Source organism: Cyanistes caeruleus, chromosome 9 (genome assembly GCF_971803275.1).
Source record: "Cyanistes caeruleus chromosome 9, bCyaCae1.hap1.1, whole genome shotgun sequence".
NCBI lineage: Eukaryota > Metazoa > Chordata > Aves > Passeriformes > Paridae > Cyanistes > Cyanistes caeruleus.
In genome coordinates, this window is record NC_141709.1 from 2,947,206 (window position 1) to 3,088,106 (window position 140,901).

At 54.8% G+C, this 140,901-nt stretch overlaps 1 protein-coding gene across 7 annotated transcripts; it reads right to left on the reverse strand.

Annotated features, from left to right (window-relative positions):
* Positions 1 to 2,568: 2,568 nt before the first annotated feature.
* CACNA1E (calcium voltage-gated channel subunit alpha1 E) lies at positions 2,569 to 108,743 on the reverse strand. Of its 7 annotated transcripts, none has more exons than XM_086901742.1 (48): positions 108,317 to 108,743; positions 92,553 to 92,819; positions 84,284 to 84,389; positions 83,713 to 83,852; positions 73,383 to 73,486; positions 72,548 to 72,700; positions 72,265 to 72,446; positions 60,618 to 60,721; positions 49,684 to 49,799; positions 48,670 to 48,723; positions 48,210 to 48,335; positions 47,732 to 47,941; positions 46,360 to 46,472; positions 46,004 to 46,116; positions 45,739 to 45,870; positions 45,346 to 45,418; positions 44,848 to 44,965; positions 44,472 to 44,539; positions 42,754 to 42,851; positions 39,847 to 39,903; positions 38,434 to 39,033; positions 38,050 to 38,324; positions 37,315 to 37,474; positions 36,673 to 36,802; positions 35,800 to 35,859; positions 35,418 to 35,524; positions 31,169 to 31,265; positions 29,879 to 30,039; positions 29,345 to 29,482; positions 28,626 to 28,827; positions 28,273 to 28,437; positions 27,683 to 27,793; positions 26,250 to 26,333; positions 26,042 to 26,167; positions 25,789 to 25,854; positions 24,019 to 24,110; positions 23,714 to 23,879; positions 23,418 to 23,545; positions 21,027 to 21,123; positions 15,224 to 15,329; positions 13,158 to 13,265; positions 12,572 to 12,672; positions 12,185 to 12,291; positions 11,521 to 11,629; positions 10,006 to 10,134; positions 8,433 to 8,613; positions 8,162 to 8,352; positions 2,569 to 6,889 (listed from the first exon to the last, which is right to left on the reverse strand). In XM_086901742.1, exons 1-48 carry the CDS (start codon positions 108,715 to 108,717, stop codon positions 6,350 to 6,352), a joined length of 7,272 nt encoding a protein of 2,423 aa, XP_086757868.1. In that variant the 5' UTR covers positions 108,718 to 108,743; the 3' UTR covers positions 2,569 to 6,349. The 7 variants fall into 7 exon arrangements, 6 of the variants coding, with proteins under 6 accessions (XP_086757868.1, XP_086757867.1, XP_086757869.1 ...); XM_086901741.1 differs by lacking the exon at positions 21,027 to 21,123 and adding an exon at positions 17,009 to 17,105 and having other exon boundaries at positions 108,317 to 108,740; XM_086901743.1 differs by lacking the exon at positions 39,847 to 39,903.
* Positions 108,744 to 140,901: the final 32,158 nt, after the last annotated feature.

Below are 140,901 nucleotides of genomic sequence, written 5' to 3' on the forward strand. Positions count from 1 at the left end.
CTGTCCCAAGGATGTGTCGGTGCTGCCAGCCCACGAGCCAGCAGCTCCACGTGTCTCCCGGTGTGAGTAAGCACCAGCCCCACTTCAGAGCCCACGCACATCCTTGGTGAGCTCCTAAGTGCCACCACCAGAGGAAGGAAAGGGAAGGAGGCGGACGAGAGCCACCCCGGCATCTCCGATCCGAGCCATCGGCTGTGCCCCCAGCGGGAACAAACCCTGCCCCTTCATCCTTGAACGGATGGGTTTTAAACACCTTGCTAGGATGGGAAAAAGGATGAGGAAAGGTTTTGTTCTTTCAAGTTCCTGCCCCCTCCTCTTGTCCTTTGTGCCCCCCAAGGGGGGTGACTTTGGCTCCAGCAGTCTCATAGCCAAGTTTCCCTTGTTTTGCTGGAGGAGTGAGCAGGGGCACCACCAGATATTTGACCAAAGGACCAGAGCCAGGCTTCCCATGCAGGGATGCGCAATTGCTGACATCCTGCCTATCAAATAATCCAGGAAGCCTTTAGGAAAGAGCCCGTGCCTGCAGAGCTACAGACGCACCCGGGGCCGTGGGCCTTCATTTGGCTTTGCAGGAGGGAAAGCAGGGCAGAGACAGAGAAAAAAATCCGGTGTGATGAGGCCTCTTCCCAGGAAGGTCTTTTCCCAGGGGGAAGAGCCAGGTTGGGGGGTGAGGATCTGCAGCTACCCCAGGACAGGACATAAGCCAGGCTGGCTGCAATGCTGGCATCAGGGGCTGGGATGCTCTCACATCCCAGGAGCCTCTGCTGGGAGCGGGGCTTGGAAGGCTCCTGGAGCACACAGGGCAAGGTGAAAGGAGCACACACACACACACCAGGTTTTTGGACTCTGGTGGCCCTGCCCCCAGTGGCTCCTCCAAGGAGGAGCAGCCCCGACACTTCTGGCAGCCAGCAACATCTGTTTCTGGGGTACTTTTGTTCCCAATTTATCCCCTGTCTCCTGGAGCTATTATAAGCAGGTACAATCTGCATTGCCATTGTTATTCAGATGATGTACAGATAATTTTAACCTTTCTGTTCCATTTGTCAGGGGGCTTTTTTTAGCCTCTGTGCCTGCCAGGCAGAGCTCTGGCTCTCCGACAGCCAAGGCTCCCCGTTTTGCAGCACCAGTTTCCCCTGCGAGGGTGAAGCTCTGCCTCTGCATTTCTCTGGGTACCTTCTCCGTGGCCCCAGATATTTTAGGGGATTTGGGGAAGTGTGGTAGAGGTGGTCAAGCACTCGAGTAGCTGCATTCACCACTCATCCTCGTACGAGCATCCGAGCTGGGGTTCCATGGGACATCCATCAGAGACCTGCACACTCCCAAGGCTTGCAGAGCTTTTGGAGCAGCTCTTACTTAAAACATTCACTTCCAGGAATGTTAATGCAGCACTTCTGGCCCACACAGGAGGACATCCTCTCCTCAAACTGCTTCCAGCATCACTGCAAACTCCTCAGCGACGAAGGTGGCATCACCATCCTGCAGAGCCTTCCCCACAGTCAGGGCTGCAGATCACTTTTTTGGCTATAAAATGGGAACTTACTTCCCAGCCTGAAAAAATGCTGGGCTGTCATTGCATTCATCGCCTCGGGAAGTGCTCTCAAAGCTGGGCCCCATCTCCTGGAACTCTACACTTCCCACTGAAAACTTTTTATCACTTCATGAGCCAGAGAAGTGAAAACCAAATCTGTCAGCATTTGGGAGATAAAGGGAAATGCGCACAAAAGGAAGGGCAGGATAAAACCAGCTCCTGCTCCAGGTCATTTGGGCTTAGTCCTTGGTGGGAGCACGCTTGTGAAACACACAGGACAAAGCTCGGCTCAAGGGGGTCCAGAGAAGGCGGCTGCCTTCATCCTTCCCTGAGCTCTTCTTGGCACAGTACTGGGGAAGAAGGAGGGTGTTCTTGCAAAGCCATGAACCATCCCTGCCACCCGAGCTGGGCCTGGAGGCTGCCACAGGCTGCTGCCTCACCTCTGGCTGCCGGAGAACATTTCATGCTTCAAACGCTCCAGCAAGAAAAAGAAATATAAGACGTGACTTGGGCGTCTTTGCTTGACAACTCACCCAACAACAAGCTTTGAATGAGGCAGCAGCATCTGCATCCACTTGACATCTCTCGAGTGCAGGCATGGAGGGGTGGCCCAGCTGTTTGGATGTCCCAAGGGCACGGATCCCAGCAGGATTTCCAAGCTCCACGTGCAGGCTGGTGCTCCCTCGCGTTCCTCCAGTGATTTGATGTCACCACGATGCTCCTGGCTTCCCCTGGCCGGTTTGCTGCAGTGCCACCAGCTCCCCAGGCTCCTGGCCCTGCCTCTCCCAGCTCCCCCAGAGCCCGGTACCCCTCAGCCCCTGTGTCTGGAGGGAGCCAGGTCTGAGCCACAGCGAGCCCAGGCTATCTCACACATCCTCCCTGCCCTCTCCTCCACATCCCATGTGATGGCAGTGCCAGCACAGGCTGTGTGCCTCCCCCTCCCTGCCCTGGGGACCTTTTGCAGGGTCCATGGCCTTATCCAGAGTCCCCACCGCCCCTCCAGCACAGGGTGGGGGGCCAATGAGACCGAGTCTGCAGCATTTCTTTACAACAAGGTTTTATTTTTCTTTCCTTTTGACAAAAAACATTGAGGAGTTGTACATTGGTGGTGGCCAGCTCGGTTCCCCCTTTGGGTCCAAACGAGCAGGTTATGTTACAACATCTCGCCCCAGAGCCTGGGGGATGAAGGCAGAGCATCTCCCACCCGCCCTCCCACAGTCCCAGGAGACACCAGCCCCACACCCGCGGGGCTCTGCCATCCAGGGCCTCCTGGGGGGGGACAGGAGGATGGTGCTGGGACAGCCAGCTTGGAGGGGACAGCGGTGCTCTGCGTGCCAGAGCTCCTCGCACACCCACCACGGCCCCCCCAGGAGATTTGCAGGGCTTCGAGTCCAGTCCCAGCACCCAACTGGGAACCAGTTTCATGCTACTGGTGAACTCCTGCCTGGGCAGGGCATGTCCTATGCAGGCAGAGGCTGAAACACATCCTCCTCCTCCTCCCCATCCTGCCTCCTGTGGCCCAGCATGGCCAGCAGCCGCAGTTTTGGTGTCCGGGAGGCTGAGGAAATGTCCAAAAATCCACAGAGGAGAGATTGCACAGCAGCAAAGCCGAGTCCAGCGCCTTGAAAAGCAGGGCAGGGGCTGCAGTGGTGCCTTGGGGCTGGTTTGCCTCCCCCCCTGGGTTCTCCTGCTTCTCCTGGGGGTTGTTTTTTGGTTTCAGAGATGCGCTGTGGAGGTGCCACCTTGTCCCCGCAGCTCCCTGCCTGTCCCCACACCAGAAGCGGGGCTTTTTCCCGACCCTTTCCGGGTAAAAAGGGCACTCCGTTTAGTTCCACACAGTTTCTGTAGGTTATTTAAACACAGGGCCGACATGCCCAAAAAGCAGCTCCGCTCCGGGCACTGCCCCGGGGGCTGTGCCCGCATCACCGGGAAGCCGCTCATCACCGCTGGCCGGCCCCGAGGAAAGAAAAGAGCCCGAAAAGCTGGAAATCCGCATGGAACGTGCCCCCGCTCCCAGAGCATCGCTGCCTCCCTCCCACCCGCCAGGCACAGACACAAAAAGCCGCCTCCTCCCCTCCCCTCCCCGCGGGCTCTTACTCACAGCCCGGCGCATTGTCAGACACCTTTCCCGATTTAGAAGGAGACGATACCGACACCTAAATTTAGAGCAGGTACGGGCATCGCCGTCCCCGGCCCCCGGCACCAGCGCATCCCTGCTCCCCCCATCCCACGCCAGGCCAGGCTGGCCGCCGGAGCCGGAGCTCCCAAATTCCGCCCCGGGGAGCGCCGGGGATGATGCTGCCTGCACCCCGCGGCCTCGCGGTGAAGCCACAGACGGCTCACGGATGGCTGGAAGGGAATAGGTGATGCCCGTGTCCCCAGCCACCGCCAGGGACCTTCCCCAGGGCTGCGTGGGACACGGTTTGTCCCCGAGAGATGGGAGGGGGGGATGCAGGATCTGAGCCAAAGCCACGGAGAGGTGTGCCTGTGGGATTTCTGGGTCCCTGGGCAGGTGGAAGTGTCTGTTTGGACAGCAGAGGTGCCCCCCACCATCAGGGACCACTGGAGGCAGGAGGAGCTTTGGGCCCTGTGCACAGAGGGCACTTTGACCATTAGAAAGAGGGAGGGGTTTGGTCCATGCACAAGCCCTGGAGCAGGAAGCCCTCAGAGCCACTGGGATTTGCTTCTCACAGAGCAGAGTTCCTTCAGGGGAGCTCGCAAAGCGATCAGGGCAGGGGCTGATCCGCACATGCAGGAGCACTTTGGGCATCCTTCGGTCAGGAGAAGACACGAGCTATCCAGGACCAAAGCAAAGCCTGGCCAGAGCTGCTGCCCAGCAGCCCCGAGGAGCCAGACCACAACAACCTGCAGCAAAGCAAAGCCACGGGCAGGAGGAAGGGCAGGGCCAGGGCTGTGCTGCCTTCACCTGCCCATCCCCACCTCCCATCCCCACACACGGTCCAAACGCTCCGAGCATCTCCCAGCCCGCAGAGCGAGCCCTTCCCTGAGGCTCCAAAGGCACAGCAGCCTCCAGCCCCCACGCTCGGGCTGATGGCAGACACAACTCGCAGCAGAAACACACCACTGGGCACCAGGGCGAGCCACCCATCGCCACGGGCCACCAGCAGCACCTCCCTGGGCTGGCACCCACAGCACGGATCGCTGAGAGCTGACAGCACGTAATTACCAGATTAATTAATTAATTAATGGCGTTGGAAGGTGGCTACGTCCTGCATTTTCAGCGTTTTCAGGAGGGTTGAGCCACCCTGCTCACCCCCTAGACAATGTTCCTTCCCAAACTCCCCCCAGCTCCTGGACACCCCAGCTGCTCCCACACCTCTTTGCACACCCAGCCCCCCACGGCAGCCCTTCTCCAAAGGAGTGCCAGGCTCCAGGAGAGGGCAGAGGCCATGGCTGCGGGGGAAACTGAGGCAGGGCTGGTGCCAAAGCTCGATTCCTCTGCCCACAGGACAGATCTTAAGGTACATCATGCACTCACGACATCTCCACTCCCCTGCGGACGTGGATTTCTTCTTTTCTGGGGAAAACAAGCAAAGAGGCCTCTGAGAGCTTTGCCATCACCCCCTTGGCACTGCTGGCACCCCTGAGGACAGCCCTGTCCTCATCCCTTGGGCTTCCCACTCCTGCAGGCACCGAGCTGCCCATGGAGGCCTCGCCACAGCCATCTCTAACAGAGAAAACGCAATTCCCACTGCTGGGAACACCTGAAAAAGGGAGCAAGGTGACATTCCCAATGCTCTGTACAGCAGCCCCACCCTGGGGAGGCTCGGTCCTGCCCCCCCAGCAAAGCAGGGTGTGCAGGCAGCAGGAGCCCCAGGGGGGCATTGTCAGATGATTAAAACAAATCTATGTATGTGTATATCTTTATATATACAGCATATAAATTTATATACACACACACACCCCGTATATACACACACAGGCACACCTAGAGTTCTCCGTATATAAATAAATATATGTCGGGGAGGACACAGGATACATTCGGCAGCACTGAGCCCCCCCAGCCCCAGCAGAAACCAGTTTTTCCCCCCTCTGGCAGCCAGAGCTGCTCTGGTCTGTCTGGGTGCATCCCAACCCCTCGTCCCCTGCACCCTGCCATCGCATCTTGCCCCTTCTCCAGGCAGGATGAGACCCTCAGGGAGGGAAATTCAAAGCCACAGCAGCACAAGCCCAAGCGACAGAGCGAAGGGGGTCCCTTGCATCCCTTTGCCGGGACTCTCCGGCCACAGGGAGCAAAAAAACCATCGGGATGAGCTTTCCCGGGGATCCCTCTTGGGGCAGGGCCGGGGGGGGCTCTCCCTTGTCCCCCAGCACACGAGCCCGGCCGTGTGCCGGGCCGCTCTGCCGCCCATCCAATGCTTCTCTGTGCAGAAAAAAAAAGTGATAGTAATAAATGAAAGTCGACAGATTTTAATATTTTTTTTTTGCACAAAGACTTTGTTTTTTTTCTTTTTCCCATTTCTTTCCTTTTTTCTTTTTTTTTTTTTTTTGTTGGTGGGTCGTTTTGTTTTGTTTTTTGTTTTTTCCTTCCCCCTCCGTTCCGGTCAGTTTGGGTTTTGGGGATCTTTTTTGTTTGTTTGTTTGCTTTTTTTTGTTGTTATTTTTTTTGTTTTGTTTTCCCCTCTTTTTTTCCCCCTCCCCCCGCTGCATTTGGTTTTTTTGGTTTTTGTTTGTTTTTTCAGTTTCATTCCCAGGCGTGGCGAAGAGCATGCATTGGAGAAGGGCGGGTCGGGGATGGGGGGGGGAGGCAGCCGAGGTGGGGGGGGTCGGGTTTTGGGTGGAGGGGGGGTTTGGCAGCTTCTAGCACTTGTCATCTTCCTCGGTGTCGCTGAGCACGTCGATGCTGGCCCCGCACATGACGCCTTGCGCCGCTCCTCGCCGTCGCCTGCGGTAGTGCCCATTGGGCATCTGCCAGCTGTGCCGCAGCGGTGGCGCCGAGCCGATGGTGTTGGAGCGGCCCAAGCTGGTGGCCACGGCCGCCTCGAAGGTGAGCGTCTCCTCCTCACCGCAGTCTGAGGCGTGCGAGTCGTCGTGAAGCGCCAGGTAGGGCTCCGAGATGTAGCGCTGCGGCGTGGACTGTCGGCTCTGCTTCCCCGCCGGGGAGCTGGAAGACTCGGTGGGAGCGGCCGTGTTGGGATCCAGAGTGGAGGAGAGCAGCGGTGAGCCCCCCTCGCTCTCGTCGGCCGGAGGAGAGGTGTCCCCGGCGTGCCGCAGCATGGAGGCGTAGGACAGGAGGGGACGCGGCTTGGGGGGCACCGGGGGCAGCTGGCGGCGGCCTCGTCGGGGCGTGCTGGTGTCCGAGATGGAAGGGATGGAGCTTTCGCTCAGGGAGCCCATGCCCTGCAAGGCACCGGGAAACGCTGGGGGATGCGGGAGGCACCGCGCGCCCGCTCCCCACAATGCTCCGAAGAGCATCTTGAAAAGGTGATTCTGCCCTGTGGACATGATTTTCTGAACCTGAGAGAGTTTCAAGATCTCAGGGGCTGATCTGTTCCCAAGGGAAAAGTCTTTTGGGAACTTTTCTCTCTCAAGGAGTGCTGTGAAGAACAAGGTTTTACTTTCCCAAACCAAGACACAGATGTTCTGAAAGTTGTTGTGAAGAACAAGGTTTTACTTTCCCAAACCAAGACACAGATGTTCTGAGAGTGTTTTTCCCTTGTCCCACCAATGAAATAAGAGAAGTGTTGTTCCTTCTACCAATCAGGTTAACCTGCATCGGAACACCTTAAAAAAAGGGTTGAAAAACCCCAAAATAAAGGTTTTTGCACGATGAAATAAACCTCTGGCTGCTGTGTGTGATTCAAACCCTCTCTCTATACTTTGTCCTCTAGTGACACTGCCCCATCTCTGCCTTGGGGGTCTGCCCCACGATGCCTGCAGAGCTCACCATGGTCTGCATCTTCCTCACAAACCCATCACACCCCACTGATCTCTGCGGTGCCCAGGGACAGGGCCCAAGGGAACAGCATGGAGCTGCTGCAGGGAAGGTTTAGGTTGGACATTAAGGAAGAAGTGCTTCACCCCAGAGGGTGCTCAGGCATTGGAAAAGGCTCCCCAGGGTCACAGCACCAAGACTGACAGAGCTTAAGATGCATTCAGACAACGCTCTCGGGCACATGGTGGGACTCTTGGGGCTGTCCTGTTCAGGGACAAGAGTTGGACTCAATGATGTGCTCTGCTCCAACTCAAGATATTCTGATTTCATGCTCTTGGTGGCCAAAAGCAAAAAGCCTTCCCAAACCCGCTGTAGGAAGAGCTGGCAGCTCTCCATCTGCTGCTCTCCGTGGGTGGCATCTCCACGGGTGGCTTCAAGCTCACTCAAGCACCGGCACCTCCAGGCTCATGTGGCTGGGACACCTTGACCTCGGCAGGGAGCGGATGCCACAGCAGCAAGAGGATCAGCATGAGATCCACCCCTGTCCCCAAATGCTCTGCAGGGTGCCCGAGCAGCCCCAGCCTGCTCAGCTCAGGGGACACACAGAGATGCCACCACCAGGAGACGAGACGGTTCAGAGCTCCCAGAACTGGGGCTCATCTTAGCGGTTTTGGCAAGGAAGAAAACTTCTTTTCTGCTCTTCCCGTTATGCTGAGGAAGGGATCTCTGTCACCCACCTGCCTGCTGGGTGTCTGTGACCTGCCCTCGCTGGGTGACCGAGACTCGCGCCGCCGCTCCGGCGACTCCTCCTGCGCCTGGGGACTCCTCTCCTCGGAGTTGCAGCGGGAGATGTCAGGGGACAGCAGGTGCTTGCGCTCTTTGGATCGGCCCCGCTCCCTGCCCGAGCGGTGCCCCTCGGACCGGTGGCCTGCAGGACACCCACGTCAGTCCCCACCATCCCCTCTGCAGGGCACAGGGAGGGATTTTGGGGAGATTTTTTGGGCTCACCCGAGTCAGCGTTGAGGCGCCGGGCAGACAGCTGGAGCGAGGAGTGGTAGCTGCGCCGGCGGGACTTGTAGGTGTTGTCGCTGCTGCGCTCCATGGAGAACTCATCCAGCCAGGAGCTGTTGGGCCGCTTGTCCCGGATGGTGGAGAACGATCTCCTCATGGAGCTGGTGTCTGTCACCACCTGCAAGCAACCCCAGCCAGCCGGGGACAGCGTTAGAGCCAGGGGTCGAGAATGACCAGCTCACCCCCACCACGGGGATGGCCACCCTGTGGGATGGGGAAATTCGGGGTGGGGGGCAGCCAGCCTGGGAACAGGCCCCCCCAGATAATCTCTGCACAAATCAGGGGTGGGAGGAGAGCGGGGTTTAGCCTTGGAGCTTGTGGGCTCCCCTTCCCCAGCCGGCTGGAGCTGTGCTGCACAAGCAAAGCCAGCGGATCCAAGCCCAGGGGCTGGGGGGAGAGCAGCAGCACCTCCTGCTGTGTGTGGGGACACGGGGGGTACCAGACCTTTGTCCCCCAGGCTGCATCCCCAGCATGGAGTCACAGGGTCAAGAGGAGCAATCATTGAAAAGATTGTTGGCACAGAGGGGTCCCCCAGCACCAGCAAGGGCTCTGGGTTCATTTTTCCAGCTGCCACCACTTTTCCACACGCCTCCCCACTCTCCCTTTATTCCCACATCCCCATCCTTTTCCCCTGCACTCATTCCCTGCCTCCCCGCTCATGCTGTTGTTCTATCTCCCCTTTCCTTTTCTTTCTCCCTCCCATGCTTCTCCTTCCTACTTTCTCCCCTCGTTACACCCTGCGTTTTCACGTTATGGGGAAAACATCCTCTTCTTCCACATTTCCTTTGCTTAATTCCAGCAGCTCTTTGCCACTGCAGCCTGAGGCTGTTCTCCGTCTCCTCTCACCTTTCCTGCTCCCATCCCCTCCTCCTGGTCATTTCCTTGGCTGCAGAAGGGCCAAGAAAGCCCACGAGACAAAACCTCCCTTTGTCTTCACCCCCTCCATAAAGTGCCACACCAGCACCTGGTGCCTGCACTAAGGTGAGAAAACAGACCCAGAGACTTCACAGCAACACCAAACCCAAAAAACATCTGCATCTGGGGGGAGGCTGAGCACAGGACAGAACAACAGAGAAACCAGGCAGACAGATGAGGAGGTGAGATGTGGCCTGGGTTCCCCTGGACACACAGAGAGGTGCACGTGTTGGGACAACGGGAAAGGACGGAGAAGGCGTTTCATCACCTGTGGTCATCTGACAGCTGGGCTGGGGCTCCTCAAACCTCAGCCAGTGCCCAGGGCCGGAGGGAAGGAGGGGGTGTCCCACCGTGGGGAGAACCTGCCGCCTCCTGGCGTGGTCCTGGACCTCCCCCACGAGCCAGGAGATGGATCCCCCAGGCTGCTCTCTGCTGCCAGGGCAACAGCAGCTCTCCTACTTGTGCAGCACCCAGAGAAGGGGAGAAGCTCCGATATCAGGGTGCTGGGGATGCCACAGGGCTGGGCTCAGAGAGAAACCCCTGCGTTTTCTGGCAGGCTTTGATCAGACCTGTGGGGGGCTTTGCTTGGTTTTACCTGGGGATCCACAGTGAGACGAGGCATGGAGGAGGCCCTCCCAGAGACAGCGTGGTCCTGAGTGTCCACGGGAAGGTAGCTGCCACGGTTAGAGGGCTGCACTCTTTGAAACTCCCTAACCTCTGGCTCCTGGAAACAAACACACAGCCAAGCTCTTGGGATGGGCTTGGAACAGGGCAGCACGCTGCTTCGGCCCTCTCGGCAGGGGACAGCCCTGCTCAGCCAGGGGCAGAACTGAAGATGGCCAAAAACAGGTGGTAAAGCACCGCCACAGGTTGCCAGAGAGGTGATGGATTCTCCTTCTCTGGAAGTGTTCAAGGTCAGGTTGGATGGGGCTCTGAAAAACCTGATCCAGTTGAAGATGTTCCTGCCTGTGGCAGGAGGGTTGGAACTAGATGAGCTTTAAAAGGTCCCTCCTGACCCAAACTATTTGATGATTCTATGAAAAACAGAGTCTAAGCCATTAGAATTCATCACATTGCCACTGAAAAATACTCTGCAGCTCACAGCCCCCAGCTGAGCCCTGATGTGGTGCTTCAGGCTCGCCTGATGGCCAGCTGCCCTTGCACCTCTGCAGCGACAGTGGAAACCCTGCCTGGCTCTGGGAACAGACCCTCTACCCAGGGTTTAACTCCTTCTTTTGCCAGGAGGGGATGAATGGATGGGATTTTACCTCTGACCTTGCTTCAAAAGCTTCCTGGCCACATCCCTGTTAAAAGAGCTCTTCATACGCTTTGGTTAATTCCCAGTATTTAGGGGACTCTGTGGGTGTTCATCTTCACTCACGGTGTCCAGGAGACGGGCACAGAGTGACCCTGGAGGTCACTAGAAGGTGACTTTAGGGTGGCAGGGGGAGTCACATCTGCCACCTCTCCCCGTGGCCGGGGCAGGGGACGCCTGGCTGTGTCACACACAGGTGACACAGAGCTCCTGGGGACACGGGCTGGGCAGGGCTGGGGGTGCAGCACACCGCAGCAGGCGGCTCAGGAACGCACAGGCAGACATGGAGATGTGTGATATATATAGATATGTGATATATATAAATATGTGATATATATATATACACACACAGACAGACAGGCCGGCGCGTGCGCGAGGCCGGAGAGGGCTGCTCCTGCTGGAGACAGTTTGACAGCTTGGTGGGGGACTGGGGACACCACCACTGACAACAAAATGGACACGAATCCGAAAACATCAGATACCATCACTCAGCACGGGGTAACCCACTGACATGAGTGCTCAGTGCAAAAAACAGCCTGTGGAGAGAAGGATATTTTACTGCATGACATTGGTCATGGCTCTAGCCCCAAAAGCACCTGTGCTGCCTGGCCCCACGGATCAGGGCAGGTCCAGGGATGGCTGTGTCCCCAGTGCCAGAGGTGAGGACATCCAGGGGTATTTGTCCCCTGTTTTTTTGGATCTGTGCATGACCCAGCAGCTGCCATCCCTCCCCACACCTCCCCGTGCCCACCAGCATCCGTGCTGGGACTGCAGAGGAGCAGTGCATGGCTTTACCAGAGACTGGTGCTCCTGGAACTGCTCCTGGGCCGGATCCATGCACGCCAGCTGGAAGATCTCCTGTGGCGAGAGCGGGCTCAGCGAGGGGAACCCGCCTCGGCTGCTCCTGCAAACACAGCCTAGCTTCAGGGAGGCCAAGAGCTGCCTGCTGCCATCCCTGGGATGGCCTCTCCAGCAGCTCAGGGCTGGGGAGCCCCATGCCTGCCCCCCAGGCTGTTGGGACCCCATGTTTCAGATCATGTTCCCTGGAGAGCTAAAGCGGTGCCCCCAGTCCTGCAGCAGCAGTGGGACAGCCCAAGAGCAATCACAGAAACCCTTATCACCTCATTCCCACCAGCCAGGGCGCTGGAATCCCCCACTGAGCCTTCACCCCCCACCCCTCAACAGCTCCTGGGGTTCAGCTTCACCCCTGGGCTGATCCTGCACAGGATGATCACACCCAGGATGATCCTGCAGGAAGAGCATCCACAGATCCCCCTTTGCCACCTCGGCTGCTGCTGGTGATGCTGACACACACCAGCTACCTGGAATCCCTCAAAAGCTTTGTGCCAGGAGATTTCTCCCTGCTCCCAGCAGCAATTTAACCCCTTCTGCAGCCCAGTGCCAGATGCAAGAAGGAAACCAGGGCTGCAGGAACAGAGAAGTGAGGGGCAGTACTCACAGGCCCGAGAGGGTGTCCTGCTGCAGGTACGGCAGAGCCTTGGCGTTGGAGATGATCTCCTGCGGCAGAGAGGACGGCTCCATGCGCTGGAACATGGGGGCATTTTTCTGCATGGCAGAAAGGGAGAAACTGAGCCTGTAGGAAACGTGGATGAGCATCCAGTGCTTCCCCAGCCAAGCTCCCACCACTCAGAAAGAGGACACCACGCTCATGTTCCCTGTCAGGGATGATCACATCCCTGAGGATGATCACAGACACGCCTTGTAGTCCCCAAACCCTGACCTGTACCATTGTTTTCATCCCAGCTGGCTGCATGTTTGGGCTGGGAGGTGGTGGGAAGAGGAGAGGGTGATCTGAACGTCCCTGTCTGCCCTGGCTCAGCCTCACCTGCTCCTCCAGCTGCTGCCGCTGCTTCTTCGCCTTGCTCTGCTTGTAGTAATCCATGATCATCATGGCTGCATATATTTTCCCAACAGTCAGGTCAGAGGCTGGGAATGTCAGAGGGAACAAAATGGGGTCACTTTTGTTGTAAGAGAAGGCACCAAAGTGGTTTGTGGGGAGAGACCTGCTCTGGGACACCCTGGTGTCCCTCAAACTCTTCCCAGCATTCCAAAAGAGAGAGTGCCGAGCACCCAGACACTCCCCGAGGAGATAAAACAGGTGAAGATGGCTTGAAATCATCATCCTCAGCCACCAAGGCACACATCCTCATCATATCACCAGGTGTGCTCAGCTTCCCTCCCCGCTATGCTCCAGAGAGGATTTACAGGGGACCATGGCTTTGGCAGGAGTGGTTTTCCAGAGAGTTCCCAAGCAGAACAAGGTGGAACAAACCCTTTCCCCGCTTCTCTCCAAGCTGCGGATGGGTCTGGCCAGTCCCCACCTCCCTTTGGGAAGAAGTTGCTGTGGGGATGAGGGGAATTTGAAAGCAATGACAGCCCACCCCCCCCCCCCCCCCCCCCCAGAGACTCACTTTTTGGCATGGGTACCAACAGGTCAAGCATCTTCTGGGACAGGTGAGGCCAAATGGTCAGGATCTCCTTTTGAAGCTCGGAGTCCAACTGCTGCCAATCTGCACCACCTTCAACAGCAGGGAGCAAAAATGGCCCCCACACGTCAAACCTTGGCACCAGGCTCCAACCAACCCCCCTTTTCCCATCCTGAAGCGAGGTTCCATCTCAGCATCCATCTCTCTGGGCTGGGAGGGCCATCTTGCATCAGCGAGCCCTGCTCCCACAGGGAAACTTTCCTACCATCCCTTCCATATGTGCCTCCATCTCCCCATCCCCTGCCCTCCCACTCAAAGCTGCCACCTTCAAGCTTGCCTTGGGTCCATCTCTGCAGCTCCAATCCTACTCCAGCCCACACACACCTGCTGCTGCTGCCCCACTTTCTTTTTGCTGGGGAGCAGATCATGTGCTGGTGGAAGAGCAGCTCCGCTTGGTAAATCCCCAAGAGCTCGGTGAGGCTGTGCATGGAGAGCAGAGCTCCCTGGCCAGGGCTTAGGAAGCCCTGAGATCATCAGAAGCTCTCAGTATATCCCAAAAGAGTCCCCCAAGCACGGGGCAAGTTGGGTGAGCTGTAGGAGACCCAGGTTTAAATCTCTGCTTTGTCTAGAAGGGTTTGAACTGTCTGAGCACTGGGCTTTGGATGGTGTCTGGCCCTGGGCTGGGTTTTCTTCCAATAACTGAGCTGTTCCTAGGGGGTGTTTTATTGAAAATGCCATGTTTCTGCAGGAAGTTTTTGATCTGATGAATCACAGCCTTTCCAGCAACAATAACAAAGCAGGTTTTCCTGCTCTGAACACTTTATCTTCCCTGAGAGAGAGAGATTTCTTTTCCCCAGAGCCTAAGGAAGCCAAGCACATATTTTCTATCCTTGGTTTGGCTTTTTACATGGGGAGGAAGGGGAATTCTCTCTCCTCCATTACACAGTGGACATCAAGCTGTTTCTTTTCTCTAGAAACAGCTTCTGGTGAAGAATTCTCTACCTCTTCCCTAAAAAAATAGATATTTTTTTTTAACGGAAAATGGCAGAAATTTGCCTGTTCCAGGGACTTGCTCCCACCTGTGTGCATCCAGGCTCTGGGCAGCCAATCCCAAATTAGCTGTGAGGTCCTCAGCCCAGCCAAAGAGAAAGGGATTTTTTGCAAGGTGATAGGACGAGGAAGAATAATTTTAAGCTGAATCAGGGTAGATTGAGAATGGCTATCAGGAAGAAATTCAGAAGGTGGGGAGGCCCTGGCATGGGTTACCCAGCGAAGCTGTGGCTGCCCCATCCCTGGACATGTCCAAGGCCAGGCTGGCAGGGTGGCAGAAGGTGTGGCAGAAGTCAGGGGGATGGAACAGGATGATCTTTAAGGCTCTTTGCAACACAAACCTGTTGGGGTCAGAGATGCAAGATATACGCCTTTATCTGTGATGCCTAACTCTGACACCCAAGAAAGCACTGAATTTCACACAGCACCATGGAGACAAATGTTATAGTCAAGTAGAGAAACTGAAAATGTGTGTGGAGAGTTTTCTTGAGTCACTGGGTGAGAAAGTTAAAGGTTTAAACTGGTTTAAGAGCAGAAGACAAGATGGAGGATTCAGGGTGTTGTCTCTTGTCCTTCTTCCTTCTTCATCTTCTTCCTTCTTCATCTTCTTCTTCTAGAGGTTTTTGGGTAGTAGTGGGTGATTGGATAGAAGATGCTGCAGTGCAGCACACAGGTGTTGGGTCACTAAGAAAAATAATTTACTTGGCATTTGTTAATTGGGTAAACAGACATATAAAAGACCTTGAAGAAGATCTTTGTTAGCCATTTTGTGCCTTTTTATCTTAGTGCATGTAGATCCTTGTACGTTGTGTACATGTAATGCAGATAAGAGAATAAACAACCGAGTCTGAACAAGAGAAAACTGCCTCCCTCTCATCAATCTCAGTCCAAGAGGAGAAAGAACCCAACCACGAGTGTCCCATAGAGACAAAACCATCCTGGGGTTGTACAGCAGGACCGTGGTGACTCTGAAACCCTGCTGGCCCTGCCCCAGCCTTTACCTTTGGCAATTTTGATGTCCAAGGCCGTGCGGATCAGCGCCATGAGGGTGGAGGTGAAGTGGACTGTCATGTCCTCGGCCACGGGCATGTTCATCAGCACCAGTCTCTGCGCAAGAGAGAGAAGAAAACAGCGGACGGAAAACAATATCGAAAAACACATCGACCAGGCTGGAGGAAAAGAAATTAAACATTAAACAAAAGGGGGGAAATTAAAAAAAAAAAAAAAAAAAATTAAAAAAAAAAAAAATAATAAAAAATAAAAAAAAAAAATAAAAAGCAACAAAGAGTGTCAAAACAGCACAGCCAAAAAAGAAGGGCGAGGATCACCCCCACTGCCCCTCCCCCCCCGCCTCCCCGGCTCCTTCCACCCCAGGACACCGGCTCACTGCCTTCCAGGGCTCCTCCTGCGCCCCAGGAACGGCCCCTGAGCCCCCTTCCCCACGGCACCGCGGCTGCCACACAACCCCCTGGCACTTTTGGGAAGACACACCTGATCCGTCAGGGATGCGGGCATGTGGGATGTGCGGGAAGGGGAGATGGGCTCAGGTTTCCGTTCCCGGGTGGTTTGGCTTTCCAGCTCTCAACCCTTCCCACCTGGGGCAGGGGAGAGGAGGGTCCCTAACCTCCAGGGACTTCAGATCGGCTGGATTCCTCTAGCATGCTACATCCTGGCACTCCCTTTTTGCGTCTTTCAGAGATGAAGTTTGCCAGCACATGCAGGGGGTCCAAATTATCCACGGGTGAGGAAGGGAAAGGAAGGGAATGGGAGGGTGGAAAAAGTGCAGAGGGAAAGAGAAAAGGGCAACCAAGGCAGGTTAGACACGCCATGCTCCTTCCCCACCCTGGGCAGGCGGGGTGCAAACCGAAGTGACCAGATCCACTTTCCAGAGAGTATATTTTGCTTTGTGAATACCTTGGGTCAGCCCTTCCCTGCCCATTCCTTTTCACCCAGCTTCTCATGTCCCTTTCCTGCTTTCAAGGCTCCCTTTTTCCCCCCTGGAAAAGTGTGATGGTGGATGCGTGCTTGTGTGAGCAAACACGTGAGAGCCGGAGAGGATGGAAGCATTTTTTGGAAGTGTGCAGGAATCCCTTTGTGCTAGCCCTGCTAAAAGGCCAAGAAAAACCCTAATTTCCTCCTGGACAACAGATCCTCCTGCAGCTCTGGGTGGCCTCAGAAAGCCACGCAGCTCCCACAGCACATCCTCCATGGCTTCTGATCCATGCCTACGCAGCCAGGACCTGACTGACAGCCGCCACTCCGGGTGGGACAGCTCAGAGGTGCCTTTGGAAGGCCCCCAGTTTTGCCTTGCACAAGCCATCCCTGGGATAACCCCTGCGGATGGTCCTGGCTCCTCACGCACAGCTCCTGTGGGATTTGGGATTTGACCTGCTTCCCATCTCCATGGGCTTTGCACTGGCTGGGAGGAGGATGGTTCCGAGCCCCTGGGGGTGAACTCCTAACTGGGAGACTCTCCTAACTGGGCTACAGAGTTGCTCCTCACCTCACCTCACCTCCTCCAGCCCTCCCACTTCCATCCTACTGCTGATCCTGCCCCCTTCCTTTTCCCCCTGGGAGCCGCGAGCGACCACGGCAGCGTCCCGTGCGCGGGCGGCGCAGACCAGCCAGCGTGGCCAGGGCTCTTGTGGGCACACCAGGCTCCCCAGGAGTGAGCCAAACACGTGTTGGGCACCCCAAAAACTCCCCGGCTTCCCCCGGTCCCACCTCCCGCAGGTGCCCCGGCTCCTGCTCGGCTCTAACCCCCAGAGAAGGAAGGGTTGATCTACCTTATAGGCCACTTTGGAGGGACATCTCTTGCCGAGGCCTAGCGGTGGTGACATAAGAGTCAGCATTTCATACATCTCAGTGTAATGGATTCGGCCACTGCTCATGGAGGGGGGAAGGGGAGGGAGGGAGATGCAGAGAGAGGAGGCATTCCCAGAGAGCGGAAAAAAAAAAAATAACAAAAACAAACGTACAAACGGAAAGGAATAGTACAGGAAAAACAGGAGAGAAAAAGAAAACAAAAACAAAACAAAAAACGAACGGACAAACAGGAAAAGAACAGGAAACCCGTTAATCAAGGCAAATCATACATGAGAGACTGTCCTGATGTGGATTTATAGCACTGCTCACACAGACCCAGGAATGCTGGCAGAAAGCAACTCACCCCTCTCCTCTCTGCTGCTGGCCTCAAGCGCCTGTCTCGCTACCAGCCTGGGACGACTCCTCTGGTCTCAACCCCTCTCCTAAAGCCCTCCAGCAGCCCCCACCTCGTCCCACAGGTTCCAGGGCTGTGTGCGAGTGGTATAAATCAGATACACGGCACTCGAGCCATGGGTTATTTGAGATAAGGGTGCTTTGCACCACGGTGCTCTGTGGCCTCCGGAGCGTCTTCCCTCCCGGGGGGGTGCCTGGTATTGCTTGGCATGGCCACCTAACCCATAGCCAAAGGCTGTGTATCCCCAGCTCGTGGGGTCTATGCAATTGGGAGGCAGCATCTTGCATAGAAGGCAGTGGGCCAGGGTCACTTGTCAAAGGAAGATGCCCAGTTGCTTCCGTCTGGCTCTGCGGATGGACCACTTTCCCACCATGCACCAGTGCAAAAGGCATGCTGAATCGGCTGGAAAAAAAAAACCGGGAGGAAAAGTTGGGCATGCCATGCTCCCGCCCTGGCTCTCTCCCACATGCGGCTGCAAGTTCCACCAGGTTGGAGTTTAAAGAGTCTCAGCAGAGGCAGCTGTTTGGGCCTTCCAACATTGGGCTTCGTTTGGGTTTCCCACGGGACACCCCCACCCACCCACCCTTCCCCCTTGCACTCCTCTGCTCCGTAAGGACCTGCCTGGGATCGCTGAGAATGCCCCCAAAAACGGGCCGGGCCACCCAGGGCTGCCCTCTGCCAGGCTGGGGTAGCCAGGCTGTGTCTCCCTCTCTCTGCATGGCCACATCTCCCAGGGGTCCTGGGCTTGGTCAACTCTTCTTCCCCTCGTGCCAGGCTGCCAGCCTGTGCTGCAAGGTTCAGGATGGTCAACAGGCTGGGGCAACCTCGTGATGCCAAAGGCATCGACCCTCACCCCATCTCAGCTGGGGTGCCCGGTGGGAGAGGGCACTGCCAAAAAATTTAGCATCCCCATGGGATCTCGGCTTCCTCCCTAGAATGTGCTCAGAGCAGCGTGGAAAGGGGAGATGAGATGTCCTCTCCTCAGGGTTTGGAAGCAGCCCCCTGGTCAAAAAGGGCCCTGCCAAGGTAAGTCCTGACATTTCAGATGTGAACAGAACTGGGGACAGGAGCTGTTTGGGGTGCAGAATGGGCTGGGCCAGTCACGCCCTAAAGATGGTTGATAACAACACTGGAGAATGATAAGCAGGATGATCAAGAGGAAATAACCTGGAGTCAGCAAGCAGCACCTTGGCAGAGCTGGATGCACCCCAGCTCTGGGTGAGATATCTAAAATTTTCATGCATGAATTCCATCCAAAAAAAAGGAAGCAAGACAGTGATCTTCCAGCCATCCTTCCTGGCAGGGGGAGTTTTGGGGAACCCAGCACCCAACAGGCACTGCCTTTCATACTGAGATTCTCCACACGATGAAGGAGGAATGGAGTCCATGACAAGAAGACCTTGAGTCAGTGGCCAAGGTGGATCCCACGAGAACTGCACACTTTGCTGCTCCTCAGAGCAGAGATCTTGGAGCTTTCTGAGCAGCACAGCTGTGCCCAGACACCACCTCCCCACAGAGTGAAACACAGGCAGGCAGGTGGAATGCCATCCATCTGAGCAGGATGGCTCCCAAGAGCTGGTCCAAGCACGGACGCATCCGGGATGGGGGATCTGACCCATCCATCCATGTCTGGGCAGAGATGTGGCTCATGGCTACAGCACAAGGTGGCCTTTAAAACCACCAGGGATTGATGGCTGGGCCCTGAGAGAAGCCTGTGAGTGGCAGAGGAGGAAATGTGGGAGACAGGACAGCTGTCCTCCTGTGGTTAGGAAGTAAGTGCCACACAGGCTGTTAGGCAGGGAGCACCAGGAGTGCTGTGAGAGTAGATTCAGGAAGAGGTGATGTCCACAGGGATATTATCTGTGGAGCATTCACCTCGACAGGCAGGGCAGGCTCACTGAACTGAAAGGTTTGCAAGCTGACTTGGCATTTTGGGATCTGGCAAGATGCAACAACCACATGGATGTTTGGTTTTTTTCATCTTTTGGGGATTGTTCCCAAAAGGAACCCCTGAAAATCTTCTGCTCTTGAAATATCTCCTGCACAGGGAGGAGGAGACCGAGGTAACACAAGGTAGAGATGGGGATGGTCTCCCCCACGTAGCAGAAGCTGTTCTCAGTACTCTTTGCTTCTTCTGCCTCTCCCTGGGTTTATCCAGCTTCACTGCTCTGCCCATCCACAGTCAGCAGAAATCCAATCACTCTGAGACTCCCACTTCCAAGGAAGCATTACAGCTACCCCTCTGAGCCCCAGGTGACCCAGCTTAGGAGAGCAGCATCTGCCAGTGGAGCCCTGTTGAGAAGGGCTCACCACTCCTCCTGAAGGTGTCTTCTGCCTGCAGGGACCTAAGCATGTGTCCTCAGCCAAGCTGTCGTCTTTTGCCAGGGATGCAGCAGCAGAGAAGAGTGGAAAGACTCCAAGGAGCCCTTCCTGGAACAGATGACACCGTGTGAGATCCTTGCAAGAAACCTCCTGTTCCTGAATGCATCTTCCTAAATGAGATGACCAATCATCCGGGCCTTGTCTTCTTTGCGCCGCTTTGCCTCTGGCAAAACCGTCCCCGTGTCCAGCTGTGGAGGGTGACAGAGCTGTTGCAGGGCTGCCAGCTGGAGGAAAAGCCTTTCTGATGTTTCCAGAAGGGTGTGGTGACTACACCACGCTGCAGCAAGGAACCCTCCTCCTCTGCAGAGGCAAGAGCAAGGGCAGGGGTTGTCCGAGCTCCCTTGTGCACCTCAGATTGCCAGAAGGAAGAGCAAGCTCTGTGATTCATAGGCACAGACAAAGGTGTCATGGCACTTCACAAAATGAGGCAGGTGCAGGATTTTTTCTCAGATGTCACTCCAAAATAAAATTTTAAAAAAAACCCCTTCAAGTCAGAGAGACACAAGGAGACCAAACTGCTGGCCTGGACTCATGGCCAGCAGCCAGGAACTGAGCTCTAGGGAGAGGAGCTACCAAGCTCCAGAGGTGTGCCCTGGTGTCACCATCTCCCAGGCAGATCCAGCAAGCTATGTGCAAGACTAGCACGAGTCCTGCTCCTCAGAGACGTGGTTGTTTGTCCTCCAAAGTGCCACACTTGAGGACAGGGCTGTTGGGTACAGCACAGCATCCCACAGGGACAGGGGGCCACCCTGGCCTTCTCGTCCTCCCCCAGCCCTCACTGTCCAAAACAACAGTAAAGTCCCCAACATCCTCCAGCCTTTGCTCCCTCCTTCCCTCCTCCTGAGGAGCAAACCCTCCCATGTTGTCCCCCGTGAGGTGCTTTGAGAAGACAAGCAGGGACAGTGGCATTCTGCCTGGTGCCCCTGGAGGCTCTGTGCACGGGTGGAACTGGGGCTGGGGGCTTGCTGGGGGGCACAATTTGTCAAAACCCACCCCGGGAGGCTCTGAGCCCCCCCTGGCCCCACTGATGCCTCCCCTGGAGGGGAACAGCTGCTGGCTCTGGGAGGCAGTGGACCTCTTTAAACTCGAAGGAAAGCAACGTCAGGGTTCCCTGGGGAGGCGCGGTGGCAGTGGAGCGGGGGGAAGGAGGGGTGGATGGTGTGTCCCGTGGCCAGGTTGTGGCGGAGGACTGGGAGGCAAACCTTGCACGCCACCCTGTAGGGGCAGTTCTCTCCTAGGCCCAGAGGAGGCGAGATCACCCGTACTAATTTGTACATATCCTTATACGAGATCCTGCCGCTGCAAAGGAAGCACAGGTGGGTTAATAGGACACTGAGAGGGTGGAGGGGAGGATGGAGAGCTTAACGGGGCCATCTGTGGGGCAAGACCCCCCAGCAGAGCACAGCTCTTCTCCTTCTGGCTCTGTCAGACCCAGAGAGGAGAAAGCTGTGAGCATCAGCCTTTTCCACCATGAGAGCTGGCTCATATCTCCTCACACTCGTCCCATCTTCACCCTGGAGAAGGACAGTTTTGGTGGTGGACACCACCCCAGGACCCTTCCTCATCGTGCCCTGCGCCTGGTGGGAGGGGGCTGGGATTTTAGACAGGGTGAGCCTGCAGCTTGGTGGAGTTCTAACCCCGTGGAGTTGTGCCCCATCACATCAGCAGAGCCCCTGTCCTCACACAGCCAACTCTCCGAGACCCACGAGGTCCCAGAGAGGTTGGCAGCTGAGCCACTCGTGCCTCCAAGATCTGGGGAACCTGAGACAGGGAGGGATAATGTGACCAGCTGGTGGCTGTGGCACCTGGGGCTCTCGAGTCCGGTGCTGTGCTCCGACCACCAGCCCAGCTCTGCCAAGGGTGCACATTATTAGCAGCAAACCTTCCCGAACACACACACCCCCCCTTTCCTCCCACGGAAGCACATCTGCCCAGAGCCGGTGCAGCCATCCCAGGATACGGCCGTATCCTCCCGCACCGCGGAAACGAGGAAGCAGCCGAGGCAAAGAGCTGGCAGGAGGGGGTGCAGGATGCTGAGCTCCCCACTCTGCTCCAGCCCAGAGCCCTTTGGGAAGCGGGACCGCGTGGGGTGGAAGTGCTGAGGTGCAGCTGCTGCAGCCTCCCGGGCATCCTTGGACAAGCTGGGAGGGAAACCACGCGGGGAGGCAAAGAGCGGCGTCGCCGTCCTACCCAGCGCCTTTGCCTCTGGTTTCTTTCTCCTTGCTCTTCTCCCATCCCCTCTCCATGGCTGGCCAGAGATGAAGAACCAACCAGGACCCAACCATCTGGACAAAACCCATCCCTGCTCCCCCCTGGTGCTGGATGTTCTCCCCAGGAGAGCTCCGTGTGACGGTGTCGCTGTCGGGATGCGGTGGGAGCTGTTGGGATGTACTCACCTGTTCCTGGCCCGGCACAGGGGCCGGGGCTGCCACCACCATGTCCCCTGACCACTGGCTACAAACATGGCTTGCTCAGGAATCAGAGGGGCACATGGCATGGATGGGACAGCTCAGGATTGTTTTAAAGTGACTCCCGGACACCGTCATGGGTGATGAGAGAGAATCAAGTGCCTGGTGTGAAGAAACCCTTCCCAAGAGCCACCCCACAGTTGGGTGTTCCTCTGCTCCACCTCCTCCCCTTTCTCTGGCTGGAGCTGACATTGGGCAGAAAAAAATACCTTGGCTGGGGCTGGTCTCGGGAGGGCAGGGCATGAAGAGTGGAGGCAGAGTCTCCAAAAGGAGCGTGTGTGGCTGCCAGGAGTTAAGCTGGCACAGGCTCCCTGGCTGTGGTGGATCACTGCTCCAAAAAGTCCCTGAGCTCTGGAAGGGGCCACACGAGGCACCCTGGTGGTGCTGGGGCTGAGTGAAAGGGAAAACACGTTCCCAGAGCTGGGGCAAGGATCCCCCAATTGCCCTAGGGATGCTTGGGACCATCTGAGGAAGAGGAGCAGTGGAGAGCAAGGCCTCTGCAGCAGCAGGATCAGAGCCAAAATCTGTCCATCCATGGTGTGTACGGGCCCTGTGAGTCCATCCCACGCTGGGGACAGGCTGCTGCCTCCAAATGGGAGCCCTGCTCTCCAAGGTCCTCATCAGCAAGGGCAGGAGTGCAGGATCTCCAGAGGGGTGAGTGGGCTGGCCAGCACAGGGCACAGCTCCCCAAACACACCCCAAACAATATCCTCTGCAGGTGCTTTGGCAGGAGCCCAGCAGATCCCCAAGGGTGGGAACAAGCCTTGCTCTTATCAGGAGCTGGGGACTGAGGGATGGAGCCAGTCTCAGGGCAAAGGCTCCCAGCTGGTGCATGGGGACAGGGAAGGAGGCTGAGAGGGATTTGCCTGCTGGGCAGGGAGGAGAGGAAGAGCAGGAACGTCCAGCACTCAGGATGAACACCCCATGGCAAACTGAACATCACCCAAGACGCCTGTGCCACCAACCATTACAAGAACCAGCTGCTGCCCTTGTAAGGACCACGGGTGACAGCAGCACATCCCTGACTATCCCAGACATCACTGCAGCTCCAGCAGGAGAACTCAGAGAGCCTGGTTTAAAACCAGCTCTGAGAGGTTGCTTGGGAGAGAAGAGCTGGCTACATACCACGCTGCTCGGTCATACTCTGCCCAGATCCGGACAAACTCATCCAGATGGTGAGGGCCCAGGATGGAGGAATCCCGTGTCAGGTATTCAAAGTTGTCCATGATGACTGCCACAAACAGGTTGAGCATCTAAATGAAAGGGGAAAAGGCAGAGAGAAAGGAAAGCAGAGGGGAGAGGGAGCAGAGAAGGGAAGGGAGAAAGAAGAAAGAGTGATTGTGGGAAGGTGGTGGAAGATGACCTGATGGCTGGGGTGCTGACAAGGGGGATCCCCAGAGCCCTCAGAGGAGGCAGCTCACCAGGAAGGAGCAGAAGAAGATGAAGGACACAAAGTAAACATAGGCCAGGTCAGTGCCGCAGCGCTCGTTCTCGTTCTGCCCCGACGTCGCCGTCGTGTCCGGCTCGCAGCCTTTGCCCTCCAGGCAGGACAGCATGATCTCCTGCCACGCCTCTCCAGTGGCACTCCTGTCCCCAACACAGCCTTGTCAGCACCTCGTGGTGACACAGGATGGAGTCAGGGTGTCCCCAGGAGAAACCTCACCACCCCCTGCCCAAATTAAACACATCTGTGACATGCAGAGGAACGTTTTCCACGGCTGCTCACCTGAAGAGGAGCATGAGGGAGCCCAGGAAGCTGCGGAAGTTGTTGTGCCTGTTAATGTGGCTTTCCTCATCTAGTTTGATATTGCCAAAAACCTACAGAAGGGAGGAAAAGGGCTCAGCTCTCCAGGTGAGAGCTCGTCGAGCCAGGGAAGCGGCAGCACGTTCACATTCCCGTCCTTGAGAACATTCCAGGTCAGGTTGGACAGGGCTCTGAGCAACCTGATCCAGCCGAAGATGTTCCTGCCACGGGGTTGGGCTGGATGGCCTTTAAAGTCCCTTCCAACCCAAAGCATTCTCTGACTCTGTGATTGCACAAAAAGAACCCCAGCAAACACAGGCTGGTGCACAGCCAGCGTGCCAAGGAGCTGGCGCCAGGCAGCCATGGGGGAAGGAGACTCTCCTCTCCTTGGCAGGGATCTGCTGTGGGTGGCAAAGGCTGCGAGAGGCTGAGCTACCATGGAAACAGGAGCACGGAGGGCCTGGGATCAGCTGAGTCCAACATCCATCCCTGGATGCCATCTGAGCACCACATGGTGCCCCAGCTATGCTGGAGGAGCTGGGACCAAGTGCCACCACCCTGGCTCCGTTCTGGGTCACAGCCCTGGACACTCCCAGGAGCTTTTCCCTTGGTGTGATCCGTGATGCTGGGCTCAGGGAGAGCACTGCAAACAGGGTGGAGAAGGGCTCAGGGAGGGAGGGACAGACCCCACCATCCCCAAGAGCCAAGACAAGCAACAAAGATCAAACCATGGACAATATTCTAAAAACAATCCTCAGCCAAGACTGTGGTAAGACATACTGAACATTCGTAAAGTGCCTCAAATTGGAAAAATGTGCTGTTATTACTGTTCAATATTTATTCCCCTTTCCCTGAACCTAAAAATACACCAACTGCAGAGTATTTTTTCCCTGTACAGGTTTTTTGGAATGTGTAATTGTAGAATATTTTCTGCCTCCAGCTATTTTGCTCAAATAACGCCCACAGACTTTACTGCTTGGGGATTTGTTCACAATGGTGTTAAAAAAAAAATAAAAATTTAAAAAATAAAATAAAATTTTAAAAAAATCTAATACTACCATCCGGCAGAGAGGGGGGCTGAGTCAGATGGTGGCTGTTTAGGAGAACACCTGGAGCTGAGGTATGTAGGACAGGGTGGCAAAAATCAGCCATGGCACTGGCAGATCCTGTGCAGCAGAGCTGCCAAGCAGCACGAGCCAGGGGCCTCTGTCACCCCCAAAACTCAGCTCCTGTCAGGTGCTGGGCACAGCTCATCGGGCAGCTCCACATCCCAGAGCTCGTCGTGGAGGGCGCTTTGTCACATCTCCAGCGTGGGATTTAGTCACAGCAGAGGCGAGCCAGCCCCGCGGCACGTGTGGAGCTGAGGGGCTCGGCTCACGTGCCTCTTATTCACCAGCTGGAACCCGCTGAGATGACACCTCCCCACGCTCTGCAGAGCCCCCACCAGCTGGGAGCCCAGGGCAGCGCCCTGAATGTGAGCACCCAAACAGTGGCACGGCTGCAGGGACAAGACGGGTGGCAGACACCCAGCCGAGTCCCCAAGGTCACAGCTCCAAAGGTGCCAGATAGGAAGGCAAGTTGTGGAGCTCATGTGAGCACGGCCAGGGCAGTTTCCCCAGGGCATGTGCAGCTCCCAGAGGAGCTGTTCCATCCTCAGCACCTCCTGGGTGCACAGGGCTCGCTCCTGGTGCTGGGGACATGCTGGTGTCACCGTCTGTGCCAGAGGGACGCACATGGACACATCTGTCTCACCTGCATCCCAATGATGGCATAGATGAAGAAGAGCATGGCGATCAGCAGGCAGACGTAGGGGAGTGCCTGCAAGAGAAGCAGATGAGTCACCTCATCTCTCACAGCTCCAGCCCCAGAGGAGTACAAAGCACACAGGTGAACTGTGCTGATCCATCTCTGCTACAAAGCCTTGGGAACAGCCCGTATTTGGGAGCAGCACCGCATCCCTGTGGCCTGGGAAGAGGCCAGGGATGACCTGGTCAGTGAGACTGACCTTGAAGGACTGCACAAAGGTCCAGAGCAGGATGCGGATGGTGTAACCCTGGCGGAGCAGCTTGATGAGCCGAGCAGCCCGGAAAAGCTTCAGGAAGCTCATGTTGAAGCTGCTGGTGTTCACCAGCTGGAAGGAGATGACAGGGTCAGAGGGAGGTGGGAGGTCCCACCACCACCCCACAGCCCGCTGCTCCCAGCCCCTGCTTCACCTTGGTGTCCGTCAGGATGATCTCCGTAATGCTGCCGATGACCGTGATGAAGTCGAAGATGTTCCAGGTGTCCCGGAAATAATTCTGCAAAAGAAAGAGGGACAGAGGGAACGTGGATTTGAGCTCAGGGATGGCTGAAGGGTGCTGGGCCACGGGCCAAAGCTGCTCGTGGACAGTGGTGGGGACCTCGCAGCCCATTTGTATGCAGCCACGGAACGCCGTCCTGTGTCTGAGACAGTGGCAGACCTGTCTGCAGCAAGCAGCTTCTCCTGGGAGATGATTCATGCATCCAGCAGACCACCCTGGCAAATGGGAGCAGGAAAAGCAGCCACAGCCTAGGTCAGGCTGCAGCAGCTCGACACATTGACCCTCACAGCCAGTCTCCTCTTCACAGACACCTGGACATATCTCAGCCCCTGCTATTTGTGCAGCAGCTGGTACAGGACCAAACGTGACCGTGACTGGTGCAAGGATGGAGGCTAGAAACCCTCCTGATAGTGGACTTGGCCTCCCACAAGCAGCAAGGAATAGCTGAAGGAAAAGTGATCCGTGGTTTCAGATCCCAGATGAGCAGCTGGGAGCCTGAGGACTGTGAATCAGTCAGGGAGGTCTCGCTGCTGCTCTGATGCATTAAGTTTTAGCTTTCATATTTTTCATATTCTGTGCTGCCTAGGTGTGTAGTTTTGAGCTTCATATTAAGTGTTAGTGAGCTCTTTTCACAGAGCAGGTAGACAAAACAATTCCTTTTCCAGCTTGATACCAAGGACAATCATTACAAGTTTCAGGCCCAAAAGCAGAAATATCACTGGACTGAAGAGAGAAAACAAAAAGGATGTGACTTCATATCCTGAAGCAGTGATTGGACAATTAACCCTGATATGCAGATGGACCAAAACTTATAAAAATGTGAGACCTTGTGACCAATCATCCATTCTGTGACCATTTTTAGGTCCATATTTGGTGTAGCCCTGGCCAGGCTCTTGTACTGCCCGAGGTGTGTCCTTTAAGGCCTTTCAATAAATACCTGCTTTATTCTTAACTCTGTCCAGCCTCTGTCCTAGGCCAGCCCTCAGGTCTGGTCCAGCTGGTCCAGGCCAAGGACAGAAGTGCACCAGCCCCTCCTGCCTTGTGGGGACAAGGGAGCACAGCCAGCAGCACGTGCAGCAGCAGTGGGCTCAACCAGAGCAGCAGCACAGAACATGCACGGTCCAGGCACACAGCACAAGGCAAGAAGTAAAACATCAGCGTGGCTTCCCCCAGCAGCATCCAGCCCTGGGAGGTGCAATGAGAACCAAAGGATTCCAGGCCAAAAGCAGCTCTCAGGCCAGGATCCAAAATAAATAGCAGCAACCTCACGTAATTAACACCTTCCCCCTGTGATCTGTGCACTGCCAAAATCCAAATTAACACCCTCATAAAGAGCAGGAACTCACCAGGAAGCCGAAAGCGATGATCTTGAGGACGCACTCCAAGGAGAACACCATGGTGAAGGCAATGTTCAGGTACTTCAGGGCCAGCTCGTAGGTGTACGGAGCAGAATAGTACTGATGGAAACACAGACAGCACTAGCCAGGAGGGGGCCTGCCAGCCTCTTGGCTGATGACTGTCCCAGCACAGACCTGGCATGGCCTAGGTTTGCTACCCTGGCTGCCTCCAGAATTCCTTCCTTTCTTCACCCCTCCCTCAGGACAGGCCTGTGGTGGTCCCATGTTCCCTGGCCTGGCGGCATCAAGAACATCTCCTCCTTACTCTCTCCACCCCTCTCCCAGGACAGATTCCACTTCTTCTAAGAAAGGAACACAGAGGAAATCCAGCTCTGCCTGCAGTACTTAAAGGTCTAAATAATTTGGGTCATTTCATGTGCCACCTCCAGTTTGGGGTCCTGTGCTGTTTCAAGCGGCTGTGCCATGGGAATTCACACACAGACGCTGTCTCAAAGCATCTCCACACCCTCTGCTGCCATCCTGACTGATCCTACTGCTCCAAACACAAGAGGACAGCCTCACTCTGAGCACCAGCTCACCTTCATCATGAGCACCACGGTGTTGAGCGCTATCATGGCCATGATGGTGTACTCAAAGGATGGGGACACCACGAAGTGCCACACGCGGTACTGGAAGGTGTGTCTGTTCTGGGGCATGTACCGCGTCAGGGGCTTGGCGCTGATGGCAAAGTCAATGCAGGCCCTCTGCAACAAAATAACACCCATCAGACCTCTTGGACGCCTGGTGGCTGCCACAGATTCTTTCCTTCATGATCTTGGAAGGCAGCTGGCTCATGGGTTTCTCACCTTTTCGGCAGCAAGGGAGTTCCGAGCTCCCAAATTGCTAAAAAAACCCCATGGAAATGTCCTCGTTCCCCCTCCCCACACCATACCTCGTTCTTCTCCAGGCTGCACTCCTCCATCATTTTGTCTCCTTGCTCTTGGAACGTGATGATGATGAGAGCCACGAAAATGTTGACGAAGAAGAAAGGGAAGACCACGAAGTAGACGACATAAAAAATGGACATCTCCATGCGGTTGCTGCGGCTGGGCCCGCGGTCCTCCTCCGTCACATCCACCGAGTGCTGCAGCACCCTGTGGGCAGAGAGGTGAAGAAAAGCAACCAGGGATACATCCATCACTTCCAGTGGGACCCAGCTCTGTCTGTCCATCGTGTAATGACAAGGGAAAGCTCTGTCCTAGTCTGCTTTCAAGGATGACCCTTCTAAATGGCTGCAGTTTTATGGTGCTTTGCAGCGTCCCTGATGGAAAATGGATTTTCCTGTGCTCTGCACGCAGGGAAAAAAATAATGCCCAAACTCACATGAGCATTTAGAGAGGTCCAGTCCTACCATTATCCCTAATATTGACCTAAAACATATCTCCAGGCCACGCAGGAAAGGGATTATCCATAATTCACTCCCTAAGGAAGCAGCTAACCCCAGCCACAGCCCCAGCCTCACAGCAGGGCTAAAAGCTCTTCTGGAATAATTTGTTATTCTCTCAGCCTCCGTGCCCAGCAGCTCCCCTCTCAGTCCCACTGGGTGTGACCTGACCACCCCAACAATGTGACCAGCCCTGTTGGAGGGGACAGAGGGAGCAGAATACTCACTGGGGCCACCCCTCGCCGGTGGACACGGTGAACAGGGTGAGCAGAGCCCAGATGATGTTGTCATAGTGGAACTCGTGCCGCTTCCACTCCCGGCATTTCACCTCCATCTTGTTCTTCTCGTGGTCCACGTAGTTCCCTCTGCAAGGTTGGGAGGGAGCAGTGACCTTGGGTTTTTGGGGTGCCTGAGCATGGGATGCTGGGTTTGAAGCCTGGGGGCAGCGTGGGTGTGTGTGGGGGTCATCTCTCCTCCCCCACAGGGAGAAATGGGGACAATCTGGACAACAGCCACGAGGAAGGGGAGAGAGAAGGGGAAAGGAAAATAGAAGAGAGAAGGAGGAAAGAAGAGGAGGGAATTAAGGGCTCTGCACCCCATAGAAGGATGGGCCACAGCACTGGGGACAGGGCTCAGCCCATGCTGTCACCTGGAGGAAATCATGGCCTAGGACTTAATGGGGAACCACAGCAGACATGGCCCAGCGCCCTGCCCTTGCCAGAGGGGTCAGCAGCACCAGATTTACTCCACAGGACACCTACATGCAGTCCTTCTGCGTGTCCTTCGAGCTGTCGGTGCAGTAGAAGAACTTCCCCTTGAAGAGCTGCACGGCGATGACGGCGAAGATGAACATGAAGAGCTTGTAGACAATGAGGATATTGAAGACGTTCTTGAGAGACGTCACGACACAGTCAAAAACGGCCTGAAAGAGAGGGCAGAGTTCACCCTGGGGAGCCCACAGCCCTGGAAAAGGGCAGGACCAAGGCCAGGCTACTTGCTGGGGAAAGAGGGAAAGAGCTGGGCCACCTTCCAGGCCAGAAGTTATTTTGTGAATGAGGTTAACACCCAGAGTACCCACAGCACACGTGTAGGCACCGTGCAGCCCCTGAGACAGCACCAGCGATGGGTATTTGTATCCTCAGTGTTCTCTGCAACCAGGGAAGCAGACAGGGGACCATCCTAATGATGCAATTAGCAGCACTCAAGACTAATTAGCGAACACTTCATCGTTTCGCATCACCCCAAATAACAAGGCAGAGCAAATACCTCTGCCTGCCACAGCAGCACGTTCCTTAGTGCTCTCAGTGCCTCCTCAGCACTTCAAGTGGGGATTGTCCTTATCCCTGTTTTATGGTGGAGACAGGCACTTCCAGAAATGAAATGACACGAGCTGACTCCATCCACTGATCAGGAAGAAAAGGTGATCAAACAAAAAACAAGCCCCGTGTTTCTAGGGGTGAGACCATTCTGGGTCTCATCAATTAGCCAAATCACTTGCAAGTAAAAAAAAAGGGCTTCCTCGGTCTCATACTCTTTTTTTGGCTCTGTACCCCATCAACTAAGGTAGGGAAATTCATAATCCTACCTGTGATACAGAAATAATCCATTATTGGTATGGGAAATCCCTCTCCAGTGCAACACCGTGACAGCACCACACACAAAACCCTGAGCTTTTTGCAGCCTCCTCTGGTGGGAAAGATCAAAAACTTTGGAAAGAGATTTGAGCTCTCCAAAACGAGGGCAGCCTATTTTCCAGGAGAACATCCGGGCTTTGCTCCATTTTGTCCACTCAAGCTCTACTTTCCCTGGCACTACTAGAAGAAACTACTTCTGGACACCTTGCAGTGGTCCAGGCTTGCTTTTAAAAACTCATTGCACCTCCAGACATGAAGCAGCACCCAGAAGGGTGTTGTGGTTGCAGATGGGGCTCCTAAAACACCCCAAAAGCTTGGAAAACGGCTTTGTTATTGCTCACAAGCAAATCACTGTGGTGGCCCCTGCTCCCAGGGAAGAGGAGAAGAGGATGTAGGGCAGGAGATGGAGCTCGTTACCTTCAGCTTGGGCAGTCTCTTGATGGTTTTCAGGGGCCTCAAGACCCGCAGCACACGGAGAGACTTGATGGTCTTGATATCCCGGCCCTTGTTGGTCCTGCCACGTCGGAGGGAGGCACACGCACCCAGAAATGGAACAGAGAGACAATAACCTTGTAGACCTGGGTGCCCTGGGGAGCTGAGCTGCCAGCAACACCCTCCCAAGCACGTGTGAAGACGGGAACAGGAGGGGCACAAACTTTGCTGAGCGCTCAGCCCACCTAAAGGCAGCTCCTCCAACACGGGCGCTGACAGCCGGCAGAGATGGAAAACAAGGCAGTGCTCTCTTTCCCAGGATTAGCACCCTTCCAGTGACCTTAACAAACCTCTTGCTGTGGGAAGCAGTGCCAGGGCTGGGGCAGGCAGCGCCAGGAGGTTTGCAGGGCACGGGAGGTTTTTGCTTCCCTCCTTCAGGCACGCGCTGTTTGCAAATGGGGCTCGCACGGGGTCACCACCACTGCAAATTGTTTCCTACCAGTTGCAAGAAATTCAGAATAAAATGAGGGAGGTTCGCTCATTGCCAGGGAAACTGTGGGTGCCCCAGGCAAACGCTGAAGGACCTGGTCTAGTGGAAGGTGTCCCTGCCCAAGGCACAGGGGTTGGACCCTTGGAAGGGTCTCTAAGGTCTCTCCAGATCAGGGCTGCTCTTGCCTTTCACCCCAAGTCAGCTGAGGCAGGCAGAGCTTACCAGTGGAATCCTTTAGAAAAGCCCCCTCATGACCCTCATTTCTTGAATATGATGATTATTCCCCCAACCACAACACCAGGGTGGGGTTTTTCTTGTCTTTTAACTAAAGTCTGGATCTCAGGGTGGAGCAGCGAGGTCCTGGTGAAGGTGGCACAGCCTGGACCCACCAGGCACCCTTGAAAACGTCAAGGAAATTACTTGCAACAACAGATGCTCCCAATTACACAGCTCCTTGGCGAGGGTTAATGCAACAGGGAGTGCAATAATGGGCTTAATCATTACGAGATGTAAACAAAACCACTAATTAATAGTCCTCCCTAGGAGCACAGCCCTCACATGCATGGGAAGCAGCTGTACAGATGGACCTAGGACTCACTTTGCTCCTGTTTTGCTGGGAAATAGGCCCTGGATAAGGGCCTGGGGCATCTGAGTGAGGGTTGGGGTGTGGGTTTGAGGGCAGCACTCAACACTGGTGCAAGCTGTCACCAAGGACACCCCAACTGCAGTGTCTGACACCTGCTCAGGTGGGATCCCTCAGCCCTCTGGGCTTCCTACAGAGCACCTTCAGCACTGCAGAGTGTTTCAGTCCCTGAAAATGCAGCTGAGGGTCAGCCCAGGTGTTGGACAGGCTGACATCCACCTGCACCCACCCCCCTGCATTCCCAGCAACAGCATCCCACAAGATCTTGAGCGCCATAGTTACCCCAAAGCATTCCTGTCAGCGATCCAGCCCAGCAGAGAGATCCAACCAAGCAGCACCAGCAGAGAGATGGAAAAAGAGAGGAGAAAGGTAAGAGAAGTGTCAGGGGAGCTGCATGGGGACCCTGCAGCAGCTGCCCACCACCACCCCAGAGCTCGGGTGAAAGGCACAGTGAGCAGACCGTGTTGCACCCTTCAGGATGGGGCACATCTCCAGGGAGGGACCCATCCAGAAGCCCCTCCTGCCCTCCCTGCTGGAGGTTTTGGGTGGAGGGCACATGGTGGAAGCTCTGCTGCAAGAGGAACCTGCACAGAGTGGGACAGTGGGCAGCACTAGGAAGGCACATGGTCCTCCTTAGCCAAAAGTTGTGGGGCTCAGCGAGCCAAGGTGCCTCCAAGGGAACCAACTTGCAAGCCACAGTAGTTCCCATCCAAATTCTGCTAAATTGCCTCTCTTGAGAGCTCCACCGATTAAAAGCCTGAGCTGCAGTGCAGGATCTCCTGCAATCCAGCAAGACACTGGATTGCACAAGCCAAGGTGGGCTCCAGGGTAACTCCTGGCTGTACCCAAGCCTCTGTCCCTGTTTGAGCCAAGTCCCTGCCACGTGCACGCAGAGTGCTCAGCACCGGGGGCAAAGCCTGTGAGCAAAACATTTCCTAAAACACATAAAACTAACCCCAGCCCTGGCTGTTAGTCCAGCATGTGGGGGGTGTGTGCTGAAAAGGTGACAATTTAACTTTGCAGCTCTTCTGTGGTGGGACCTCTGTCCTGACCTGCCTCACAACAAGTTATTTTGCATTACCTAGGGGTCCTTCTTGCTTCCAGACCCTGGTGCCAATGGGCACGAGGAGATGCTGCAAGGAAAGAGGCCCCTCTGCTGGGTAATCAGCCCACCAAGGGCTTCACATTGGCCACTCAACCCCTCCATCAACATTTCCACCACCCCTGAACAGCTCTGGAACACCACTGTGAAATGCCTCCTCTGAGGGAGGCAAAGGTGGGCAAAGGGTTTTTAGTTGTGGTTCCGGTTATTTCAGCTACTTTCATTTGAACCCTTTGGAGATTTACAGCTTTTTACTGAGGCTGTGTGTGGATTGATGGATTAGATTTCCATGTGGAGAGGTATGGATGGATGGACTCAGCCTCTCCCTCTCAGGGTTTGTGGCCTCTGAGGGAGCGGTGGAGAAGCCACAGCAGCACACGGAGATGCTTTGTGGGTGGACATTTGGTTATCAGTGATTTGGAAGTGGCACACACAGCCTGTGGGTGATGAACCTGCTCAAACACCTCCTGCTGTGCCCACGGCCACCCAGGAGCCCTGTGGGGAAACCAGAGTGCAGACAAAAGGGGCAGGAAGCCTGCATGGCACATCCCAGAATTCCTGCTGGGAAGTGCCGGACTCAGTCACCAGCTGCTCTCATCCAGGTAATCGCCACAGCCACTCCATGGGCATTGCTGTTCCACCCAGCACATGGAGGAAAGGAGGAGGAGGAGGAGGAGGAGGAGAAAAGGAGAAGGAGAAAAGGAGAAGGACACTCCCCCTGCCCTGGCCCCACATCAAAGACCTCATGGAGGGAGAAGAAGAGGAGATGGATTGAAACATCTCCCCCAGTTTTCCTCTGGACACCAGCAGGGAGGGTGGGAGAGAGGGTGGCAGGCTGGGACATGGAGAGCTGGTGAATATCCTGCAGCTCCCATGGCTGTGGTGGTGCTGGGCTGCTCAGGGGAGAGGCAGGTGTTCTTATAAATGCTTTATAATGTATGAACCCATCGGAAATCACCGTGGTGCCTTTGTTCCTTTCACTCCCAAAGCCATGAGCTCATCTCCTGCAGCAGGAGCCACGCTGGGGGTGGGGCAGACGGACAGTGCTGCAGGTTTACATGATTAAAAAGCCCCCACCCATGGCACAAGCAGCTCAGTGTCTACCCAGCTACGGCTGCGAGAGAGAGCAGGAGGCAGGCTGAGCCAACAACCTGTGCTCCTTCAGCCATCACAATCCTTGATGGAAGTTGCCTTGGAAGGAAAAGGCTCCTGGTCCTGCTCCTCAAAGCACTCAGTGCATCTTCAGGCTGCTGATGCCCTTGAGCCCTGCCAGACACGCTCTGAGGGGCTGAGGAAGGACCAGCCACACCCTGGAGATGCTCGATCCACCCTCGTGGTGGCTTCCCAGAGGCTCAGAGCATTGTCCCCAGCCAGCAAACCTGCCCCAAGCCCCTTTCCCCATGTCTGTGGTCAGCCCCCTGCCCTGCCCAGGAGCTGCTTCATCCTTGTGCTGAGTGAGCTGAATCCCCCCACGCTCTTCCCAAGGAGCAGGGACTGAAAGTACTGGGTGAGGAATGCAATGAGGAGGGTGAGGAAGGCACAAGCAACGAGCCAGGGGGGTCCAAGTGGGTGAGAACCAGGAGAAGGAACTGCTGCCCAGTCTGGGGTGAGATGGGAGGGATGGATTACGGTACCTGAGCTGTGCACAAGGCCACAGCTCCCACCTGTGTGGCTGCCAGGCCCTCCCCTGTCAGCAGCCCCTCCTTTAGGGCATTTTCCCCCTCTCTAACAGCCCCTTCTGCTCTGTTTCAAATCCACCTTCAGCACCAGCTTCTTCCTGGCAACTCCAGCTTGCCTTGCCTTGCTCCCTGCCTGATTTCTCACCAGCTTCTGACAAACACATCTCTGGGGCAGCCACACCCCACTGCCAGGAGCAAAAAATAAAATAAAAATAAAATAAAATACGGAAGGAAATCAGAGTCTAGTAGCCAAAACACACAGTTGGATCCTTCTCCCAGCCCAGATGAGGGAAGGCAGGGAGCTGAAAACAGCCACTTACGCCAAGGCAAAAGCCACCAGAGCTCCCACCACCACGATGAAATCCAGGATGTTCCAGAGGTCTCGGAAGTAGGAGCCATCCTGCAGGATCAAGCCCTGATCAATCATCTGGAGGGGAGATACAGAGAGAAAAACAGGCAGGGATTGAGCAGCTCAGACATCAAGTGGAAAGGACGAGCTGGGGGACTGCAGACACATCCCAGTGCCCCGGCTGTAGGAGTTCATATTTTGTGAAAGCCTGGAGGCTGATAAAGGAGGTGCTGAGCCCTCTGGACCACCACTGCTGGAAACCAGACTTTAAGGTCTCCACCATCTAAATTTAGGGCCAGAACTGCAAAACAGAGCTATTTCCCAGGGATGCTGCACCCTGTCAGGGCTCTTACCTTGATCACCATCTCGAAGGTGAAGACACCGGTGAAGACGTAGTCGAAATACCTCAGCACCTGCACAGAGAGGGCACAGGTGCTCTGCAGCTGCTGCCAAGCAAACCATGCCCACCCAGACACCCAGCTACAGCAGCTTGCCTGGCTCAGGGGCAGACACAGGGTTGGCTGGCTTGTGCCAAAGCCAGCCTCATCCTTAAGAGCTCAGGGCAGCCCCAAACCCAGCCTGTGCAGGCAGGAGGGAATCATTCCCCATGCAAATGGCTTGGAAAAGATGCTGCTAGCCAGGATCGTGTGCCTGCACCAGCATCTCCTCAGTTCAAGCCACTTTACAGCTGACCAGGCCTCCTGGTCTTTTCCCAGACCCTAAACCCCAGGGAAGCTGAGAGCGACTCCCAGAAGGTGATGGGGAAGGAGTCACATTCCACAGTGTGGATGCTAAATGCAAAAAGCAAGCAGGGAACAGAGCCTGTGTGAAACTAAGTCACACAGGCTTCTCATTCTGGCCTGAGAAAGCAGGAGAAAGGCTCCAAACAGTCCTTGGTAAAGGACAAAACAATCTCTGCAGGTGGTGTTTAGGAAAACAGTCAAGGGTGTTCCAATTAACCAATGCTGGTGATGTGTTGCTTTAATGACCAATGAGAGTTTCACCTCTCAGACCTTCTCAAACATGTGTATAAAAGAAGATTGAGAGTAATAAACTTTGCTCTCTTGGACAATGAAGCTAAGGGAGTCAGTGTCGTACTGCCTCCTAATCTAGTGCGACAGCGTGGCACAGTGCAGGTCCCACCACCACCCTGACCCTACAGATCCTGCAGAGCTGAAATCCCCCAGCCTGCAGCGGTGGGGGGAGCGGGAGGGGGCTGCAATCACTTTGTTGCGGTCGGAGTTGGTGAGGACGGGATCCTCGGCGGCGAGGGCGATGCTGCTGGCGGCGATCACCAGGAGGATGCACATCTCGAAGTAGCGCAGGTTCACGATGTAGTGGCAGGCCCTCCTCACCCTGTGGGGACACAGCCCACACCCCACCCGTGAGCCCCTGGCAGCCCACGAGCAAAGCCCAGCCCATATTGCCATCCTTCCAGGGTGGGGAGACGGGCAGCAAAGCCTGAGGAGCAAAAGAAGGGATGCCAAGGGGCGCTTGGGCTTGTTGATCCCTCTTCTCAGCTGTCTCAGCCCCACAGCCAGGCAGGGAGCGTCCCTAAGAAACTGGGGTGTTTACTCTCCCAGGCTGCTGGATGTGGGGAAGAGCTACAGAGCAGCAGAAAACTGCAGGTAAATACAACAAGCCAGGAATAAGATTCCCAGTTTAGCAATCAGCAGTTGGGAGAGAGAGCCATGAGCGTGGCTGCCACCGAGGGAGAGCGATGTGGGCCTTGGGGAGCTCCGTGGCTGCTTCTCAAGCCTGTTTGGGAGATGCTCAGCTCCCTTCTCATGGGGATTCCCTGTTTTTGGTGATGTCTGGGGTCCTTGCCCTTGCATCCCTCCCCAGCCCCAGCGTGAAAAACGTCTCACGGGTTGGTGGTGCTGAAGATGAACATGGAGCTGTGCGGCACCATCGCTTTGCCTGTCTCGCTCTTTTCCTTCTTCCTCTTCTTCTTCTCCATTTCTTCCTCATCCTCTTTGGTCTCGGCCTCCTTTAAGGGGCTGGCTTCGCCGTCTGTCTTGTTGCTAACTGCAGGAAAGCGAGAGCCTTTGCCTGGCCTTGCACCCAGACAACACCCCGGGGTGTCCCTGCCACCCGGGCAACCCCCCTCATTCCTGCTCTGAATCCCTGTGCCCTTACAGGGGCGAGGAGGGAAACACAGGAGCTGCTGGGATGGAGCAGATGGTTTAACAAGGCCAGCTTTCACCTTGCTGGTTAATTAATAACACTGTTTAAAGCAGCTCACCTTGACAGCGAGGATGCTGCTAAGGGGTTTGAGTGACAGCGAGCTGCCGGAGGCTACAGATGTTCCAGGAAAAACAGGGAATACGAGAGTTTTGCCCATGCAGAGAGGAAGGGGAAGTGATGGATCAGATGAAGGGGTGGGTGGAAAGAGGTGAGAAAGGGACACGGGCCCCAGGGGATGCTGGCACATCAGCATTTGGGCTGCCCTGCAAAACTGGGGTGAGGTGCTGACACGAGCACCAAGGAGATCCCCCCCAGCTGATGGACACGGGTAGGAAAAGCCACGCAAGCGGCTTTCCATCCCCACAGGGTCCCCGAGGGCTGGGAGCGGGGCTCAGGAAAGAGAGACGGGTCCTCACTCTGTACCACAGCGGAGTCGTGCACATCGATCATGATGGCCGTGCTCTCGGTGGCCTTCTCGGTGTTGGGGGTGATGGAGGAGAGGTCGGGCTCGCTGCGGCTCACGGTGCGGCTGTGCTCCAGCAGCGCCTGCTCGCTCGTGTCCGGGCTGCTGCAGTCCTGCTCCGTCAGGTTGCCCGTCTTCCCCTGGGAGAGCTCGGCTGCGGCGTGCGGGGGGCTCCCCTTCCTGGCGGTCCCAATCAGATCGGCATCGCCGGCAGGGACCCCATTAGTCCTGCAGCAGGGACAGGGGAGAAGAAGAGGTGTGAGAAGATACTGGGATAAGGCAAAAAGAGAAGAGGAGGAGCTGTGGGGGTGGCAAGATGTGCCCTGCAGGTACCAACCTGATGGACTCCCCGCTCGCCTCGGGATCCCCCGGAATCAGCGCCTCGGTCGCAGCCACGTCCCCGCGCCGGTCGCCGTCCTGCATCCCCTCGGCGGTGCTGGCCTCCTCCAGCCCCATCTCCTGGCTGGCCGAGCGGCTCCCCAGGATGCCAGCAGTGTCCTTCCCCTCCATGCGGGCCCTGCGGTGCCGGCTGCGCCGCTGGCTCTGCCTCATCCTCGCCCTCTCCTCGGCGCTGCCTCCTGCCCCATCCTGCTCTCCCGGCTCACAGTTCCCATGGCAGGATTTCTGCTGCCACATGTCCTTGTCCCGCTTGGCTCGGGGCGATGTCCTGTCCTCACCACCACCAGGGTTGGCTCCTGGGACCGGCTGCTCGGGTCCCTCGGCCAGCGGCCGCTCGCCCTTGCCCTGCTCCTCAGCGCACTTCTCCAGGGTGACACCTTCCCCGGGTCTCTTCCTGCGGAAGATGCTGGCGTGGGGATTGATGAGGGGTGGCTCATCCTTGTTGATGCCCTCCTGGCTGGACATCTGCATGTGCCGGCGCAGCTGGCTCGTGCGCTGCTCCCACACCGACATGTGGTGCCGCCGGCGACGCTCCCGCCTGCAACGGGGGACAGCGAGGGGTCACCGTCCCGGCTGCCCACGCCATCCCCCGGGGAAGCACCCGCCCTGGATTTAATCTGGGAATCCCAGGGAGAAGGAAGTGCCACCGCCAGGGTTACGGGCTGTGCTAAGGCTTTGTCAGTGTCCCTCTGGCGCTGGTGGGGGGCTGGAAATGGGGCTGAGAACGTGCTTGTGCCCCTTCGGAAAGCATCAGGCTGATGGATGACCAGCCCCGGCTGAAGCTTTCAGGCAGCACGTCCGGCTTCTGGGAGCAGCCAGCATCCTGGCTCGCCCTATCCCAGCCAGGCAGGGACCACCTTCCCCTCGAGTGACTGCCTGGGGGTGCCTTAAACACGGGCCAAGCCGTCTTGCTGCATCCAGGCACCTCTCCTCGCCTCTTTCCCAGCACATCCCGGGTGGAAAGCCTGCCCTGAGGCTTGAGGAGCAGCGACTTTGAGTGTCTGAGGGAATGGAGCTGCGCTGGGCTTCTGGGCTACGCCATGAAACCTTTGCACCGTGGTGAAACAACACCCTGGAGAAGACAGACGTGCCCTTCCCGACACCCCCATGGCACAGGGAAACAGCCAGGAGCACACGAGGGCACCGCTCACACATCCACGGCCCCACGGCAGCGCACACGGGGGGATCGGCACAGGCCCCAGAAGGGGAGCACGGGGGCACACGGATACAGCACACACACACACACAATTAATTCCCACTCCCGTCCCTGCCGGCCAGGCCGGAGGGGAGCGGGGTGTGCACAGACAGCACAGGAGCCACAGACGGACACGCGCCCCCGCCGCCCACATACAGGTGGCTGCTGCGTGGCTCCCACATCGACATGTGGTGTCTCCTCCGCCTGTCTCTTCTGCGGAGGAAAAACAAACGGGTTCAATCCCCTCCTTCCAGTGGCGTGGGCAGCGCACAGAGCTGTCCCCCCTCCCCGTCCCTGGGCCTCCTCGTCCTGGCCCTGCACATCTGCAGCGAGCCCCCACGGGCTGCCCACGCTGACACCCCTGGGAGCCTTCCCCACACCGGGAGAGCAGTGCAGGCTCCAGTCCTTCCCAAGCTCCCAGACATCCTTGGATGTTTAACAGCTCCAAATTCACTCCTCCCGAGAAGCACGCGGCAATTGGGAAGAGGAATGCGTCGGGCCGGTCCTGAGATGCTCAGAGCCATCGCCGTGAGCTGAGGCTGCCCTGGGAGCACAGAGGGGAACATGAAGTTCCCCAGCAAGCACAAGGCACGAGGCCAGGTTGAAATGCCGCAGAGCTCCTGTCACCTGAGCAGCCCCCACACAGAGCAAGTTAACAGGGCTGGCAGGGTCCTTCACACACGTTAGCAGCTGGGGAGATCCCCGGCTTTAACCTTTGTGTCAGCACAGCAAAGATTGGGATGCACACAGCTCCAGGAACACAGCCCTGGGAATACGCAATCGCAGAAACACAGAACATCCTGAGCGCCAAGGGACCCACGAGGATCATCGAATCCAGCTCCTGGCCCCGCACAGGACAACCCCAAGAATCCCACCATGTGCCTGAGAGCACTGTTCAAATGCTTCTTGCTGTTGTGACCACTTCCTAACAGTTTGAAGGCATCCCCCCTTGCCTTACAACTTGCCACAACACCACCTCATCAAAAGTCCCTCCTCGGCTCTCTCAGGGTGCTCTAAGGTCTCCAGGCTTAACAACCTCAACCCTCCTAGCCCGAGCTCACAGGAAAGGTGCTCCAGTCATGCCGGTGATTACGGTTTCCATGGGAAGGGCCCGGTGCCACGCTCGAGCATTCCCACTGCAAGCGGCCGAGCCTCCGGTCCCATCCGGCCGCCCCCGAGCCATCCGCACCCGGCTACCGACACAGCGCTCTGGCTGGCCCCAGGGCCACCCACGCCATCCCTGGCCACGTGGGAGCTGCCATCCATCCCACGGCGACCTGCACGTTCCCGCGTGGAAACGGAGCCATCCGCGTCTGTGCGCGCGCGAAGGCAGAGCCCGGCTCTGAGCTCCCAGCTCCCCTCAGTGCCAGCTCTGCTCTGCCTTGGCCACCGCCTTGTCGTCCCCACGGTCCCTCCACAAGCTCAGCACCACCAAAACACACCAGGCCTGAGGCTGACTGTACCATCAAGCCTCACGCCGTGGCAGGACCTGACCCCAATCCATCCCGGTGAGTGGGAGGAGCTGGAAAAAAGCCCTGTGAATATCAATACCTCCCCTTTCGATGCCACCAGAACAACAAGGAAAGGTTGAAGTGATCTGTTTTTCCCAACCAGCTCTATATGACAATGACCAGAGAGCTCTATCAGGGATGTGCAGTGCGGGAAAATCCTTTCCTGCCCTAATATATTCCATCTCCCCCTCTTCCTCTCTCCTATCTGTCCATCCCTCAGCCTCTTCCGCAGCCTAAAGCTTTCTATTCCCTCGCTTCATTCAACACATTCCCACTGGTATCCAGAAACAGAGCCAACATACAGACTCCACCACCTCTCCCCTGAACCCCCCCTAGAACTTGGGCAGACATGGATTTATTAGGAATATCCCACCAGCACCAATCCAGGCTTAAAATCCACGGCTGCTGGGGGATCAGGCAGGCCTTACAAGCATGCCCCATTCCTGGTGCCCCTAAAACCACACAGGATGTGGAACCACAGCATCCCACCCTTGCCAAAGCAGGGAAGGGGATGTTCCCAGGGCTGCCTGTGATCTCCCCTCCCAAGATCAGCACTCGCTTGAAGACAGCAGTTTCTCTCAGCAAATCTGCAAGAGTACAAGCTTGGCTGGGTTTCAAAGCATAACGAAACCTAAAATTCCCTGGGAAGGGATTCTATATAAAAAAAAAAAAAAAAAAAAAGGAAAGAAAAAAAAATAAAAAAAAAAACCAAGAAGAGGGGAAGAAAAAAATATGAAATAATCCCTTCAGCTGTACTGAAATGTACTGTTTTGGGAAACAAATCAAAACGCCTCGTTCCAATGTTGACTTTGAAAGTTTTATGTGATTTAGACCATATGACACCGCAGAATAAAGAGAGAAAAGGCAGCTAGGAAGGAAAAAACAGAATTTTCTCTCGCTGAAATGCGGAGACAAGCCTTCTTAGCACCATGCTGGAGGTTTATGTGGTTTGGGGCGCTTTTTTCTCACTCAAATCAAATTTTTGTACAATCAAACATGGTTTCACAAACCTGCTCCATCTTTCCTAACTGCATTCACTCCCAAGGAAGGAGCCTGAGGGAGATTTGTGACACCACTGCTCCCTTCTCCCCCGGTCCTGGCTGCTCTCCTGCAGCTCTGCCATGAAGAAACACTCCCCAGGAACAAATATCACCCCTCCTCAAGAATAACTTGAGATACCTTCCTCCTCTCCAGCCTCCTACCATCAGCCCTGAGTGCTTGAGCTCTATATTTGGGGCAGAAACCCTCTTTCAGTGTATTTTGCCATGCCCAAGTGCTGAGGCTGCAGCTTGGTGTAGAGCTTGGCAACTTCAGGACATCTCTGGTGACCCATTCCCCACGCTGTCACCTCTCTAAAAGCACTGCTGCTCGTGGGGAGAACACTCCTAGATCTCCATCCATCCATCTTCAGGATCCCAGAGAGGGAGTCACCCCCTTTTTCTTGTTGGCAGCCCCCCCAGCTAGCCATGCCAGGCTCTGCTGAAGCTCTGTGCCCTTCTGAGCCTGGCTGGGCTCAGTGGGGTCACCAGGGTGGAGTTGGGGAGTCACTCACTCGATAGCAGGCATGTTTGGGGCAGACATGGGGCTGACTTCTTTGGCTTTCTGAAGGGCGTGCTTCTGGTTAAAGGCCTCCTCTTCCTCCTGCTCGTCCTGCAGAGAAAAGAGGGGCCATTGCTCAGTGGGATCTGGGGGGGTTCCAAGGGAAAGCTCAGCCATTGGGAGCAGTGAGGGATGTGCAGGGTGAGGCTTGAGGGAGTGAGGGGGACCTGTACTCCTGATGCCTTGGAGGGGCTACCTAGAACAGAGGCTAGACAAGGTTAAGAGAGTAACCTGGGTATTTATTAAAGGCCTCCAATAAGTGCACCTTGGGTGGTGCAAAAAGCCTCACAGAGGCTACACCCATCACAGACAACAGCCACCAGATTTTCAGACAATTCTAAGTTTGATCCATTCACATATCAGGGGTTAATCCTGCAGTTACAGCTTCAGATAATGAAGTCACATTCCCCCAGTTTGCTCCCCCGTAATTCACTTTTGTCTATACTTTTCAGGGCCTGAGGATGTAAGGCATCCTTGTGTTTCAGGCCTAGAGGAATCGTTTTGTCTGGCCAAAATGTGAAGACAGCTGACACTTTCTATGGCCTTTAGAGTTATGCAGGAATGCAGTACAGGATTTGGAAAACACAAAGGCTAAAATCTTAAGGCATCACTTCCAGAGACGCTTTTTTTCCCTTGTGGGGGGATTTATTTCCCTTGTGCTGTGGGGATGCAGGTTCCCCACCACACCAGATCTTCCCCGAGGTGTCAGAGCTGCTTAAATGAGTGAACCCAGCCCACTCCAGGCAAGAGCTGAGCTGATCATGGTGGGACCACCCCAGACCAGCTCAGCCCTCCCTTCTTCACAGCCACAGGGGCCAGACAGGCATCCCCCAAACATCCCAAAGTGGGAGGTGAGGCATCCATGAATGACCCTGGCGGAGACCAGATTGCTTTAATGAGTTTGGCTTTGTCTCCGGAGCAAAGAATGTCATTAGGAGTCATTAGCGAGCATTCAACCTTTTCAAAAACTCGGCGCTCACTTAATTAATGCTGCTGGTAGCCGTGGGGGTCTCCCATATCTCCAGGTAGCCTCTGGAAGCGCCATCCACACCCCACCACCCCACCATCAGAGGACCCCTGCACACACCCCTCCAGTGGTGGGGTAAACCAGCACCGTGCCCCTTTTTGGGTCAGATTTACACCAGCGTGGAAGCCTCCCAGGGATGTGAGCAATAACACGGGCTCCACAAACATCTGGGCACCAGGGGATCACTGGTCTTCCCCAAGAAGTGGCAACGACCCTTGCAGCTCTCTCCTACTCACCGTTATCCAGATGGTGCCCCAACAATTTAGCGTTCCCCAAATATCCCCCAGCATCGTCTTAAAAGCAGCTGAGCACCAGCCTAAATTGCATCCTAAATCACATCTGCTGCCCTGTAGGCAGATGGGGAATAAATATTGACACCAGTGGAAAATTCTTCCCACTCCACATCTCCAGATAACAAATAGCAGTCCCCACATCAGATCCCACCCAAGAGGTGAGGGTTATCTCCATCTGACTGATGGCAGAGGGAACTGGGGACTTTAAATGGAGAAATAGTTAAAGCCACGCTCGAGGCGTGGGTGTTCCTGGAGAGACCAGCGGGTTTAAGCACTTTCCTAACTCAGAGCCTAAATGGTTTTGCCCCCACTCACTCCACGGGAGAAGGAAAAGGAGCGGCAGGAACTCACCTTGGTGAGCTCCTGGGCGTTGGCCAGGTTGTCCACGGCGATGGCCAAGAAGACGTTCAGCAGAGTATCTGAGAGCAGCTAAGGATGCACAAGCCGAGTGTTAAGGACATGTGTATCTGCAGCTCCCAAGGGAGGGTGGCCTGGAGGGCTCCTGGCCAGCTCAGCCAAAGGCACAAAATCCTCCCCATCCCACAGAAACCGCCCTCAGCACACCTCCCCACAGCTCCTCCTCTGCCTTTGGGACACCCAGCACTGCTCCGCTGTGTGGAGGGTCTCCCTCAGCTGGGAGGGGAGGGAGGAGCAGCAAGCAGGGAGGGGGATGCCCCCGGGGAGGGTGAGGGGATGGGGTTCTCAGCGCTGAAAGCCCGGTGGATACAGTTTCCAAACAAGGTGAGGACGATGAAGTAGATGGAGGACCACATCCCTGAGCGCACGCCTCCCTGGGAGCGGATGCCGTTGTACATCACCTCGTTCCAGTCCTCGCCCGTCAGGATCTGCGGGGACACAAGGCAGCAGCTCTGTCACCTGCAGCTCCCCGTCACCGCAACATCTGTGCCACCAACACGCGGGAGCCGCGTGGGACACCCCGTGTCCTGCAGGACAGCGCCTGAGATAACCCAGCTCTGCACCTGAGGGAGATCCCATTGGACACCGATGAGGATTTAAAGCCTCCTCAGAAGAGTTTGAAACTCTTCATCTTCTGTAACGGAGGTGGAAGAGTTTCCACCTCTTTCCATCCACTTTGTTGTGCAGGAGAGGGAGGAAGCTGATAGAGGGGAACTTTTTTGGTGTAAAGAGCCCCTCCCAGCCATGAGGGAGTAAGCAGGTGGTCCCAAGCCCCTTTTCTTGAGTTTCCTGGCAGCCCAGCCCCTACCTGAAACACCGTCATGATGGCTGCAGGGAAGGTGTCGAAGTTGGCTGATGGAGTCCCATCCATGAAGTTAAACCTGGAAAGGGATCCAGGTGAACATCAACGGGATGAAATACCAAGGTCACCGAACCCCTGGCTGCTGTGCTATCAATTTTCTTGTGTTTAGGAGGACCTTTCCCCACTCCAGAAAAGGTCTCCCTGAGCATTTGGTGCCAGAAACCAGAAGGTCTCCTGGCTAGAAGGACCCACACAGCCCAAAGGCAGCCCTCAAGCAGGGATTTTCGTGTGGGAAGAGACTGAGGGGGAAGGTATAGACTTCCTGGGCTCCTAAAGAGATTGGCATCACTTGGCTTTAACACCAAGAAACTCCTGATCCTCAGTCTTGAAATGACATACCTGCCTCCAAACAGCTGCATTCCCAGCAGGGCAAAGACTACAATGAAGAGGAAGAGGAGGAAGAGCAGACTGATAATAGATTTCATGGAGCTCATCAGCGAGACCACCAAATTCCTCAGGGATGCCCAGTACCTAGAAAACAGAGATATTGCTGGAACACTGGCAGAGGTGCTGTTGCCATCAGCAGGAGAGCAGAAGTGACTGGATCTGGGCTGCAGTCACAGTCTGAGATGGAGGATGATGGGCACTGATGGTGGGTACGCACTTGGTTATTTTAAATATCCGCAGAAGACGAAGAGCTCGTAGGACACTGATCCCAAAAGAGGTTCCTGGTCTGAATATAGCCCAGACCACTTCGAAGATGCTTCCCACTGTGACCTGAGAAGCAGACACAGCCACAAGTCAAAGGCAGGCTCAGGATGGGCTGCTGCAGGGAATCTTAACATCCCTGAAGACGAGGCACCCACCACCCAGTCCAGGACCTGGTGTTTCAGGCTGTCCTGGCAGAAAGTGCTCCCTGCCCACTGTGAGGGCCATCCTGATCTCCCCCTTGGAGCCTTGCTTTGCAGGCCCCTGCCAAGCATCTCCCCCCAGACCCACAGCATCCCTGGGGCCGCTCACCCCACAGTCGAAGCAGTTGAAGGAAGAATGGAAGTAAAGGCGTGGCCCCATCCCGTACATCTTTAAGGACATCTCCAGAAGGAAGAGCCCAAGAAACAGGAACTCTGCATAGTCTGGAAGACAAAACCCAAGTGTGCTTGAGGCATGGAGCTGTGTGGAGCACCAGCTGGGCATCCAGCACATCCCACAGAGATGGGACAAGTCAAGGACTACACCGCATCCCCAAATTCTCAGGGTCTGGGATGAGGGAATTTTATCTGTGAGGAGCTAAACCGTATGTAACGGAGCATCAAGCCCATGAGTTAATCATTCAGGGAAGATGCACCAGTGTCCCAGAGGATTGAGAGGACCAGACATGGCCAGCACAGAGCACAGCAGCTCTTTGGCATTAAACCACAGCGGCTGTGGTGCCTACACGGGCATCAACCACACAACACTGTAGGGGAATATCATCAACCTGGATTAAAATCATTGCGTGGCTGGAATTTGGCCAGGGAAACAGACCCAAACAGCCAAAAGCCTTTCCAGCTATTTCATGAACATTTAGCAGGCAAGATCCTGGCTCTTCACCTTTCCCAGAAGATGCTTCTCACCATGACCAGCTGCCATACCACACCGCAGCGTGTTGGGAGCCTGGCAGGACTGAGCCTACTGCTGCAGATTTGGGTAGAGCTGGGGCTTGGCAGGGACATTTTCAAGGTGAGGAAGAATAACACGTCTGAGAAAGCAGCACTATCCCCTCTGCAGCAGCTCAGGAGTGACACAGGTGGGGCTGACCACACTGCTCTGCAGTAGCCCGTGCTGCAGAGGACACGGCTGCAGTGCTTCTGAGACCTGACCTTGTGTCCTGGCCCATGCTGGGCTCAGGGAGGCTCCATGACCGGCAACCTCCAAACCTGGGATTCCCTCGCCATGCTCTGCACAAAGATTTTAACCAGGGTGCTCTGCCATGACCAGTCCCATCCCTGCAAATTCACACCTTTCCAGCAATGGCTTGTGCACATCCAGAGGTGGTTCTCCAGCAAGCTTTCCATCACCACTGCTCACAGTTTTGGGCCGAACTCCACTGAGACTGGCAGTGTTTCTCTCTCACAACAAACACATCAGACCCGAAGGACATGAAGCCAGCACAACTCCTCTGTGTCTGCTCACAAGGCTGAGACAGCCCTCAGTGGCCATGGGGCCAAGGGCACAGCTGAATTAAATATCTGCACATGTTTGCTACCGACAGTGGATGGAGCTGAGGTTGCTCCCCACCCAGCTCCACCCTCTGTGCCTCGAGGCAAGCAGTGAGGGTGCGCTGCCACCTCCAGCCACTGGAGATAAGAAGGTTTTTCCTGCTCTCCCACCAACACCAAGCCCAGGGACTCACAGAGGAAGTGGGTGAGCCAGGCTGGCTGGTTGTGATGGACGATGGCCACGCAGGCAGTGTTGAGAGCCACCAGGCTCAGGACGATCCAGTAGAAGACCTGGGATTTCACCATGTGGCGAACGGAGATGCGCAGGAGTCGCTCCTTGTGCCGTAAGTAGGAGGCACCGTCCACCCTGGCACCTTTGAGGCCAGACTGACTCGAGGGGTTACCTGAAGGAAAAAAAAAATGGGGAACAAGGAGTTGGATGCTCCAGCCTCTGCTGCAACGTGAGACAGGACAGACGGCTCACGGACATCGCTTTTGTGGGGCGCAACTCATCCAGAGCATTTTTATGTGGCACAGGGTGGGCAGCAGGAGGTTTGCTGCTAAACTAGCAGAGATGTCTGGGCTGTGGCACTCTCCAGGTGATGGGTGTGACTCTGGGAACCCAGTCAGCTGGCAGAGGTTTGGGGGAAGCAAGCTGCAGACTGCACTGACCCAAGGTTGGATGAAGACGTCGTCTCTGCGCTAGCCTCCGCTCGCCCACGGAGGCGATGTCGACACAGTGCTCGTCACCCGACATGGCATCCGTCCTGTTCCGCTTGATGGTGGCTCTCCTGAGCACTGGGAAGGCAAGAGGAACAGGTGTTGGAGTCTCAGTGGCCCAACTCTGCCAGTAGCCAGCTTGTAGCACCTGGTGGTCAGTACTCAAGTCTGGTAACAGGACAGAGAGACCCTGTTGATCCAGGCCCAGAGCTATCCCTGGTGTGGGATCAGACACCTCCCAAGCCTGCCACTCTCTCTCAGGTGCCAATCCACCTCCCCTCACCCCTCTCTTGGGCTGCAGACCCCACTGGGGCCTCCCCAGACCTCCCATCACTGCTGGAGGGTCTGAGCCTCCAGCTCTAGGCAGGCAGAAGGAAGGGCAGGCAGATTTTAAGGGCAGTGCTGGTCTTACCTTCTAAGGCTGAGGTCCCCGAATTTTTGTTCTCTTCAGCCAGCATGACTTCCTCTACGCAAAACACACAGTTCATCAGGAGACAAGGCACTGTCACGTGTCACTGATTTGTGCCTAAGAACTTCCCCCAGCCCAGAGGATGCCTCTAGATTGCAAACTCTTACCAAATATTGGTTAAGGGCCCAGAAACAAATTCTGGAGGGTGACAAGTGGCAGCTACCAAACTTTGCATCAGAAAGAAGAATTAATTGTGGTCAGCCCTTCTCCCTCCACTGTCATTATGCTCATGAAAGAAGGTGAAAATCATAGGCAGCTCTGGGGCTCAAGCCACCCAGCCCAGAGCTAAAGCTGTGATCTGGTGCTCAGGACTCATCTGAAGACACCCATCTTTTACAAGTCTGAGCACTGGATGGAAGTGTAAATCTTCCCTTCCCAGAGCTGAATGTGCTGACCTGATTCCTACGAGGAGCAAGCAAGGACATGGGCTGTGGCAGTTTGGGAGCCAACACCCACAGGCTGTCATGCCTGGTGTCAGGAGGAACCTCCACCACCCCCAGCCCAGGCCCAGGAGTCCCGAGGTAGGAACCAGTAAGTTTATCCCCTCCAGATGGCTCCAGGGGGAGATTCAACTGGAAAACCTCTCTCCCTGTTCACTGCTCTTCTTTCCCACTGCCCACCACTGCAGGGGACTCCAGCAAACGCCAGGAGAGAGGAAACCGTGGCAGAGCACAGCTGACAGCCGTGTTGCTCACAGCCCCCCTGGAGATGTAACGTGCTTTGTGCACAGAATGTGACAATTTCACTCCACAGGACACGAGGACTCACTGGAGGGTTGGTGATGTCCAGCATGGTGGGACCACCCCACCAAAGCTCACCCACGCACTTCACATCACCATGGGAGCACCTTGGGAGCTTCGAGGCTCAAGGATTCCTTTCTATCCTCAGCAGCCCAGATGACCAGCAGTCTGTGGTGCCCCTTGTCCCCCAGATGTCCCCCTGGCCACCATCCATTACCCGCTTTGTCTATCCACGCCCGGTAGCCGTTGAGCTCCCGCTCAATCTGCTGCTGGCGCCGCAGCTTCATGAAGGCTCGGCGGTTCTCCACGCGCTCTCTCTCTTTGGCAAACTCCCTGGGGAAGGGCAGAAGGCAGGGGTGAGAGCAGGGCCGAGGGGCAGCAGGGTGCCCAGGGGGCTGGGGAAGCAGGGCACAGAGAGCAGGGACCATGGTGATTGTTGGGGACACGCCCCAGCCAAAGCGTGTCAAGAGGATGAGTGAATGACCAGGGAGGAGAAAAGCAGGAATGGATGGATGTGAGGAAACTCCCTGCTTGATTACTCAGATGCCACTCAGGGAGGGTGATCCCAGTGCCACCCAACTCCAGAGCCAGCTCAGCTTCTGTGTGTCCCTTCACGGAACAAAAACTGGGCTCTGTGAGGAGGCAGTGAGGGGATGGAGGAGGGAAGGTCCCGTCCCTTGCTTTCACCCCCTCTTCTGAATCCTTTTCCTTTCCAGACTTGGAGTATTTTCCCAGAGTTTGAGACATGCCTGATCTCTGGATCTCAGGGTCTCACAATAGCTGTCCAGGTGTGATGACCAGCAGAGAGACCCCGTGCCCCATCCCCAAGTCCCCACAGAACTCCAGCCCATGCCCTCAGCCCCTTCCCGGTCCCAGGATGCTCCGAGGGAAGCGTGATTACCAAGAACAAATGGCACTGTTCCTCTCTGTGAGAGGAACATCTCTCTCCCCAGAGACCAGCAGCAGTCTCAGAAAATAAAAAAACTATTCCAAAGAACGGAAAGAGCTGGTCTGTCTGCTGCAGAGAGTGTTCGAGTGCATTACCCCAGCTGAGCTATTACACCCTGATGCTGTGTGGGCTTTTGCATGTGTGTGTGTGTGTGCGTGTGTGTGCGTGTGTTTGTGTGGAAAGCCCGGAATGTTCCCTGCATCTCTTGTTTGAGATCCCCAGACAATTCAAGCGCTTTTAATTCCACCCCAGGAAGGTGAAGTTTCCTGCCGCTCTGGCATTAAGTGTCAAATGACTCCCCCTCCAGCCCTGGCTTTCAGACTGAAATGAGACTTTCTTCCTGGGGCAGGGAAAACAAAAGGCAAGGAAGAGAAAAGCAGCCTGAGTGAAGGGAAGGAGGGTGGGAGGACATGGGGGAGAAGGAAGGACCTTCCTGCTAACAGTGAAATGCACTCTCAGTTTTGGGCATGCCACCTCCTTGCTCTAGCTGGAGGAAAGGCAGGAGAATTCTGGCTGTCCTATCACCCCTCACCACCCTTTGTTTGCAAATTTGGGATGTCAAGGAATGAGAAGATGCTGTTTGGAGTCAGAGTTGGAGGGGAAGCTGCCTGTCCTCCTCGGGTTTGGTCCTCTGGTCCTCCCAGCTCTGCCCTATGGGCCATAATTCCATGGCAGCCTGGGCAGCACTTTTCCCAGACCCCATAGAGACCAAATCCTAGAACTATTTGGGTTGGAAGGGACCTTAAAGACCATCTCATTCCTTTCCATGGACAGGGACACCTTCCACCACCCCTGAGAGTCCCATCCAACCTGGCCTTGACTTCCAAGGATGGGGCAGCCACAGCTCCTCTGGGCAGCCTGTGCCAGGGCCCCACCACCCTCACAGGGAAGGATTTGTCCCTAATAACTAATCCAGCCCTGCTCTCTGTCAGATAGAGCCATTCCCCCTTGTCTTGCAACTACATGGCCTTGTCCAAAGCCCCTCTCCAGCTCTCTTGAAGCCTCTTTAGGCACTGGAAGGGGCTCTAAGGTTTCCCCAGAGCCTTCTCCTCTCCAGGCCGAGCAACCCCAACTCTGAGAAACTGGGAGAACTTGGGAAGCCCCTCCTGATTTATGTCAGCTGAGAACCTGGCCACTCTCTGCCGCTCCCTGCTTGCCCATCCCGCTGTCCCCCAGCTCCTTTCGCTGCATGGCAAGAGAAACCAGCATCGTGTGCCCACAGTGGGAGCCACCCAGGAGGACCAGCTGAGCCTCAAGCCACCTTTTCCTGCAGAAAAGTGCCTCAAGCCACCTTTTCCTTCCCCCTGTCCAGCCCTTTTGCTCATGGAGCACTAATTTACAGGAGGCTGGCGCTCAGGGACGAGGTCCGTGCAGCTGCGGCAGCGTCTCCAGGGGAGTCACTTCCCACTCACTTGATCCCTAATGGAGCTTAATTGCTTTTGTCCATTAGAAGGAGGAAGGGGTGGCAGAAAGGGGAGGGAGGGAGGGAAGAAAAGTTAATCCCAACTTAATGAATTATTACATTTCAGAGAGACACGTTCCCGAGCAGGGCAGCAGCGGGGGCTGGTGACATCTGAGAGTGGGTAGGCGATGCTGACAGATCAAGGATTGCTCAGAGCCAATTTGCAGCAGCGGGTAGAGATAATACTGTGTGTGAGTGAGAACAGGGCCAGCCATGGTGACTGACAGCTGCTTGGGAAGGCTCCAAGTCACAGGCAGGGCAGCCTGGCATCCCCCGGAGAGCGGGTGCCTGCCTCCCATTGAAGGGCTCTGCTCCTGCTCTCTTGGGGTTACATCACCAGGAATGGCCCAATTCTGCGCTGCGAAGAGCCCAGGGCAGTGCTGCCCCATGGGGTCCCTGCAAGGGGGCTCAGAGCACCCCAGCAGATTGCACAGTCTCCACCAGCAGCACCTCTGCTTGTCCACTTGGGTCTACGGGCCCCAAATCCCAATGGCTCCAGCTCAAAAATATCCACCCTTGATGGACAAGATCCGTGGTTATGTCATTGCAGCCCCTCTCTGCCCAGCTCTGTGAGCTCTAGAGAGCTCTGGAGACGGTTGCTGAAGGCCCTGGTGGGGTTTGGGGATCAATCTGCCCTCCTGCTCCCAAGGGCACCATTCCCCCATACTCTGTGCCCAGTCCACTGGGGCAATGGGAGCACAGATGCTTTGCTCCTCCTCTGCCTGCAAATTCTCCTCCACAGCTTTGGGATTTCCCTCATCGGGCCTGAGAGCATCTCTGCTCCTGGCAGAAGACCCTTGGGGAAGCCACCATGCTCAGCCACATTCTCTCCAGGCCCCCACAGACACCCTCACACCAGGAAAGTGAATTATTCCAACAATTATCTGCTCTAAGGACTGGAAAACCCAGGTCTGGTTTCAGTGGGAGAACCACTCATGGAAACATCCAGCTTGAAAATGGGTCCGCCCCTTAAAGAAAAAAAAAATAAAACACAAGAAAAAAGGAAAAAACTCCAACCAACCAACTACAAGAAAACCAAGAACCAAAAACAAGTTAGGAGAAAAGAGTATCGCAGCTACTGCCATCCATTTTTCTGCATTTTAGACCATCTTTGAGTTCAAAGCTGGTAAATAGTGCTGGTCACATCAATGTTGTGGCCTCCACGCTTCGAAACAACAAACCATCTATCTTCAAACCCATCAATTCACCACCTCTCGCCTCTATTAAAGATGTTTCCAGCAAACCAGTTATCAAATCAGCCTTAAAACAACTTCAGGCAGCAGAAATGGATGGGAATCAGAGAAATACTGGGTCATACATGAGGATGAGGCAGCAGCACCACCCTGCTATGAAAAAAACCCAAATATAATGGGATGCAGAACAAGAGAGACCATCTCTTGTCCAAGTAACTGCTCTCCTCAGGTCTCGTGGGGGAAGCTCATGGCTCCACTTCAGGTTTGAGCACCACAGTCTGAGGAAGAACTGCCTCTGAGACTCCAGGAGGGTGTCAGAGAAGGTTATGGGACAGAACTGACAACAGACGGTGAGGCAAACACAGCTGAGACAGTTGCAAACCGGGGGGATCAGATGGTATTTACCCAAGAGGTGTAAAGGAACTGAAGTGAGAGTGTTGAACTGACTGCGCAGTCTGTAACCTGGAGCCTCGACTCAAACAGACGGTGACAGGCAGAACTGGCACTGCAGGCTGGGATTATTGCACTGAACCCATGGCACAGGCAGGAGCAGGGTGTCCAAAAGGTACAAAAACCTCTGCAGGGGGAAGGTGTCCTTCATAAGCCTGCTTTGAAGGACACCACAAGTTTTTCAGTGAGGGTAATTGCTTGATTTAAGTTCACCTGAGCTGCCAGAGCCAGAGAAGACTCAAGGCCAGGATGGATGGGGTCCTGAACAACCTGGTCTAGTTGAAGATGTCCCTGCTCATTGCAGGGGGTTAGCCCAGATGGCCTTTAAAGGCCCAACCCAACCCATTCTACGATCCCTCAACAAAGCCGCGTTGCCTCGAGACAGTCTCTGCAGCGCAAAGCGGCGAAGAGAAAGGATACAAAAAGAAAGGCAAACAGAAACACCCCGTTTGTTGTATTCCCTGTCCAGCAGCTTTGATCATCCCCGTGTAGCTGGGCGGGAGCTCTGTGTCACGGCGGTGTGACAAACCTGCAGTGGGAGCGCGCGGCTGACGCCGCTGAAGAGAGCACATTTATAGAGCGCTGGCAGTCACACGAGCTGGGGAAGGAGAAGCTGACAAGCTGTTGGTGACATGCAATGGTAAAACGGGAAGGAGCTGGGAGAGGCCAGCCCTGAGATTACCCATTACATCACTGTCCCACTTAAGAAGGGGCAGGTGCTGACGGGTACCTTCTACCTTGCTGAGAACTTGTGGTTGTGCACCTGGATTTCTCTGAGGCCAAGTGTGCTGGGACCAAAAGGAGTGGGGAAGTGGACACTTCAGAAGGGACAACAATCCTGCAGGAAGACCTGGACAGGCTGGAAGAGTGGGCTAACGAGGACTTTATGAAGAGAAGCTGTGCTTGCCCCATCCCTGGAAGTGTTCGAGGCTGGATGGGGACTTGGTACAACTTGGTCTAGGGGAAAGTGTCCCTGTCCATGGCAGGAGGGTTGGAATGAGATGATCTTTACGAGGTTCTTTCCAACCCAGGCCATTCCCCAATTCAAATGTAAAGTCTTGGACACAGGAAAACAAAATCCAGGAGGGCAGCACAGGTTGGGATCTACCCAGCTGGAGAGCAGCTCTGTGGAAAGGGACCTGAGGTCCTGGGGATGAGTTCAGTCTGAGTGGGCAGCAAAGAAAGCCAACAGAGTGCTGGACTGCATCAAGAAGGGCAGAGAAGAGAGCCACAAACATCCTGGCTGTAGACTCCATCATTTTTCCAAGGATAACGCCACCAAGGTTTGTGTCGCTGTCCCACTGCCCAGAGAACTCTGCAATGCTGCAGCACAGGCAGCAAGAGCACGCTCAGCCCACGCTGCAAAGAAGCTGCAGAAGGGTCTGGCAGCCCCAGCAGCAAGGAGCAGAGATGGCAGCTCTTGACTGTGTTTCACTCTTATCAGGCAGGGCTGGCATGAGCAGCGCAGCTTCAATGCTTCAAGAGCCCCGGGCTTTGTTCACAATCACTCCCACTGGCTCATGCAGTGCTGGGAAAATGTCACTCCTCCCTTTCCCTCCTATGCTCCAGTTTTTATTCCCTCTGTAAGCAGAGAACATCTTTATAGTCTCCTTTTGCATGCGACAGCGATCCGCAGATGAAAGGTGTGTGGTCAGTACTGCAGGTGAGATGTAGTACGGGGGAAAAAAAACCCACATCAGTTTTCAACCTTTCATCACATTAACTTCCCAGGAGCTTCCAGCACTCCAGTCCACACCTTCTTCACCCAACAGCAGTGCCCAGCACCCTCTTGCCAGGGTGGAGCTGCTCCTGGAGGAACTGAGCATCTCCAAAACCATCCACCGGCTCACAGCCCTGCAGCCACGGCCACGCGATTGCTGCCATCAGCCAGGAGGGCAGAAATTACCATAATCTGGAACAAACAACTCCAAAAGCAATCTGTAAGCAAGCACTATCTGCTGAGTGCTTTGTTGAGAGGATCAAAACGGAGCCTTTTCACCCACAGCCCTGCAGACCACAGGCAGTCCACGGAGCAGATTTGCAAAGAGGCAGGAATAAGAGCAATTTTGAAGCAGCGGAGACATGCTGGCAAATAATTTGCCAGGAGAAATCAAAGGGGAAAGTCAGCGAGTCATCTTTTCCTTGTGGATTTTTTTATTTATTTTTTTTTCCCCTTCTTCTCCTTCTCACCCAGCTGGCTGTAAGAGGAGTCATTATTCCCTGTAACAGCAGAAGAGCCGGCACAGCAGCCACACACACACCTCTTGTCAGGCGGCTTCTTTGCACGGGGCTTGGAGCCCTGGGCAGAAAGGTGGCCCAGCAGAGCAGAGCAGAGAGGCACTTGTTGAATATGGATGCCCACCTGCCTGCTGACTAGAGATGAAGGTCCCCAAGACTGCTTTGCCTGGCCTGTGATCAAACGGTGATGGCAAAGAGCTCTGGGCGTGGACGTTCCTCGTGCATCCCATGGTGGTGCTGGGGGAGCTGGGAGGGGCACCACAGCCCCCTCCTCCGTCCAAAAGGGACCTCAAATATCGAGTTCCCAAGTCCAACACAAGTGCAGTCATTTCACCTCTCATCCGAGCCACGCCTTGAGATCCTACAACCAATTCCAGGGAAAAGCCAACGTGGTGCCTCCAAGCTTTCATTCTTCCAAATCCCAAGAATTTCTTGGGTGTAGAATCACAGACTCATTCAGGATGGAAAAGCTGAAGGTCCTCAAATCCAACTGTTCCCACAACAGCACCGTGCTCACCGCTATAGAATGTCCCTAAAAGTCACATCCACATGTTTTTCAAACACTTCCAGGGATGGTGATTCCACTACTTCCCTGGGCAGCCTGCTTCAATGCCTGACCATTCTTATGGCAAAGAATTTTGTTTGTTGACATCTTGCTGGGAACTTACAGTCTCCCCTCGAGCTTCTCTGCGTTGTGATGTGTCTCCCACTTCTCCCTCCATGAATCTTTGAGACATTAATCCTCTTCCCAGTGTTTTTGGCTTCAAAGCACCAGATCCCACTCAGCCACGTGGGGCCGAGGTTTTTGTGTGGAGCTGGCAAAAAAGAACCCTCTCTCCATTGAAAATGTACGCTTGTTCCCTCAACACCCTTATTATTAATTGCTATAAAACTTAATTTTATTCATCATTGGTTATGCATCCAAATTGGATGGGGAAAAAAATTCAAATTAACTGAAGTGAAAAGATTTCAGAAGATGGCACAGAAGGCTCCTGAAGGAACTGAAGAAAACTCTCCGGAGACTGGGAACGCAGTGCTAACCCAACCTGAAAGAAAGATCTTAAGACAAAGAAATCTTGCCAAATTGATCCTTTAATTATAACATTAGTCGTTTCTTTCAAAGGCTTAGTGTAAGAGCTGGGGGTGGGGGGCAGAAAAGACTTAAAGGGAGAAAAGACTTAACATCACCAGGATGAGTGGAAGCAATTAGGAGGATTTAAATTACTCTCTTGTTTGGTACAAGGCGGATAGATTTCATTTTTCTTGCCATCGTGCTCGACTTCTTGCTCTGCTGTTAGCTTCCAGAGGTCTTCTCCTTGGCTGGCCTGAGGGGCCAGTCTCCCCAGGTCAGGAAGCATCTCCTTCCACTCTGCTATTTCTGCAGACCAGAAATACCAGTGATTATAACAGCTCTGACACCCTGGGAAGGGGCTGGGTGCACAAGACTGGATATGAGGATGGAGTCTCCCAGCTCTCAACAGAAGGATGATGCTGCAATGAATGGAGGAGGGTGATTGCAAACCAAATTTCTTCTGCAGAGGCTGTGGAAAGGGAGGTGGGAAAGAGTCAAAATTCAGCCTGTTTGGTTCTGAAGCTCTGTATGAGTCCTCAGGAAGCTCTGCATGAGTCCTCAGTGCTACACCTCCAAGCACAGCTTATTTTTTATCTTCACTCTTTCATCTTCTTGCTCCCAGTGACAAACTAGACACAAGCTGTCTTCTTGCCAGGAGGGGAAAAGCAGTCAGGGCCTCTGCAGTCAGCAGGACAGGAGCAGTCCCAGGGGCTGTGGTCACTCCTGGGGTGGTCACTACATGGCACCAGCAGCAGGGACAGGGCAGCGTGGCTCTCATCAGATCCCTGCTGCTCCAGAGACAGAGCCCAAACACACACGTTTTATGTGAGAAACAGCTGAGGAGGGGAAAAAAAACCCCCAAACTCCACGATTTCACAAAAAAAAGGGAGAGAAGATCTTTGCAAATCTCCAGCACATGCAACTCCTCCGGCCACAAGGCAGCCTCAGGTGGAAAGCAGCGTTTCAGTGCTCCATCCTCACTCTCCCACTGACTCTCTCCTGCCAGGATTATCTCAGCAGCTCCTGCAGCTTTAAAAGCTGAGCAGTCACAACTCCTTGGGCTCCGTACCTGCTCCCAAAGAGGAACGGGTGCAATTTATTTTGTTTGGGTTTTTTTTCACCTTCTCCTGCTTTCAACCAGAGTTAATTGATCCATAATTGCACCCACAAAGGGGGGGAAAGTTGATAGACACAGTAATAAATGCCAAAGCCACAGCAGATCTGTCTCTCCAAGCCCCTGCCTGGAGGAGCTCCATCTCCTCTCCGAGGAGTCGCATGCGATTCCGGTGCGTGTGTGCCCGTTCGTATTTAGGGAGAAAAACTGAGGAGCCTCGCTATGATGAAAATCATTTCTTTTTCCTCTCCCACATACTTTGTGCTTAAGGAGCAGATGGATCCAGGCTGTTTACATCACAGAGGTCATGCCTCAGCTTAACAGTTGGGGATCTGACTGTTGGGAGAGATGCTCATCGCAACCAGGAGATTGCTAAATCTGGGCTCCGGCAAACTTCTGCTGGTGGCAAGTGAAACACACAAATGTCCTCCTGCAGCCTCTTTGCATTCAGGACCCACCCCGGGTGTTGGGCTGTTTCCCCAAAGGGAAAGAGGGCAGAGGCAGCTCAGCAGCAGTTCCTGGGTGGGAACCTGGAGAAGAATGCTGGAAATCCCGAGAGGACCTCGTTATTCAGCGGTGCAGATGGTGAGGTTTGCGTGGGGCCAGGTTTCTGCAAGGAGGCCACTGGCCATGATTTCAGCTGAGCACGGCCTGGCTTTCCCAAAAGCAGTGCTATAACTGCCAGGGGAAGAAGTCCTTCCATGGAGGTGTTTCCATGGAGCTCACTCCCAAAGTGACCATCTCCTCTCAGTTCAGCACAGCCAAAAGCGGGGGGTATCTGGCCAGGCCCTGCCTGTTCATCCAGCTGAGAGCTGGCCAAGGGAAAGGTCACACCTCCCATCCCCCAGCACAGCCAAGTACTCTCTTCCAGCACCAGAGGAGTGCTAAAAACGAGAAGAGCTCAGCAAACAGAGCAAGGAACGAGGCCCTTCCTGCTGCACTCAAGGACACACATTATTTGGCACAAGTGCCTTCTCCAGCCTTAGGTCCTGCTCCTCCACGGCTCCAGCAGCAGCTTGGGATGATTCACCCAGCCAAGGTGGGGCTTCCACTGAGGCACAGGGGATGTGGCAGTGTCGAGGCAGGGGGACACCACAGTGGCCTGGCTGTGGAGTGGCAGAGCCCACCTCGCCCAGCCCTCTGGGGAGCTGAGCAGTCCTGCTTTACCCTGGATATCTGCCATGCCACAAGAGCATCTCCATTGCCAATTAGGCCACCCACCCACTTGCATCCTTCCCCATACAAACCCTGTTAGTGATAAACAAACAGAGGAAATGCCAGCCGGTGCCTGGGAAGAGTCCTAGAGAACTGCATCCAATTCAGCGGGCATGGGAACGGCTGCCTGGGGCAGTCCTGCTGCAGGGAAGCACCAAGCTGGGCCAGGGCATGGCCAGGCATTCCACCAGCCCTGCTGTGGTCCTCTGGCCGGTGTTTGGCTTGTGTCCCCAAGCTCCTTCCAGCATCACCCCAGCACCAAAAGCCTCGGTGTCCACACAGCTCACTTCACTGGCACGCCTCAACGTTGTAATAAGGGGCTTTCCCAGCTTCCTAACTTGCCTTCTCCAGGATTTTGTAGGAAAGCTCCTGCTTGACACTTGAGACCCAGCTGGACCTTGCCCAAATGCCCAAACTGGATGTGGCATGAGAAATGGAAATTCCACCCAACGCTGCTTGGATATCTTCATCTCCCATAAGAACTCCCTCTCTGCAGGGCAATGTGGGGCCCTTCCTGCAGCCTGTCCCCAGCCCCTGGACTCAGTCAGACCCCAGAATGAGAGCTGGGAAAATTCAGCCCAGTGAGAGACCCCCACCTGCCACCCTAGAAACTCCTGGAATCACACTTGAACTTCCAGGGACCATTGGGAAAGGGACAGAGACAACCAAGGCCATTCTCCACCCTGACCCTTGCATCTAAGGGCTTTCCATCTGGCCACAGCACTGCTGTGAGGACTTTTGCATTTTGCCATGATGCATAATTAGCTGAAAAATGACCTGCTTCAGTCAGGACAGAGGAGCCCACATCTTCCCCCAGCACAGGAGAGGGCACGCTCTCGCCATTCACCAGCCTCAACCAGCAGTTGAGGATGTGCTGATGCAACCACAGTTCATTGTCATGGAGACAAGAAGAGTTTTTGTCTCCAAACCCAGCTTAATGGCTTGGATTAAAACCACCTTCCCCTTGGGAAGTGCATCACAGGGACAGTTGTTTTGTCCCTACTTCCTTATCTTCTGGGCTTGTCCACGTGCTCCCCAAGCACCCCTATCCTAACCAGTTTGCACCCCACCAGTGCAGGACAGCTCAGAGGTGCTCTGTATCACTCCCCAAACCCATCCCAACCCACACACACCCCACCACAAACAGCCTGGATTCAAACACATTTCCACAGACCCCCTCCCCCACGTCTCTCTCCTCTTGCAGGTCCCAAGCAGCCAGAAGATCCCCAGTGACCATTTCTCCCAAGTGAAATAACAGTAGTAATAAATATCTTCAAGGCTGTCCCTTCCCAAGCTCCCCAGGGAGAGAAAGAACCCAGCACAGCCAGGGGAGCAATCCCTTGCTGTGGGGCAGGCGGGGATGGAGGGGATGGAGGGGATGGAGGGACACAGAGACCAGCCTCAGGTCCCACAGATGTGTGACAGGCACAGCTCGGAGGGAATGACCCCACTGCTTACCCTGACAGCACTCCCAGGACAAGGTTGAGGACAAAGAAGGATCCAATGATGATGAGGGGGATGAAGTACAGCCAGTTCCAGGTGGCTCCTAAGGCATCATTGGTCTGGAGGGGAAAGGAAAAAAAACAAGTGTGACATCACCTTCGACACCAGCGACATGGCAGAGAGAGGGGTGTTAACTTCAGTGCTCCAGGCTGGCCACACCACGCTCCTCAGGGTGACGTGGCCATGCCTGCCAAGCCTTGGTGGGCACCCTTGCCCACCAGAAGAGCCCTGGCACCCCTCAGCACCCCGCACCCGCCCTCCTCTCCAGTCCCAGTCCTCATCAGGCAGGACCACTCCCCTCTGCCCCCTCCAACCATCCCTGCAGAGACTGTAAGACATGGGTGTAGCTGGAGGTGAAGGGTCCTGCAGCCCAAAACTGGGGTGCTGAGGGCACCCTGAGCATGTTTTCCACAGCAGTTTGATTTGGGGCTCCCAGGCACATCCACCAGGACGGGGCAAAGCAGCCCCACAGCTGAGCACGGGTTTATAGGGCGCCTTAAGACCAGGGAAGGTGGTGTCTAAAGAAGAGACAGACAACATTTGTCCCTTCATGCATGGTGGGAAACCTCCAAACAGGCATTTTGCTACTGGCATCACCACAAACACCGTCTCCCAAAGCCAAGGAGCTGAGATCAGACGGGAGCTCTGAGAGCAGAGCTCAGCCCGACAGCTGCAAGATGAGCCCTGCTCAGTACCTCCAGACATTAATTCACCAGAGGTTTTAATAAAGCAGTGCCCCTCTATCCCTCCCAGCCGCCTCCCAGGCCCCATTTGTCCTCTGGTGTCAGGCACAGTGCACATGACGCCGGGCTGAGGGTGATGCGGCAGAACGTGACTGTCTGGGGGAGGTGGTATCAATCTTCTTGCAATGAAAGACTCTTTCTCTTTTCTCTCTCTCCCCCCTTCTCCCTGTGCTAATTAAGCCCTCATCTTCATCTGAGTCATTGGCACCACGTCTCCTGGTCGGCCAGTGCAGGAACTGAGACGGGGCTCCGCGCCGGGACAAGCGCGATTCCGAGGAGGAAACCAAGTCGCCGTGCTGGAGTCTTCCTCCGGTGGGAACCTCAGCTGGGTGTCCCCATCACCCTGACAGCGACCCCAAAGCAGGAAAGGTGACACCAGCACACCCCCAACACGGGCATTGACCACAGCACTGGGACAGGGGATGTGGGCAGCGATCTCAGACCACAGCAGCTGAAAGGGTTCTGAAAGCATCTGGGAGGATTCGCTGCTCTCCTCCTTTGGCACGAGGGAAACCACACACAGGTCCTCTCAAGATGCTGCTCTTTCAAGAGCCCCAGTTCATCTCCAGCCTCTTTCTTTAGGAGGAGAAGCAAGCACAGGGAGGAAGGAAGGATGCATGGAAATGCCAGACAGCCAATGTTTGCCACGGCCCTCCAGAGATAGCCAGGCTCTGCTCTGACAGCACCATCTCCCACGGCATCAGTCTTCAGGGCATCCTGCAACCCTCAGCCCAAGTTGGCTGGGCTTCAGCTCCCTGCCAAGATGCCACTGGGTACCTGCCACTCATGTCAGGATTGCTTGCCTTTGAAACTGGCTCCTGCCCAAAAAACACAGGCTTTCCCCGAGGTCCTTGTCACAAGGAATGCCAAACAGGCGAGCTACTTTCCTGCAGGAGGAGACATCTTCCCCCAGAACCGGGCCACCACCACCCCTTCTTTAGCCATCTCAGCAGGAGAGAGAGGGGGGAGTGGGCAGTTTCCCCTGGGTTGTCAGTGCCCAGACCACCTCCTTCCTCTCCATTTTTCAGGCCCAGCCAGGCTGGTGGCACGGAGGATCTGCAGCAGGTCTTGGCAGGACTCGGATGGCATGGGCTGGCTGTGATCCCAAACTCTGTGCATTTGAGTGCCTGCCTGCCCTGGAGGTGGAGCCAAAGGGGGTTGGAGAGATTTTTGAGGGGATCTGGGAGGTCACAGCACCACTTGCACCCAGCAGCTGCAGGAGGGGAACTTCTGGGGCAGAGGAGGAGATGGGGAGCTGTGGCCATGGACCCGCATACTCAAGGGCATTGCACTGGCCACAGTGAGCTCAGGGATGGTCCCAACCAGCAACAGCACTGCCACCAGCAGCCACACGGGTCCTCCTGGCTTTGCTGGCATCCCCCAGCCCCAACAGGAAATTTCTCAGGGGACATCCCAATGCTCCCTACAAAACCAGGAACTAGTGGTGCCCAGTCTGGGTGCAGTAGCTCCAGATCATCGCCTGCTACTTGCTCAGCCACTCAGACTGCCAAAAAATCTCACTATTCCTACTGGAAGCCTCCTCAAGCAGAAGTTCCAATGGCTGCTGTAATTCCCAGCCTAAATTTATCTGTGGTCATTTTCTATACCGCTCCGTTCTTTTGCCAGCACTGGCCTTTGGCTGAAGTAGCTCTTTTCCTTCCTGACTCCATCCTGATCTATTTCTAGACAGCAATCACAGCCATCTCCAGCCTCTGCTTTGCTGGCCAAAGCAAGATTCTTCCAGTTCTCTCTTGCCCAGCTGGCTCTCCTGCCCTATTTTATCCAGTATCCCCTTCCCTTCTCCACTCCAGGCTCAGTTCATCCTCCCTGGACAAAGGGAGCAATTTGATGGGTCACACTCCATCCTTGCACGATGCCACAGAGACTTTACCTGCATCCCACCATCCTCCCTCCTTCCTTGGTGACACCCCTGCCCCGCAGCCACCTCGTGGTCACCCCGAAGTCACCCATTCATCCTCTCCTCCTCCACACCGCTGCTTCCCAGCCAACCTGAGCTTCGAGGAGAGATCTTTGCTGCTCCTCAGCAGGCACTTGGCTTTCCATTTCTCACTGCATCCCACATCTCTTCCTCCAGCCCTCAGATGCCTCCCAGCCCAGGATGGCAGCCTCTGTCCCTCCCTGGGAAGCCACTGGAGGCAGGAAAGCCCATGACGCATCCCCAAGGACTCCACGAGTCGATGACATCCCCCGTGTCCCCTCAACACTGCTCACTTCCCTGCCAGCTTCACGGAGCTCCTCATCCCCTTCCCCATCCCCTTCCCCATCCCCTTCCCCATCCCCTTCCCCTTCCTCCTCATCCACTTTCCCATAGCGTTTCCCATCTCACTACAAGGAGCAGCTCTACCACGTTCCCAGGCCTGCCATGCCAGTTTGGCCCGGCGTGACCTACCTTTGACAAACCCATGATTCATTTTCCTCTCTTGCCTCCCAAATCTGTTCCCAAGTGGCATGCGATCGAGGTCAGCCTCGCAGTCCTATTCCTGCCTGCCTTACTTTTCCTCCCCTCCTCCCCCCGCTTTTAAATATAGGCACCGCATTCGCTATTCTCCAGTCAGATGGTGCCTCCCCCAACTCGATGGAGCTGTTAAAAATACTTGTTACCAGACCTGCCATTTCATGTGCCAGCTCCCTCCAAGCTTGGGGGGAAGCCATCCCAAGCACCCAGGCTGGTGGGTCTCAGCGCTGGGCTCCCACGTTGGCCACGCCCTCGTTCTTGGGATCGCGCCTTTTGTTGCTTCGTGTCGACCAAAAGCGGGGCTGAAAGGTCCATCGGTGCCCAGATCTCTCCAGATGTCATTTCACTGGGCCTTCCTTCCGTCTGCAGAGGTGGGGAACCGCTCACTGCTCCTCCAGGAGGTCTGTGTCAACACAACTCTGCTATGGCCCTCATCGCACTTCCCAAATTTTTTGGCGCCAAGATGTCGTTGTCTTGACTGAGCAGCCCCTTTCCCCATTCCTCTGGGCATCACTTGTTCTTTGTATCCCTCTGTAGGCCGTAGTTCATCGTCTTGGTCCACTGTGCCTTCCCATAGGGTTTTTTTCCCCCTTTGTTGAAGGTACCAGGCGGTTGCTGTTTGCAGAATTCGGGGTAGGCACGGGAATTTTGATCCCTAAATTACACCAGCTCCTTTAATGAAGAAATTCCAGGTTCCTGCCTTGCTTCCTGAGCAAGGTCCCATCACTCACCCTTGGAACAGGCTCTTTATATTCCTTTGGGAAATGGAGGAGCTGTTTGGTGCCAAGTCTTTGCTGCTTCTTCCCTTCCCTTTGAGAGGCCTCCTTCTCATTGTGCACCCCACCAGCCCCCAAAACTCTTCTGTGGCCACCAGACCAAGAACCACCAGGCTCACATCTTGGCACAACCCATCCTGCTGCCAGGAAAGCCCTCTGAGCCTACAAATGACAGCACCAAGGCGTGGGAGCAGGACCCTCCTGAGGGAAAGAGCCCCCACCAGCTCCTGCTTCTCAACCCCCAAGCACAAGGTTATTCTTCAGGCAGCTCTTGTGGTGTTTGTTTGGTTTTTTGGGGTTTTTCTTTCTTCCCCCCCCCCAAAAAAAGGGCAGGAAAAGGCACGGGAATCTGCAAAAGCAGGTCTCACTCAGGGGGCCAGAAATCTAAAGAAATCTAAATATATCCTCAAGTTGAATGCACAGCACAAGCGCACAGCCCACACGTCCCCTCCCTCGGGCTGCGGCGCATGGGAACCTTCAGGATTTCTTTGCTATAGGGGAAGGGAGGGGGGAAAACCTCAATAAACCCCTCAAACTCAGTCTCTCCTGGCTAAAAATAAACAGGGAGCAGGTTCAGTCTGCACAGGGAGCCTTAATGGCCACTCGTTGCTCACCAGCTTGGGGAAGGAAACTGGGGGCCTGTGGGCACCCAAAGCTTTCAGGGAGCAGCAGGATGTGGGTTTCATTCACACAGAGGTTTGGGGATGATGGGAAAAGCCATGGATCTCAAGGATCTCAAGGGCCTTTGACCCTGGAGCTGTGCCCGCCTCCCCCGGCGCTTCTTGGGTGCTTGTAGAGCGGGACAGTGGGTGAAGAACCACCACAGCTTCCATGATTTGCTCTCCAAATCCTTGGCTTGGCAACTTCTGATGGTCTTTGCCTGCTGGTGACACCCATCGTGCTCCTGCCACGGCTGATGGTGTCCCCCCAGCATCACCTGCTCCTCCCTGCATCCAGCTGAGAGTCACACACAGGCCAGCAGCCATAGCAAAAGGCGGGGAAAATTAATTATAAAAATACCTCCCAGCAGATTCCCTGGCCTGAGCAGCTCCCTCCAGACGCTGACACCCGCTGCTGCTCCCCCCAGAGCAGTGACAGATCTCCTTGTTCCCTTTAATAGCAGTAATTGAATCTCCTGCATGCAGGGCCATGCTTCACTCCCTGCCTGGGATCCATCAGCGACCCTGGCACTGGACAAGATCTGAATGGAAATGCTTTGCTTTCCCAAATGAGGTTAATGAGGAAATGGGTGCATTTCCTCTGCAAGGCCAGGACTGGCCCGGGGTGGGACACATCCTGCCGTGGCCACGTGTCGGGGTCTCCAGGCAGGGTAGACACCTCCTGCCCCATCCCCATCCTCCAGCACTGCCCTTCACTGGCCCTGGGAAGCTCTGGAATAACACCAGAGGGGGACACAAAACTCAGCATAATCTTCCTTCTGAGTGTGTGCAGGAAGGGAGTGGGGAAGTACACAATGCATTTCATTTTTCTCTTTCCTAAATGGAACGCCAAAACTGCGTTGCTGGAAGCATTACTAAAAAATCCAGCGTTTTCAAAATATTTGAAACAGGCACTGAGATTGATTTTGGTGCTGTTCTTCTCCTCCAACCCACCAAGAAATAGCACCCAGCTGCCTCAGCATGGATGCACAAACCCTGCTGGACCCAGAGCCTGGATGCTGCAGCAGGGCATGGCTTCTACAGGATCAGCTTTGGAGCTGTTTTCTCATGGGGATCCCTGCTTTGTTTTGGGCATGCTGCAAGTGCAGAGAGGCAGCTTGGGCCCCATGATAAAATTTTCATCCTTTTATGACGTTCCTAGAGGAAAGAACATCCCCAGCTTCAGCTGTGCTGCGCTGGGCAACAGACCCCTGCACAAGCTCACTCAGGGAGCCCACCAGCCCCATAACCCAACCCTGGAGCACAGGAGCACATTGACCAGTTTGGAACTGCTGGGAAGTGCCAGAGAACCTGTGCTGGAGCACTTCTACCTCCACCAGCCCCCCTGAGCTCCTCCAGTGCTTCCAGCAGACCGTCTTGGAGTGAGACTTTCCCGCGCGGGCAGGGAGGAGGGTGTGGGCAGGGAGCTTTTGATAGAACATGCCTGAAAGCTGGGATCCAGCAGACACAGTTTGTTTCTTGCTGTGTCATTTCATCACATACACACACACACACACACAGAGAGAGAGAGAGAGAGGGAAAAAGGGGAAGAAGGGAAAAAAAATTAGGAAAAAAATAAAGGCAGGAACATTTGGCAAGCTGGTGAGGGTCTGGCTTTGCTGAGTGCGGAGAAAGAGCCGTGTTTCGAAAGGGAGGAGAGGGGAGAGCAGGCTGGCTGCCACACACGTGCCTGGCAGGGCCAGGCTCCAGCACCAACTGGAGCCATTCGGGGAGAAACAGCTCACTTTTTGAGTTCAGAAGGGTTTGAACCTTTGGGGTGGAAGCTGAAGTCTCCTCTCTGAATTTGCTCTCACGTGCTCTCAACCATGTTTAAAACATTTTTTGGAGGATGGAGGAGGAAAGGGCTCTGTCCCACAGTGCCACAAGTGCTGGGGACTTTTTGGCAGCTCCCATTCCCCCAGCCCTGTGCCCTGAGCTGCCAGGAATAGCTGCAGAGGCATTACGGGCTGTGCTCGCTGCCTGATTAAATTTTCATACCTCCCCGCCAGGATATTCTGTGTGCCTTGTGTTTTAATTTAAAACACATAAGAAGGGACTCCTGGTCCCTCAGCAAGCTGGAGAGCCTGGCACCATCCCAGGGCACAGAGGGCTAAAAAGCCAGGTGGTTTCCCTCTTTTTGCCATCCCTCCCACCTCTCCTGCTCTCCAGCCTCTCTCCCTCCTCCTTCTCCTCCTCCTCTTCCCAGCTCCGTGCTGGGAGCCACCGATATGTATCACACTCCCAGCTCCCTGCTGTACCCAGCTCCTCCAGCCCATCACTGTGGTGTCAGGGCTGTTTTGGGGATCTTTGCACCACAAGCAGAGTTCTCACAAGCCTTGGTGCATGGCTGGCACTGCTGCAGCTCTTGCCCTGCTGACAGACACCGGTGTCCAGAGGTCCTGGAAGTGTTTGGGCTCAGGGAGGTTTCCCAGCTCCTCTCAGTTCTGAGCAAACCTCCCAAAAAGAGGAAAATCCTCTCTGGTCTAGTCATTAATTTTGCTGCCTCCTGGTTGCTCTGTGGAAAGCCAGGCACTATCCTCTCTCCAAATGCTGAGGAGGAATCCACCCAGAGCTGCACCACGCTCAGGTCTCACATTGCTCACACAAAGGAGATTTGGGGAGGGCAGCTGAGTGCTGAGCATCCCAAGGGATGGCCTGAAACCCCAGGAATTGATGCCAACATGCAATGGTAGCAACCATCTACACACACACACACACGGAAAAACAACTGTTCTGCAACAGATTCCTCCTCTGACCCCCTTCCAAGGTCGACTGGGGAAAATGGGGATGGGGCAGGAAGCAGGACAGCCACGCTCTGCTCACATCTCTGACCCATGTGCTCCAGCATGACAGTGATATTAACAGCATGACAGTGATATTAACAGCATGACAGTGATATTAGCACACCTCCCTTCCCCAGCATCCCGAATCAGGCTGGCCTGAACAGTCCCTGCTTCAAAAAAGGATGGATGTGTCACTGCATTTCAAAGCCAGGCTCTCACAGAAGACCTTCAGCACTTCAATGGGGCTCGTAAGGAAGATGAGGGTAAACATTTGAGCAGGGTCTGTTGTCACAGGACAAGGGGTAGTGGTTTTAATCTGAAGGAGGGTTGATTTAAATTAGATATAAGGAATTATATTTTTTTTTCCAGGGAGGGCAGTCACACCTGGCAAAGGTCACCCAGAGAGGTGGTGGATGCCCCATCCCTGAAAGTGTTCAAGGCCAGGTTGGATGGGGTTCTGAGAAACCTGGACTAGTGGAAGGTGTCCCTGCCCATGGCAGAAGGGGTGGACTGGATGATCTTTAAAAGGCTCCTTCCAATCCAAACCATTCTGTGACCCTGTCTTCTCCACTTTGGAGATGTTTCACTGACAAAGCCAGTCCAAGCCAACTTGTGCAAACCCAGTCACAAAATGACTTCTGCACATGATGAGATCCACCAAAACCCTTTTGCACCCCACGACTAGAGGAGATCCCAGACACTGAAGGGATCTTCCCCTCCTGGCCCCAGCACCTCCAACATGCTGGAAGCACGTGGGGGTTGAGTCACACATGCTGCAAACCCCCATCCTTGCAGCAGCTCCTGTTTTCCAGCCACTCCTACAGTGTGCCCGCATGCACAGCTCACGCTTGGCACCCAACCCGTGCCCCTGCAGCCTCCTGGCTCTCTGCTGCAGCTGCCCAGCTCTGCATGGGGCTGCAAGACCCAGACCCACCTCCCCCAAGGCCGTGGACACAGCTCTGCCTGCCACCACTGCATTTTGGGAGGTGTTTTTGGAAGCCACCAGCAGCTTGGTGTTCTCTCCCCCAGCAAACGCTCCTCTCCTGCTGCAAAAGCACCCAGAAGGCTCTCAGCACTCAGCCCTGGCATCTCCTAAGGCTCCCTGTACTGTTTGGCCCTCCTACCTCGAAGGCAATTCTTCTCACCCTGTTACCTGGGAGAAGAGATCCAACCCCATCTGGTCACAACCTCCTGTCAAGGAGTTGTAGGGAAGTGAGAAAATCCCCCCATCAGCCTCCTTTTCTCCAGGGTGAGCCCTCCCATCTCCCTCAGGAAATAACCAATTTCAAACTCCTCAGCCCGTTGTTTCCTGGGATCGTGGGATCCAGGCTGAGCTTCACCTGTGCCCCTCAGCAGCCTGGGGAGCCCCTCAGCCATCCCCCCAAGCCCCAGCAGCGCTGTTTAATGACAAAATGCATCCCTGCCCCACACCAGCACGGCTGCAGAGGCGGAGAAGTAGGACAGTGAGTCTCTTTGCCAGAGCTGTACTTCCCTCTGGTCCCTACAGAAATCAGGTTTGGTCTGGAGCCAGCCTGGGGAAGGGGCGTCTGCTCCAGGAGAAGAAGAAAACCAAAGTACTTCTTAGCCCCTGTTTCAGACCACAGAGGCAGTCCCCAAGTCCAGCTCCCCTCCAAAATAAATCAAAGTCCCCCAGGCTCCCAGGGGCAGGAGCTGGAAAAGCCACAACACCCCACAATTCTTTTATTTCAACCCATACTGTGACTTTTACTTCATGAAGGCAAAGCTGGCACGAAGAAAGCAAAAAGCAAACACACGGGTGAAATAATCCATGTGGAAATTAGCTTGTTGTAATGCTGCCTCCAAACTCCAGGAGCCACACTCCTGGACCTGGGAGAACGGTGGAAAAGCAGATCTTAAAATCATGATGCAGTCACACAGGGGAATTCTATAGTAAGCAATTTCTTGGAGATTGCTAAAGTGGTTTTCCTGCCATCTCCCTCTCCCCTGCAGTGTTAATCCACAAGGACACAGCCTCCCATCATTTTATCCTGGTGGGAAAGAGGAGTTCCCTGCTGATCCCCCCAAACCTGGGGCATGGGCTGGGCAAGGTTAGCAGCAGGAGCCTGCTCTGGCTTGCTGCTCCAAGTGATGAAGGTGATGGCAGAGCACCCCTGTGGTTTTCCAGCCCTCCTCCTGTATCCCCCAGGGACTGCATCCCTCATCTTTTTATTAAAAAAAAAAAGACAGAAATCCATTTTTTTCTGTCTCCAGGTAGCAAAAGGACCAAGCACCCACAACCTTTGCACCATGAGGCCCCCTGAGAGTCCCTGGGGAGGATGGGAGGTGCAGCCCAGCAGTGCTGGGAGCAGCAGTTCCGGCCACCCCTCGAGGTGAATCAGCAGCATTTAATGATATCAAGGCCCCCAACTCTCATTCTATTAAAAACCAAGGAAGGTCCCTGCTCCTTTCCATAACTGGTCAGTAACAGCTGGTTCTTTGCAGAGGAACAGGGAAGGGAGGCACCTGATTTATGGCCCTGGCCATTGGGAACGTGGTGACAGAGCATGACAGTGACATGGGTGACAGAGCACGTCTGCCCAGCTTTGCTAATCCTGCAGGGAAGATGATCTGGATCCCCACAGGGGTCCCAGAGAGCCCCCAGTTTAGGGTAGGGAATAGGGGCTCCTGCAGGGTAGGCACAGTTTGCAGAGCTCCCAGCTCCTGGGTTTTCAGACCCAGGTGATGAATCAGCAAATCCCAGGCACTGAAGGGATCAGCTCCAGCCTTCCCAGCAAGGACACCCCAAGCTGCAGGAGACCAGACTCACTCAAACAAACCCCTGAGGTCCACCAGACCATAAATTGTCTGTTCCACATCCCCTCACAGCAGGATTTCAGCACAGGGAGTGCTGCTGCTGATTGCTGCAGAGGCTGGGAAGAGGGAGACACAGGGAGAGACAGTCACTAACACCAGAGCAGGGCCCAGGGCAGGTGGCTGCCACGGGAATTCACATATGACAGTGGGAACAGCCGCCCAGGGCACTGGAAAACCACCTTTCCCAATATACTCAATTATTCCTGGGCAATGGGTGCTGTGGGTAAGTCTCTAATCCCATTGACACACCAGAAACAGACACAAAATTGAAGTTTTTCGATCTGAACACTCAGCTGCTTCAATCCTTCTTAATTCCCCCACTGACACGGCCAGATCCTGCCACTGCCATCTCCTTCAGGAAGAGGAAAACCAAATCCTGGTGGAAAGGTCGAGCCTTTGCATTGCACTCTCCCCTTTCTACTCCAGCCTGGGTTTCACAATCACATCCTGCACCCCCAGAGGGACCCTGTGACAGGCTGAGCAGGAAAGGGGACCCCAATGCTGACAGCCTGACCTCGGCCTGGGGTTTAAAAGCAAGCCAGAGTCCCTCCTGAAGCAGTTTCCCCACCACATGCCATCCAATTTGCCTCCCGCAGAGCAACGCCACTCTGCAAATCCCCGGGCGTTATGGGAACCAGGGTATAAAAACATTCCCGGTGCAATGACGCCAAAATTGATGCTGAAATTAGGCTGGGAACAGAACAGGCACGGTTGCTTCTAGCCCACGAACTCAAACATGCTTATATGGCCAGTCGCCCACGGCGATACGGAGCTCTGAGATCGCCTGGAGCTTTTCTTCCAGCTTTGCCCTCAAGTTCCTCTCTGGGCACTCCAAGGGCTTGGGCATCAGCAGCTTCCAGCAGCTGCAAACCACAAGAACTCAGCCCAGCCGCTCCCCGCTCCATCGGCACGAAGATCCCAGCTCCCTGCTGGACACCGAAATGCTGTCCCTGCCCCAGAGAAGGGGTCTGAGCCCAGCTCTGAGCCTTTCCCAGGCCACCAGACATCCTCTGCCCGGTCTGCAGTGCCCAGAAAACATTTCCACTCTCACAGAGCTGCCCTGGGGAGCACAGGGAGAGCAGGCAAGGAAGGATTCCTCCCCAGGGACAACCTTCAAGAAGGAGAACCACTGCAGGACATGCCCACGAGGTTTTGCCCTCTGCAACGAGTCAGAGATGGGGACCATGGCTCCCTTTGCCTGGAGGCATGGGACACACCCCTCTGCCCCCCATCTCCCAGAAGGATTAACCCCAAGGAAACTCTGGATCTTCTGAGCTTCCAGCACATAGCAACAGCCTCCAGCCCCCCACCCCGGAGCTGCAGGACTCACATTGTACAGGACTGTGGTCCACCCTTCCATGGTGATGCACTGGAAGACGGTCAGCACAGCAAAGAGGATGTTGTCAAACTGCGTGATCCCATCGTTGGGACCGATCCACTCCCGGCACTCGTAGCCCGGGGGGCAACCCTGCACCCCGCATGGATGGGGAGGGTCCAGCTCCTCTAGTTCACCTGCGAGCACACAGCAGAGAGCCAAAGGAGGTCAGGGACAGCTCATCCCAGCTCTTTTCCTCTCGTGGGATGTGGAGAGGGTGCCAAGGCCTTGTCCCCACCTGAATTGTTTGTGTAGCAGGCTCGGTGCAGCTTCCCGCTGTAGAACTCCAGGCCGATGATGGCAAACATGAGGATAGCAAAAAAGAGCAGCAGGCCGATCTGGAGGAGAGGCACCATGGCCTTCATGATGGATTTCAGGACAATCTGCAAGCCTGGGAGAGGAGAGAAAAGGCACGGCTCAGAGCAGCAATGCAAACCCCCACGCTGCCAGGGACTCTCTGGCAGGAGGAAGGCAGGGAGCAGAGAGGATGGACAGTCAACAGAGAGATGCAAGAGGCCAGCACAGCCTGGAGGATCCCTGTGGGCAGCAGGATCATTGCAGGGGTGGGAAAGCCAAGCTGCAGAGCAAGGCCCCAGCAGAGGCTGTTTCTGGTCCCCACTCCAATGTCCTGCCTGTCCTTGCCCCACCTGGACTTGGTGGGACATGGCTTGTGCAGCTCTGTCCCCCTTGTTGTCCCCAGGGCGTGGATCCAGCCCAGGGCAGGAGGGACAGGAGGACCGGTGCCAGCAGCAGCCTGGTCCTTTTATTTATCCCCGTGCCAACAGATGAAATCTTGCAACAAAAAGAGAAGAAAACCCAAGAAATCTCCCCTGAATAAACCCCAGTCCTGAAAGGATCCACCCACTGCCTTCTGGCCAGGGGAGAGGAGCTGCCAGCGGGCTCTGGCAAGCACAGAGAGGGCTGAGCAGGGGACAGTGCCACCCGGGGACGCCAAGTGCTGCCACCTTTGAGTTCCCACGAGATGGAGAGGTGGCATAAGGTGGCACAAGGAACCCTCTCACCCCAGGGACATCAGGGACGGATGGGAGGAAGATCAGGAGCACCCAACTTACTGGGAATGCCCGAGACGAGCTTCAGAGGCCTGAGCACGCGCACGGCCCGCAGCGTCCGCAGGTCCACGTGGGTGTTGAAGTGTGTCCCGGCCGTGGCGAGGATGCTGTGGGCACACAGGGACAGAGCAGAGTTATCCCAGGGAAAGCTCTTGGCCACTTCAGTGCTGTGTTCTCACGCCATGAGGAAAACCACATCCCTGGGCAGGCACAGAGGTTCAGCCCCTCCCGAAGGTCACTGAGCCTCATTGGATGCTCACACCAAAGTTCACGGCGAAGCCACGCAGGGCCCCCAAAGCCCCAGCAGCCCCCCACACCCCAGCATGGCTGGGGACAGCTCCACATGGCCCATGGATCCCATGGGAGGTCTCAACACCGCCAACACCGCCTTCATCCCGGCCACATAGGATGGACCTCCCTCCCGGGAAGGTGGAGCGGGAGCAGCGCCTCGGAGATGTGAGCCGCTCCCCTCCGTGCTCCTGTGGCAGCACCTCCAGCCATCAGCTGCCCTGGCTTTTTCCACACGTGGAGCCTCCTCACAGTCCCACCTCTGGGATTGCTGAGGAGCCCAGAACCTCACACACATTCCAAAATCTATAGTAATGAAAGTTTGATGACCTTGGAAGGAAACCGGCAGGCACAGGAAGGACTCTGGAGGTTTTCTTTTAAAACACAAAGGTTTTCTTTTATTTATTTTTTTTTTTTGTTTCAAGCCCATCTCTGGAAAACAAATTGGGGCAGGAGGGAGCTGGTGCACACCGAGCCCAGCAGTGGAAACACTCGAGGGCCCCTGCAGCTGCTCTGGGAACAGGGATGCTGCACCCCAGGAATGCTGGCAGAACTCTCTCCCATCCAGGATTGGTCCCCAGGTGCTGGGCGAGGAGCAGCGAAGTTGCAGAAGAGCAGCAGGCGGTGGGAGAGGAGGGGATGGGGAGGAGAACGGGACAGAGGGAGGCAGCACCCTCAGGGCTGTTTGCAGCAATCCAAAAACCGGTGGAAATTGGGTCATTGTTCCACTAATTCATCTAATTACAGGCCAGAGCAGCTCTCTGGCGTGCTGAGCAATTAGCACTCTTTCTCTCACCCTCTCCCTGAGGTACAGCAGGTACCAACCTGTCCCTCCAGAAAGGCGGCTGGGTTTCCTAGGATACCCTGGCAGCAGGAACTGCAAACCGGGTTGTTTGAGCTCCTTCTCCCGGTCTCCTCTTCCTCCCTGCCCCAGCACAAGGGGTCACAGCCTGGCCCCAGCAGCAGTTGGGATGCATCTCCCACAGCCCCCTGTGTATCTGCTTATCCCTGGTATTTACAAGGATCTTTTACCCTTGCTGGCACTTTCCCTTTCCACCGAGCCCTTTTCCACACAGTCTCCCAGCCCCTGCTGCCCACAGGACTGCCAGGAGAGCAGAAAAGGGACTGAATTAAGCCAGGAGCACCCAGAGGCTGGGGAGAGCTGTGCTGCTGAATTGGCTGTGAGATCAAAATCGATAAGCACAATAAAGCACTGAGCAGCATGAGGAAGGGAGAAGAGCCATTCCCACCCTTTCACACACCCTGCCTGCGAGAGCAGGGTACCACAGGGGACACACTGTGCCAGCATCATGCTGGAGACCCCGAGACCCTCCAGCTTTCGCTCCTCTGGAGTGCCACCACCCTTCCAAAGGGGCAGGAGCAGCCCTGGCGCTGACCCCAGCGGCCACTCCAGGAGGCTGGGGATGCTCCTGGGCAGGATGGAGGCTCCAGGAGGCTGGGGATGCTCCTGGGCAGGATGGAGGCTCCAGGAGGCTGGGGATGCTCCTGGGCAGGATGGAGGCTCCAGGAGGCTGGGGATGCTCCTGGGCAGGATGGAGGCTCCAGGAGGCTGGGGATGCTCCTGGGCAGGATGGAGGCTCCAGGAGGCTGGGGATGCTCCTGGGCAGGATGGAGGCTCCAGGAGGCTGGGGATGCTCCTGGGCAGGATGGAGGCTCCAGGAGGCTGGGGATGCTCCTGGGCAGGATGGAGGCTCCAGGAGGCTGGGGATGCTCCTGGGCAGGATGGAGGCTCCAGGAGGCTGGGGATGCTCCTGGGCAGGATGGAGGCTCCAGGAGGCTGGGGATGCTCCTGGGCAGGATGGAGGCTCCAGGAGGCTGGGGATGCTCCTGGGCAGGATGGAGGCTCCAGGAGGCTGGGGATGCTCCTGGGCAGGATGGAGGCTCCGGGAGGCTGGGGATGCTCCTGGGCAGGATGGAGGCTCCAGGAGGCTGGGGATGCTCCTGGGCAGGATGGAGGCTCCAGGAGGCTGGGGATGCTCCTGGGCAGGATGGAGGCTCCAGGAGGATGGGGATGCTCCTGGGCAGGATGGAGGCTCCAGGAGGCTGGGGATGCTCCTGGGCAGGATGGAGGCTCCAGGAGGATGGGGATGCTCCTGGGCAGGATGGAGGCTCCAGGAGGCTGGGGATGCTCCTGGGCAGGATGGAGGCTCCAGCCCTTCCAAAGCCAGCCCAGCTGGAAGGCTCCTGGCAGCAGAGCAGGGTTGGGATGGGCAGCTCTCTGCTCTCCCCAGGGATCCGAGCAGGATGGATGGAGCGATGGAGGGGGAGCCCTCGCAGCCTCACGTCCCCTCCCATCCCCCGGGACAGGAGCAGCACCTGGGAGCGCCCCGGCTGCAAAAGTCCTCGGCTAACCCAGATTAGTTTGAAGGGCTCCGGATCCGCCGTGCTGAGCCTCCAGGCAGGGCTCGGGCGATTTCAGGGCACTCCTCGCCTGCGCTCTAAATTAGCTGCTAAGAATGGGACTCCTCTGTGGCAAGGTGACATGCTCCTTGTCCTCGCTGGGGGACAGGGGACATCACGAGCTCTTGGGAAAGGAGGTTTGGCCAGATCACCAGACCGAGGTGGTGGCACTCAGACCTGTCACCCGAGCGGTGACAAAAAGCTGACCCAGGGCTGTGACACATCCTCCTGCAGGAGCAGCTGTGGCTCCTGGGGAGGGCAGAGGCACCAGGACAGCATCCTTACACCTAATAAAGTGGCTGTATAATAAAGTGGTTGGGAAAAGCGAACCAAGCTTCCAGGGGCTGCTTTTCCCAAGCTTTTCCGTGGCTGGAAGTTACACACATCCCCTCTCTGGATAACCAAGCTTCTTCTTCACACCAGACACCACGTTCACATGGCTGCTAATTCTAAATCCAGTGCTCCAAAACACACCTTGCTGCATCATATCTCACCTGTCAATTTATTAACCCTCTAATCATGCCTTTTATTAATAATTGTTTATTTATTTATTTATTTAAGCCGTATCAGGCAGAGCTTTCAGTTTCTGAATTAAGGTTTCTCACAGCTCCTGAGATGGGACTCGGGCTGTCACAGACCTTTGTGCTGCCACAGGGCAGCAGCTCTGGTGTAGAACAATTTAAACCCTTTTCGATCACACACAATATCCACGTCTGATGTGCTAATAATTATTCTTTATTTTTAGGCAAGGACCCAAACTAAAATTACATCTCACCATCCAAGTTATTTGAAAAAAGCTGCCAGATTTAGGCTATAAAAATCCCAGTGATCTCATGCTTTTCATCATATGTACTGGAGGAAAAAAAGAAGGGGGGAAAAAAAAAAAAGTGAAGGCGTTTTTATAGGTCACCCAGGCAAAGGGGTTAGTTTTACTTCAGAGGAAAGGGGGAAGAGAGACTTCAGGTGGAGAAAAGAGCAGAGAGGAGCTTATGGAAGGATGCAAATGAGAGAGGAGGCAGGATGGGAAATATATGCTAATCCCTCGAAGTATAATTGAATAGTGAGCAATCACCAGCAGACAAAAACACTCTTTCAGGAGAGGAAAAAATAATAATCCAGTGCTTTGTGTTTGCAACCAGGATGATTATTTTATTTTATTTATTTGGAGGCTCTGGGGAGGAGGGTGAGCTCCCACTAGGGCCAACACACCTGCGGGCTCTGGGGCTCAGCAGAGCCAGGCTCAGCCCCCGGCACCACTCCAGCTCGCAGCTGCTGAGCAGAGCACACACCCTCGCCTCCAGATGAAGACCTGCACCTTTAGATCTCTTCCCCAAGGGGTCAAAAGGAGAAAAAAAACCAAGAATAATCTCATTTTAAAGGATTCCCTGTTTTTTGGGACTGTGCAGAGCAAAGCACAAGCGATGCTCGATGCCCATGTGAAGTCAGTGCTGAATTTGGGCACTATCCCACTCTACAGCACCCATGGTGCCCCCTGTGCCTGTGCATTGCTGGGCTCCCATCCCCATCCCATCCCATCCCATCCCATCCCATCCCATCCCATCCCATCCCATCCCATCCCATCCCACCAGCAGCCCTCAACCCTAAGGAACAGCGCACACAGCTCAGGCCACACTGCAAAGAGCTTCACACCAGACACCCCCAGCAAAGGTTGAACCCCACATTATCAGATTGACCCTCGATTCACCCTCCCTCAACCCCAAACTGAGCCCCTCTCAAGCACCGGAGGGAAGGGAGCTCTGCTGAAGCTCACGCAGACAAACTGTCCCAGCAAAGGGTGTGCTGCCTGGAGAGAGGCACAGGCTGAGACAGACTAATCTCAGCCCAAAATCTGGGGCAGGCAGGGTGCTGGCTGACATGCAAATTAATATTTATAATTAAGTGGAAAGGCCCCTGAAGGCTTGCACTGCCACCTGACTCTAGGAGGGAGACTACTTCATAATTAATACACTGGTCAAGCGGCTCACAGAAAGTGAGTTACCTGATGAATTCACCCCATTCCTGCCCTGTTCTGGGGCTGAATCAATGGGGTGAATCCATCCCTGCCCTCTCTGCAGGCAGAATCATGTGTAGCAGGACGTTCTGAAGGTTCTTGGGTCCCAGCCTGGCTCTAAGCAGGCCAGTGGGGTCGGGTCACCCACTCTGAGGATGCCACAGCAGAGCACAGCCTTGGGGACACCAAGGGACAGGGACACCAGAGCCAAGTCCTGCCCTTGGCACAGTTCAGAGCAACGTCAAAGCCTCCATCACCTTCCCTTGCTCTTTCTAGGTTTCGGGGCTGTGACCCAGGTGGATTGAGCTGCTGCAAAGCTCCTGCTCCCGCCCCTCCCAGCAGCTTGGAGAGGTCTGGATGGGCACAAGTGACTCCCTGAGCGGTGTGATGAGGCTGAAGGACAAAATCTGCCTTTACCAGCCTTGGATCTGAGGGGTGAAATGATCCCCCAAGGCCACCCCTTCCCAGAGAAGCCCCTGGGATTTGTGGCATGAGGGAGCATCCCCTGTTCTGGACCCTGCGGGTTGGCCAAACCCCACGTGTCCCTCCCGCCTCCATCCCCACCCTGCTGCTCAGGGGACATGGGACTTGGCAGGGTGAGATGATGCTGATAAAACTGCTTTTGCACATACAGGACCTGGTGGAAACCTAAAGCCACTGGCAGCAGACGGGGGAGCTGATCCCACAAGAGAAACAGAGAGCAGGCGAGGGCAGCCCACAGCAGGGCCCGTCTAAACTCATGCCAAGGGAGAGGTGTGAGACCCCAGAGCATCCACCTGTGGAATCCCACCTTCTCACTGAGGGTGAGGAGGAAACAACCCATTGCCTCTTCCCTCAGGACAGGCTTACACCCCTCACCCCATCTCCCGGAGCGAGGTACGTGGCAGTGCAAGGAAGGCTTTACCCCACGGACCAAGGAGGGCAAGCAGGAGCTCTGTGAGGATGTCGGGGTGCAGCAGGAGCCCCAGGGGTGCCTGGCAGGGGAGGCAGTGCCCCCAGGGACCAGCAGCCACGTGGGAGGGACTGACTCACTCTGCAGCTCCAGGAAAGCAAGCGGGTGGGGAAGAGGAGCCGGGAAGGATGGAGCCGGGAATCGCGTGAGCGGCACGCGGGCCGGATCCTGCGCCGGGAGAAGGAGGGATGCCTGTCACCCCCAAAGCCAGAGCCAGGAGTTCTGCCTCCCCAGGGATCTCCCCCTTCCATCTCCAGCAAAGGGAAGCCTTTTCCCCCATCTCTGTCCCCTCAGCCAGCCAGGGAAGCGGCGCTGCCCTTCGTGCGAGGTGCCGGTGTCGGGCACGTCCCAGGGCCGTGGCATATGGCACATGAATCATTCACCAAGCTGGGAAATTAATTATTCATCCAAACGAAAGACCAAACATTTTACTAATTGTCCTGAAAGGAAAGAGCTGGGAAAGGGGTGGGAAAGGCAGCAGGCATCAGGTTGGATACTGCCAAGACTCGTGAGAGGAAAAGAGGGAAAGAGGGAGGAAAAAGTCTTGTCTGGTGTGATCAGAGTATTGCTGGGCTTTTGGACCTGGGCTTGTCCCTTTGCTGGGACAAGTCACCTCAAAATCCAGGCAGCATCAAAACAAGCAAAAAAGCCAACCTCATCCCAGGGCTCACCTTGCAACCCTGCAGCACAGCAGGAATCCACCTTCCTTGGAATGATTCCACCCTGCTTCCCAGCAGCACAGCAGGAAATCAGGGCACAGGATTTCCCTGGCAGGTCAGAGAGAGAGACCAGGCCCGCAGCTGCTGCTTGGCTTTGCAGGGGGAGGACGATGGATTTGGGGATAGGATTTGGGAGAGCCAAGCTTTCCTGCTCCAGCACAGTCTGGTTGGCTCTGGCTTTGCTAAGGGCATGGCAGGCAGTGCCAGCAATTCTTCATTCCTGCTTTCCCTTGGCCACTCTCCACCCCACAAAACCCTTTAATGAAAACCACCGTGCCCAAGGGTTTCACAAAAGGCGCCCAGGTGTAGCAGCTGCTGTTAAACCCTCCCAAAAACCCTGATGGCAGCGCTTCCTTTTAGTGACCCCAGCTTTTACAGCGGCTGCTGAGTGATCCTGAGCAGAACAACTTCACAAGGGCCTTTTGATTCCTGTCTGGGCTTTTTTTTTTTGCCTTCCCCCACCCCTTCACCTCTCACATGTTATTGTATTACTGCTATAAAGAAAAAAAAAAGCCAGTGGTGCTTTGATGATGCTCAGGCACCGGGAGTGTGTGAAGCACACACCCACCTGGATATTTGCAGAGGGAGTTTAACCCTTCCTATTCCATCAAGCAGGGTGTGGGACAAAGCAGGCAGCTGTAGGGGCCTTGTTCTCTGTTCCTAATGGCACCCAAGGAGCTCATGCTCCAGCTGCTGGTGGCAGAAGCTCTTTCAGCCTCACCTTCTCAAAACCACGGATTAAGAGGCCACCAACCTTCCTCTGCCCTTTCTGACCATTTCTGAGCCATTTTCCCCTTTTTTGGTCCAGGTCACGCTGCATCAAGCAGGTCCCAAGCCCAGCTCCAGCACCCAGCTGGTTCTGGTTCAGGCAGAGACAAGGTGAGCACCCCCAAACCCCAGGGGAAACGCAGATGTTCCCCTTGCTGGTTCTGCCTCAGAACGAGTAATGCACACTTTCATATAAAATTATTTTTAGCTGGGGGAGAACAGGCTGTTTTTTCAGGCAGCAGTGATGATTTGGAAACCACAGGTTACAAACAGAGCAGGTTTACAAATGCGGCTATTAGTTCCCCAGTGGAAGCTTTAGCATCAGGCAGCTTTAGGTGGGTGTTGATTTCCACTGAGATGAGAAAAAAAAAAAATTTTGATTTATTGACAGAAGAAGCAAACACCAGTTGAACTCTAGTCAGTGCCATCCACTCCTGCACGAGGTCCCAGGAGGCTGCTCATGGGAGAAATCCCTCATTAGGCTTATTTACAGCAGGGAGAGGGTGAAGAAAATCCCACTGCTCACGGGGATCCCAGCGTGGCGTCTGCGACCGCGATGCCACCTGCACTAAGGACCTCTCCCACCAGATACACGGCAAAAAAATAAGTCCAGGAAGGAGTAGTAATACCCTGTGTCATAGCTGGAGGGATGAGGGTCAGCGAGGGTGATGCTGGCTCCCTCTGGATCCCGCAGGGGCGGATCCTGGGATGGGTTCTGCTCACATGGACATTTTCTCTGGCCCATCACGGGACGCGCCAGCATCCAAACCCACTGAGCGCATCCTGATCAAATCATCCCATCACAACATCCCCTCCACCACAGCCACAGCCTTTCCAAAAGCCACAACAAGATCCCCACGGCCACCGAATCTCACAAATCTCCGTCCAAACGCTTTTACATTCGCCAGGCAGAAAGTTTGAATCCGCAAAGGCGATCCCGGAGCCCGCCTTACGCAACCGACACTGAGCGAGCCGCCAAGTGCAAACCTTCTCCCACAAGCTGTTTGCAAGTCATTTGCCAGCCAAGGATTATTTGCTGCAGGAATTTGCCAATAATTCAGCAGATTAAACAGGCGAGAGTTTCCTGCATGGGAAGCGCATCCGTGGCACCGAGGAACGGCAGCTTTGGCAGCGCCGCAGGGCAAAAAAACAAGAGCTGAACGGTGCTGGGGAGCCCGTGACCTGGAGCAGCTGATCCCAGAGACCCCAAAACCAGTCCAAGATGAAAATCCATGGGTTGCCTCCTGCAGCCACCATACAATAGAATTTGCCCCGACAAGGCAATAGAATTTGAATATTTGAAATAGAATATTGAATAGTGAGGCCACTCCAGCAGGCACTGCTGGGGCAAAGCCGGGGGGTGAAGGCGCATTTTACGGGCTGGGCTCCACCCTGCTGGAGCAAACATCAGGATCTCAGGGGGGCAGACGCTGGAGGGCTGTTCCCTGTGAGTGGCAGTGCTGGGGGACACACGGGGACCTCCTGTCGGGGCGGCCAGCGCGGTGCTCGCAGCCCTTCACGGACAGTTGGTTCCCTGGCACGGGGCCCGGCTGAGCCCGGCACCGAGAGGAGCTGGCGAGGCTCCTGCGAGTGAGTGATTGCCCAGCGCTGACTCAGCACCAGCTCGGTTACAGCAGCAAGCCCAGAGCCCTGGGGAGGGCAGGAAGAGGTCCCCACACCCAGCCCGCTGCTGGCCCTTGGCTCATGCCCCAAAGGATGCCCAGGTTGGCACAGAGGTGATGGGCATTTCTCATCTGCATCCTGAACACTCAGCCCACTGAGGCCAAGAGCCCCTCTTGTTGCCACCACCGTGTGTCCCATGCCGTCCCCAGGGGTGTGAGCATCAGTCCCCAGGGATGTGAGCACTTCTGCCCAGCCCAGGAGCCACAGAACCCTCTCTGTGAGTCACTCAGCAGATGTGGGAGAGCAGCAGCAGCCTCCCATGCAAGGGCTGCACCTCCCACAGGTCTCCTGTTTGCTGCCCATCACAAGCACCAGCACACCCTCCGTTCTCAGGTGACACAGTCCCACTCCCCAGCAAGGCCAGCCAGGTCCCCTCTGGACCAAGGGAGTCAAAAATGTCCCCAGCCATGCTGTCCTCGAGCCTCCCTCATGCAGAGAGTCCCAGCCTGCATGGCTCCACCACGGACACCCACCGCCACACCCCAGCAGAAGCTCAGCATTCCCCTTCCTCCTCCAAACACCCAACCAGGAGTCACATCCCACGTGGTGCCGCCACCCTGCAAACCAGGACAGTGCAGCAGGAAGCTCTGGAGAGACCCCAGGCATCCTGCCTGGTTCCTGTGCCTCAGTTTCCCAGCCAGCCCTGCAGCTGCTCTGTCCCAGCAAAGCCTGTGGAGCACTCAGACCCGTGGAGCACTCATGGTTCACATCAAACCAGCTCCTCTGAGCGTGATGTTTCCATCAGCAGGCAAAAAGAAACAGCCACAATCCCAGCACCACCTGCTCTCCACACAGGGAGGGGACCAGGGGGACACCCTGGGGGGCTCAAGCTGACTGCCAGTGTTGGCTAACACAAGCCCAAATGCTCATTTCTGTGTCATCAGGACAGGCCAGCCCACTGCAAGCAGGACTCAAATCTGGGCCATGTCCCTGGCAGGTGACACCAGCAGTGACACAAGCAGCACCCGTGAAGCTCTGTGTGCTACCACCCCCAGCACGCTGGCATGATGAGCAGCATCACCTGGGAATGTGACCCTACCCAGACCTCATTCCCAAACCTCCAGCACCAGGGCAAGCCTGGAAAAGTGCTTGGGAAGGCAAGAGGAGACGAGATTTTCCCTCTCCCCATGCAGGGTTTGACCCGAGTCTCTCCCAAATCACATCCATCAGGCCATGCCACCACCTTGTCCTCACCTTGCCTTGTATTCAGGTGGGTGACAGGCCACCAGGTGAGGACAGCTAGACATGGTGGCCTCAGAGCCAGCCCTCCTGCCCCTACAGGGAACCTCATCCCACCCTCAGTGTCCACAGCAGAGCCAACACAGCACCTCCAGCACGCGGAACCGTCCCCCCCTCCTTCATCAGGACAACAAAACGCCACTGACAACATCAAACCAGGGCCTGTCCCCATGTCCTGGAGCTTGTGGCCTCACCAGGATGAGCCCCCAAGCCCGACCAAGCCCACCACCGGCCCCACAGCTCCCGACTCACCCGCTGAGGACCACGATGAAGTCCATGACATTCCAGCCGTTGCGCAGGTACGAGCCCTTGTGGAAAACGAACCCCAGGGCCACGATCTTAATCCCAGCCTCGAAGCAGAAAATCCCAATGAAGTAGGGCTCTGTCTTCTCCTGCCAGAGTGAAATCAGTGACCCAGTGAGAGGGGGAAGCTGAGCAAACGCAGCACCAGGAATTTCCCATCCACCCAACTCGTGTCCCATCCCACCTTCCCCAGACCCATCATCTCCTTTGGGAGCTTTCCCAGCCCTTTCTCAGCCAGCAGCAACCTCAGAAATAAAAAGAGGGTGGCTATGACACACTGAGGTTGCCCAGTCCTTCCCTACCCCTTTTTAGAGGGCTTAAACCTTCCTGAAGCCTTTCCACAGAGAATGAATATGTTATAGCAGCCCCAGGAAAGCTGGAGGAGCTCGTCCCAGAAGAAACCTCCTGTCTGGCCACCCCAAAATCAGAAGAAATTGCCTGGTAGGATGGTGTGGCTGCCCTTGGCTCAGCCCCCAGCCCACCAGCGCAGGGCAGAGAGGGATGGACACGAGGTACTCACTAATCTCCGTGACATGGGCGTCTTGTCATCCTCGGGGAGGTGCTGCTCCAGGGCCAGCACGATGCAGTTGGCAATGATGGTCGCCAGGATCATGTACTCGAAGGGGGTGGAGGGGAGTTAAGGAGCAGAGAAGAGGTGGGTGACACCCCCCAACACCCTTCAGCCCACCCTTCACTTCCCCTGCTCGGCAGCTGCTGCTGTTTTCCCCCCGGGCACATCCACGCCCGCTGCTCTCAGGCAGGAGGGTGAAGCCCACCTTGGTGTTGTTTGGAAATGAGAGGGGGGAGAGCCCCCCCAAGACCTTCCTCCCTGAAGACCTGCTGGGCCTCATCCCCTCCTCCCCAAGCTCACAGGACATCAAACAGCAGTTTTTGTTGGGATGAAAACTCCCATGGGAGAGAGATGCTACTTGTGCTAGGAGCCCAGAAGGTGGGCATGAGGTTTGAAGCGAGAACAACCAGGCTGGGCTTTGCCTGGAAGAAGTTTTGGGGAGGCTCTCCCTGCTGGCCAGGGCTGACATGTCCCTGTTTTCCTTCTCTTTTCCATCAGAAATCAGCAGGAGATGGGGCTCAGAAAGGGGAGCAGCCCTTGTCCTAAAACGCCCCCACAGGAGGAAGCACCTGCACAGCCTGAGGAGGATGGGGCATCCCTGGTGAGTCCTGGGGATGTGACCTGGATCAGCCCACCTTGTGCCCTTGCCAAGCAGCCTGTGGGCAGCAGGACGAGCCCAGGTGGCACTGAGAGAGCTGCAGAGCACTTGGCTGAGCATTCACAGGCTCTGAGCTTCGCTTCAGGCAGGGTGGAAACTCCCTGTGGAGATATCCCAGCTCAGCCACTCTCCCAAGGGGCAGCAGCACCTCGTCAGCAGGGTCTGGCTGGACCCTCATGAGCAATCCTAAATCCTAAATCCATGTCTAGGCCTTACACAAGCCTTCTCCAGGAGCCACCCTGAGCCAGGACTAGTGGCAGCAGATGCAGGTGTCTGAGGACCTGAGGAAGGAAAGGGCAGGTTGACACCCAGAAAAACACCCCAAACTCAGCTTCCTCCTGCCTTCTGCTTCACGGGATCGAGGCAGGGACACGGAGCTCTCTCCAGCCTGGCCCACTGCCGAGCTCTGAAAACAAAGCGCTTCCAAATGACAGGATGGCCTTATCTTTCCAGCTTCCCATCCATCTTGCCCAGTTCTTCACAATAAAAAGCCCTGTTGTCCTCAACAGCTAAATGTGGAGCAATACAGCAGGCAGCACACCCCTGATTCCACTCCCTCCGTGCCAAAATGGCTTTATTACTGTCACCACCGGCACCAGCAGCCACCCAGGGAGAGGACTGCCACCTTCCCAAAGCTTGTGTCTGTGGAAAGGGGATGGGATCCCTTGCCCACGAAGGAATCATCCACACTCCCACCATCCCAAGCTGGCTAAGCCCTGCCCCATCACGCCAGGCTTCTCCAGACCCAACACTCTCACACTGACATGTTCCAGGCAAGGAGGTGTTCTGAACACCCATCCCATCAGCCCTGGGAAAAGGGGGCATTTTGTCTTTTCCAACCTCATCTTTTGGCCACCAGCTACAGTGAAATGCTTTCAGACAGTAGTCCTGAGCCCACAGGCAAGAAAAGACACCCCAGTGTCCCAGGAAAATGGGAGAGCATGAAGTGACCATGGCAGCAGTGACGCTGGGCACGCTGGCAAGGCAGGAGGAGCAGGGATGGGTGTAGAAACAGCTCCCCAGAGAGATGGCCAGGAGAGGCAGCCAAGGAGAGCCTGTGGGAGCTGGGATGTATTCAACCTGGTATGAAGAAGAGCCAGGAAAGATCCATCCATGGCATTTAAAAGTGAAATTAATGGTTGCTACGTTAGAGGCAAACCCAAAGAGAGAGGCTCAGACCTTGCTGCCAGCCAGGCACCGAGCAGGAGCAGCTCCCTGTGCTTGGGGAGGGGGCCAGACTCCAAAAGTTTTCCCCAGAGGCTCAACACGAGTGAATATTTCACTGCATGGCTCCAGCAAAGGCCACGTTCCCTCCCTGCTTCCCACCTCTGCTCCAGCCGACCGCGTCGCTTGGCCCAGCGCCACCAGCCTATTTGGGATCTTTTTGTATCATTTTCCTGAAAGTCTGCGAGCAATTAGCACGGCTTGAGAGACAAACAGCGTGTTAGTGGGGCGGGGCAGCAGCTCCCCAGGCACCAGGCACATTTGCCTAGATGAGAAGTGTGGGGACGGCGCGGAGATGTCCGTGTGTCCGACCCGGCGCGGTTCAGCGCGCCCAGCGTCCCACACTGCTCCCTGCCACAGCCGCTGTTCCCATGGGAGAGACACCCAGGTGGGAATAACCCAGCTGCAGGAGCATGGGAGTTCCTGCTCAGAAGTTTCTGGGGGCTCTCAGGACCACCTGGCCCCAAAATCTGGTTCAAAGCATGAGGACGATGCACGTCTGTCACACCCACCCTGCACAGGATCACATTCCTGCTCCACCTCCAGCAAGTGGGTGAGCAGATATCATGGAATCAGGGAATGGTTTCTGTTGGAAGGGACCCTAAAAACCCTTCTTGTTCCAACCTGGCATGGACAGGGATGTCTCCCACTGGGCCAGGGTGCTCAGAGCCCCGTCCCACCTGGCAGAGCCTAGAAGGGTGATCACCCCCCCAGAGCAGTGACCTAAGCACGAGGACACTGCCAAAAGTGATTCCCCAAACCCTGCTGGCCCGGTTTCTCAGGAGCCCAGCCTGGGTTATGACATCCAGGTCAGCCCCATGGAAACCAGCCCACATAGCTCCAGCTGTGCCAGGTTTTGAGGGACCAAAACAACCTCCCAAGGGACATCTGGCTGAACTGAGGGGCATTTTATCCCCACTCTTCACTTCTGCCAAGCAAGCATCCTCCCAGTCAGGGCTGGAGTCCACAGGACAACCCTCCACCAGCACTTTGTTTTCTCCCACATCAGATGAATAATTACACAACCTCTCAGCCACCCAAAATGCAGAGTAGCCCTCTCCTCCCTCCAGGCCCAGTAATGAGAGCCCATCTCCCTCCAGCCTTCTCCTCCTCCTCCTCCTTCTGGCTTCTCCTGGAGGATCATTAGGGAGCCGATAAAAATAGGTTTTCTTATTGATTTATCTCCTTTACCCAATGCTCTCTCCCCTGCACCGTTGACTTGTTTCCTTAGCAACTCGGCCGATCCCTGTGCACGCCACACCTGCAGCTCCACGCTTCCCTCCTGCTGCCTTTGAGGTGGGGACAGCGACCCCAGGCCATGGGGACATCCCCCAGGCCACCTGGAGCTGGAGCTCCTTGGTGGCTCTGTCAGGAAGATGTTCCAGCTGTGACCTTCCTCTTCACCTTCCTCCCCAGAAGACCCATCTTGCTAAGCCCAGCTCCAGTCCCTGGGGATGTGTTTATGGTGCTGATGGGACAGTGACACAACCTCCACAGGAGGCTGGGTCCAAGATAAATCCCTCCCTGGATGCAGGCGAGGACAGGAGCTATGGAGAGCTCCCTTCCATCCCACCCCTTCCCAGCCCCTTCTCTCCACTCCTGGGCAGGCAGGTGGGGAAGGAGCAGAGGAGCCAGAGGAGAGCTGGGGAATCCTACCTTCAGTGCTACCAAAAGAGTGGGTTAAGAGTTAACCTCTTAACTTAACCTCTGTCCGTGCCTGCATCATCCAGGTTCCAACATCTCCTAGAAAGTCATGTCTCTATTTCCCACCTCTCCCCACACCTCCCTGGGGACCTGCTGCTCTGAGGGGCTTTCCCTGCTCCCCAGACGAGAAAGAGACCCAATTCCTACACCTGTGGACTTCATCTTGCTGGTCCCAATCCCAGCACTGCTGTCTGTCCCACGCACACACGGCACCACAGGATGAAAGAGCCACCCTTAGGATGCCCCAGCCTCAGCTCCACACCCCAGCAGGAAAGAGAGCACCTTCTCCCCAAGGCTGTTTTCACAGAATCATAGAATGGTTTGGGCTGGAAGGGACCTTAAAGGTCATCTGATTCCAACCCCCTGCAGTGAGCAGGGACTTCTTCAACTAGAGCAGGTTTCTCAGAGCCCCACCCCACCAGACCTTGAACAATTCCAGGGAGTCCACAACCTCTCTGGGCAGGGGAGGTTTTTGGTTTCCAAGAAAAAAACAAAAGTGCCAAGTAGAGCAAAGCCTGCAAGTGGCCCTAATTCAACTCTGGGATTCCCCATCCCCACAGTACCTCCCTGGCTTGTCCCTGATGACACAAGGGATTTCCCTCCACTGATAAAATTATTCACAGAGTTGTGGCCCCTCACGGCTGTCTCTGCCTCTGTGTCCTGCCACACAGCGCTCCCAGACCACCCATGCTGGGGGTGGGGGGGGTGGATTGACAAAAAGTGACATCCAGACCCCAAATCCTCCCACTTTGAACATGAGCCAGCTGCTGTGTGTCTGCTTCAGAGAGACTCGGGAGAGTGAACATGGGCTTGGAGCACCCAGCCCACCTCAATCCCACCGCACAGGCACAGGAGACCACGCTCCCCCTCTGCAGCCCCAGCTGCTGCTGCTGCTCTGATGGCTCCAAAATGCAGTGTTTTGGTTTCCATCAGGGGTTAAACCGAAGGCAGAGACAGCCAGAAGTCCAACTGGGCAGAGCTGCCCACACTGCTGCCACTCCCGTAGGGATGCGGGATGCAGGATGTGGGATGCCTGCCTGCCACGTGCAAACAGCTCCATGGAGAAGCGTCTCCTTCTCCCCCACCTCACCCTGGAAATCAAATCTCTCTCCTCTCCTCCTCCTTTTTTTTTTTTTTTTTTTTTTTTTTTTTTTTAAACAAAAAAGGACCACATCATGTGATTTTCCTGCCTTAACATCAGTTTTTTAACTTTGGTTGCCACAGCAACAGGATGCAACTTGGCATCACCATGACAACAGCTGCCTCTGTTTAAATTCACCATCTGACAGGCAGCCTCGCTCTCCCCGGCTGTCAAAAAGATGGACCTGCCATTACACCTACTCGCCCCTCCCCAAAAAAAAACCTTCTAAAATCTGATGAATGGAGGGCACAGAAAACAGCCTGGGAGCAGGGGGAGGGTGGAAAAAAATGTTCCTGGGGAGCGCAAGGATGGAGCTGCCCAAGGATGGCTCAACATGGCACAGGCTTTTCCCTTGGGAAGGAGAGACCTGGCGGAATCTGGGCTGGGGAGGAAGCCAAGGTGCAGGAGATGCCTGGCCAGGTGGGGTGTGACATCAGCGGGGTCCCCGAGGGGCACTGCCCACGCAGCAGCGGGTCACAGTGAGAGCTGTGCTGAGCAAAACAACTCAGCCACTCATGGGCGTGCTTCCCATGGAGCAAAATCCACCTGGCTGCTGGGATGGGGATGTGCCCTGGGGCTCTGAGGGCACTCCAGCTGCTCCAGGCCAGCCCAGCACCAAATTTGGTCCTCAAAGGGGCTGAGATAGGTGAAATCCCTCACCACAGGTCCTGATGGATGTCATCTGTCCCTGCCACACTGGGGGTAGGTGCAGTGGGCAGCCTGCAGCCAGATGCTGTCCTTGGGGACACAGCCAGAGCCACACAATGTCATCTGGCCTTCCTGGGGCGGGAGAGGGATCTTATCCAGGTCAAATGTGATTAAGCGGATGAGGAACGGAGCAGATATAGATGAGCTGCAGCCCATCTCATGTACTAACTGAATTGGAGCCTTCCAGGCAGCCAAACAAATGAAATCAGGGTGAAGGGCCTGGCCATCAGCAGGAGGAGAGCAGGCAGGAGGACAAGGCTGCGTTTCCCGAGGAGAAGAGAAGGAGATGTTCCTCCAGCCAAAACAACAGCTGCCCCATGGTTTGGGCAGGACCAGTTTGAAAAGAGCAGCTCTGGCGTAGGCAAGGCTTTCTGGGCTTTCCAGAGAGGAACTCAGCAAAGACTTGCCTCCCATGGAGCTGCATCCCAATCCCAGTTGCTCGTATTTCTCCTCCTTCTCCTCCATGCATCATCCCTATTTACACTGGGAAGCCAAACTGCAGAGGCTGCTGGTTATAATTACACAGTTACCCAGCAGATATCCAGGCCTGAATCACCAGATATTTTTAGCCCTATTACCTAGTCAACCAGAGCTGGGTGAAGAAGAGCCTCCACTCCGCCCTGAGCTCCTCTCCAGCCCCTTTGGCTTTCCTTGGTGCTGTGCCCACCCTGACCCACGGCTCCAGGACTGGCCCATCGCCCTCCCAAGGCCAGCAGCTCCTACCGACCACAGCCAAGATCCAATGCTCTCCTCCCCATCATCCCTCACCCAGGAATGATGCCATGGGCTCCAGGCCAGGAGGCTGAGGTGCTCTCCTGGCCCTTCCAAAAGGCACCAGCTGCCTGTGCCAGGCTACAACTGCAAGGATGGGAACAACCGGCCTGGCCAACCTAACCAAACTCATCACCAAAAGGCCTTGCCCGTTCCCAAGCCCTCAAAACTCCAGTGGTGCAGAGAAACATCCAGGGTGGATGCGTTTTTCTTGGAAAGAGATGGCAGCCAGGCGGGGGATAGGCAGGAACGCTGAGCTCCCGCGCCTGGAGCACGCCTGTTCCCAGCACTCACATGGGAATATGTCACTTACTTCTGGAAAAAAAAAAAAAAAAAAAAATACAAAATGAGCCCATCTCCCTCATGCATTGCAAATTCCAGGGGAGAATAATGCTGGGGAGCTCTGCTCGTGTGGTGGTGGAGCTCCAGTCTCTAGGAGACAGCGGCTGCCTGGAGATGAGGCATCACACCGGCACGGGACCCCAGCCCACGCCGGGAGTGCCGGGCCAGTGCCAGCACCCCAGCTCCTTCTGCCTCCCAACAAAAGCCAGAGGGGCTGGAGCCCTCCCACACCGCGCTGGAAAAGCACAAGGAATAATTTGGCATATTCTGGAAAAGCAGGCAGCCGGCCTGGCCGCTGCCCTGCAGGGCTCCGCGCTGAGCGCCGCGTCCCCGAGCTCGCCACCGCACCGGCGCTCCTGCGGCCACCCACCCCGTGGGTGCTGCCAGGAGGGGCAGATTCGGGGATGCCACGGGGAATTCAACCCCTCCGAGCCGCTCCTTCACACCTCAAGCCTGGAGATGTCACGGCTCCCCAGGCAGGAGTTTGGCAGAGGCTCGACCTGACGTGTCGGAGCTGCAAAGGGACGATTCCCCTGCCGTGCTCTGCGGGGTGTGTGACCTGTCCTGCCTCCCTGGGCCTCACCTGGGCCTTTCCCCCGGGGTACCTGTTGCACCAAACCTAAGCATCGCCGCCTGGCACCAGGGAAAGCTCTCCCGTGCCCACCAGAGGAGCCAGGAACTCAACCAACAAGTTGCAGGGCGAGAAAGCGGCAGCAGCAGGAGCTGCGTGGAATCGCTGCTGCAGAGCACGGCACCGGGAGGCTCCTACAGCCAAAGCTGAAGTTTCCAGCCTCTCCGTGGGGGCAAAGCCCAGGGGGTGTCTCGGGGGGCAAGCAGGCACCGAGGCCAGATTGGTGTGGGGCTGAGAGCTGTGGTGCTGGGCAGCAGCCAGGGGCACCCACAGGGAGGGTGGGAGGAGAGAGAGGTGCGTGGGGAGGTATGAAAGGATGGAGGAAGAGGGGAAGGAGTGGGAGAGATCTGCACCCTCCACCCTGTGCTAGGAGAGGGGTCCCTGGGATAAAACCACGTGCCAGCCTCCCCAGAAAGGGCCGTGGGGCACAGGCAGAGGTTTCCAACATCCTTCCCTCTGCCGCAGGGAGGGGGCAGCCGGTTCCCAGAGCCACCGTGGGGGGCCGGGGGCTGCGGGGCGAGGACGGCCGTGCCCCTGCCAGGCACAGGGATCTGCAGCAAAGAGGGCACGCACAGGAGGGACAGAGCCACCACCCAGCAGCCACTGGAGCTTCCCGGGCTCCCAGGTGGCTCCGGGTGGGGAGGGGTGACAAAACTCCACAAGACATCGAGGCACAGAGAAAAGGCCACTACCTCCCCCCCACACGCCTCCCCAGGCGCACACACAGAGCATCCCAAAGCACGCGGGGATCGGAGCACCCGTCCCTGTTAGCACAGGGAGGGGGGATAATAAATCCAAACCTCAGGAGGGGCTGCGGGGGGCTCCCGGGAGAGGGGGAGAAAGGGCTCAGATCCTGCCAGGAGCAGGCAAAGAGCCGGGGAGAGAGAAGGAGAAGCAGCAACAGGGCGAGGAGAGCATCCCCAGGGGCCGGGGCACCCCTCTCCGCACACCTTACCTGCCCGATAGTGCCACACACGCGTGTCCTGGGCGGCCACCGAGGCAAATCCGGGCCCCCTGGCAGGGGCTGCAGAAAGGATATGGCCAGTCGATGAGCTTCTTGGCATATTTCCTGACTATGTTCTCTTCCCCAAAGAGGAAGAGCGATCTGTTGACGGTGAAGCAGTTCTGCCGGACGGGGATGGGGTTGTACAGAGCCATAGTCCGGGCTCTCTGCGCTTTGGTTTGCTTGAAGGCTCCCGGGCTCCCTCCCGCAGGGGCAGGAGCTCCTTGCCGGCTCCGGTTCTGGTCGGAGCCCCCATCTCCGGAGCCCAGCCTGCCGGCCACTGCCTCCCCAAAGCGAGCCATCCTGGAAGAAAACACACAGGTGAGCCAAAGCAGCAGCAGCGAGGCGGCGGGGGGGTGGGGGGAGGGGGGTGGGAGAGAAGAGGGAGGGGGTTGCGGGGCGCAGTCCCAACCACAGCCCCCTCCTCCTCTCCGGGTGATGCTCAGCTCCGTCTCTCCTCCATCCCTCCGGGGGAAGCAGGGACCCCGTGGAGGAGAGGCGGCAGCGTCAGGCACGGGCTCAGCTCCTCCGGCACCGCACGGGGGGCAGCCGAGCCCCCGGCCCCCCCCAGAACCGGGCAGCGGGGCGGGCAGCCAGCCTTCCTCCTCCTCCTCCTCCTCCTCCGTGCCCAGCCCAGGCCGCTCGGTCCCTAAGCACCTTCCCCCCCACGAAGCAAGGGGTTAAAGCCAGCCACATCCTCCCCGCAGCGCCCCAAGCCCAGAGCGGCTCCCTTCAGCCCCCCGAGCCCGCCGGGCAGCGATGTCCCCGCGGCCACCCCGGCGCAGGAAAGCACGATTGGGAACAGCACCCAGCACAGCAGCAGCCGCGGCCGGGGGAACAGGTTGCAGCGTGGTCCAGCCTAGTTGGAGCCAAGTGTCCAACTCCTTCCTCCCGACTCCATCTTCAGCATCCTGCGGGAGCCCGGCCGCCCATCTGCGGCTCGCTGGGGCAGCGGGCAGGGCCGGAGGGGCCGAGCCCCCCGCGCTGGCCGAGGGATGCCCGGCCCTCGGCTGCCGGGGCAGGAGCACGCAAAGGCGGCGTGGGCTTCCCGCAAGGAGCCGGGCCACGAAATGAAAAGGCTGGCGAGCCTCTGCAGCTCGGGGCCAGCTCGCTTTAATGAAGTCAGTGGCAACACGGGCGCGCACACACGCGCAACACGCCCGGCTCGCTCCCTCGCTCCATCCAGTGCGTTCTTTTGGCAAGCACGGGAGCTGCCGCAAAGGAAAATCAGAGGCGAGGGGTGGGTCTGAAGGGAACAAAGGCAATGGGAGAGCCCCCACCCTGCCAGAAGCACACGCAGCCACCCACCCACCGCCCCCCCCCGCCCTGGCTGCAGAGGGCTTTCCAGCACACGGGTGCTCCTAGGTGAGTGGCTGAATTGGGGAGCAAGGGGTGGGGGGCTCTCCTCTCCCTGCATATCCCACCCACCCCAGCTCAGCCCGAGCCGAGCATCTCTCTCTGGCCACATGCAGCATCCTCCCCCCATCCCCGGGACACTCGGAGGCTCCCGGCTCCCCGCCGGAGCCGCCCGATGCCGGCGGGTGCCCGGGGAGTGCCCTCCTGCTCACTCGCATACAGATGAGCCTCCACACCTCGCTCTTTTCCTTTTTGACACACGATGTTGTCTGGGAGAAACAGCGGCTCGTCCAGGAGGTGTAAACAAGCCGGGTTGGATGTGTCCCTGCAGGAGCTTCCATGGGGGTTTTGGAGGGGTGTCTCTGACCCTGCTCCCCCCCTCCAGGCACCCCACTAAGGGCAGGGGGCTGGGGACACTGCTGATGCTGCAGCCACTCGTGTGCCAAGGTCACCCAGGGATGCCCAGGCTCCCCTGTGCCCCGCTGTGGGGGCTGCCTGCCCACCCACCCACCTTTGGGGAGCCCACCCTGCCCTCCTGGCACACACACAGGGTACCCCCAGAGGTGTCCCCAAGTCCTCTGTACCCACCAGGCAGGGCACAGCACACAACACACCCTGTGAGCTGCTCACACGCAGGGTCCCCCACCCCTCCCACTGAACCCCGAGGCCAACAGAGCTCCCCAGGGCCTGTGGCACTCGCCACCTGCATTTCCCACCAGCAGACCACCCGTGGCTCCAGCCAGCGTCTCTGTCACGCTCTTCCCTTGTCCACCCCACCAACAACCTGCTCTGCAAACACAGAGGCTGCTGCCCCATCCCTCTCACCTGCTGCGGGGCAGCCAGGACTGCTAGAGGCATTTAAGTTGAAAAAAAACCCAAATAAATACATCAAAATACAAATAAAATTCGTCAAGCTCTTCACCACAAAAATCATTAACTCATTTGGGCCAGGGCTTCTCCCTCCCTGCAGCCTGACAACACCAGGGATGTCCCCACTCCACGGGCACTACAGCAGCTGAAGGGCCACAGGGCTCGTTTTTTGGCCCAGCCTCTCGTGGGTGCACTGCCAGGAGCCCTTGGGCTGTCTGGGTGAGAAAGAGGAAGGACCAGATGCTCCTCAGCAAGATAACAGAGGAGCACAAAGGGCTATGGGATCATTGCCCCAACCTCAGCCCACCAGCTCTCCGTGACACCCAGCTGCTGCATCCCCTCTTAATTCTCTCCTTCCAAGGGTCTTGACAACCAAAGTGGGCTACCTGGGGGGGTTTTCAGCAAGTCCCCTGAGTGCAGAGGCACTCAGATCCCTCCCAAAACACTTTCCCAGGCCACCAGCCAGCCAGAGTGACCCTGGCTTTTCATTCTGCTAACAAGAGGCAAGGAGGTGGCCACTGCAGCCACCGACTAATTACAGTCCCTTCGATTCAGACACTGCCCTAAATGAATCAATTATTATTTGTAGCTCACCCCACCTCCTCCTCCTCCTCCCCACCACCACCACCAACGCAGCTTGGGCAGCGATGCTGCTCTTCCCACCTTTCAGCCCTTTAAGGCACCGTTAATTAAGCCCGAGGCTGAGGCTGGGCCGATTGCCAGGAGCAGATCCTGAGCCTTGCAGAGCTCCTGCTCCTGCTCCTGCTCCTGCTCCTGCTCCTGCTCCTGCTCCTGCTCCTGCTCCTGCTCCTGCTCCTGCTCCTGCTCCTGCTCCTGCTCCTGCTCCCCCCTGCCCTCTCCCATCCTTGCCTGCACAGCAAGGCACCACCCAGCCGAAATATTCAGGCTCTGTGTGGTACCCACAGAGGAGGATGGGGAATCTGCCCCTGCATCCCCTGCCTGGCTCAGAGCAAGGGGCTGAGGGGGAGGAAGGCAGCCTTCCTCCTCCATTCCCTTAGAGCAGGGCTGCACCCCTTACCTGGGCACTTCTGCTGGGGCACCAGGCTGTCCCCTGGAGCCAGAGTTGGCTCTCACCCCTACTGTAACATTCTCTGCAGAGCAGAGCGCAGGATGACCCTGCTGGGAGCCTCTCTCCTGCTCAGACGGTGCTAAAGGATGGGATATTTATGAGAAAGCAGCTCCTTAAGAGAAGATTGAGAGCCAAAAGGAAATAAAAAAAAGTCTCTGGCTATGCCAAGAGATGCAGGCTCTGTTTCCCAGGATGTTTATTGCTGTTCTCATCTTGACCCTCACCCAGCAGGCTGGGATCTGTGAGTCAGGGAGAAGCGTGGCTGATGCCCACATGATTCAACGTGGCACAGGGATCCAGAGCCAGCTCTGTGGGGCTGTTTGGGTTTTTGTCACTGGAGGAAATGCGAGAAGACAGGGAACAGTGGGTGCCAGGACAGGAAGGCGCTGGGGATGCGCTTGGTTTTACAGAGACAGGCTAACACTCCTCCAGTCTCAGCAAGCTCTGAGAAGGAGCAGCTGAGGGAGCTGAGGGTGGGGGGTTCAGCCTGGAGAAAAGGAGGCCCAGGGGAGATCTTATTGCTCCTGAAAGGAGGCTGTAGCAAGGTGAAGGTTGGTCTCTTCTTGTAGGCAACAAATGACAGCAGCAAGAGGAAACAGCTTCAGGTCACACCAGGGGATGTTCAGAGCGGATTTTAGGAGAGGTGCCTTCCCCAAAAGCCCTGGAGGAGGCAGCCCAGGGAAGCTGTGGAGTCACCATCCCTGGAGGGATCTGAAAGACGTGCAGATGTGGCACTTGGGGTGACAGTGGCACTTGGGGACACGCTTGAGTGGTGGCCTGGGCACACCTGGCTTAAATGGTTGGACCGGCTGAGTTTAAAGGCCTTTTCCAACCTAAACGATCCCACGATTCTCACGCCGATATTGCCATCCTTGCTTCTTCCCCACCTCTCCCAGCCACGTGGAGGGCACGACATCACCGGAGACATCACCGGGGACACGGGGCTGTCCCCTCCGGGGTGATCCCTGTGTCACAGCCCCCCTGTGCCGCTCCGGCATTGCCATCTAGTGGCAGCTGTCCCCTCCCTGCGCCCCCCCAGGCTCAGAGAGCAGCCCGGAGCTCTGTCCCTTCCCATCCCTTCCCATCCCTTCCCATCCCTTCGATCCCTTCCCATCCCTTCCCATCCCTTCCCATCCCTTCCCATCCCTCGGGATGCTTGGATCAGGTGCAAACCTCCCGCATCCCTTTGTGCAGCCCCCCGGAGCAGCCTCGGGCACCCCAAAATCTCCTATCTGTGCTTTGCTGGGGACAGGCACCAAAAAAAACAACCCAAAATAAATAGGAAATCGTGTTAAAAGCATCCTCTGCCCAGCCCTGGGTTGCTCAAAAAGCCAGAGCTGCTCCTCAGCTTGGAGGGAGAGGCTGAGAGTTGGGGTTGTTCAGCCTGGAGAAGGTTCCAGGGAGAGTTTAGGGCACCTGACAGAGCCTAAAGGGACTCAAGAGAGCTGGAGAGGGATTTTTCCTGGCAGGACAAGGGGAAATGGTGCCAAGCTGAAAGAGGACAGGGTGAAATGGGATATTAGGGAGAAATTCCTGTCAGGATGGGAGACACTGGGATAGGTTGTTCAGAGAAACTGTGGCTGCCCCATCCCTGGAAATGTTCAAGGCCAGGTTGGATGGGGCTTGGAATAACCTGGGCTAGTGGAAGGTGTCCCTGCCCATGGCAGAGAGGTTGGAACAAATGATCTTTAAGGTGCCTTCAAACCTAGACCATTCTGTGACTCTAATGCAGGGTCTGGAGAGGGAAGACAGGCTCTCCTTCCATGAGTGATATTCCCAGGAGATGTGATGGACTGCATTCATCTTAGAAAGTGGCTTTTGGCATCCTGATTTATTTTTTAAATATGGCTAAGCTGAGATGAAAAAAAATAAAATTAGAAAAAAGGATCAAATGAGAACCATCTACAGTGTGCTCTGGCCAAATTTCAAATTGGGACTGAGTGCCTGTGACTCAGAAGCGTGTTTATAACCATGGAATGCAGGGGTTTTTTTCCAGGAACAGTTTCATTACCTGCTGGATTAGAAGGAGGATGTTCTCCCCACTTGCAGAGGAGAAGTCCTGCTGAGCCCAGCACCTCTGCAGCAGCAGGGACACAGAATCCCTGGGCTGGAACAGTTCCCCCAGGATGGCATCTCTGGAGAAGGGCACCACACCAGGCTCTGCCTGATGCTCCTCTGTGCAGATGTTGGCAGCTGTGGCGCAGATCAGGATGGCCCTGATGGCATTTTTCGTGGCAGCCAGGCCCTGCAGAGGCTCTGCACCACCTCACAGCAAGGCAGCTCTCACCCAGACCAGGGAAAGTTCTTCCTCTCAGCCATCTGCTCCCATTTTATTCCAACTACTTCACCAGGATGTGCCTTCTCCAGCCCTGGCAGAGACACCACCAGGCTCACAACCACCAGGACACGTTCCCAGCACCAACCCAGAGGTGGAATTCACAGGATCAGCACTGGGATTTATCCACTGAGGGATCAGAGGGCTGGAAGAGAAGTGAGAGCCAGCACAAATCTCTCACACCAGGCTGTAAATTCTGCCTCCAGATTGAAGCCACTGCCAGCACTCCCTCACCCTGGGAGTCACCCCGGGTGTCACACAGCAGCCATGGCAGGAGAACTTGGATGTGAGAGGGTGGAAATGGAATTACCTGCTGCCATGAAACATCCCTGAGTTCACAGACGCTGCTGCTGTAATTCCCAGCACCCACGAGTCCCACAGCCAGCCTTGGCATCTCCAAAATCAACAGGAAAACAATCTTGTAAAGCTCTCTTTTGTTGGGATAAGGGAATAATTCTCTGGGAAAGGAGACTTTGGTGGGTGCATCTCCCCCCAGACAAGCTTTTGCAGGGGATGGAGATACAGAAGAAGCAGTGCCAGAGCATCTCTCACCCAGGCTTGCCCCTGCAGCCCATTTCCAAGACTCCAGCTGCAGTACACCTTGCATTCCCACCCCTCTCTGCAAGTCTCTGCTGAAAACAATCCAGCCCAGAGCATCTCTGGTCCCACTCCTTAAAATTCCTGCCAGTCCTCAGCTCCGAGCAAAGCACATCACAGCACAAACCTGCAGCAAAATTCAAAAATAAACCCCACAAACCTGAGTGTTGCAGGTCCCACTCAAGGTTCCCAAACCCACAACATCCCACCACAACCCACCAGGGCCCACCAGCCTCCAGGGCTGATCAGCCACAGCTAATTAGGGATTGGGGAGCATCCATCCCTTCCCCTCCTCCCCTGCATACAGATGCTTCACAGTGATCTGTGGTGAGACACATTAAAGGTGTCTCTGATGTCATGACATTGTTTTTCCATTCTTTTAAAAATATGTATTTTTTTCCCCTGTTTTTAGTGGTTTTAACATGCTTATTTGTAAATTTTGAAGTTTAATAATTCAGCATAGTTTTGATCTTTTGTTAAGCTAAAAAAACCAAACTTCTTAAAAGCTTCGAGGTCAGAACCTAAAAAGCCTTACATTATTTTGAAAAACTAAAGTTTCTTTTAACATGCATCTGAAAAATTGAGATTAAACTCGTTTAAGGTAGATGTGGCCCCACACTGCATTGCTGTGGGACTGGGGCAGCTCATGCATCAGATAAAGCAGTTTATCATATGGATATATATGATATATACCCTATAGCATATGGAATTAAAGGTGGCTTTAGCAACCAAATCGTGGATTTAGCAACCCAATTGTGGATTCACAGAATGGGTAGGGTTGGGAGGGACCTCTAAAGGCCATCTACTCCAATTCCCCTGCCCATAGGGGCATCTTCAACTAGATGAGGATGCTCAGGCCTTCGTACTCCCCAAAAACACCCAACCAAAAAGTGCCTTTGTGGGTGGCATGACAGGAGCCAAACAAGCACAGAGGGGTTGCTGACATCTCAAGCAGAGGCAGGTGAGACCCCATCACCCCCAGACTTGCTGAGGGAAGGGACAGCATTGCTTTGCAGTGCTGGCTGCCAGGGATGCTTCCCCCAGACACTGCTTGCTCTCCCCTTTCCTGCCTGAACACCCCACCCCGAGTGCTCCTGGCAACTCAGAGCTCCTCTGCCTTAGGCCATGAGGCTTTGTGCATCAGCTGAAGGGCCCTGGAGTAATCACCCATTAATAAATTGCCTGGAGTGCCCTGCTGTTTTATTTAGCTTTGCCAGCCTGGGCTCTAATTAGCATTTGCAGTCGCATCCTGGCTGCTCTGGGCAGGCGTGCAGCAGTCCCACCTCTCAGGGAACAGCTATCCACCCTCCCCTGCTTTGCCATCACACTTAAAGCGAATTTCCATCCCTGCTCCCAACCCCCAAATCCCTCTGCACAACCTCTCCCCTCAGCCAGGAGCTGTGGAGCATCCCAGGCTGGCAGGGATGATCTGATCGCAGAGCTGAGATCGCACCTCGCCATCCTCCTCCAACTCACACAGGTCCAGCTTTGGGCAAGGCACTTCCAGAGAGGGCCACTTGGGAAGATCCAGTGAGGAGGGGAAAAAAAAGGGATGTTTGAGAATGGTTCTGCCCAAAACATTGGGACTGAGCAGCATGGATAAAGGGAGAGCAAAGAGATGAGGAAGGAGCAGAGACCTGGGGGGATATTCCCCTTCTTGCCACCAAAGCCCTGCAAGAGCCAGACACCAAGCTGCCAAATTTCATGTGTGTGAGGGAACAAGCTCAGAAAAGACATTCCCAGAGCCATCCATAGACAGCCAACAACAAAAAAACTTATTTCTAGCTTGTCAAAGGCTTGGGGAGGGATTTCTAAAAGCGTTTTTTCAACCTCTGCGTTACCCAAAGCAGAAGAAATCCCCCAGCATCCTCACGACCCCTCTGGCACAGCAGTGTTAGCTCCTGCCAAAGCCAGCAAGAGATTTTGTCCTCCTTTAGACCTCCTCTTCACCCCTCCAAGGGGCAGATCCATGCCTGAGGACCACCCAGTGCTTTCTCTGATCCTCTGCAAGGCTCAGGTTGGACAAACACAGCCAAACACCCGCTGCCAGGGGCTGGGATGACAGAGGAGTCTCCTCCCCGCCTTTGGGCTGCAAAAAAACCCCTGCAATAAAAAGAAATCTAGACCAGAAATCCACCAACTCCATCTCCAACCTAATGAAGCCAAAACTCACAGGCTCAGCTTTCTCCAAAGCAACCCTGCCAGCAAACAGGGGTGGCTTTGACAAAACTACGCTGCCAGGACAAGTGCCAGGAGAAGACAGAGCTGTCGAAAAAAAAATTTTCCAGCAGGTCTGAACTTGCACTGAGCAGCTGATGCTCAAGACAGCCAGAGAAGCCCCATCCCTGGCAAGCAGCCAGCAAGGAGATGCTGCTTCCCTCTCCCAAACCTGTGAAAGAGAAAAGGCCAAAGAGCAAAACCTCTCTCGGAGAGCTCCTCAGTGCTGGGAGGTGTGAAAAAACGTCCCCCTTGCTGCAGCTCAGCAGCCTCCCTGAAGGCAAACACCCTCAGCAGCCAAGGCTGAGCACGGCTCCCGAGATTCCTCAATGGGAAAAAGTTCATTGAAGAGTTTTTAGGTTTAATTCCTCCCCAGGGAAATGCAGGGAAAAGGCAGATCGGGTTGTGGAGGGGCAGGGGGGAAAAAGCAGCTCCTGCAAAGCTCCTCTGATGACAAATAAAGAAAGGAGCTGGGATTTGTAGCAGAGCTCACGGAGATGACGCAGGTTCCATCACAGCATCATCCACCAAGCCTGCAGGAGAGCTGCTTCCCACCAAACAAGCTGGCTGGCCTCGTCCAGGGAAGGTGGGACGACAGAAGCTCTTTCAGGTGGGTTTTGGGAAGGGCAGTGTCCCACTGAGCTCCCTCTCCCCACGGCTGGGATAAGCACCAGGACATTTGAAAGCAGCTTCAGGGAGTTTCCTGGTGTTTTACAGAATCGTGGAATGGTTTGTGCTGCAAGGAACCTTAAAGATCTTCTCGTTCCAGCCCCCTGCCATGGGACACCTTCCACCAGACCAGGTTGCTCCAAGCCCCTTCCAGGCTGGCTTTGGACACATTGAGGGATGGAACATCCAAAACTTCTCTGAGCAACCCGTGCCAGGGCCTCCCCACCCTCAGGCGAGAAAATGCCATTTTGGGAATGAGCAGTGAGGCATCCCCTGTATTTTAAACTGCAAAAAATTAGAGTTAAATAAGAAATAAGTGATTTTCTGATCAAACTAGACACCTCTCGAGGTCCCTGAATTAACCCACGACACTGTCATCCCTGAAATACAAACAGTGTGTGAGGGTGGGAGGGAAAAGGCAGGTCCTACACCTAAGAAATTGAGAGTAGTAAATAACATTAACCCTACAAACTGGAGAGGCTGGAAAATGCCTCTGCGGCAAACGCTTCCCAGGCAGCAGCCAGCCTCCCATCAGAACCACACAGGGACAGCTGGGGAGAAGGGAAGGGGTTGAATTATTCCAGGGAAGGGGAAGGACGAGGATGCGAAGGAGCAGGAGATCTCAGAAGCCTGGGTGCCTGCGGGCTGCGCTGAATCACGCTCCGCCAGCGCAGAGAGATGCTGAAAAAGCAGGGACTGCTGAAGCAGAGGGCTGTGCTGCCATCCAGAGGGACCTCAGCAGCCTGGAGGAACAGCAGAGGAGCAGCGTGGAGCTCAGCTCCACGGAAACACCAAGCCCTGCACTCGGGGAAGGACAAACCCTGGTGGCCACCAGCACTGTCCTCTTGAAGAGAAGTGGGCCAGCAGCCCCCTGGGGTGTGTTAGGCAAAGCCAGTGGGTCGAGGAGGTGGCCTGTCCCCTTCATTTAGCCCTGGGGACACATCCAGAGTGCTGTGACCCACAGGACAAGGAGACATGGGCTACTGGAGCAGCCTCAGCCAAGGTCAGGAGCTGGGAGAGCTGCTCAGCCTGGCTGGGAGAGGCTCAGAGAGGATCTGATCAATGCACAGAACACCTGACAGAGGGGGGAAGAGGCAGAGCTCCTCTCTGTAGCACCCACAGACTGGACTAGAGGCGATTATTTGTGCAAATTTCATTGCACAAATTGAAATAAAACAATTTCTGCCTGTACAGAGGAACTAAATTTTTCACTCTGAGGGGAACTAAACGTTTGGGACAAGCTGCCCAGAAAGGTTGTGGACTCTGCATGTTTGGAGACACTCAAAACCCACCTGGAGATGATACAGGGAGAAACCTGGAGGACTGTGGAGCCTGCTCTGGGTGACCCTGCTTGAGTTTCTTTGTCCCATCACTGCCTCACAAGAATTCTGTGTTTCAGAGCCATGGCCAGCCCCAGGCTAGGGGAAAAGCTCCTTCCAAAGGTTGGCTCCAGTGTTCATGCTTTGAACACTGCTCCAAGACGTGCTAACAAAGCTTCCCAACACCTGCAGCTGAGATTCCAGCGAGGGAAGCGGGAGCTGCCGGGATGCAGTGGGAAAACAAGGCAGCAGCTCCCGAGCAGAGGCATCTCCTGGGACCCACATTGTCCTAAGGAGCTCCCTGGAACCACATCTGAGCCTGGAACCACTTCTGAGCCTGCACTGGCTCATGGCTGGGACTGTCCCACCCCTCTGGCAGCCCTTGGGAGGCTCTGCAGTCACTGGAATGAACTCAGGGAATTCCTGCAGGGTGTGCCAGAAACCCAGGCTTTGAAGGAAATTCGGTGAAGGATGCTGCTATTTCCAAGCTGTTGCCAGGATATTCGGTGGAATTCCAGTTCATGCCAGGTCAAAATATCAAAAAAACTAACTCCTGCCCAGGATGCAAACCTTGATCTGCACTAAAGGGAAGCAGGCAGAGCACAGGGAGGTTCAGGGCAGAGGATTTTGGGGGAGTTTCTCTGCTGCTCTAGGCAAGGCACCATGACAAAAGCTGTATTTCAGAGCACCCATTGCCAGGTGTAGCACATCCACAGTCCTTTTTACTGGCTGCATTTTGCAGGCAGAGCCAGCCACATTAACAGAGACACTCATTAGGCTCAGAGAAGTTAATTGCTTTGCAGGGGGGTTGTAGAAGGCCTGGAAGTACCTGGGTGGGAGGACCTCAGGTTCATAATTCCCAGCATCACCTGTCACTGAGATCTCAAGGCTCTGACCTGCACAGCCCCCAGAACTCCTGCCAGCTCCCTGAGCTGCTCCAACCCTATTTCCCAGCCCTCCCCAACCCTGGGGTCACAACAACAGACTTCTGAAGAGTAACTCACAGTGGAGAAGGGCAGACCCAGATGGTGCTGGGGAATGTTATAGGTACATATTATATTGTTGGCTTTTCACAAATATTAAAATGAATGTTATATGTATAAGGTCAGAAAACTTTGTTATATTAATATAGTTCCTTCTATTTCTGTTATTGATAAAACTTAGAAATAGTGGTATAATATACATATATGTTGAGCTATGGCATAGCATTAAAACAAAAACTACTTTTGTTTGTACAACCCAAAGACTGAAAAGGATGATTAGAGACCCCCTTCCATTCTTAGATTATCTTGTCCAGATGAGGACAGCAGTGACCAGAGCTCTGGGGGAGGAATTTATTGCATTTCTGGTATCAGGGAATGTAAAACTCGGTGGAGCCAAGAAGATTGATCTATTGGGAAGGGGGTGAGTCAGAAACTAAACAAAGAAACATCCAAAACTTAAGAAGAATGTTTGAATATGTATGAGAATTTATGGATATGCAGTAAGGTTCTGTTTTTAAGGGACAATCCTTTGTCAGTAAGGTGTGCTCTCTTGGCTGAATGTAGACACACAGCCATATTTGTATACTTTATTTTTATCTCCTAATTGTCTTTCTATTAAACTTTTAAATTCTAAAAAAATGTGAAGCTGGTTTTTCACAGGAATATTCTGGGAGACAGCCACAGAGCTGGCAGCCCAGCAACACACCAAAAGGGCCCTTTGTCTCATTCAACATCAGATACTACTACTACTACTACTACTACTACTAATAATAATAATAATAATAATAATAAAATAATAATAAAATAATAAAATAATAATAATGATAATGATAATAATAATAGTAATAATAATAATAATAATTTTATTTGGTTGCACAAATTATTTTATTTGTTTATTTTATTTATTGTTCTTTGGGGTCACTGTGCTGTGGGCAGAGTGCTTCACTTCCCATGGGATGCTCAGACCCTCCACCCATCACTCAGCTGCTCAAAGGCTGAATGAAATCATCCCACCTTCACTCTGTTCCACGATTCCAGCTGCTTTTCCCCCCCAGTCTCCTCCATTCCCTGCCCAACATCTGCCTGGAATCAGGCTTTTCCCAACATCCTGGCTGCAAATATCATCCCAAAACGAGGGCACAGCTTGCATTCCCCAAACCACACAAGCCAAACTTAACAAATCCCTGTGCACACATGGGGTTTGGCCATGCAAAGCAGGGTTGGGCCCTGTGTTCCTCAAATCCAGCCTGAAGCTTTTCTGGGATGTGCTGCCTGTGTGGCTCTGCCTGTCCTTTCCATCAGCTAAGGAAGCAGCTGCTCCTTCTGGAGAAGCCACAGGAGGTTCCCAGTTTGCTTATTTTGATGAGGAGCTTTTCTTTTGAGCTGTTTCTGAGCTCGACATTATCCAAAGGATGCTGCCAGAGCAAAGGCAGCAGTGATTCCACCTTGGAGCACTGCAGGTCTCTCCTGATACCTCCATCCCTGACCTCAGTGTGTGAACACAGGGATGGAGGGCAGGGCAGCAGGCTGGGACTCTGCAAAAACGGGGTTTAGTATCTGCCCAGCTGGGCTGATACATTCATTTTTCACCATAAAGTTAATCCTCCCCCAGAGCCACTGCCCCACTTTGTGTTTTCTGCTCTCTGCCTCAGTTTCCTTTTCAAAAAAATAAATAAAATTTAAAAGCCCAAACAGGGGATAGAGCATTTTACCCTTCCTATTCTTATTCTACTTGTGGAATTGTTCCACTGGCAAAAGGCAGCAGAGGTTGAGGTTTAGGGAGGGTCAGACCTGCCAGCCCTGGTGAGAACAAAAATAAAAGCCTTTCTTCACTACCCTCAGAGCAACCCAGACTGAGAGCAGCTAAACAACATCTGGCTACACGCCAGGACTGCCACATCTGCAAAGGCAGGGCTGCTGCAGGGGAGCAGGGGGTTCATGCAGCAGAATAGAGGCACATGCAGCATCTTTCTCTGTGCCCACCACCCTGCAGACTACCCAGCCATGGCCTGCAGCCACTCAGACATTTTCCACGTTTGCCATGTCCCATTTAATGCCCACCACCATGCTGGATACCTCCCCTCACTGCTAACCAGAGCCCTGGTGAAAGCCCCCAGGGTGATCCAAGGCATGTGAGATGGGCCCTTCTGAAAATGAAATCACAGGGAAATTGCATTATTACTAACAAAATTACACATGAGGAAATTAATTTGCTTTTTTTCCCCCCACCCCCACAGGGTATCCATCTATTCCCAGAAAACATCTGTGGTGCTGGGGTTACTGGTTCTGCACCTGGCCTTTGGCAAAGCTTTTGGGGAGAACACTGATGGTTTGTCCCAGAAGGATAGAATGGTTTGGATTGAAAAGGACCTTAAAGATCATCTTGTTTCAGCCTCCCTGCCATGGGCAGGGACACCTTCCACTTGACCAGGTTGCTCCAAGCTCCATCCAACCTGGTCTTGGACATTTCCAGGGATGGGGCAGTCACAGCTTCTCTGGGCACCCTGTGCCAGGGCCTCCCCATCCTCACAAGAATTCTTAACCTTAAACCCACTCACTTTCAGTTTAAAGCCATTCTCCCTCATGTAGGAAGTTTTAAGGTTTTAAAGTTAAGATATAGAAGTAGTTACAAAGGTAATAAGAAGTTTAAGGCATAACAAGTAGCTTTGTGTGTCGTGAGAATGTGGGCACTGCGGCAAAGACGTATAAAACAGAATAATTAACTGTTGGTGTGAAAGTAGAAACATTCTTTTGTGGCAGAAGTTTATTGGCTGATTGGCCTTTAAAAGACCTTGTGGTCTTGTGACCACTGACCAGGAACATCTGGTGAATATGGTGAAGATGCTCTCACTCCTTCCTGAGAGGGTAGAAGAAGGTTAATCATGTTTTAAGGCGTCTCCCTGTGGTCTCTCCCAAAATCCTGATACCCAGCAAAAGAGACTTCCCAGAACACATCACAAAGTGGGATGAAGTGACAAACCCAATCCCAGGAGCTGGGAAATGCAAAGACAGGACCCTCCCAGCCTGGAGAAACATCCTATTAAACCACATCGGGGATGGCACCGCTGCCTGAGCGTTCCCACCGCACTAAAGACGGAAATCCTGGGATTTGTGTTTGAGCCGCTGCTGGATGGAGCAGCTGAGGGCAGCCAAAGGGGCACATCCCACCACCAGGAGCAGGAAGGGCTCCAGCTCCAGCTGCAGGCTGTTAATTAGCCAGCCGACAATTAACGAGGCCACCCCTCTGCTTCCTGCCCCGCCATGATTTATTCATCTGGCATCCCCAGTGGGCTGCAAAAGATAACGAGGCACCGAGTGTGGGACAACCGAGCTCCTGCAGAGCCCATATGGCAATTTATCTCCCTGGAGGGTTCCCCAGGCACAAAGGGAGCTGAGAGGGCCGGGAAAGCTCGCCTCAGCCATGAGCTGCTCTCCAAAAAAAAAGCAGGAGCATCCTCAGCGTTATCACAAGTGGTTCTGTCATGGAAACCATCCCAAAGAAACCGCACGAGAGGAGCGCTGGCCTAGATCTTGCCAAAGCAACGTCTAATTAATACAGGGGATCCCGTCTCCTTTGGGTGTTTTATTAAATATTATCCCCCAAATCAAGTTCTGGGGGCAGGGAACAGAGAGAGAACTGCAACAGCTTATCCCAGGAAATTTTGCAGATTGCTGAGCAGACACAGGGAGGGGAAGCTTGTCATTTAAATGTGGGGCTGAAGCACGTGGCTGCAGCCTCGTCACAGAGTGAGTGTGGGGTGAGAGAGGATAATCCAGGGTTTGGAGCTGGGCTTTTTCTCACAGCACCAAGGCAAACCATGAGAAGATGCTAATTATAGGAGAATAATAAATAAAACCGGTGGGTTCTAGCTCTGTCAAGCACTTCTGTTTTCTCAAGTTTGTTAATGTCCCAGCTTGCTCTGGTTCAGGAAGACTTGGGCGTTTTTTAGAATTAAATACAAATCGTGGAATCATTGAGGTTGGAAAAGACCTCTAAGGTCAAGTCCAACAGAAAACATCCCCAACCACCATATCTACAGATAATCCCCTCACAACCGGGCCAAGCCACAGCAAAAGCAGAAAGCCAAGAGCCCCAAATACACCTAAAAACCCAGATACAGCCAAGGGAAGCTGCCTTGAGGACTTCCAAAACAGAGAGCTCCCTCTCCATGCCCTCCCACCCCACAACCTGGGGACACACCAGTGCCATGGGATGCCACCCTCCAGCTCAGAGCCACTCAGGAGAGGGGGCACAGCTGGCACTGGTGTGCCACAGGGACACCCCCAGTCCCTCCCACAGAGGACAGGGAAGGCTCCCACTCCCCCCAGCTGCCCACCTGGGCTGGGGGCTCTCCGGTACTTACTCCCACTCCTTCCTCCTCGCCTGGGGCGTGCTCTGCATCTTGTGGGCCTCGTGTGCCTTGATAATGTCCCTCTGCTCGATGAGCCCTCCCCGCCGGCGCTTGATCACGTCCGGGCTCACGGCCACCAGCTGGCCCAGCCCCAGGTCCAGGGCGCTGCCATCGTCGGCATCGCGGCAGCGGGAATCGTAGAGGGCGTCGAAGGAGGCGGCGCGGGAGACCAGGGCCTGGGCCAGGCTCTCGGGCTCCAGCAGGTTGCAGGATTGGGTGTTCTGCATGAGGCCCAGGCGGTGCTGGCGCCACGTCTCCTCCTCGGGCAGGGCCAGGATGCAGCGGGACGAGGCGGCCTCCAGCTCAGCCGCCCTCCCCGGGGCGCCCATGGAGCACGTCCCGAGTCCCAGCATCGCTGCTGCTGGTGTGGCTCATCACTCTGCAGGGGAACAAGACACAGAGAGGCTCAGGGCTTTGCTCTGGATCTGGTTTCCATCCATCCATCAACCAAAAGTCCCGTTTCTCCTCGGTTTGTAGGGTTGGACCCTCTCACAGTTGGGGCTTCGCTGGATCCCCAAGGTTCAGGGAAGGGGCAGCACCTCCTGCCTCCCTCATCCTTCCCAATTTGGGCATCCCTGAACCTCTTGAACCTGCAGCTCCCAGAGGCCAGCCCTCCCTGTGCAGCACAGCTTGGTGAGATGGGAAAAGAAATTTGGGATGCCTGGATCAAACCACCCCGGGCTCCTTCCTTTTGGTTGGTTCTTCTCTATGGGGCACCTCTGGCTGGAGCATCCAGATCCCCCTCCAGCCCCACACTCAAGGGACAGCCAGGCAGCCCCTTCAGGAGGCAGGATGGGGCAATATCAGCGTGGCTTTGAGTCAGGAGCTGCACACAGGAGCCAAAGGCACAGGAACAGTGCCAGGAGCAGCAGGCCGAGCGGCACTCCTTGGCCAGGCAAAGTCGGTGATGCCCTGCAGACAGGAGATGCTCGTGTCCAAGACTACACCCAAAGCTTTGCCACGGTGAAATGCTTTATTTTCATGTTGGAAAAGCTCTGTTCAGCATGTCATTGATGCAGGAAAGGCTTTGATTTGACAAGTCCCAAAAATTCCCCTTCCAGTGTTTGCCCACAACAGAGGTGAAAAAGGGGAAGGAGAAAGCAGAAGGCAGCCGAGGCCATTATTCCCTTCCTAACTCCATCCCTAATCCAGGAAAAAGCAACCCAGCAAGGAAAAGGAGGATTTAAATTCCCCAGTCATGCAGCAAGCTGAGCGCATCATCATCTTAACCCCTTCCCTTCGCATCATTGTTCGAAGACACCTCCAGAACAAACAGGGAGGTGAGAAGGGAGGTCGGGGTAAAGGCTGGGTACAGCACACCAGAAGCAAAAATAAATTAAATATAGGGGGGGGGGGGGGGGGGGAAATATCAGTAACTGAGGGGACAACTTGGAGCACAGCCTCCATCCTAGACAAAATAAACCTGACATTCCTCACGAGGGGAAGGGATGGAGGGCCCTGGGGAAAATCCCATTTCCTTCAGATCCGTGGTGCTGCCCTAAAAAACAGAAGGCATCCAAAGTCACCCTCAAATTTAAACCAGTCCAGCCCAAGGGATACTCAGCCCTTGGCAAGCTCTCCGGAAAGAAAAAGGCAACTGCCAGCAAGAGCCTCAGCAAATTAATTAGCACATTGATAAGACGAGTTTGGCTGCTCCCACTGAGAGCTATAAACGGATCCTGCACTCCACTACTTTGCTTACCCATGCGACTTTTTTTAGGAGCATTAATTACTTCTTCAAGTCAGTTCTGGACACCTTCATCATATATCTCATTTTTGCCAGATTCTGTTTTCCCTTTTCTTATTGCTCTGCTCATTTTTAACCCTCCCCTCTTACAGGTCTTTTTGGGGTCTTTTTTTGTTGTTTTGGTTTTTTATTTCCTGTGTTTGGTGAGCTTTTAGTTTTGGTTTGTTGTTGTTTTTTTTTGTTTGGTTAGGTTTTGTTTAGCTTCTGTTTGTTTTGATTTTTTATGGTTTTTTTAAACAGCCATTAGCCCTGTTCCTTTCCTAAACATTTCCTTGGCAAGGACAGGAGGATTTCATGCACACCAAGTGTGAACACTCCAGGTCTCAGCCATGCCTGAGGACAATTAGCCAAGAGCAAATGAGGACAAATCCCAAGGGCAGGTCCAGCATCCACACAGACACTGGCTCTGCTGATGCCCCCCAGTGCATCTCCCACTCCAGCCTTGGGGGCAAATGGAAAAGCTCAGGCAGAGCCCTCAAACAAAACACTGAGAAAGTTTGAGGAAATAAATAGAAATAATTAGCTCTGCCACCTCCCAAGCCAGCAGGGCTCATGCTGCCAGCAGAACAAGCCACGTTCCCTCTGGAGAAGTGACAAGGAGAGAAGGGAGGATGCCAGAACATATTGTTAAGGAAAGCTGACGAGGTTTCACGCTAACGAGAGTGCTCGAGGGATGCCACAAGCCAGGTACAGAGCATCTGGCACCAGGGCACCTGCCCCTCTTCTGGCCTTTGGACCCCTCCTCACACTGAAAACAAACATTTCCTTTTTACCCAAGATCTGAATTAATGGGGAAAAACACCACATTGGCTCTTGGCTTCTGCTGTTGGAATGCCAGCCCTGCCCCTGTTGGTGGGAAGCCACAGCTTGGGCTGTGCTGGGAAGAGGCATGGCCAGAGCCAGGACCATGGAGCCAGCCAGCAGCCCTGCCTCCAGCCTGGATCTTCTTAACAACACAGAACTTCTCCGTGTGTGGCTCACAAAATGGCCTGGGTTGGAAAAAGCCTTTAAATTCACCTCGTTCCAACTCTTCTGACAAAATCAAGGGCATTTTCCACTGTCCCAGGGTGCTCCAAGCCCCATCAGGCCTTGGACACTTCCAGCAGCCACAGTTTCTCTGGGCAACTGTGCCAGGGCTTCACCAGCCTCACAGGGCAGAATTTTTTCCTAATAACTAATAAACCTACTCTGTCAGTGTGAACTAATAAACCTACTCTGTCACTGCAGGCCCTCAGAAATAGCTCCTCTCCATTTTTCTTGTAGGCTCCCTCCAGGTTTCAGTGCCTCTGGGCCCTTCCATCTGCAAATCAGCCCTTTCCTGGGAATAAATCCAGGCTGCCACACAGCTCCCTGCACACAGCTGGGCAGAAGATGACTTCCCACCTCCACTAATGACAATTAATGGTTAAAAACAGCAAAGGAGAACAGCATATCCAGCGGTATTGACCCCCCTGGGTGGTTTCCCACAGGTGATCCTGGCTGATGCTCTCTGTCCATATCTCTGGGGGTGTGACTGGGATGCAGCAGGGACATGGGACAGCCCCTGCCACAGGAACAGGGATGTCACTGCCCAGCAATGGGATGCTGGTCTGTATTTGATACAGGAGACCCAAGGAACTGCTGCACTGTGACACAAAGCTGGCAGTTCCTTAAAATAAAGCTTCCAGAACCTCTCACCTCCCAAACTTCATTCTAAAAGCAATAAATGTGGGGATCTCAGACTTCCTTCCTTCCTTTCCTTCCTTTCCTTCCTTTCCTTCCTTTCCTTCCTTCCTCCCTTCCTCCCTTCCTCCCTTCCTTCCTTCCTTCCTTCCTTCCTTCCTTCCTTCCTTCCTTCCTTCCTTCCTTCCTTCCTTCCTTCCTTCCTTCCTTCCTTCCTTCCTTCCTTCCTTCCTTCCTTCCTTCCTTCCTTCCTTCCTTCCTTCCTTCCTTCCTTCCTTCCTTCCTTCCTCCCTTCCTCCCTTCCTTCCTCCCTTCCTTCCTCCCTCCCTCCCTCCCTCCCTTCCTTCCTCCCTCCCTTCCTCCCTCCCTCCCTCCCTCCCTCCCTCCCTTCCTCCCTTCCTTCCCTCCTTCCCTCCTTCCCCCCCAACAGGGACAGAACAGTGAGCAGCCTTCACCTGTGCCTCAGTGTGTGCTGAAAAGGGACACAAAGCCAGCATGCCCACCCCACAAACCACTGAGAAAAGGCTTTTCAAGCACCAAACCCCAAGTGACAGAAGAGGAAACACACGGGGATCCTCCCCACAGCATCCTCAGGACACCCAACCCTGTTATCCCAACCCCAGCAGGCAGGAGACCCTGACATCTCGCACCATGCTTCACATTTTTTATTCCCCTCCCTCTGGCAGCTGATTAACTAATGAAGAGCTGCAGGGAGGAGCAGGTTCCCAGCAGCAGCGCTGCCCTCCGAGGAGGAAATTCCTTTTAGGGTTTTTCTGCGGTTGTGTTTGTGTTACAATGGCAGCAATCAAGCCTTTAGCCAAGTGTCGATGTATTACCATAATAACCACACTCAGCACTTAAGGCGCTGGGTGAGCTCTTTGCTTCCATTAGCTGAACAAGTTTTACCAAAAACCCCCGGAGTTAAAGCAAAAGGTTTAATGCTGTGCAGGTCCACAGGGCTGATCTTCCCCTGGAGCACTGCTGAGCTCCAGCACTGCCACAAACCCTGGGAGAGCAGGGATCCCCTCCTGGAGAGGGCAGGATGGAGAAATCCTGCCTGTGGAATATTCCACAGCTGCTGGAGCCCTCCAAATGTGGGTCAGCACCCCAGCAGCCTTCCCTGGGGATTTGGAGGATGATTTTGACAGCAGCAGAACAAGAAGCTGTTAAATATATACATATATATATATATATATATATATTTAGGTGCCTCAAGAGGTTACCTGGAACAGAGGCTAAACAGAGTTAAAGGAATAAATTAGGTATTTATTAAAAAGGCCTTCAAAAGATGCACCTTGGGCCGTACAAGAGCCCAGCCAAGGCTACACCCACCACAGCAGGTCACGAGTTTTCACACTTTTATAAGTTTTGGGGTTAACTGTCCAATTACAGCTCTGGGTTTTGAAGTCACATCCTCCCAGATTGCTCTCCTCAGTTCCCTCTTGTTTGTGCTTTTTGGGCCTGAAGCTGCAGTGGTGTCCTTGGTTCTGGGGCTGGAAAAGGAATGTTTTGTTTGATTGAACCATGAAGGGAACTTGCTAACACTTTATCTGAAGTTCAGAGTTATATACCAGTGCAGTACAGAATCTGGAAAATATGAAAGCTAAAACTTAAGGCATCAACATGAAAAATTTATATGATACTATCTATATATACACATAATATAAATCTATATGAGAACAGCTAGGATGCTGCTCCCAAGCACCTTGGGGACACCCCAAATCTGGCAAGGATTCTCCATTTCACCAGCCCACTGGAGATGTCTCCTCCCCAGCCTGGCTGGACCTCTCATGCTGGGATATCTTGGCCTGGTTCCACCCCTCCCAAGGCACAGGGATGCTCCGAATCTTCCCTCCGACTCGCTGACCTGCTTCTCCCCACATCAGGGGGGAAAACCACTTGGTTTCCAGGACAATCAAGAGCCTCTCTCCACTGAGCCATGCTTGCCCTGAGCTGCTAATTACCAGCCCCTGCTCCCCCAGGGGGGAAGGGGAGCTCACGCAGCGTGGAAAAAAGCAGAGCACCGAATCTCCGAGCGCTGGGAAGAATTTCAGCGTGGGGCCCTTCCAAACAGAGACAGATGGGCTGCGAGAGAGGCTGATTCATCCTCGTGGCCTTTTCCTCTCCTGCCACGTGCACTTCCCCTCCCAGTGACATGGATGCTGGGGTGGGTAAGCCCTGCCTGGGTCCCCCCTGGGTGCTCCAGGTGAGGGGGTTATTTTTAGTCAAGTCATTTGATGCAGGGTGAAAGTTTGTGGGATTAAACCCCCAAAGCCCCCAGCAGCAGCAGGTTTGCAGTGGCTCTGCTAGGAAGAATCCTAGCTGATGAATCCCATCATCCCTGGGAGCCAGTGGGAGCTAGGGCTGCATTCCAGGCTTGGGAGCTTTGTACACCACGGAAGGAGGGATGTTTACAGGCAAGGCTCCTTGCACAGATTCAATCCTACACACAGCAAAAGGTGTGGATGAAAGGGTCAGGTCATTTTGTTCCAAAATGGGAGAGTCAGGAAAGGCAGCATCACATGTGCCAGTGTGTTGAGGGCAGAGGGACATGGTGGAATCAAAGAAAGGCCACTTGGCTCAAAAAACATCATTTTCTCATCACCCACTCATATATTACACACTGGTTTTTGGAGCATGCTGGTACCAAAACAACGCAACAAAGACACCTGGAACACCTGCAAAGATCAGATGGAGGAAAGAGCCAAACTCAGAACACCCAGGAGCTGCTTCAGGCTGGGAGAAGCTTCGGCAGCAGACAGCAGACAACCTTTGGTCTGGGAAACAGCTTTTGTTCTGCCACACCAGCGTTGTCACTGCTGGATTGATGCTCCAGCTGCAGAGTCCATTCCTCAGGGCTCAGCACCGCTTCTGCTTCCCAGGAAAAGCTGAGCTGAGCCCAGATGGAGCCAGGCTGCTGCTCAGGCCCCATCCCAGGCAGGAGGAATCTCCAAGGGCAGCGAGTCCCCGGGGGTACGAGGGCACAGCCCCAGCACAGGAGCCCCCCTGCACTGCAGCACTCCCAGGGGGATCAGCTTTAGGAACAGCAAAACATGAAATTGTCTCATCTCTCCTTTAAGAGCAACTGCTAGACAACACCACTGACTATTTATATAAATGCACATCAAAGAACTCAGCACTTCTCCGGCACAGAGAGCACAGGAGAGATGGAGACTGTCGAGGAGCAGGACCCCAGGACCTCTGCAGGCAGCAAACCCCAGCCCTAGAGCTTTCAGAGCATGGGCAGGCACATCCCTGCTGGGGTGGCAGTGAGACACCGGGCTCTCTGGCCTGACACAGGGGCAGGACCAGGCACAGTGATGGACAACACCCATCCTAACAACCCAAACTTCTCCCAGCACCGCCTTTGAGACGTCTCAGCCCCTCTCCCTGCTGGGCAGGCAGGTCTCTGCAGCTCAAGGCATCGCACATCCACCACACCTACAACCTGCCACCCCCAACTGCTGCTCCATGCCAGCATCCCAAATCCCCAGGGGAGCAGAGCAAGGGTGGACAGACAGACCTGAGGGGGTGTGTGCCATCCGCCGTGGGCAGGAACGGGGAAAAAGAGACGATGCCTGGCACAGCTCAGCGCTCCCCTTCCACACAGGAGCTCTTCCACCCAGCAGGGGACAGGGATTGCTCCGGTGGGAGCGGCTCTGCAAGCAGCAGAGACCAAGATTGGCAGTAGGAATGATCCAGGATGGAAAAGGCAGAGGGATCCGTGCACCAGCGGCGTCCAGAGCCCAGCAGAGCTGAGCACAGCCAGAGAGCGCCCTGAGGAGTTTGCTTTCCAAAGAAGGGCACAGCCAGGACTCCTTAAGATAATTTCCAGGCCACCCTCCAGGAATTAGCTCTGCTCCTGCAGAAGAGTACAGGCTGTCACCCCTATGGAACTATGCTGCCCTTCTCCCTCTACCCCCAGCATGAGGAGATGCTCAGAGGAAAGGCAGAGCCCTCCTGGGCTCCCTGCCGTGGTAAAGCACAGGTATAGAAATAGCTCATGGGCCCCAAACTGTCCCCTTGCCCAGCCACAGGCACAGGGACAGCGGTATCTGGGTATTTGGTGATCCAAGAGCCATGCAGGTGGCCATGGACAGAGCCCCCATCACCCCAAGGACAGCACAAATCTACATTTTTATTTTATTTTTTTTTGTTTAAGTGCACAGCAGCAGCGCTGGCTCTGCACATCACACCTCAGCTGCTCCCACACCCAAGGAACGGGAATATGGGAAGCAGTGCTGCCAAGCCTGAGCTGGCACATCTCAAAGGGGACAAGAGAACCCACACAACATCAAAGTTCAGCATCAATCCCCATCTCCCTGAGCCCTGAAGCAGCTGAAGAATTGCCAGGGTATGGAGAGGAGCAGGAGCTCGTGAGCCAGGGTGTGTTAGAAGTTGCTGTGCAACAGAGAAGTGAAAATGCTTTTAAAAATAAATAGAGCAGCCTCTGGGAAAGCACTGCTGGCAGAAGGCAGCCAGCCTTGGCTCCTCGCTGCAGAGCACCTGGGAGGAGGCAGCCTGCAGGAAGGAGCTGAGAGCATTGCTGCTGCTGCTGCTGCTGCTGCTGCTGCTGCTGCTGCTGCTGCTGCTGCTGCTGCTGCTGCTGCTGCTGCTGCTGCTGCTGCCGAGGGACATCAGGTCAGCTCGAAAACACAGATGTAAAGAGGATTTGATGCAGACAGAGAAGGAAAAATAGGGAGCCATGCATGAAGCGTTCAGTTCTCCTGTTCACTGCCCTGGGAAAAGTTTGTTTGTTTGATTTGGTCCTGGGACACGTGTGGTCCCAGGATCTCAGAATAATTTGGCTTGGAAGGGACCCTAAAGCCCATCTAGTTCAAACTACCCTGCCATGGGAAGAAGAATTTTCTCCAAATATTGCATCTAACCCCGCCCTCCGCCAATGTGAAGCCATTCCCACTTCTCCTGTCACTCTGTGCTCTTAAAAATCCCTCTCCAGATCTCTTGTAGCCTCTTTCAGCACTGGAAAGGACTCTAAAGTCTTCCCAGAGCTGAGGAGATCTCAGCTTCTGATCCTTCTCCAGGCTGAGCAAGCCTGGTGTTCTCAGGCACTTCTCACAGGAGAGGTGTCTGTAACACCCTGGGCTCCCCAGAGGGCTGTCCCCAGCCTGAGTGGCACCCATGCCAGTCCTGGCTTCATGTTCCAACTTTGGCTTCTCCAAAAACACCTGCCTTAGCCAGGAGCTGGGATGGAGGGGCAGGAAGGACACCCAGCCTGGCTTGCAGCATCCTGTGTCCACAAAACCAAGGTTTAACCTGGCAAAGGTAGGGAAAAACCAGCTCTCATTTCCAACTGTGCCTTGGCTGAGCTGAATCACAAACCACAGTGTGTGTCAGGGCTTAATAGACCTGCACAGGTGTAATTATTCCATCCTGGAAACGGCAGATTCCTGGCAAAAGGAGTCACAGCACCCCTGAGAGGGGAAAACAAAGGGATGCTACAAAGGTGAGCGACAGCAGGCTTTATTCCTCTTTGACTTCTGCTCCCATTATGCACAAAGACTCGCTGAAAAGGTCTCATTGTTTGTGCAAAAATGAAGGCAACCTCTTGCACAAATTGCACAGTGAAGAAGGGAAGGGGATAAAGGATAAGTCTGGCCTGCCATGCTGGGAGCAGGGAAGAAATTCCTCCAGGTGAGGGTGCTGAGACACAGGTTGCCCAGGGAAGTTGTGAATGTCCCATCCCTGGAAGTGTCCAAAGCCACTCTGAGCAATCTGGTGTCATAGAAGGTGTCCCCCCCATGGCAGGGGGTGGGGGTGGACTGAGATAATCTTTAAGGTCCTTTCTAACCCAAACCATTCCAGAATTCCATGGAGAGCACGTACTATCCATCCTCCACTGCAGGGTCCTCACCAGCAGCTGCAGCCACAAGCATTAGGACAGAGCTGAGCCCTAAATCCCTGGTAAACAGAGCAAAACCTTCCTGATTCCACCTTAGAGGGGGGAAAAGCAGGTTTTCCTTTTGCTGCTTCACCCAGTCCCTGTTCACATCACACACCACAGAGAATCGAGTGGATTTGCCTTATCCTGGTCTGAGCAGGGTTTGGGACATAATAAAGGCAATTTCTTGCTCTGGCAGCATCACACATGCACAAATCAGGCCCTTCAGCAAGCAACCAGCTTCCCTGCTGGCTAGGAAAGCATGTCCCAGGACACTCTGCTGCTCAGGGCCAATACCAATACCCTGCACCAGCCCTTCCCCTTCCTCCCATTCCACATCCTTTCCCTGTTTTTGCCATCCTCATCCACTCCAAGCTGCTGCACACCCCCAGAGCTCATCCTCTGAGCCCAGTTTCTCCCACACTATGGGAGATGGGAAGAAACCAAATAAATGTTATTGTGGAGCTAAAAAGAACATTTCAGCAATCCTGCTTCTTCCACCAGGACTAATAACCTGGCTCAGCAAGCACCCAGTTCTCACCTCCTACTCAATGCACACACTCCCAGGAAGTCCCAGGGGCTCCTCTCCTGATCAGGGAATGCCACCAAATCCCTCAGGAGAGCCTGGCTGCTTCCCCTTGGCTGCCAAAGGCTGGACCCTGCAGAGAGCCATGGTCTAAGCCAGCCTGGCCACGAGCCCTGATGCTTTGCTGAGGTGCCAAGAGAAGGGTCTGTGCTTCTTGGAACCCATCTGGGTGAGGGGACAGGCATGGAGCACGGCATTTGGAGGCACTTCTCTTTCAGATACACCCAGCTGGACCCCAGCCACCCTCAGTGGCCTCTTCTCCCTCCAGCAACACGGCTTTGCCCCCAGCTCCGGCGTCAATCCCTGCTCCAAACCGCAGCCACATCGGTGCCGATCGCCCACCATCTGCCTTGCTTCCCCACAGCCAGCAATCCCAGCACCTCCCTTTGGACCAAAGCCACTGTCTTATCCCCGGGCTCCCTCTCCCCTCCTCTAAATGCTTCTCCTTTCAACAAGAGCTCATCCAGCGCTGCTCTCCCTTCTTTTATCCGCTCGCTACAATCGCTGGCGCCGAGCCGCGAGTGCCTTCCCTCCTTCTCCTCTTTGTGGCATTATTTCATCTCTGCTGTTCCATCCCTCTGAAGCACATTTCTCGGGATAATTTGTGCCACAGCAACCTTCCTGCCAGAGAGCCGCTTTGTGGGACACTTAAGCGCGGTGCAAATGAGCTCAAATTAAGGATGAGACTAATTTGTGGAGCAGAGGAGGGCAGGCACAGCCAGGAATAACAGCCTAAGCCCCAACCTCTGAGCTCTGTGCTGCTGACAGCTGCAGCCTGGGAAGATCCAGCAGGAAAAGAGCCACTTCTTACACCAGTCTTTATATAAGATGTGCATCGGTCCAGCCCGGTGCTCTCCACAGCCCTGGCTGAGCAGGCACAGAGCTAGAGAGAGCTTTGCACCCACCCAAGCTGGCTGCTCCGCTCATCAGCTCCATCTCCCTGCTGAAATGATGCCCCACAGCTCAGCCTGCTCCTAAATCCATCATGGAACCCTTTTGCAGCAGCTTGGAGGACCACCAAGCACCTTGACTTCAGCTTATTTACAAACACCAGCCCTCACACTGCGGCCACCGCTCGCTGGTGGCTCTCCATCCATCCCTCTCCAACTCTGGGAAGGAGAGGCTCCTCCAGACGAGGCTCCTCCACAGGCCCCACACACACACACACACACACAGAGCTCTTTTTACACCAGGGAGCTGCCATCTGGAATTTTTCGACATCTCCAGGATGGCTGAGGCCCGGTGGCGCGAGACCGAGGGCGTTTGTCACCCGGCCTGCACACACCAGGGGGGATCCTCACGGCCAGCTGGCCCTGTCCAGTTGTCCACAGTGGGGCTGGAAGCCAGTGGGCTCTGCTGGTGTCCAGTGTGGGGGTGGTGGTGAGCACTTCCAGCCCCTCGGCAGCTCGGGAGCAGGCAGGGCTATTTCTGGCAGCGTCACTCCCCCTCTCTCTCTCTCTCCCCTCCTGCTCACTCACTCCTTCCTAAATAGCTTCACACCACTGATTTTCCCCATGCCAGCCATCCTGGCTGCCGGCAGGAGCACCAGCAGCATGTTTGAGCTGGGGAGAACCAAGCAATCATCCTTCACAGCACAGCTCAAAGCAGCAGCAACCAAAACCCATCCCTTCCAGAAGGGACCGTGCTGACACATCCACCCTCCCCAGACTGATACATGACTGCCATCCAACATTCCAGGTTTAAACCAGGTCATTTTCTTGCTTTGAAAATTGTTTGTGTGCCAGCTGCCAGCTGAGCCACTTGTGAGGGCTCCAGCCTTCCTCCAGGGCCTGTGGATCTGCCTGGGGCGAGTAAAAACTCCGTCACGTTCCAGCACAAAACCACCCTTTGAGAATACTACACTCGTGTGTTCCTGAGTTTTACGCCCTTCCCTCTGCCTGAAATGGGCTGGACAGTCCCTAAAAACAGGGCCAGCAATTTGTCACGGTCCCAAGCTAAAAACAGGGTGCTCAAGGCCTGTGAGCACCCAGATGGGGTCCCCCATCTCTCAGGGTACCTGGCACAGGCTCAGCACTGCAGCCAGGACCAGGAATCTCCAGAAAAAACAAGCTTTCCCCTAAATCAGTGGCTTCCAGGACTGAGTTTATGGCCTCCCCAGCTCCAGGAGCTGCTCACAGGCTCTGCCCCACAGCCACACGCTCAGGTTGTCACCCCCACTGCAAGTGACACTGGGGCCCGCTGAATCAATGCCTCAATGAATGGTTTGGGCTGGGAAGAACCTTAAATGTGATCTTGTTCCAGCCCCCGTGCCATGGGCAGAGACACCAGATTGCTCCAAACCTCATCCAGCCTGGCCTTGAGTGCTTCCAGGGATGCCATGGGCCCAGGAAAACTGGTGAAGGCAAATGGTCTGTCCTGGTCCTTTTTCCTGGGAGTGAACAGCTCCAAGATGCCAAGAGGGAGGAAGCAGGCCTTGTGTCAGAATTTTGCTCTTCTCCTCTCTCCCCTGCTTGTGAATGCTCCATCCCTGGGAGTGTTCAAGGCCCCTGGTCTCATGGAAGGTGTCCCCCCATGGCAGGGGGTGCTAGACCAAGATGATCTTTCAGGTCCCTTCCAACCCAAACCATTCCAAAATTTACTGAGGAAGCTCCAGTTGGACACGAAGGCATAAATCTGCCATATCTCCTCCAAAACCACCCTTGAGCCAAAGCACTGACACCTTCAAGCTAAAACTACTCCTACACCTGAGCCAGCCCAATACAGACCACAGCAGATCCCTCACATTTTTCCCCCCTCCCAGGCACATCCCACAGCCCCTTGGGATGGATCCCCAACCTTGCACACACAGGCTGCACCTTGGTTTGTTTCTACCATTCTCAGGTTTATTTTTGAAGAGAAAACCTGTCCCCAGAAGCTCAGCAAGGAAGATTTCTAGCTCCAGTGAGTGCCCAAGGAAGGTGTTGAGCCACCTGCAAAGAGATTTCCCGAGCTGTCAGCATCCCTGCAGTGCCAAAGACACCCAACAAAGCCCTGGCACCCAAGGTACCCTTCTGGAGAAGTTTTTCGGAAGCCAGAATAATCCCCAGTGGTTTCAGGCTCTTTCCAACCACCCGTAGCCTGGTGGGGATCCAAGCCCAGGTGCTCACCTCACTTCCAAGGGTGTCCCACACCGCCCCAGCAAACTGCCAGGAGCTGAGCCAACACCTCTGGGTTAAGATCCCTTCACCTCCAGGCTTTCCCACCCCACTTGGAAACCAAAACCCCACAGCACAGACCCCACCACACAGCCTAACCCCCCCTCCAAATAAACCTTGGCTGAGGACACTACACACCAAGCAATGCATTTCTAAAAGAGGTTTGGGTGCTTTCCACATCCCACAGGAGCTGTAACACGAGGCCAGTACTGAGTGTTTCTAAAAAATCTCAGCCTGCTGCGAGACGTGGAGCCCCGTGTACGCAGAGCCTGCTTGAAACGGCTAACGGGTTGCGATTTTTCCAAGCTTTGCTGCTTCCATATGCCAGGAGGGGGGGGGAAAAAAAATAATAATAGAAAAAAAAAAAATCAGAGCAGTGGTAAATTTCTAAATCTACTGTAGCAAAGGGAAAAAAAAAATTTAAAAAAAATAAATAAATGAACCTGTAGTAGAAGCAGCCTCCCAGAAATTCCCCTGTGCTGCAAATGCCAAATTAAGTCGAAAGGAAGAGGAGGGGGAAAACCCAATTCCATAACAACATACTGTGGACAAAAGGACAGCAGCTACCACGGTCTGTCATCGAGTTCAGCATCCACTGCAGCAGCTCATTATTTAAGAAGTAAAACCTGCACTTTCACCCCCAGGTCTGAAGCAGGGCATGGAAACACAGGCTGGCCCCACGCTGCCTTGGGAGAGTAAGAAGCTTGCAGCCACCAGGCTGTCACCTAATTGGACTTAACGAGGAGTGGCAGGGGTGAGAGCTCACCCCAAACCCAGGAGAGCTGGTCTGATTCCACCTTTGTTTCTGGGCTTCCCACAGGGACCACTGAATCCCACCAGGCTGATGCAGAGAGCTCGGACATCTCCTGTGCCAAGTGCCTGCCCTCACGGTGCACAGCAGGGAACAAGAGGCTCAAACCCCACCAGCCAGACCTGCACAGAGCTCCTCAGCATCCCCAGGGTCAGCTCTGAGCCAACCAGAGGTTTTCCATCCAGGAGAAGTCACAGGCAGCGAGCCCTTCAGTCCCAAGCTCAGCTCCAGGTCCCACTGTGGAACAAAAACCACGGTGCCATCCCAACCCACCAGCGTGCCCCAGGGACCCTGCAAACTAAAGATGCTTTGGTTATTTATGGAAATCCTGGGGTCTGCAGGCAGGAAATCAGGGAAAAGCCAGCTCACTCTGGGGGAAAGGCTGGCCCAGCCCAAGGCACCGTGCCATGGAGATGCAATCCTGGCTCAGAACTAGAGGAGCAGCAGTGCCTGACAATTCCCGAAGCAGCTCCAGCCACTGAGGCTTCAGGAAGTCACACACCATGCTTGGTTTACTGAAGAGTCCAGAAAAGAAGCATGATGGGGAAAACCATGAGTTTGGAGGAGAGATGAGAAATTGTGTTGTTTGGCGATCAGAAGATGAAATAGAGGCGACAGCATCCTCAACTCCACCAAGCACCACCAGAGCAAAATGTTCCACAACCAAAATAGGGATGGACCAGAAGTCCCTCCCAGCCCTCCCTCCTTGTCCCCAGTTTCAGAAAGACCTAAAAAAGTTAATACAAGAAGTTAAGGGTTAACACAAAAGCTAGTGTTTTTCTGCTAATTTTTTTTTAGATGACAAACTAAAAGCCTCACACATTTCTACATCCCAGTGCAATGTTTACATTCCTTGACTGAAGGAAACAGCAGGAGCAGCCCAGAGCCTGCAGCGTTCAACCTCCGAATCCAAAGAACGACAGATCTGCCCCAAAACAGGGGGAGAAAAGGGATTAAAAACCCAAACATTTAATGCAACCAACACACAAGGAGACCTTTTCAAGTCACCCACACCCTCCAGCCCTTTGGAAACACATTAAGCACTGCAAGACAGATTTTATATATTGTTCTGGGGACCATGCATGGCCTGAGGGAGGTGATTTGTCTTCTTCTCACTGTGATGTACAGCCATAGCCATGGGCAGCCCGGTGCAGAACATGCACTAAGGCACCAAAATCACACAGGCAGCACCTCCTTCTGTGGCCACATCCAGCCAGTCCAGCTTCAGAGAAGCCCCTGAAGTCGAGGCAGGGGCTGGGGAGGTTATTCCCACCCCAACATGCCAAGCAGCATCACCTGGGCAGATGGAAACATCTCCCAATGCAATCCCATAATAATATTATTAATATTATTAATATTATTATTATTAGCTGCAAGACAGGGTGATCAATTCCTGGCGTAGGGTACTCGTGTTTCCTAGTAGCAAGAATCCAATATCACCCAGAAAGGAGAACTGTCAAGGCTCAGCACTTACTCTGTAGCTCCAGGAGCCACATTCCCCTTATTTGCCAAGTCTGATCTGTTTAATACAGGAAAAAAAGCCCACCTAAATTATTAAGGGAACTGATGAATAACAGAGGGAGATGAAAACACTGTCAGTTGCTCCCTCTCCCTTCTACCCTACCTGATTTTTTTTCAGGCATTTAAATCCTTGCTTTGACTCTGCTCCTGCTGCTGGGCACTTCATTCACAGCACAAGCCTTTATTAGTAAAATACATATTTGAGCCATCAGAGCAGCTCCAGCTTTTCTTTTCATCCCGGGATGAGCTGCACGGGGAGGGAAGCAGGGAAAACACGAGATAGCAAGCAAGAGCTTTAACAAATTCGAAACAAAAGAGAGCAGCCCTTGGGGAAGAGAGCAGCATAATTAAAACATTAATTCAGGTTACAGCTTTTGCTCTGGGCGAGCTCCAGTCACCGAAAAAAATCCTAGCGAGGGGTAGCACCAGGTCAGAGCCCAGCTCCCAGGCACACCAAAGCACTCTCCATCACCCTCCTCTCCGAGGCTGAAGCTGAAAAACCCCCTCCCTCCAGAGGGAATCATAGGGAAAACAAGCTCCAGCTCTCGAGAAGCAAATTAAATAGCTGGAATAACAAGTAGGAAATAGGTGACGGCTTCAAGGCTAATAAACCCTTTGAGCAACACTTAACTGCTCCCTGCATGAGCAACACAGACAAAGTGACTAAAACAAAGTCACGACAGTCACAGGTGAGTCGGGTGAGACGTGGCAGGGACACAGAGAGTTTTGGCAGGTGGCTGGAAGCGGGCTCTGGAATGGGAAGCATCCCTGGCCACACGGTGCTGGCAGAAGGGAAACACCACTCCAGAAGTCCAGCTCAAGAGCCTGGACCACAACTCAGTGGGAGAAGGGTAAAAAATCCTGCAGCAGAGTGAGAAATTCCCCCTGCAAGGTCTTGCTGCTTGCCCAGGGTGTGGGGTGGTAGCCAGGCACAGGGCAGGAGAGATCTGCTGGAGGCAAAAAGCGCCAAGAATGGGGGAGAAGAAAGACAAAAACATCATTTTATCTGGTGTAAACTGCCGACTCCAACACAGCAGACACACTTCATTTCAATTTTGCTTTTTATATCACATCCACCACACGAAAAACAGCACCAGATTTAAAAGATGGCTTTCAAACCTAAAGCCTCCAAACCTTCAGCTTCCTATTGCCCTTCCCATTGCATACACCATCGAATTTGTATGCTTTTGAAGCTTTTACCCTCTTCTCACCCTTTTTACTGCTCCTCATGATTTTGCCTGCTGCAAACCAGCTTCACCCCACAGAATCATTTCAATTTCAACCAAACTGCTGCTTCCAAGGCCGGGGACAACCTTATCCACGGTCACCAGACCTGGTCCAACACATGGGATATCCATGGATTCCCTGGATCACCACTCTGCACCCTGAGATGATTTCCTCCACCCCTTACTCAGCATCACCACAACCCACAAAAAGGCATTTGAGAGCCTTCCTCACCCCCTGTGACGCTGCAAAGGGCTCCAAGACCCAGCAGCGCTTCTGATGATGGGATGTACAGGGAGGATGGCCCTGGGACAGCTCCAGGGGTGACAGCTCCAGGATAGGTTGGGCTGGAAGAAGAATCAGCCTCTCCCAGAGCTCAGGACCCAAAAAAGAGGGTTTACAGGACAGCAGGCTGATGTAGAGGGTGCCAGGCTAGAAGGAGAGGGAGGAGCTCCACAGCCAGGTGTGAAGATGAACCTGGATAAAGCAAAGCTCTCCTGCCAGGACCAGCTTCCCACAGGGTTACTGTGCCCACCCAGCTCCAGAGCAGCTGACATCCAGCTCATTCCTGCTGCCTGTCCATCCCAACCAACCCTGGACACAGTCCAGCCCCTCCCAGGCAAGGAAAAGGGCTGGAAGGACGGGCAGGGCTGCACTGGGCAGAGTGACCAGCGACCCAGAGCGGCCTCCAGGGCAGCACCAGCCTCCAAAGATGGAATGGGGAGGCCTGAACACCACTGAACACAGCAAGGAGGACCAGAATAAGAGAAAAGTGGAGAGGCACATAAAGGATCCATAAATCCACACGAAGATGTGGAAAAGCCACGTGAGCACCAGAGGACGCGGGTGAAGCAGCAGCCGCCACACACCTGCACAGAGCAAGAGATCAACCCAGTCCCCTCTTCTTCTTCTTCCTCCTCCTCCTCCTCCTCCTCCTCCTCCTCCTCCTCCTCCCAGGAATCTGGCACCCTGGAAAAACCTGCCCAGCCTTTGCATTCTGCAAACCTCAGCTCTAAAAATAACGCTGGGTGCAAGTGACACATTTCACACGGAGCCGGCGAGCGCAGCCCACGGAAGCAGACAGGGACAGCTTTTGTAAACAGGGCTTTTTTTAAGGTTGCTTAGTAAGCCATAATCAAACATCCAAAGGCATGGTTGGGTGGGGCAGGACTGAAGGAGGGACCCCATCACGGGGAGAAATCCCGCAGAGGAAAACAGAGTGGGGAAAACTCAAGGGCTGGCCCTGTTTCCCGGCACGTCCCATACGCCTCAGCTCACAATATTAAGATTTTAAGATGGAGTTTCTCACCCTGTGTCACACCATAAGAAGGGTCCTAGCTCCAGCCATGCCCACAGCAACAAGACTCCCTCTCACCAGCTGCTTCCAGAGGAAAAAACCCCGTTTTTTAGGGAGAGGAGAGGCTCAGAGATGGCCAGACAGACAACCCCACTCCCAATCCCCCAGATATGCAGGGTGTGATCCTTCCCTGGCTGCCCCCCAGGAGCCAGGATGAGAGGCAGAGCAGGAGGAAGAGTAGCCCAAAGTGTTGTTCAGTTAATCACAGCAATTAAAATTAAATAAAAAACCATCTTGAGTGACTCCCATTAGTTGTAGCCTGATTTTCTCAGGCACAGTCAGGACACGAGGTTTCAATTAAAACTCATCTCAGAGCCAACATGGAAGTACCACCCTGGCCCATCACAGGGCTCATCCAGGACATGGGAACATGCACAAGAGGTGGTTTTTTTTCCTTGAAGGACCTGGTTTAATTAATTTTAAACTGGGTACGATTTCCCAGCCCTGCTTGGGAAACCTCAGCACCTTCTGCCTGCAGCTTGGACAAACGAGGCAAGGGGAACTCAAACGCTCTTGGCTGCACCAGAAAACTTCACAAAATGATTCGGCACAGCTTAATGAGCTCCCTCCAGAGATGTGCTGTCAGGGGCAAGGCTCAGCTCTGCCCAGGCCTGCCCACACCTCTGTGCTCTGAGGCACCTTTCCAGCTGGTTGGTGCTTATTTATAGAGAACCACGGGAGCAGATGAATCTCAGCCCCTTCCCCCTGACAACTTTGAGCTTTCTGCTGCCTTTCCCTCAGAGATCAGGCTCAGACACCTCCAGTGCCTGGGGGCAGGCTCTGCACACCAGGAGTTTGGGGTGTTTTTAATGGGATCCCCCATTCCCTGCCCATTAAGTGAGAGGAAATCGAGTGTTTTGGCACTGGAGAAATAGAACAATAACCCTGAGCCAGGCTGTGGATGGCAAACTGCAGGAAGAGGGTGTTTCGGTGGCCGTGCTGCGTTGTTTAAACAACTGCCTGGAAAACCCAATATTGGATTTAAATCCACAAGAGGCAGCCCCTGGAGCAGGGAGCACGGATCCCAACACACCTCTGCCAAAGAGGAGAGAAACAGCCCTTCTGAGCCAATAAATAACCCAGCTGGAGGTCTGTGTTTTGGAGTCCCAAATAACGACTGGAGGGTCGCCTTGACACGGGAATTTTTTTGGGGGAGGGGGGAGAATTTCGCAGATTCCACATGCCAGCATCCCAGGGAAATTGTGGAACAACTGATGCCGGGGAACACCAGACCCGACCTGCTGCTCAGAGCAGAGCCAGGATGATGCCAGAGGTATTGGAAAGGGAGAAAGCCCCAAGCCTTTCTCCCCCGCTCCAGCCCCAGGGCTGCCCGGATCATTTCTCAGGCTGACAGAGAGCTCAGCAGCCTCTCCCCAGGCACGAGGCCTCACGCCCGTGACTAATGCTATGTTTTGACATCCCTGAAATACTCCAGCACTTCATTTCAGCCGCAGGGAGCAGGAAGCGAGGAGGGGACATGCTGCTGGGGAGCCGGCACCGGGGAGGGGAGGGCAGAAAGAGCTTTTGCAAGAGCAACAGGCAGGGATAAAGCAAAGCAGCGTGGAAATGACCCGGGAAAGGGGCAGGATGGGGACCTGGGAGGCACCTGGGAAGCTCTGTCTGCTCCTTGGCTGTGCCTTCCTTGGGGATTTATTTATCGTCTCCTCCTAAACAGGCTGCCTGAGTGGGGACCCAGGGATGCTGCAAGGCTGGACCTGGCGGGGGAGGGATGCAGGATCCCTGCCCGCGGAGGCAGGAGAAGGCAGGCTCCTCCTTTGGACTGTCTCCAGCAGAGGCAGGAAAGTGCCAGACAGCGGTCCCCGGGGAGATTAATTAATGAGCCTTTTCTGTGTTCAAACAGGCACCTCCGGCCCCAGGAGAGCCGGCGGAGACACAGCCCCGGGCTCTGGCAGGGCAGCAAAGAGCATCCCAGCCACCAGCCGAGCTGCTGGCCACCGCCATCTGCCAGCCTGCAGCAGCGGGGAGAGGAGCAGCCGAAGCCATGGGGGAGATCTGGAGCTTTTCCTGACAGCTCTTGCTCATCACCAGCTGCTCACGCTGGGGCTGGGCAGAGCAGGGTGCCAGCGAGGGGCTCAGCATCGCCACGAGGGGTGCCCAGAGAGGCAGAGCTGGAAAATGGAACAGCCTTGGGAGAAGCAGCCCAAAATGCAGCCCTGAACGCCACCAGACTCACCCCAGTCTAGCAAGGGGAGCCCCCTCGGCAGCAAGGCAGAGGAGCCTTGAGTGCATCCAGAAATTCCAGCCATGCCCATGGATCCGCCCAACCGCGGGCGCAGAAAGGAGCAGGAACTCCGGCTGCCATGGCCTGAGTGCCGCTCGCTGGAGTTTGCTTGGGTCTCTGGGAGCGAGGAGCCCACCTGGCAGCGGCAGAGGTGCTGGGGGAGCGCTGGGGAGGCCGATCTCTCCTTTCAGCTGTCACTAAAGTCATGGATGTGGCTGTGAGTGATTCACACCAGTGCATGAAAAGCCTGTGAGTCACACGCTGGATGCGGTGGGTGGGCGCATTGACTCAGCCACACCGGGGATGGGCCACGGGGGGCTGCAGCCTCCCAGGGCCGAGGGGACAGTGCTGTGTGCACGGGGGCACAGCTGCCAGAGATGCCACACAGCTGCTCAGGGTCCCCTTAGAGCCCTCAGCAGTGGGGGTGAGCCAGAGGGAGGCTCTGGCTCAGCATCAACCTCTCACCTGCCCAAAAGAGGTGTCAAGGTGCGGCGGGGCCGGGCAGTGCTCTCTCTCGGCCCTTCACTGGCAAAGGGTTTGCTCTGCCCTGTGTGGCAGCAGAGGAGGAGGAACCTCCCCGGCTACTCAAGGGGTGCGAATGCTTCCCAAACTACAGCCAACAAACTTTCCAGGTATTCCAGGGCCGCTGAGGAGCGGAGAAACTCTGCCAGGCAGCAGCAGAGAGCGGAGGGGAGCTCGGTGCCAGGCCCTGATGTGATGATGGTGCCACCGTCACCTCCTCCACCTCCTCCCAGTCCTGCGGTTCCCCATCCAGGGGAGCTCAGCCCACCTGCACAGAGACCTGCGTGATGGCTTTGGGGAGAAAGGGCTGAAGGAATCCCTCCAAAACACTGACATTTGGATGGCGCCGGCTCTGTGCCGGCACTCGGAGGGTGCTGGCTGTGCCCCAGCCGTGCCAGAGCTGCCGGCAGCGGCAGCCCAGGCTGCGAGCGCTGGGCTCATCCCGCTGACAGCGCCTTCCGTGATGCTCTGCCTCCCTCTGCCAAAGCTCGGCCCGGCCGTGGATCGGGAGGAGCCCGCAGTGCCACGGCAGCCCAGGGCACAGCCCGAGCCCGGAGCGGCCCTCCTGCGGCACCCTGAGAGTGCCCCGAGAGCGGGCTGAGCCCAGCCGGGCTGCGGAGATGCGAGCCCCGGGGGACGCGGTGCGGGCTCCAGGCAGCGCTGCTCGGTCCGGGATGCTGGGGGAAATGTTATCCCTGGCCCCGCTCCAGCCGAGCCACGAGCACCGAGACACACGCTGTGCGAGGCAAGAGCAGCTGGGAGAGCTGGAACGAGCAGGCAAACAAAGCCCGATTTAGGACCTCACTCATTCATCACTGTCACCAGCAACACCCAGGCGCTCGGGAGCAGCACCTGGACCCACAGACAGCGGGACTGGGTGCAGGGACACAGCCTGAGACAGGGTGCCGAGGGCAGGAGGAGAGCGGGAGAGGGATGCCGGAGGTTTGGGCTGGCAGGGGAGAGGGGCTGGAGCCGAAGGAGCCCAGTGCAGCCCCGCATCCCAGCCAGGGCTCCCCAGGGCACCCAAGGCCGGGAAGAGAGGGGGAGGTGACACCTCAATCCGGCTTCACCCGCTGGGGCAATGAGGGGTGGGCAGCCCCCGGCACGGCCCCCTTAGGATCCTTCCCGAGGGTGGCGGGTCCCCCGGGACCCCCGAACCCCCCAAAGCAGAGAGCCGAGACTCCCTCCGTAGAAACTTTGCTAGAGCCGATCCCCGCAGCCCAGAAACCTCGGGAATGGGGTGAAAAAAAAAAACAAAAACGGGAGCCGGGCTTCAAACTTGGGGTGGCGTCCCGAATCGCTGCCGGAGCCCCCCCTCCCCGAGCTCCCCAGTCACAACCCACCTGTGGCCGCGGGCTGCCGGCGGCTCCTTCCCCCGAGCTCCATCCCCGGAGCCCCGCGCATCCCGGAGAGCAGCACAGACAGAAGGGAGGGGAGGAGGTGTCCACCGGGAATCGCTCAGAGAAAGGAGGAGGAGGAGGATGGAGACAGCCCCAACTGGCGTCTCCCGACCGTCCGCAACAGGTAGCGGCGAGAGGGGGAAGGGGAGGGGGAGAAAAGGATGTCCCCGAGGAGTTTGGGAGGGTCCAGGGCCACCATCCCGCTGGGCATGGCTTACCTGGGGCCAGAGGCATGGATCCGGCCGGGGGATATTCCAGAGGCATGATTTGTAATGGAAAAGGGAGGGAGGAAAAGAACCGTGGGGAAGGGAGGGGAAAAAAAAAAAAAGGAGGGAGCGGAGAGGGAGAGACGAGAGGAGAAGGGAAGGAAGGAAAGGGGGAGGGGGGATAAGACGAAATTTTAAATAAAAAAAAAAAAAAAAAAAGGGAGAAAATAGAGACAGTTAAAATCTGTCTCCTGCCCACACAGTGAAAAAGAAATTTCTGACAATCGGAGGAAGGGAACTCGCATATAAACCAGCCGGGGGATAACAAAGGAGGGAAGGAACCGAGACAAAACACGGCGGGAACTGTCCGGGCACACAGCCCCGGGGCAAGCACGGGACACACAGCCTCCCCTCTGGCCAGCCAGGCCACCCCGGGGTCAGCCAGCACCCACAGACCTGCCGAAGAACCCCCCACTGCCCCACAGGGACCCCAATCCCTGCTTCCCAAGCCGGGTCTCCTCCTCTCAGGGCATGGGGACCGTGACAAGCAGCCGAAACAAGGGCAGCTGTGGGGACAAGGGACACGGACGCGCATCCCCACCCCGCTCCTGAGCAGCCAGAAATTGCTCCCAGGGCACTGGAAGGGGCTGTGCATCCCAGGCTCCCTCTATAAGCCCGTTCTCATTCCTCTTTGCAGAGGTGCAGCTCCACTCCTTCTGCCCTGGAGGTGACACAGTGCCACTCCAGGAGCCCCACAGCGCTGGCACCAAGGGCTGCTGCTCCCCCAAGGCAGCACATTGATTTCTTACATTCCCCCTGAGCACAGGCAGGGAGGAGCCCTGGCACGAGCTCGGCAAAGAAGCCCCCCAAAAAATCTCATCACTGCTGGCTCAGCCCAAGGGCTCGTTTGGGTGGCCCAAACCACAAGGTCCCTTTGCCTGGGCTTCGTCCTTTCACCACCTGGCAAAGTATCCCGGGAAACCTGTGTGGCTTGGTGACATCCAGCAGCATCCTGGGCTTTCAAGCTTACAGAGCTTTGGATGCCCCAGAGCTGCCCCTTACCCTCACACTGAGCCTGGACAGGTCTGGCACACAACTCCTGGCACACTCCTCGCCTGCATGGGCAGGTGGCACTGCAGGTGACCCATCCCCAAGAGCTGGGGACCCACTTCAGTTCCTTGGGCACTGCCAGGACACCGTGTGGCTCTGCCTCGCTGGCATCTCTGGGGCTGGGGAAACAGCAGAGCTGCTCAGCCAGCCACCCCCTTGCTGTGCCACCCAGCCTGGCTGCTGTCTCTTTAAAACCTTCATCCCTAAATCTGAATGAAGAAAATCCTGGAGATGAGTGCTTCATTTAAACATCTCATCCAGCACTCCCTCCGTTCGTTCATTCAAGCTCCTGCCCCGGCACGCTCCTGCCAGCACCTCGGGGAGGAGGTGCAGAGGAAAACCTACATATTCCCATTCTCGTGGGAAGGGGTAGAAATCCCTCCAACAACTCCCAAACACCAAAATCCAGCCCGAGCAAGGCCGTTCTGGCATGTACAAAAGGGTACAAATGCTGCCACAGGGTCCTCTCCTGTCTGTAATGCTCCCACTCGTTCCTCCCGTGTTCCCACAAGCTGGCACTGGCAGGGATGAGAACATTCCCTGTTAGAGGAATGAGTTACAGGTTAGAGGAATGAGTTAGCCCCAGAGCAGGGGCTTTGCCACCATCCCACACCCAGGCCTGCATGCATGGTGTTCCCAAATCCTGCTTTCCATGGCCTCTCTGCAACTGGGACTTCTCCAGGTGGGAGCCAGCTCCACAAGCTCCAAGACCACTTGCCCAGTGACGAGCCCGGAGTGTGTTTATTTCAATATCCATGTGCTGCTCCTCGGGGAGCAGGGATGCCTTGGATTCACATGTCTCCATGGTTACCTGCTCAGGGTGAGAGCTGGGGGTAATTGAACTCTGGGGAGTTCACCATCTCCCTGTCCCCCTTCCCCAGAGCCCCAGTGCCTTCCCAGCAAGGCTGTTCCCATCTCCAGTGCAGCAGGAGAGGGAGGAGAAGCGAGGCTCTCCCCAGGAACTCGTTACGTGAATAATTTTGCCGGCTCCGCGGATGATCGGGCACAAATGCAGATCAGCTTCCTCAACCTGAAAGAAAAGCCATTCCTGATCGGCACCGAGACAAAGCTGAGCATCTCCTCCCACCAGCCAGAGCTAGACAGGAATGAAACACGGAGCGACAGCATCAGGAGCAGCACCGACATCCCAGCGCTGAGCTGCGCTCGTCCCTGGGGAGCAGCAGCAGCAGCTCCCACCCACTGCCGGCATTCCCGGGAGCTTCCACCAGCCCTGCAGGATGAGGGTCCAAGGAAAAGAGCCAAAAAATGCATGGATGCGAAGCCCAGCAAGGCAGGAAGGAGCATTTGTGCGTCTTTGCCCAAGGCCCAGGTTTGTGGAGGCACCTGCGGATGCCTGGGGCTGTTGTCCAAACCACCTGGAGCTGATCCGTGGTCCCTGCTGACCCCTTATCCCCACCTCAAGGACCTGCAGGTTTTTAACCTGCAGCACAGCACAAAATCCTGATTGGTTTTCTTCCTCCTCCTCCTCACATTTACAGCCACAAACACTCCAGGTGCAGACTAACAGGGGGCAGTTTAGAGGGTGATCAGAGGCCAGCAAAACACAAGTCGTTGTGGGGGAAAAGATTTGCCTGGGAGAACTGGATTTGTCTAGCCTGGAAATCTGAAGAGATTTGGTAGCAGTCTTCAATTATGTAGAGGGCTGCTGCAAAGGGTGTGGGAATAAATTGTTCTGCATCCCCACAGGGAACAGGACAAGGCTGTAAATTGTAGATTAGACAGGAAAAAGAGAAAAAACACCTCAGTGGCAAGGATTATTTGAGCTGTGGGATAGACAACTGGGAAGCTGCTGGGATTTGAGAGCAGGAGAGACAAACACCAGTGAGGTGGGCTGGGGGAAGCAGCTGCCTTCCCGAGGCTGGGAAGGGACCCCTGTGCGAGGTCTGCTCTTCCCCAGGCATTTTGGCACTTAGTGCCTACTTCAAGCTGACTTTTCACTGCTTTCTGCCAAGCATGAGCAGCCCAACAGCTTTTTTGGGGGAGATGCCTTCACCTTCTGCTGTGCCCATGGTCTTGCAGGTACCACAGCGTCTCACCCTGCCCTCCTGGGGGAGGAGAGCACCCAGGGCTCTCTGCCCTGGGCTTAGGACCCACAGCACATCAGGGAACACCACTCAGGGACCACCTTCCCTCCCAGGGAAGCTGCAGCAGGATGGCATCACCCACCCTCCACTTCCCAGGAGGATTTAGTGGTGGGGTCCAGCTCCTCACCCCCTCTGGGGCCATCAGGACCTGTCAAGTTGACCAGTCTGGGTCAGAAACATCAGCTCCTTACTGCCTCTCTTGAGTATCACGGTTTTCAAGCTGATCTGCAATTTTTTCCTACAAAATAAGCCAGTGGGGATTTAAAACAGAGCTAAAGAGACAAGAGATGAAGTCCAGGGCCAGCTGAAAGCATCTTTAGAAACAAAGAAATGTATTCAGCAAAACCTCCAACCCACCCAGCTGCCAAATTGTCTGCTGGTCCCACCAGGTGGTGAGACCCAGATATCCATGGACTTCCATCAGGAACAAGTCCTGCTGCCCTGGAGAGAGGAAGCTGCAATGGCCATAGGGAAGAGAAATTGGGCAAGGGGTGCTGTGTGCCTTCCACAGCTGGTAAATACTCAGAATTCTACCTTGGGGTGAAAAAAAGCACCTTCCAGTAAATGCCACGTGCTCCCAATAAAGTTTGTTCCTGAGGACCTGCCTGTGCCAAACTGCACACTTCTGTTTAACAACAGGAGAGCCCGTGGAACTTGAAACATCTTTAATAATATTTATTCTCTCGCAATAATATCAGTGCTAACAAGGCCAGGGGAGAAAAAAAATCGTCCTCAGGATGTTTATGTAAAGTGAGACTAAACTTTCCCAAAGTAGGAACTTTTCCAAAAGGAGACAATCCTCCCTGGAAAATAAAAAATAAAAAATTAAAAAAAAAAAAAAAAATCGGTAATAAATGTATGAAATGAGTTTGCAAAAGAAAAATCCCAGAGTGCTGTGGGAGACAGACAAAAACATGGATATTTGTCTTTTGGGACCGTACCTTTGGCAAGCTGAATCACAAGGAAGCTTGAATGGGATGATCAAGAAGCAATAAATTTGTCTGGGGAAAAAACCTCCTAAAAATCTCATTTGCCCATCAGCTATTGCAGACTGCAAGAAATAAAATAAAAATATCAGCATATTTCCCTCTGAATGCTCTGGCCAAATCTTGTCAACTGGGTAATGACCAAAGCAGTTCCAGCCTGTCACTGAAAGCTGAGCACACAGGAGCTGCCTTTGCCCTGCCTGCTGCTCCTCCTCAGACCCCCAGTTTTTATTCCATTTGTGAAACAAGTGCTGTTCCCCTCTTCCCAAATCCCTTCCTTTAGCTGGAGCACATCTTCTCCTGGCACTTGTTCAGCCTCCTGTGTTTAAAATGTCTCAGCCATGTGGAAAGCACACAGGGACCTGTGCTCTCCCCCTGTTCCTCTGCGATTGCAGGTGCCTGCATTTCAGCACAGAGACATTTTTATCCACTTCCCCACCCTCCCCATCCGTGCCTGAGCTGTTTGACTCAAATCTGAGCCATTTCTCAGGGTCTGTCTCGCAGCCCAGTCAACACAGAGGGAACCCGTGCCAAAACCCCATTTCTTTCTGATCTGATTGTTTGTTTTCCTGCCTTTCCAGTTTGGGATTTTTGACAGGGAGCCATGTGGAACCAACTGCTCATTGTTTACTGGGAAGCCTGCGGCAGCGTTTTAGTCATTTCGCTCGCCAGAGGACCCGAGGAGATGATGGAAAGTCAATTAGCTCCCTGTAATAACCTATTTGGCACAGCTTTTTTGGTGTCCACACACGCAGAAAAGCCAACCCAAACGAGTGCCCCGGGGTTTCACCGCTGGAACAGGGCAAAGCTGCTCCCCAGGGCCACCCTGCTCCTTTTTCCAGCTGATCTGGAGGGTTTGGAGAGAGCCACAACAGGGCAGAGTCCCTGAGAGGGCAGCGCTGCCTCCAGCTCCGCCACCCGCACGGCGTCGTCCCAGCTCCTCCAAAAAGCTCCTCACGATGGGCAGATCCCCACCCCAAAACCCTGGTGGCAATCCAGGAGGCAAATGGAGTCACCTCCTCCCCAAACAGGCCAGGAACACCGGCTGTGGGGCACTTCTCCCAAAAAACCTTCAGTTTTTGGAATCTGCTCCAAGACAACTTCTCAGCACCCCCCTGGTTGCAGGGCAGAGCAGGGTGTTGGGCCAAGAGAATAAATAAAAACAGCAGCTTTAAAATGTGTGGATTTTTAACATGTCCCTTGGCAGCTGCTGGCAGCTCCTCCCCAGCCCCAGGGCTCATCCAGGTGGTTTTAAGCCAGGATTTGATGGATTTTTCCAAAGCCCCCACTCCTCTCCAGCCACTGTTTTCCACCCAAGTACTGCAACAGAGTGCTCCAGATTCCCAAAAAACCAACAGCAGCATTTTGTCCTCTTCAGCTCCTCCACCAGCTGCAGGCCTCACCAGCAGCTTTGCTGTTTTTCACGTTATTAAAATATTAGTGAATTATTAAAAATATTTTTAACAAGCACAGCTTTGGGCTGGGTCCCAAATGCTTCCAGAAACAAACATCTTGTAATGTTCCTCCACTTACAGGAACACTGAAATGGACCAGAAAACATTTTACCCACTACAAGTGCTCCTGATTTCACTCCTGTTTGTCAAGCATAGCTCACAAATCTTGTTTTTTTATGTGTTATATTTGTGATGCTATCAGTTGTGTGCCCTTCCCTTAAAACATTTACCTTCAGCAGATGAACGGGGTGGTTCAGAACCTTCAGCTGCAGTAGGCAGCCGGTTTGTCAACAATCTGATAAAAAGACTCAAGTAAAAAAGGGCAACATTTAACAGTTTTGCCTTTTCCACGCTAATTTTTCAGGATGCCAGGGGATGAGCAGGGTGTTCTGAGAGCCCTGGCAAGAGCAGCACAGCGAATGCTGCAGGTTTCCCAATCTGCCTCCATCTCCCCAATATTTTCCAGGCCTGGGAAGACTTTTCCAGAGTCAGGCAGAGTTTTATCCTCGCCCCAGCTCCCAGCCCAGGGAAGCCCAGGAAGCTCAAAAGCCGTCTGATATCCCTGTTCCATCCACCCAAACACCTGGAGCCCAGCAGCCCCAGGAATTTTCACAGGCTGTGAAAATTCGGGATGTCCTGGGGCTTGGCTGCTCCAGCAGAATTCACCTGCTTGGATCAAGAGGAATTGAGCACAAATCATGGAATATAATCACTTAGCTTGGAAAACAACCACAGGATCATCAAGTCCAAAGGAATCCATAATTTCTATCCACTTTGCTCTCCAGAAACAAACTGGATTTTATTCCCCAAGCCTTTAACCGATGGATTTACACGGGACAGCAGCTCCCCCAGTGGGATCTGCCCCATGGATTTGAAGCCAGAGGGCTGCAAAATGACCTTAAAACTGCAGAGGGGGACACTGTACAGCCACCATGCCACGCTGCCAGCCTGCCCCAGATTTATCTGAACACACCAAAGAGCTAAAGACCCCCAGAGCAAAGCTGAGAGCTGGTGATGGGCGTCCCCAGGGAGCCCCAGTGCTGCTTCCATGGGGGATGATCCTGCCCAGGGAACAGGGAGGCACGCACCAGCCAGGCAGCCAGAATCCCCAGGGCTGCTCAGGCTGGCAGGCACAGTTCCAGCACACAATAAACAACAATATTAGTGAAATAATGTCTAAACACAGCCAAGCAGGATCCTCTTGCCAGCAGGCAGGGAGGGAGCCTCACTGCAGGAGGCACCCAGAGATATAAATATAAATATATAAGAGGGAAACTTCTGATGCTGAAGAGCTGCTTTTTGGCACCTCTCTCCTCCTGGTGCAGTTTTCACCTCAATCTCAGTCTCTGAGCAGTCTCTCCTCCACACCAAACAGTTTTACCTCACCCCATGGCACTCCTGGTGGGACAATCAGGATTTGTATGGATGCAAAGTCCTTAGAGTGCTTTGGTTTGAAAAGACAGGTGTCTGCTAAGGAAGGCAGGAACTCCCCTTGAAATGGAAAAATGTAAAAACCCTCCCCAACCCTCTGAATTATTATAGTCTTGAAATCAAGGGGCTCTCAGGCAAAGATATGGGAATAGGAATAACAGTTCTTTATTAGGAAAATTAAAATAAAAAAAAGCAATAGAACAAAAATATAAAACCCACTGGCAGGGTCAGAATACAAGCTGTCAGCCTGTTGGGCAGGGTGTTGGTACCAGTTTAATTAAATGGGCTGTAGCTCTCCTGGTGTGGCAGATGTGGTTCTGTTGAAGCAGTGACCCTGTGGAAGGGTGTAGATTTCCTCTGAACGTCCAGGGGTGGTGTAGATAGGCCAGAGGAAGAAAGGCTGTGGTGTTCCAAGGCTCAGATTATATCCAGGTAGGAATGCTGGGCTCCTCCCCCTGGGTGGAGCATCTCCCCATGGGATGATGTCATTTTATCAGTCCTGCAGTGAGACCCAATGGCCCATTAACAGAAGATTTCCCCCTGCAGTTATGAAAGATAGCTCATAGAAAAGATAAAGAACAGTGCCCCACCTGGTTTTAACAGGTGGTAATAGAATACAGATTTTTGGTTACACCTTGCATTGCAACCCAAGACAGTCTCTTCAGACAGGTGTCCTGCCAAGCCCCCATTCCATGGAATGCTTTATCCCACCCCTGGAACAGTCCCAGGCCACCTTGGAGAGGTTTTGGAGCAACCTGGCCTAGTGGAAGGTGTCCCTGTGTCACTAAAGGACACGGAATGATTCACACGTCTCAATGGTTTGACAGAAAAAGCAAACTTTATTTTCTGACTCCAGTATTTATGGATTCTCTACAATAACAGGGATTGGATAATTAAATTACCACCTTCCCAATCACACTGGTCATGTGAAACATCCATCAAAAGATGTTTCTTAGAGGAATGTGTAAACACTTATGTTTGCAGTTGCTTTCCTGGGAAAGTAACTAAAACTATGAAAACAAGATCAGAAGGTTTCATTTCCAGGGTGACATCTCATCCTTTCTTCTTAAAAAAAAAGAAAAAAAAAGAAGGAAAAGTGAACAGAGAAAATGAACAACATTTTAAACAATCAAAAAGGAAAATAACAAAGAAAATAAACAATGTTCTAAATAATCAGAAGGCTTAATTTCAGGGTGGTATCTCACCCTTTCTCCATTACAAAAAAAAATAAAAAATGGAAGTATATAAAAAATAAAAATAAAAATAAAAAATAGAAAATAAAAAATAAAAAATATAAAATATAAAATAAAAAATAAAAAATAAAAAATAAAAATAAAAAAATAAAAATAAAAATAAAAAATAAAAAATAGAAAATAGAAAAATAGAAAAAATAAAAAATAATAAAAATTAAAATTAAAAAATAAATAAAAAAGCATCAGTGTCTGCTTCTGGATGGGCCATCAGATGATAACTCAGATGCAGATGATGAGATGATGTGAGTGATAACCCTGATGGCCCATCCACAAGCAGACACTGATGCTGAAAACATTTTCTTTTTTTTCTTTTTCTTCTTTTTTTTTTCTTTCTTTGTAATGTAAAAATTAAAACGTAATTTGTAATGCAAATTTGTAATGTAAAATTGTAAATGTAAAAATTTGTAATGTAAAAATGGGAAAGTAACTAAAACTATGGAAACAAGATCAGAAGGTTTCATTTCCAGCCCATGGCAGTGGGGTGGAACCAGACCGTCTTTAAGGTCCCTCACAACCCAAACTGTTCTGTGATTCCCACCCCAGAGGAAGCCCCAAGGAATCCAGCTTTAGCCAAACCAGACACAGGCCCTATAAAGACAATAAATCCTGAATTCCTCCCCTCTCCTGGGCGCCCAGCACTGCCCAGGGAGAGGCGGCTGGAGCAGGATGAGGATCTGGAAGCCTGCAGAGCCATAGCTGCACTCCCAGAGCTTCCATCTAATCCCCAAACTGCTCACCTTAAGCCAGCACATATCCTAAACCATCCTGCCCTGCTCTGATCCCTCTGCTTTGCTGCAGCCACTGCCAATGGGTGTTAAAGCCTTACAGGAGCAGCTGTATTTATGAGAGCTGGGAGCTCCCAGCCAGCTCTTAGCAGCTTTAACGCAGCTCTTCCCATGTGTCTGCCAGGAAAAATGAGGTTTCAAGGGGTCTTTGGGGAAATTTGGATCCAGGTAATTCAGCTAAATCCAGGGGAGGCTGGAAAAACATCGCCTGCAGTACATAGGAAGGCACCACAGTGTGCCAGTCCAGGTGCCAAGCATTTCCCAGAGGCCAGCAGGGTGCTGGAAAGTCTCACTGGGGCAGCCCAGCTGTGAATTCCTCCAGGACAAACCTGGAGTGGTACAGCTGACTGTGCCAAGGAGAACCTGCAGTCTCAAAAGTACGTGAAAAATGAAGATTATGAGAAGGAAACACAGAAACAAGGCCTACATGTACCAGCTTTGAGCACAGCCTGTTACCCAGCTGATGGGGAACAGAAGCTACTGCACTATTTTTAAAATCTGGAAATGCAGACCTGGATTGAGCAATGGCATAAGGGGGAAGAGAAATTGTCCTCGTGAGCTGAGGCTCTCTGCTCTCACCTCCCTTCCTTCTGCAGGACCTGCTGGGCTCACCCTGACCCACCTCACCTTCAGAAAGCTTCTCCCTGGTTCCCTCAGGATTTCACCTCAGGGATGCCCAGGGCTGCCTGCACCTCCTCCTGTGGAAATTTCCAAAACAAGAGCTGGTGCTTTGCTCTGAGGAAAGCCAGGAGAGGACTCAGCTTTTCAGCCTGGGATTTCAGCAGATTCAGCTCCGCCGTCTCTCCCCCTTCCCTCGGAGCTCACATTTGGGCAGCTCCAGCTGAAGGCAGCAGGGAATTGTTGCTGGGAAACTGCTCAGGAGCCCTGGCTGGAGGAGCACCTACAGCACAGGCTGGCACCAGGCACTGGCCCCTGGGTTTGGGCACTCCAGCCCAGGAAGTTGCAAATTAGACCCTTATTTAGGATGCTGATGCTAATCAGAAAATCACATCTGCTAAGCAAGGAGGATGTCACGGCCTGCTGGATCCCATTAAAGGCTTTGTGGGGGTGGCTTCCC

Bases quoted from the DNA above. Each gene is read 5' to 3' on its own strand.
- CACNA1E (XM_086901742.1), bottom strand. From the start codon at position 108,717: ATGCTGGGACTCGGGACGTGCTCCATGGGCGCCCCGGGGAGGGCGGCT. The intron at 31,266-35,417 runs GTAAGTGGCTGT...CCGACGTGGCAG, and splicing joins CTGGTGGCTTTTGCCTTGGC to GACCAACAAGGGCCGGGATA. The intron at 10,135-11,520 runs GTAAAGCCATGC...GTTTGTTTCCAG, and splicing joins TCCAGGAGCACCAGTCTCTG to GAGCCAGAGGTTAGGGAGTT.